This window comes from Rutilus rutilus (assembly GCF_951802725.1).
Source record: "Rutilus rutilus genome assembly, chromosome: 10".
NCBI lineage: Eukaryota > Metazoa > Chordata > Actinopteri > Cypriniformes > Leuciscidae > Rutilus > Rutilus rutilus.
Genome location: NC_140215.1, coordinates 8,163,059 through 8,303,563, shown reverse-complemented (window position 1 = coordinate 8,303,563; position 140,505 = coordinate 8,163,059). Strand labels below are relative to the sequence as shown.

The 140,505-nt window shown below is 37.3% G+C and overlaps 3 protein-coding genes and 2 long non-coding RNA genes across 9 annotated transcripts; 1 reads left to right on the top strand and 4 right to left on the bottom strand.

Moving 5' to 3' along the window:
• Nucleotides 1-6,874: 6,874 nt before the first annotated feature.
• On the top strand, nucleotides 6,875-23,288 carry LOC311298041 (uncharacterized protein). Of its 2 annotated transcripts, XM_084420608.1 has the most exons (6): nucleotides 6,875-7,425; nucleotides 16,127-16,180; nucleotides 16,348-16,389; nucleotides 16,910-17,008; nucleotides 22,673-22,729; nucleotides 22,818-23,288. In XM_084420608.1, the coding sequence occupies exons 1-6, from the start codon at nucleotides 7,140-7,142 to the stop codon at nucleotides 23,057-23,059; spliced, it is 780 nt and encodes a 259-aa protein (XP_084276734.1). In that variant the 5' UTR covers nucleotides 6,875-7,139; the 3' UTR covers nucleotides 23,060-23,288. The 2 variants fall into 2 exon arrangements, with proteins under 2 accessions (XP_084276734.1, XP_084276735.1); XM_084420609.1 differs by lacking the exons at nucleotides 6,875-7,425; nucleotides 16,127-16,180; nucleotides 16,348-16,389; nucleotides 16,910-17,008 and adding exons at nucleotides 20,497-20,842; nucleotides 21,566-21,607.
• Nucleotides 6,883-15,677, bottom strand: LOC311298042. The gene is made up of 3 exons (XR_014628906.1): nucleotides 15,319-15,677; nucleotides 8,717-10,235; nucleotides 6,883-7,460 (listed from the first exon to the last, which is right to left on the bottom strand). It is a non-coding gene; the product is annotated as an uncharacterized lncRNA (long non-coding RNA).
• Nucleotides 23,289-81,076: 57,788 nt separating the features above from the next.
• On the bottom strand, nucleotides 81,077-82,829 carry LOC311298248. Its single transcript, XR_014628927.1, has 2 exons — nucleotides 82,364-82,829; nucleotides 81,077-81,936 (listed from the first exon to the last, which is right to left on the bottom strand). It is a non-coding gene; the product is annotated as an uncharacterized lncRNA (long non-coding RNA).
• Nucleotides 82,830-83,381: 552 nt separating this feature from the next.
• Nucleotides 83,382-108,705, bottom strand: calcrla (calcitonin receptor-like a). The gene is made up of 13 exons (XM_084421006.1): nucleotides 108,532-108,705; nucleotides 92,100-92,186; nucleotides 90,894-91,056; nucleotides 90,170-90,283; nucleotides 89,341-89,453; nucleotides 89,146-89,237; nucleotides 88,927-89,053; nucleotides 88,479-88,632; nucleotides 88,339-88,399; nucleotides 88,141-88,207; nucleotides 87,436-87,654; nucleotides 85,697-85,738; nucleotides 83,382-83,943 (listed from the first exon to the last, which is right to left on the bottom strand). The coding sequence occupies exons 2-13, from the start codon at nucleotides 92,163-92,165 to the stop codon at nucleotides 83,725-83,727; spliced, it is 1,437 nt and encodes a 478-aa protein (XP_084277132.1). The 5' UTR covers nucleotides 92,166-92,186; nucleotides 108,532-108,705; the 3' UTR covers nucleotides 83,382-83,724.
• A 1,096-nt stretch (nucleotides 108,706-109,801) lies between these two features.
• Nucleotides 109,802-137,114, bottom strand: tfpia (tissue factor pathway inhibitor a). Of its 4 annotated transcripts, none has more exons than XM_084421990.1 (7): nucleotides 136,376-137,114; nucleotides 123,816-124,019; nucleotides 118,366-118,536; nucleotides 115,349-115,435; nucleotides 114,992-115,060; nucleotides 110,708-110,887; nucleotides 109,802-110,331 (listed from the first exon to the last, which is right to left on the bottom strand). In XM_084421990.1, exons 1-7 carry the CDS (start codon nucleotides 136,461-136,463, stop codon nucleotides 110,264-110,266), a joined length of 867 nt encoding a protein of 288 aa, XP_084278116.1. In that variant the 5' UTR covers nucleotides 136,464-137,114; the 3' UTR covers nucleotides 109,802-110,263. The 4 variants fall into 4 exon arrangements, with proteins under 4 accessions (XP_084278116.1, XP_084278117.1, XP_084278118.1 ...); XM_084421991.1 differs by having other exon boundaries at nucleotides 123,816-124,016; XM_084421992.1 differs by having other exon boundaries at nucleotides 136,382-137,114.
• Nucleotides 137,115-140,505: the final 3,391 nt, after the last annotated feature.

Sequence of the window (140,505 nt, the reverse complement as noted above, 5' to 3'; positions counted from 1 at the left end):
TCCACTTCCAAATTGAAATTCCCAGCAGGATAATGCTCCATGTCACAGAACACACATCAATGGTGTTGACAGCAACCTGCAGTGTTCTTCATGCCTGCATATTGCACAAAAAATAAAAACCTTGCTACCTGGAAAAAGTCCCTTCAGTGAGTTCCAGTTTATCTACATAATACAGTCATGTCCTGTATAGCCTATCTGTAGTAAATTCAGGTCTTTCTACATTGCTCGCACAATGTCTCTGATCGCTAATAAATATTTTATAGCCAATAAATATATCTTAATAGAATAATCTTCTTTAAGAGACATTGCATATCAACCATCGGAGGTTCAGAAGTGTTCCCTGTAGCCTATTCAGTGTACACACACACACACACACACACACACGATAGTCCACGGGAATCACTCCTGAATTTAAAATGCGTTGACATTCCTAAAACTTTGCAGTGTATGTGACCTTTATCTCACAGAAACTAGATTTTCATCGCCACGTTCCAAGGTATTTATTTGCTGTTTCGTCCAATAACTTTTCTTTGTTAGGCAGAAAAGATAGATTACCACTTATGTTTTTGCAGCTGCAGCAAACACAAAATAGCCTACTTCAGAAACGTCAGTGCAGGCAAGGTCTCACAGAGCCCGTGTGCCATTCCATTTCCTTTTTCTGCTGGTTCATCTTTTTGTTACGAAACATGAAACACCTGTATACTTGAACTATGTACCGCTGACAAAGCCAGCGTGTAGTCCTTTGTAATAAATCACCTAATAATTGAGCTCAGTGTTTGCTGTCGGGATACAGTAGCCTATTTCGTTTCCCTCAAGGATGAATGGGGAATTACTGCCATCTAGTCGCCAGAAAGTTGCAAAGTTGTCATCATTATGTTGGCATGACAAAAATATCTATCTCATCTATCTTATCTATCATCTGTAATAAAATTAAATTAAAAAAAGTTGCTGCCTTCAAGTTTTAAATAGCCTACAATCAAAATGGATGTTTAAGCCATTTCAAATTAAATTACATTAAACTGACTTTAAAAATGAGTTGAATCTCGTATAACTTTTGAAAGTTAAAGTTGAAAATTGCTTAGCTTATTTTGATGAGTTAAAGGTGCAATAAAGGGTATGCACTGACGTCACTTTCCCGCCGGAACACCACCGGACCGAAGGGCAAAAGAGCTGCTGCGTGACTGGATTTAATAGGGGAAACTGCAAAAACGCGAGTAAAACAAACAATTATCATTTTAAAATAAAGGTTGGACTCGATATAGTGACGTCGAATTCCAAATGGGTCTATACCAACTTAAATTGGTAAACCTTTTGGCTTAATTTGATCTTTTACTTAGGATGAAAAGGGTCATCTTTGCACATGCACATTCTCTGATGTCATGTTCACACTTCAGAGAAAAAGTTACAAAAATGTTTGAAGCACATCAACATCAACATTTTTTTTATTTTTATGAGAAAATAGTGTCCATAGCAATAATGTTGTGAAAATTTAACAGTATATCATACTTAGTATTCATACTTAGAATAATCATGAAATGTAATTTTGGCCAATTTTAATAATATGACTTACTTACCTATCAACCCTCATTTAAATAGTACCCGCATTTTGTAAGCCTTAGTCATGCTGTTGTAAAGTGAATAAAAAACACACTATAACTGAAATGTGCAATTTGCTCTAGTTCTCTGGATTTTGTGTAGCTTGTCAGGTGGTCCCAGTGGATCATTTAACAGGATGTGTCCTGTTGTAGGAAATAGCTCTGTGTTTTTTGTTCTGCACTGTTGAACATGCTGATCTTCCCAACTAAACGATTCCCTCCTGCTCTTTCCATCTGTTGTTTTGCTTCAAACAACGCAGGGAGGTAGTGGGATTCTGGAAAGAGTTGAAGGAAAGAGCTGCTCTGCCACAGAAACCTACTGTTTAGATGCAAGGAGGTGTCAGCTTCAAAGACCTACAGGTTTCAATCCCAATTGCTTGTAATGTTGGCATAGAAAGTTTTATAAAAGCAAATCCTATTGAGGATCTCTTTCTGATTGTGCTTAGGCTAACGTAAGATGCTTTAATTTGAATTAGCATGTGAAACTACTCTGAAATCTCTGTAACCTCACAATACTGTGTGCTACATGCTTTTGCTGTAATGATTCCTCAAAATGAAGAAAATCAGTGAAATGCAGAATCATAATACTATGCAAACCTCCAATTACTAAATGTTAAATAAAACATACATTTTTATGCATTTAAAGGGGTGGTATAATGCCCCTTTTTACAATATGTAAAATAAGTCTTTGATGTCCCCAGAGTGTGTATGTGAAGTTTTAGCTCAAAATACCCCACAGATATTTTTATATAGCATGTTAAAATTGTCACTTTTTTTTAGGGTGAGCAAAAACACACTGTTTTTGTGTCTGTCCCTTTAAATGCAAATGAGCTGCTGCTCCCAGCACAGAGGGCGGAGCTACAACAGCTTGTGTCCTTTTATCTCACACAGACATGCACTGAAAATTTCAAATACTTTTAGCCTTTTATGTTCAAACCGGAGTCAGACAATGATGGAGAGACTCAAGAAGTGAAAACATGTAGAATGCAACAGGACATTTCTGAATGGTTAGCTGATGAATTTATGCAGCTTATGTGTAGTTATCTTCTAGTCATTGATTAGCATATTCTGTCATGATAATCTGTTCCCTGGGGCGGGGTTTATATAAATATTAGGGTTGGTGATGTCACTAACCCGGCAGGAAGCTTGTGTAGTCCCTACAAGCCATTTGTTGTAGTCCTTAAAAAACGATTTCTTTAAAAGCAAATATCTCCCTTTGCTTTGAACTTTGAGCGTTGTAACTTTGCAGATGTTGTTTATGCTCAAACAGCAACATTACACACTATCTAAAGTTAGAAAAGTGAAATCATAATCAACCATCCCTTTAATCTCACTTTATTGTCCAATGTACTTGCTTCTGACCTTCGATGATTCCGTTAAACCATAAGCAAAAATGACTTTAGACTTTTTTAAAGTAAGTGTTAAACTTTTTTCTCCTGCATCCTATTCTTCAGTTATGCAGAATGGCAGCAGAGCTGAAAGGTTTGTTTGAGCTGCACCCTCTACTGTATGGGTAGTTTGTATTTCCTTCAGACCGAGGCTTATTATTTCACTTTTGGTGAACTTATTGTTTCCAAAGTAGTTCCAGTCATTTGGAAAAAGTCTATTATAATTCACGTGCCAAAAATGGCCCGTCCTTCCGAGAACAATGATTTTAGACCAATTGCCCTTACATCAGTGGTGAAGTGTTTTGAGAAGTGTTGTCAGATAACTCAGATAGTTGGAGGACTCAGTAGTGGTGACAAACGTGAAAAGTTTATTAGAAAACTTTGAAACACAAATTAAATACAAAAATATAAATGATTCTCAGATTGGTGGTTCCCGTGCACACCGCACACAGACAGAGGAGACCACCTAGAGGAAATAGCACAGGACAACCACAGAAAGATGGGCCCAGAGTCCAGCAAGCGAGACAGTGCTGCTACAGACTCCTCGTCTTAGGTTCCTGAGCACAAATAACAAGCAGGTAAGTTACTGAAGTCACACACATGAAAGAGAGCACAGAATATGAGACAAGCACGCAGAAAAGAAAATGATCAACTAACAAGAGGTAGACACAGCTGGAAATATAAAGGGTAAGGGAAACAAGCAACGGGTGGAGGAGATCAGCTTGTGATTGTGCACACAGTGCTACCAGGCAGCACTGACTGCTCAATTCACAAGCTGCAGAAAATGACAGGACCATGACAACAGAGTAGAACCAGTGACACACCCTGACCCGTGACAAGTGTATGGTGTCAATGTTAAGAGAAAATGTTAATCGTCACTTAGATCCACTTCAGTTTGCATATAGGAAAGGAAAAGGAACAGGTCATGCTATCAATAGTTTGATGCACTTGGTTTTAAACCATCTGGAGGATTCCGATGCTTATGGATGAGTATTTTTTATAGATTTTAGTTCAGCCTTCAATACTGTTCAACCACATGTCTTAATTAAAAAAAAATGAAAGAAGTTAAATGTAAATCCTACAATTATACAGTGGTATCACTCCTTTTTAACAAATAGAACTCAGAGTCAAAGTAAATAATAGTTTATCTCAAGTAAAATACTCTAGTACTGGCGTTCCTCAGGGCTGTGTTAGCTCACCATCTTTTTACGCTGTACACTAAGTGCTCAAGTAGGCACCCACAGAACTACGTTCTGAAGTACTCAGATGATACAGTAATTTTAAGTCTGCTGAAAAAACAAGACTCCTCTTTTATTTTTTATTCTGAGATTATTTCATTTGTTGATTGGTGTGATGCAAATTTTCTAATAGTGAATACTAAGAAAACGGAGGAAATAATTTTTGATCCCAAAGGCATTGGAGATCATATGCCCATAGTTGTTCATAATCAAGAAATCACACATGGTGCAATCATTCAAGTACTTAGGAGTGCATATAGACAAATCTCTTACTTGGGACAAGCATGTTAATTGGGTGTGTGAAAGACTCCAACAGAGATTGTATTTTTTACGAAGACTGTGGTTTTATGGAGTAAATAGGAAAAGTATGTTCCTTTTTTATCAGTCTGTACTAGAAAGTGTGATCAGATATGGTCTGTCCACTTGGTACAGTGATCTTTCTGTAAAATCAAAGATACTATGTATTGTTCGAACTTCAATGAAAATGACTGGACTGAAAGATATCCTAGTATTCAGACTCTGTTTGAGCAATGCACATTAAATGAGGCAAAAATTATTTTAAGCGACCCATCTCATGTACTCTACCACTCTAATGAACTCTTACCGTCTGGAAGAAGGTACAGAACTCAAAAACTCTTTTGTGCCGGTATCAATTAGACTGTTGAACATGAATTAGTGAAGTCTATTTATTTTTATGTGTATGAGGTGTATGAATATTTTGTAAAGTATTTTGTAATTTTTTAATGTATCAGGTTTTGGCGAAGTGCTGGCTATGCAGTCCATTACAAATTGCCCAATCAGGGACAATAAAGTATATTTCATTTCATTACATTTGCCCAAAAATATAACTTTCTGTTATAAAAAAACAACCCCGGCCCAGGTGAAAAAAAGTAACGCAAAAAAACGTAACGCATTACATTTCTAAAAAAGTAACTAAGTAACGCAATTAGTTACTTTTTAAGGGAGTAACGCAATATTGTAATGCATTACTCTTCATAACTTTCCCCAACACTGGTGTTGACGATGTAAAAATGATATGATCAATAAGTTATGACAACATATGTTTTTACATTGCTTTAACTTATAAGTAGCCTTAAGCAATTTTCAACTGTTTTTATAAGTTTTTTTATAAGTCAGTTTAACATAATTCAAGTTGAAATGACTTAAACATCCAAATTGATTGTACTTAAAAAATTAAGGCAGCAACTTTTCATTACAGTGTTATAGTGAATTTTAGTTGTCTGCCAGTTTACCTTGGTATTTATAGGGGACTGCAACCTCATACTGTAAAACCACACTGGATTTTGTCCAATCTTTCACTGTAAAAACTGTGCTGTAGTTATGCAGCTGTTTGCCAGTAACTTACTGTAGATTTAAATTTATGCTATTTACTGGCAACAGTTTGTTCAAAGTTAAATGAACATTAAACATTAACAAGTCTTTGTCTTTACAGAATAAAACTATAAAATAACAACCTCATGCAAAGCATTCTGGGAACCAGAAATCTTCATCAACCTTTTTCTGTTTTTTTCCCTTCAGATTTTGGTTCCCAGAATGCTTTGCATGAGGCTGTTATTTTAGTTTTATTCTGTAAAGATAAAGACTTGTTAATGTTTAATGTTCATTTAATTTTGAACAAATTGTTGCCAGTAAATAACATCAATTTAAATCTACAGTAAGTTACTGGCAAGCAGCTGCCAGTAATACTGTAATTTCTACAGATTTTTCTAACAGTGTTGCTTTAATGTACAATTGAGAGATTGTATTATCTAAATAACAGGATGTTAACAAATTCATTTTTAACAAAGGTGACATTGCCTCAACAAGCCTTCCTAACAGGCTAATGTCCAGTCAACCTCTTGTCTTGTCTTGCTTGTCTCACCTCTTAGATTTAGATCTGCTGAGTCAGCTGTCACTTTCTGTTTTCTCAGTCATACATAAAAAAAGAAAAGAAAATTAAGTTTCTTCCCATCCATTAACTACAACACTTGAAACCGTAAACAAGGGAAATACCATGTTGTACCTCTAGATAGCAAACAGCAGTTAATGTAAACTAATAAATAAGAGTCAAGGGACCACTTTTATGATAGCCTAGTTTATGATGCTTTTAGGCTATTGTTAAGTATAGAGCTTTTAGTCTATTTAATCTTATTTTCAGTTTCTGTGTTTGTCTGAGTTTGTTTTTTCCTCTCCAATGTTCATTGAGAATGCTCTTTCTAAAACAGAAATGCTGTATTTGCTGAAGACAGAGGCATCATATAGGCTAAACATACTTTGAATGGTTAGTAGACTAATAGTTTTACAAATTCAGTTTTACCTCATGCTAGAAAACTGCCTCATCAGACAAGGTTTGTAAATTAATTAGGTTACATAACAGTGGGTGAGATTAGACAGCCTAATACATAATGTGCTGTTAGATGCAAACAACAAGCATAAATAAATAGGCAGCTGTCCTTTTGACACGATCTTCGCAGCGACCCGTTAGAATAAATGCAACGCACATATCGAAAACGAACTAATAAAGTCTGTCTGTCTCTATACAACAATACATTTTAAAGCATAAGGGCGAGCCGGATATCACACAAGCAATGCGCAAACTTTGCTCTAGTCGAGTTATGCTGGTGAAGAATTCTCAAACCCCAGTCAACTATTCACATACACAGAAAGTGAAAGTAAAAACAGCTGACGCTGAATTAACGGTGCATATTCTCTCAGAGACGATTAGAGCTGAATCCAGGTGCTGATAACGATATATAGAAGGCTATAGCTAGCCTAACTGTCTTAATTAATTTTCTTACTATTCCTCTTGAGGTGCATTAGGTTAAAAAAAAATTACCCCGCCCGTCTGCTACGCCACAGTCCCATGTGGTATTTCTTGTACACGTCACTGTAGGTTGTAGCGCAAACGGTTGTCGAAAATGGATAAAGTCCTTTTGAAAAGCAAAATTAAGCTCATCCGTTGGCTTAAATCGGATTGGAACATTATTTTGCAACATGTTCAAGTGCGCGAACTTATAACAACGACTGAGTACGATCATCTTAAATCAATGACAGATCCCACGGATGTAGTTATCAAACTTCTGGACATCATCCATGGAAAGGGTGAAAATGTTTGTCGACATTTTCTGAATTTGCTGAAACACGATGATGTGAATGAATTTTCTCCTGAACTCAGAAAATGGATCAAAACAGTGGACACTTCAGGTATGTTTTGCATTGAGCACATTCTTCGCATATCTCTTAAAGGAGTCATAATGTTGTGTTACCTTGGATACCCAAATGCTCTATTATAGTATTTTAGGGACTTCTAAAAAAGAAAAGTGAAAAAAAAAATCAACACAGAGCCCCTCAGACCCTTATTTCTAAAGGCATTATTGTCTCGCGAGATCTGATGCGATGTTTTGGCTGTCGTGGACGGTCATTATAATAATGCAAATGAGGGGCGCGTTGATTGGTTGCAGGAATGTATTTTACTGCTTCCAAGCGGTACAAAAACATAGACAAAATACTGCAATAGCTCAATAAATGTGACGGTACTTATTGTTAGTGAAATTGTAATCACAACCAAAGAAAAAAGAAAAAATACACCATTGCCAGATACATTCTTACAGAAGCCCCACTAACTGAAAGCTATTTTCAAACTGCATGTTTTGCATGAGTTTGGCTAATAATGTTTAGTGGTATATTGTTTTCATACTTGCATTTAAACAGTTTTAGCCACTGAGCATGGACTCCTGTACCGTCACTACTGTAGCTGCTAGTGTAAAACAAAGTCGAAAGATGTGGCTAGCATTCGTAGAGTCCATTCCCCGTGTTTACCTCGAAGGTAACGTTACATACAATAGCCGCATTAGCAGTTAGCTGCTATTTGTTAACCACAGTAGAGCAATAAAAACACAGTCTTACCTTTTCAATTTCTGGCAAGTCCCTGATGGTTGGGATGGCACCTTTTCCCAAACGGAGCTTCGAGGCCAAGTTCGCCTGATACTGCCCCAAATTTGTAAAAGATTCCGGTGTAAAATGTTTAGCACACACACCTAACGATACGCCACTTGAAAGAGTTGTTGGGACAGCGTCATTAAAAATGAATTTCATCCACTGTTCCCTGATAGTTTCGTCCGTTTTTGGTAGATAAAACACATTTGCATGTTGTTTGTGGCAGTCACCCACAGAGCATCTCAGGTGTGCACTCGATTTCTCCATCTTTCTCGAGTCGACTAAACTGAATCTGAGGGGGAGAGGGGGAGAGGGGCGGGCTTCCCGCGGCATAGGTTTGCGTCGTCCATATTTGGTATATCCTCCCCCGTCTTGACGTCAAGAAGGGGAAGAAATCAAAATCTCGTTTTTTCGTGCGCGTGCACGTGGCCTATTTTACAAACCCCGAGGTAAACAAACGCTTCACTTATAAATATCGGCTTCCCGGCCAGTGTATAATCATTATGCAATCATAACATACATTGATTCTCGTGGAAAAGTGAAATTTCTACATTATGACTCCTTTAAAAACCTGTGCATAAAGTGGGTGGCCCATTTTAGCTGAAAGGTGTGGAAATGGACAGCAAGTCTTTTTTTTTTTTTTTTTAAGATTGGGTTTGGGAATAACCTACTATAGGCTGTGTTTTCATATAGAGATAATTTGTAAAAAATGTAGGCTACTAAAGGATACGGTATTTTCATCTTATGAATAAACAGTGTAAGTGCAAATTTCCATAGGGTTCTCACATCCAGCCTCAGTAAGAGGTTTTGCCAACCCAACTTAGAAAATTCGTTATGGTAGCCCACTCATGTGGTCAACTTCAAGTACAAAAAAGTAAATGTAGGCCTAATCAAAAAAGTAGTTTAGCCTACTTTAAGAATGAACAAAATGGCGTCGATGAGTTTTGTTTTTTGAAAAACAAAACCAAAACAAAAACAGCCTAACATAAAATTACAATTTCTATAAAGCATACGGCCACTTTCCATATGTGCATATTTAATTATTTAATCTGTATTTTATTCCTCTTCAGTTACTTACTTTTTTAAATGTTGGTACTTTTTAATTCTTCTTTTACTCTGTCTTTGAGTATTACGGAGCCCGGGATTTTATAATTATTACATTTTAGGCTACATATTTAGAAGACGCTTTTGTCCAAAACTTACAAAAAAATGAACAAAGCAATTCTTCAAATATCAGTCATAATATGGGTTAGAAAATAATAATAAATTGCTAAGATTATCACAAATAAACAAAAGATTTTGATGCACGTCATTCATATTAAATCGTAGGCCTATATTCCACCCATACCCGCCGCTACAATTGAGAATCACTTTAAGCATGCATGCAGACGTATGTCAATTTGATGTATTCCACTTAATATTCAATAAAACAATATACAATAAGATTCGTTAACAACGTGTTCTTCTAAAATGAGAGTGAGCCACAAATCCGTGAGTAGGCCTACAGATTACAAACCCGTGGAAACGGATTGCGAAAGCGTGGGCACGGTTTATGAATTTGTGGGTACAGATTGCAAAAACTGAAGGCACGGTTTACAAATCTGAGAGCGCGGATTAGAAACTCGTGGGTACGGTTTATTAATCCGTGGGCACGATTTGTTAAACCGAGGGAACAGTTTGAGAATTCGTGAGTACGGTTTATAAACTGAGCGGACGGATTGCAAAACCGTCGCCACGGATTTTTTTTTTTTCTCCCACAGGTGACTTCCCGGGCTCCGTAGATTTTAACTTTCATCACATTGTATCAATTGTTTAAAATGTAAGCTATGAATTTGAATGACCACTGTCACAATGTGATGAGCAGATAAAGCCATCCATAAAAGTAAAGTCAAAGTTATTTATAGCTTTACAGAAAATCATGATGTTCATAATTTAATTATACATTTATACCTTTTAGCATTTAGCAGATTAGATTTAGCAGATCTAAATGCAGTTTATAAGATAAATAGGCTATATATTTTTGCCTTAAAACTCACATTGTCTGTGCACTTCCCAAATTATTTTAACATTGTAGTAGCCTACATGTCATGGGATGTGGAGGAGATGAACCCAGAAGCAGACGAGGTGCAGACACTCAAGATTTATTAATACACAAAAACAGAAAACAAAACCCACGAGGGGGTAAAACAAGACAGGATGAACTATTAAGACAGAAAACACTAGACTAACACTCAGACGATAAACTTAGACAATAAAGACAGGATCAAATACTTCTAACAAGACAAGGCTTTCTTCAGGTAACTCACGGAGGGTATCAAACAAGGATAGACAATGTACCGACACAGGACAGCAAACACAAGGGGATTAAATAGGGAGCAAACTAATCAGGAACAGGTGACACAGGAAAGCAATAATCTAATGATGACGAGATGAGATAACAAGGGGGCGGGGTTACATGACGAGACAACGCAAGCACATGGCCCAAACAAATGGCCATGTGCTTGTACACAAAACATGGGTCTGTCATGATCCTGCCTCAAAACAAGAAAGATCTAGGACATGAAGGCAGAATCATGACAGAACCCTCCCCCCAAGGAGCGGCTTCCAGACGCTCCCTAGAGGGAACATGAAACACGGGACAAGACCGACTGAGACATAGACACAAACCAACAATACATGACAAAAACTAATAAAAGCAGACATGAATACACAATGACAGGATTGGGGTGACATAATAAAAATAAAAAACAAGGAAGAGGAGGCGGAGACAACACAGAGTTCATGGGGGAATGTCCAGGGTGGATGGGAGGACTGGGGGGAAACACAAAGTCCTTGGGGGGCAGACCAGGGTGAACAGGCAGGTCAGGGGTCTTGGGTCTTCGGGATGAGGGTGTGGGCTGCGGGCAACGGGTCCGGGCAGGTTTGGGTGGGGACACACGAGGAGCAGTCTTGGGGGAAACAGTCCGGGGTGAAGTGGAGACAGAGGGAAACGCTACAGCCGGCAGCGGAGCGAAGACAATGGGTGAGGCAGGTGGTAAAGGAGTGGAGAAAGATGTAGACTGATGCTGGGACAGGGCTGGACACATTAGCTGGGACAGGACTGGACACAGACATCCTCCTGTCAGCTGGGACAGGACTGGACCCGTCAGCTGGGACAGGGCTGGACCCGTCAGCTGGGACAGGGCTGGACCCGTCAGCTGGGACAGGGCTGGACCCGTCAGCTGGGACAGGGCTGGACCCGTCAGCTGGGACAGGGCTGGACCCGTCAGCTGGGACAGGGCTGGACCCGTCAGCTGGGACAGGGCTGGACCCGTCAGCTGGGACAGGGCTGGACCCGTCAGCTGGGACAGGGCTGGACCCGTCTGCTGGGACAGGGCTGGACCCGTCTGCTGGGACAGGGCTGGACCCGTCTGCTGGGACAGGGCTGGACCCGTCTGCTGGGACAGGGCTGGACCCGTCAGCTGGGACAGGGCTGGACCCGTCAGCTGGGACAGGGCTGGACCCGTCAGCTGGGACAGGGCTGGACCCGTCAGCTGGGACAGGGCTGGACCCGTCAGCTGGGACAGGGCTGGACCCATCAGCTGGGACAGGGCTGGACCCATCAGCTGGGACAGGGCTGGACCCATCAGCTGGGACAGGGCTGGACCCATCAGCTGGGACAGGGCTGGACCCATCAGCTGGGACAGGGCTGGACCCATCAGCTGGGACAGGGCTGGACCCATCAGCTGGGACAGGGCTGGACCCATCAGCTGGGACAGGGCTGGACCCATCAGCTGGGACAGGGCTGGACCCATCAGCTGGGACAGGGCTGGACCCATCAGCTGGGACAGGGCTGGACCCATCAGCTGGGACAGGGCTGGACCCATCAGCTGGGACAGGGCTGGACCCATCAGCTGGGACAGGGCTGGACCCATCAGCTGGGACAGGGCTGGACCCATCAGCTGGGACAGGGCTGGACCCATCAGCTGGGACAGGGCTGGACCCATCAGCTGGGACAGGGCTGGACCCATCAGCTGGGACAGGGCTGGACACATCAGCTGGGACAGGGCTGGACACATCAGCTGGGACAGGGCTGGACACATCAGCTGGGACAGGGCTGGACACATCAGCTGGGACAGGGCTGGACACATCAGCTGGGACAGGGCTGGACACATCAGCTGGGACAGGGCTGGACACATCAGCTGGGACAGGGCTGGACACATCAGCTGGGACAGGGCTGGACACATCAGCTGGGACAGGGCTGGACACATCAGCTGGGACAGGGCTGGACACATCAGCTGGGACAGGGCTGGACACATCAGCTGGGACAGGGCTGGACACATCAGCTGGGACAGGGCTGGACACATCAGCTGGGACAGGGCTGGACACATCAGCTGGGACAGGGCTGGACACATCAGCTGGGACAGGGCTGGACACATCAGCTGGGACAGGGCTGGACACATCAGCTGGGACAGGGCTGGACACATCAGCTGGGACAGGGCTGGACACATCAGCTGGGACAGGGCTGGACACATCAGCTGGGACAGGGCTGGACACATCAGCTGGGACAGGGCTGGACACATCAGCTGGGACAGGGCTGGACACATCAGCTGGGACAGGGCTGGACACATCAGCTGGGACAGGGCTGGACACATCAGCTGGGACAGGGCTGGACACATCAGCTGGGACAGGGCTGGACACATCAGCTGGGACAGGGCTGGACACATCAGCTGGGACAGGGCTGGACACATCAGCTGGGACAGGGCTGGACACATCAGCTGGGACAGGGCTGGACACATCAGCTGGGACAGGGCTGGACACATCAGCTGGGACAGGGCTGGACACATCAGCTGGGACAGGGCTGGACACATCAGCTGGGACAGGGCTGGACACATCAGCTGGGACAGGGCTGGACACATCAGCTGGGACAGGGCTGGACACATCAGCTGGGACAGGGCTGGACACATCAGCTGGGACAGGGCTGGACACATCAGCTGGGACAGGGCTGGACACATCAGCTGGGACAGGGCTGGACACATCAGCTGGGACAGGGCTGGACACATCAGCTGGGACAGGGCTGGACACATCAGCTGGGACAGGGCTGGACACATCAGCTGGGACAGGGCTGGACACATCAGCTGGGACAGGGCTGGACACATCAGCTGGGACAGGGCTGGACACATCAGCTGGGACAGGGCTGGACACATCAGCTGGGACAGGGCTGGACACATCAGCTGGGACAGGGCTGGACACATCAGCTGGGACAGGGCTGGACACATCAGCTGGGACAGGGCTGGACACATCAGCTGGGACAGGGCTGGACACATCAGCTGGGACAGGGCTGGACACATCAGCTGGGACAGGGCTGGACACATCAGCTGGGACAGGGCTGGACACATCAGCTGGGACAGGGCTGGACACATCAGCTGGGACAGGACTCTCCAGAATCTTGGCTAGACTGGACAGGTACTCGGACAAGGCTCTTGCAGCGATGACAATCGGCATCTCGTGACTCGCAGCAACCGACCGCAAAACAGCCTTAGCAGCTGAATCGGCCGCTGCTCGCTCTGCAGCCCTCATGACTGCGGGCTCTGGAACAGCGCTTGCAGGAGCGGGCTCTGGAACAGCGCTTGCAGGAGCGGGCTCTGGAACAGCGCTTGCAGGAGCGGGCTCTGGAACAGCGCTTGCAGGAGCGGGCTCTGGAACAGCGCTTGCAGGAGCGGGCTCTGGAACAGCGCTTGCAGGAGCGGGCTCTGGAACAGCGCTTGCAGGAGCGGGCTCTGGAACAGCGCTTGCAGGAGCGGGCTCTGGAACAGCGCTTGCAGGAGCGGGCTCTGGAACAGCGCTTGCAGGAGCGGGCTCTGGAACAGCGCTTGCAGGAGCGGGCTCTGGAACAGCGCTTGCAGGAGCGGGCTCTGGAACAGCGCTTGCAGGAGCGGGCTCTGGAACAGCGCTTGCAGGAGCGGGCTCTGGAACAGCGCTTGCAGGAGCGGGCTCTGGAACAGCGCTTGCAGGAGCGGGCTCTGGAACAGCGCTTGCAGGAGCGGGCTGAGATGAAGAACTAGAGGCTCCCCTTCTCCTCTTCTTCCTCCTAGGTCGCGGTGCCGAGGCCGTAGACGGACTAGTGACCGGTTGAAGAAGCTCAGCAGGGACCGTAACTGGAGCTGGGATGGCGTTCTCGGGCAGCGCTGACTCGGTCGAGGAAGACTCAGATGGGGAATCCCAAGAAACCCGTCTCCCTCGTTTACCACGGAGCTCAAAAGGTGCAGAAGAGACCTCAGGAGAAGTGGAACCAGCCGGATCACCATGGGCAACAACGGCCAGGACGCGATCCTCCGGGACCACTGGCAGCGAGGCGGGTGGAGAGAAGATGGAGCCCCGCAACTCCCTTCGCGACAGGCAGTCCACCATATCAGCAAACGGGCGGTCTACCAACCTCTCCCGTTCAGCAAGAGGCGGAGGAGCGTTGAGACCCGCAATGAAGTAGCGGTTTAGAAGGATGTCAGGAAGGAAGAGTCTCTTCTCATGAGCGACCCGAGCGTACTCCTTAATGGACCTTTCTCCCTGAGGAGGAATCAGCAGCTTGCCGATTCTGACGTCAGAGCTCGTCTTGTGCCACCACTCTATTAGAAGGTCTGCTTGGGACTCGACGGGCGAGGACCTTCTGTCTGCTGGGTTCTCTTTTGGTCGGTACATTCTGTCATGGGATGTGGAGGAGATGAACCCAGAAGCAGACGAGGTGCAGACACTCAAGATTTATTAATACACAAAAACAGAAAACAAAACCCACGAGGGGGTAAAACAAGACAGGATGAACTATTAAGACAGAAAACACTAGACTAACACTCAGACAATAAAGACAGGATCAAATACTTCTAACAAGACAAGGCTTTCTTCAGGTAACTCACGGAGGGTATCAAACAAGGATAGACAATGTACCGACACAGGACAGCAAACACAAGGGGATTAAATAGGGAGCAAACTAATCAGGAACAGGTGACACAGGAAAGCAATAATCTAATGATGACGAGATGAGATAACAAGGGGGCGGGGTTACATGACGAGACAACGCAAGCACATGGCCCAAACAAATGGCCATGTGCTTGTACACAAAACATGGGTCTGTCATGATCCTGCCTCAAAACAAGAAAGATCTAGGACATGAAGGCAGAATCATGACACCTACACATCTGTATACAATAGATGAAAAACTTTTACTTTCTGATCTCTGTCAAGACCATTATTAATAGCCTTCATAGTCTTTATACACTCTTGTTTTGTCTACACACAAGCATCAGTGCAATTAATCTACAATGCCAAACTTAATTAACCTGCCTTAAAATTCCCTGCATTACTGTATGTGGGTGAAACGCAGCTTCTAGGTTGTGAAGTGTTCCCCTCATACAGTATGTTTCACCTTCACTTCAGCTCATTCCATTGTCTTTGGGTTGCCAGGTATTCATTCCATGGGATCAACACACATTAGTAAAAGGATGTATTTTAATTTTTCTTTGTCTACAGATAAAACATTTGTGGTGGCCAAAAAATCTGTGGCCCGCAACTGCATTTTCAAAATAGTCCAATTGTGTGGGAAAACCGCGACCCTGGCAACACTAGACAAGTTTATAAAAGCTCCTTAAATGCCCTAATTAAACTAAGGACTAATCCTGGCTTAATCTAAGCCCAGTTTGTGAAACCAGGCCATAGTTACTTTATTGATGCCACAAACCTATTAGGCTATGCCTAATGAAAAAATGGCTTCACAGGGTGAATTCAGTTAGGCCTTTTAGAGTCGTAGCTGGGCGCGATCAAGTGTCTTCTTTCAGATATAGTTACATTTTCATGATATTAAACTGCCCTGAATGGAAAAGAACTGTAAAATTCTTCAAAATGATATAGCCTACGCATTGGACTCAATTCTTGTGAACAAACAAACAAATAAATAAATAAATAACAAATCTCAAAATAATATATTTTTCTAATGTTTCAGTCCAGAAACCCAATAAAGACTGTGAAAAAGGAGAAGCTAAGAGGTCAATACAAGGTTAGATTCAATCTTTTTTTTCTTTTTTTTTTTCTCACCCTAAATAGCGTATGTGTTGTGTTAAACAGGGCAGATCAATGTACTGTAATGCACTGCATTATAGGATGCTTGCATGATTTTTGCCATTTAAAATAACATGGTCTTTCCTTTTTTCTCTCTCTCTCTAGAGACGGCAAACACTGCGGGACAATCAAGCATCCAAGTTACATGTTAGTGTGGTTTATATTTATTTGCAATGGGAAACTAGAGTGCAACAGCCGGTTTCTGGAAGTAAAAACATTTATTTTCTCCATACGGAAATTGATTTTAAAGACAGACCTGTGAGCAAAGAGGTTGTTAATATATGGTATTTGCTTCTGATAAAGCCTCCAGCCTGCATTATTTCAGCATTATTTTTTAAAATAATCGTGTTTCACAGTGGAACTCTTGGTGAAAACTACATTACCCATGATGCTGTAGTAAAAAAAATTATGCCAAACAGAGAGTTGAAAAAAGCAACACAATCCAAAACATGAAGCACTGCGAATAACAATCTCCATAGTCCATACCCTCTCAAAATACTGAAATGTTTGTACAGGCTATATCTGCATATTTTAATCACTATGGGAAATATGAATGAATAACTACTTCCGGTAACCAGCGACGGTGAAAAGGGGGACGGGCACTGTTGCACTCTGGATGTATAATGAACAATTGACAGATGAACTGACAGATATTTTTTGTAAACAGGCAAAATCTCTGCAACTGATGGCGGCCGTGTGTTTTCACCTATCATAACTGGTTCAACTCTAAGCTCCAATGGGATAAATATAAATATGCCGGCAAATTGTAAGTGTAATACATGAGAAACTATTAAAACAGTTTTCGCCTATGTAATGTATAAAATTAGATTCTGTAACAGAGTATATATTAATCTTAATTAAGCACTCGGAGTTAACTATTTGGGACCAGTTTTAAGAAAGATTACATTGCAGTGTCATGTGCAAATCTGGGATACAGATAAATGTTATGTTTTTGGTACTATTGGATTGAGTTTTGTAGAATGTGCCAAGATGAGTTTATTTTATTTATTGTCATGCTCCTGGATTATTCAGACTCAGAATTGTAACTATACTATAACTATCAGCCGTTTGTTTGACAGCAGGCTCAGAGCTAAATACTACCTAAAAGGACTGTCATGGCAGCAGTAATAAAACTTTTTAATTTTTTTAAACATAAAAATGACATAATAATGTCACTATAATCCTATTTTTTTCTAATGTTTCAGAAAGAAGAGAAAGTGGTAACAGGTCAATACACGGTCCAATTCTATCTTTATATTCTTTCCCATTTTGCCTTCATTTTCCTTTCCCTGCTCGATTGCCAAGGACCTGGTCAACGCTTTGTTCAAGCTTGAAGAATCTCTAATGAAGGAACTGCAAAAATAACTGTTGTATTGTTTGGTATTATGTACTTAAAAAAAAAAAAAAAAAGATTTTTCTTAAATGTTTTTAATTGATTGGTGGTGGAGTTTAATTTTTTTTTGTATTGAGAACCAATTATATTGTACGGGTAAGAATACATATAACCAAACTGGGCATATAAATTATATATTGCACATAATAAACAGTGGCATAGTTCATATTTCTTTAGTTCATGAGTTTGTACGTTTTTAAGCTTTGATATCTTTAAATGCATTTTACTGGATTTTTTTTTTTATGTTTTTCATTCCACTTGACTTTGATTACAATAAAGATTATAATAATTAAATCAAATATAATGGATTTTTTATGACCATCAAATGAGAAACAACTTAACATTACATCAAGCTTTGTTGACATTAATTTTACTGCTTACTAAAGACAACACTTACAGTAATTGCATTCCCAGGATAGTTTTTAACAACTTGCTTAATTGCATGATACATACTACCATCCTCTGTGAACTAAAGCAAATGATGTTGTCTCAACAGAACCTTATGCTATTGTTTGTTTTCGAGTTTTAGCTTTAAACCTCACTATATAAGACACACATTATAAGTTGCATTTAAAGGAAGATGAGGTCTCTCTTATAGAACTACTAATAAACTATTTAGATATGCTAATTTAGTTGTTAGCACAACATTGAAAATGATGTGAAATTGTGTCAACAATTGTCAATCTATATAGTATATAAAATATATTATTAGCCTAAAAATTGCACTACACTCTAAAAATACTGGGTTGTTTAAACCCAATTTTGGGTCAAATATGGACAAACCCAAACGTTAAAAAATGGTTAAAAATGTAATTTACGAATTTAACCCAATGGCTGGGTTTGTCCATAGTTGACCCAATTTTGGGTTGAAACAATACAGCATTTTTTAGAGTGTATACACTTTTTCTTTTATACCTTTTCACTATATTTGTTTAATTTAACTATTTTGCTTAACATCGAACTGTTTAGAACCCATGGCGAAATTATCTTTCAAAATGACGTCATGACAAAAAAACCCTCACAGCTTCGTTATCAATACCGTCAAATTTAAAGGCACAATATGTAATTTTTTGCTTTAAAAATAGCACAAATCACTATATCTATGTTATATATTTTTTTTTAGTTGTGTTTTGTAAATTTGTAGAAATTTGTAATTTAATTCGAAGACACGTCACCCTCAATGGCGTCATATCCGTGTTGTCCCTGGTTTCCGCTTGTACTGCCATAGCAACCAGAGCCCTCTGATAGTAACCAAGGCGACTGGCGTGGACAACTGTGTAGTTCGCAATGTCTATCTGCACGCTAATGTTGTTTCGATCAAACATGGACCATGGCAAGCAGACTTTGGATAAAAAAGGAGAACTAAAACGAGAATCAATATCAGCGCTGTGTTTTCGAGATGCCGAGAGCTCCACGTCCGAGACTTCGACCGCTCCTAACTTACATGTTCTTTATTAAACAGGTGAGTACATTTACATAAAACTAATCAATGTTATATTGTTCAACAATGTTAAAATGTTAGAATATGATCTGTATGTTATTCTAATGTTGATCTAGCTTACTGCTAGTATCATACAGACAAACTAACACATAAATTTCAACACATTCAAATGCAGTTTAGTGTGCTAGTGTAATGTTAGACCAAGTGAAACAGCGCTGCGTTACCTCACAAGTTTAATTTGTCTAATAAACTGACCTGTGAGTAGTAATTCTGCACTTGCGTGTAGTTCGGTAGAATGAAATGTCCATATTCCTTTTATATCCGAGGGACTCGCGTCGCGTGTGGAGCTGATAGCTGTCTCTTAGCAATCCCGACCTGCTTCATATCACAGTCATGATAAAAACCTTGATGTATTCACTCATCCATAAACATTATTAAATCGGTCAGCTTGACGTTGAGGACAAGATCCATAATTCTTAGCAAATGTTGCGTCATCAAACTACGCCTTTGTTATTGTAACATTAGGTTAGCGACCCCTAGCGGCGAAAAATTCCATACTGTACGTTTAATATGTAAAATATGTCAAACACAACTGGAGCAGCAGGAACAGAATTCAGCCACTACATGGCGATATTGGTTTAGCACAACGAGTGAAGAGAAGGAAGGAGTTTGAACCGTGGCCTATCCTGTTGGCGTTCAGCAAGCAGGGAAAAATCAAAACGACTGTAATTGTGAAAAAACTAAAAACAAGGTGTACATTTTCAAACCTCTTAGTACAAAAATCCAAACTGATCACACTTGTGAGTGTCACAGTCATTCTTTCAAAACCTGATCCCATGCTTTCATTCAGTTATACACATTTTCACTCCAAATAATTGTTTCAAACACAAGATTATTGTAATATGTAATGAAAACATTTGGTTTAATCACTGAAACACAACAGTATGATCTTCTTTCAATTTGGTACTTTGAACAATCATTTAATAGCAAGCAATGCAAGATACATTTGGCGAGAGTTACACTTTAAATACAATCAAAATGGATGTTTACCTTAAATTACATAACTGACTTTAAAAATGAGTTAAATCTTGTATATTTTATTTTTAAAAGTTGAAAAACAAAACAGAAATGTATTTACTGAAGACAGAGGCATCATACACAATAATGCTTTTTAACGAATGGTTTACAAATTCAGTTTTAGCTCATAGAAAACTGCCTCATTTGACAAGGTTTGTAAATTAAGTTACATAACAGTGGATGAGATTGGCCTATATAATGTGCTGTAAGATGCAAACAAAAAAAAACATATAAATAAATAAACTAACAAACTAACTAACAGAAGGTCGAGACAGCTTCTTTTGAAACGATCTTCACCCATAGAATAAATGCAACGCACAGATCGAAACCGAAAGTAAACTCTGTATATGGTATTTCGTACACGTCAGTACAAGGTTGTATCGCGTAAACCTGTTGTCAAAAAATGGATAAAGTCCTTTTGAAAAGCAAAACTAAGCTCATCGGTTGGCTTAAATTGGATTGGATTCTTATTTTGCAACATGTTCAAGAGCACGAATTTATAACAACGACAGAGTACGATCATCTTAATTCTATTACAGATCACAGGATGGCAGTTATCAAACTTCTGGACATCATCCATGGAAAGGGTGCAAATGTGTGTCGAAGTTTTCTGAATTTGCTGAAAAACGATGATGTGAATGAATTTTCTCCTGAACTCAGAGAATGGATCAAAACAGTGGACACTTCAGGTATGTTGCTTTGGTAGGCTAAATGAAACGCATTGTGCACATTATTTGCCTATTAAAAAACAGTTATAAAGTAAGTGGCCTATTTTAGCTTAAAGGCGTGGAACTTGACAGTAACAGTCTTTTTATAAGATTGGGTTTGGGAATAGCCTACTAGGCTGAGTTTTCGTATAGAGATCATTCGTGAAAATGTAGCCTACTCAAAGATGTCCGGTATTTTCATCTTATGAATAAACAAAGTGTATATGCAATGTTTCATAGGGTTCTCACATCCCCGGCCTCAGTAAGAAGATTTGCCTGTCCACTTTAGCAAATTCGTTACGGTAGCCCATGTGCTCAACTTCAAGTAGGCCTATAGCTAGGCTACATAAAAAGTTAATGTGTCCTACCTAATCAAAAAAGTAGTTTAGCCGACTTCATGAATGAACAAAAGGGCGTCGACGACTTTTTGTGTTAAAAAAAAAGAAAAGAAAAAAAGCCTACTTTTTTTTAAATATAAAACATACACACCCTTTCACAGACATAGTCCCAGACCATGCATGCTTGAGCTGTTTAAACTGAAAGCAACTTGCACTGACATGTTTTACACATAGCCTGTATCAGTGCCCTTTTGTCTCAAGATGCACACAAGGTTTACCCTGGAAATCCAGAGTTCTCTTGGGAGCACAAATTGAATTTAAATAATAATTTAAAATAACATGGTCTTGGCCTTTTCTCTCTCTCTAGGGTCGGCAAACACTGCGGGACAATCAGGCATCCAAGTAACAAGTTAGTGTGGTTTATATTTATTTGCAATGAGAAACATAATAGAGTGCAACAGCCGGGTTCTGGAAGTAAAACTATTACCCATGATGCTGTGAAAATTACTCCAATCAGAGTCGAAAAAAGCAACACATTCCAAAATAGCTCTTTATCTCCGCCCACTCCCATGAAGCACTGCGAATGATGTAATCTCCCTATACCCTCTCAAAATACTGAAATATAGACTAGCCTATATAAACAAATTTTGCATATACACACACACACACACACACACACACAATATATATATATGCAGTAATTTTATATTTATCCATTGTAATTTGATTATGCTTTTCGCAATGCTTCATGTGTTTTTAATTCTTTCCCTCACTAAAAGTTAAGTAGGCTACACAATCTTGTACCTTTGTCTTGTTGTCCGATTTTCTATTTTTTTTGTTGCTTAAAATCAAAGTTTGTAGTGTTGTGATTCACATCATAGCCGATTGGCTTGTTTCATGTCTTAACAAAGACATTTTTTTATTTTAAAATCACTATGAGAAAAATTACTGAAGAAATATTACGGAACCAGCGATGCTGAAAAAGGGGACGGGCACTGTTGCACTCTTTTGAATGTGTAATGAACAATTGTATGAACTGACAGATATTTTATGTAAACCGACTCAGCAAATGAGTGTATATTAATCTTAATTAAGGACTCAAACTATTTGGGACCAATTTTAAGGAAGGTTACATTCTGGTCTAACAATGTCATGTGCAAATCTGGGATACAGAAAAATTAAAAAATTTGTTAGTATTGGATTGAGTTTTGTAGAATATGCCAAGATGAATTTATTTTATTTAGTGTCATGCTCCTGGATTATTCAGACTCAGAATTGTATCTATTACTATAGCCTTTATCAGCCATTTATTTTACTGCAGACTTATCAAACTTATTTATTTACTGCAGAGTTATCAAAGCTAAATACTGCCCAAAAGGCATAAATTAACTCAATTCATGGCAGCAATAAGAAAACATAAAAAAACATAAATAAATAAGATTATTGTGAGTTTATTATTTTTCTAATGTTTCAGTCCAGGAACCTGATAGAGACTGCGGAAGAAGAGGAAATGGTAACAGGCCAATACAAGGTTAGAGTCAATCTTAATATTTTTTCCTATTTGCCTTCATTTTCCTTTTCCTGTTATTATTTTAATTTTTTAATTTTTATATTCTCAGATTATCAAAAGTTTCTGAAAGCAAACACCAGTCAGTTGATTCAAAACGTGAAGAACATTGATCCAATCATTGATGATCTTGACTTGCACAGTGAATCAGTTGCAAATGTGAGAGCGAATCCAACACGCCAGATGAAGATGAGGGAACTGCTCGAGTGTGTGAATTGTGAAAGCATTGCCAAGGACCTGGTCAACGCTTTGTTCAAGCATGAAAAATTTCTCATGGAGGAACTGCAAAAATAATGGTTGTTTTGTTTGGTTTTATGTACTTAAACAGTAAAAAAAAAAATGATAATTGATTGGTGATGGAGTTTTTTTTTTTTTTTTTTTGTATTGAGAACCAAGTATATGGCAAATAAAACAGTGGCAAAGTTTGTATTTCTTAAAGTTTTTAAGCTTTTAAAAAGCTTTTTTTTATGTTTTTCATTCTACTTGACCTCATGATTATAATAAAGATTTTAATAATCAAATCAAATCAAATATAATGTATTTTTTATGACCATCAAATGAGAAACAACACTTAATTGCATTTCCAGGTTAGTTTTTAACAAATGATTGGTCAATAATTGAACAATTGCATGATACATACTACCATCCTCTGTGAACTAAAGCAAATGATGTTGTCATAACAGAACCTTATGCTATTGTTTGTTTTTGAGTTTTAAGCACTTTAAACTTTTTTGTTGCCTACCTCTACCATTATATAGCTAGCCTACACTAAGATACAAATTACAGTTGCATACATAAAGGTATGAGGTTAGTACATTTACTAACAAATTAGATTTAGATACAAATTTACTTGTTGGCGATGTGTCATATTATAGTATGTTACAGTGGGACATAAGCTAAAAGATTTGCTAATTTAGTTGTTTTAGCACAACATTGAAAATGATGTGAAATTGTGTCAGCAATTGGAATCTATATAGCAACCTGTTATAAAAACATGAAAAATATAAAATATGTTATCGGCCTAAATTATTTTTTTTAACTTTTGTTTACTTTTTGCTATTTTACTTCTCAGCGAAACTGCTTAGAAATTATCTTTCAAAATGACGTCATAATTAAAATCCCTCACAGCCTCGTTATTATTACCGTCAACTTTAATATGTAGTTATTTGCCCGGTTTCAAGCACAGCCGCGTGGAACTGTCAAACACAACTGGAGCAGCAGGAACAGAATTCAGCCACTACATGGCGATATTGGTTTAGCATAACGAGTGAGGAGAAGGAAGGAGTTTGAACCGTGGCCTATCCTGTTGGCGTTCAGCATGGCACAGGTAAAAATAAAAACAACTGTAATATGAATTACAAACTGTTGTTCACATTATAGAGCATTACATCTTTTTTTTTTCTTCACTTTGGTACTATTTTCCTAAGTAAGGTGTACATTTTCAAACTTCTTAGTACAAAAATCCAAACTGATCACACTTGTGACACAGCTAGTAATTCTTTCAAAAGCTGATCCCATGCTTTCATTCAGTTATACACATTTTCACTCCACATAATCATTGTTTCAAACACAAGATTATTGTAATATGTAATGAAAACATTTGGTTTAGTCACTGAAACACAACAGTATGATCTTCTTTCAATTTAATACTTTTAACAATCAATTCATTTAATAGCAAGCAATGCAAGATACATGTTTTAAATCATCCTTGTTGCTAAAATAATTACAGTAACACAGGCTACATTACCTTACATAACATAAAATCCATAATGTTTGTAATAGTAACTATTCAGTGTGCTATAGAACAAAATTTGCTGCCAATACCGTAAATGTTTTTATTGATGTCCATCTCTGATTAATCTGATGTTACACAGTCATTGACTTTTTCCTCTTCCTTGAATCTATCCTGCTATATGTTCGCATACACTCTCTCTCTCTCTCACACACACACACACACACACACACACACACACACACACACTCACTTGTGTTTTATGTGGACTGTCTATAGACATAATGATTTACTGTATATACTGTACAAACTGTAGATTTGATCCCTTTACAGTAACCCGACCTCTCACAGAAAACTTTAATAAAAAAAATTTAATAAAAAAACATCACTTAGTATGATTTATAAGCTGTTCCCTCATGGGGACCAAACATGTCCCTATAAGGATTTCGGATATTGCCATCGTTTGGGGACATTTTGTCCCCATAGTTTACCAGGCTACACAGAGCACACACACATTTTGAACATTTAATCTAAGATACATTTCTTATAATGTAAAAATAATTTATTACATTTGGTAATCAGTATCGGAAATTACAAACAAAGTAGAAACTACATCTATAGAATCTGTATCTATAGAAATAGATGTACCAAATTATTCATTCATTAACAATTAAGATTAGTGGGATTAAATAATAGAGAAATGTATTAAACTGAACAAAAAGAGATGAAAATCAAAAGTTTGATAGTATTGTATGAATTAAACATTTATATAGATGAAACACTTATTTTGTGTAGTGAAAATGATACTTTGTGATTTTGTGTATTGTAATAACACAATTGAAAACATGCTGAAATGTTTGCACTTTTGATGATCTGTTGTGATACTATGAGAAAATCTACATCTTGCTTGTGAAAATAGTACCTGTATTATAGTTTTGTTTACAGTCATGTATTCGGGTTTTGGAGGCATTCATGCTGCTTGCTGGTTTGAGTTTTGCTTTTATAAACATTTGTAAGTGTTGTTTATATTCTTATATTCTTCCATTAGAGTTGTGGGAAATTTTAAGTGCTCAGAAATGCACAAAAAGATCCTTGTCACGTACTATCTTTAACCACAGTGGTTGCAGTTAGAGCTCTAGATTAGAACCAGACTGTGAGTCTATGACCTTTTTGTGCGCTAGCATCCAAGACTTTGTATATTGTATATATTTTGTATATTTTTGTTTCATCTTATTTTAAATAAGTATGCCCTATGTATGTTCCACAAATCAGATGTCAAATTTATGGTACATTTGAAAACAAAAGCATGTAAAATGATCGGAATAAAAACACCATGAAATCAAGATTGACTATTCTTTTTCTTTTTATGGAATATTGCAATATTTATTATAAATGATTTATTCAATATTCATGCTCATCATTATTTAAAAATAAATCCACGGGCCCTCGTAATCAAAATAACTTGTCTGTCTTATAAGCAACATCTCTTCTCTGATGATGTCTTTACTGGTGTGAGGGCGGGGCAAACTGTCACTCACATGAGATCGACCAATAGCAACTATTTTTATCTATCTATATATGTAATAAAAAAACTCAGTTTACTGGATTTTGGAGTACCTTGAGCCATTATGATTTACCACATTTGCAACTGTCCAAGTCACTTGTGTATATGAAGTGTGGCTCCTTTCAAGTTAGACTTTTTCCCCATTCAACCTTTTTTCTGACTGAAGTGTCCTCACTGCATAGGGTAATTGTTATTCCTCCTCTTGCCTGCCTGTCTGATGTTCTCAGGCCAGTCTGATGCCGCAGCCGTAAGCAGCTCACGCATCTCGCAGCAGACAGTGTAGTGGTAAACCGGGTCAGAGATTTATCCTCGCTAAATGACTGATGTGAACCCACAAGAGTTCTTATTGCACTTAAACAGCTTATACCAGCATGCATTTCTGGTCTAGATTGGTTTATGCTGGTTTGAAGTTTCCTAGTCAAGAGTAGATTGGAACAGATTGTGAACAGATGAATGCTGTCTGGAAAGAACAAATTCAGAATCAGATTTCACTCACTTTAAGTGAGAGAATGAGTGGCCTACCACTGCAGGGTAGGACAAGATACCATGTTTTAATGTTGGCATAAAATGGAAGTTGCAATAGTTTTTTCTTTTCTATTGTGACATATCCGAGTGAAACGCTTTTCAAATGAGGAAAAAATGTTGAGCGGGATTTGAATTTATCCATCTGGAATAGAGAGGATGGTTGGGATTTACTATTGGTCGATCTCATTAGAGTGACAGGTTGTCCCGCCTTCACGCCAGTAAACACGTCACCAGAGAACAGATTATTTTAGTTAAAATGACAAGGACACATGAATTGTTTTTAAAATAATGATGTGCACGGAGAAATCATTCATAATAAATATTGCAGAATTGTCAATTTTGGTTTCATGGTGACTTTAAATGTAAATTCTACTTAATAGCATTTTTAACATTCTGTCAGTTCAAGGTTATACATGATTTATAAAATAAGTGGAATTTGACACTGCAGAAATGACAACCAGAACATGCATGCCACTTGGGACAGTCATGGTTTTGTGTTGATTTTTAAAATTAATACAATGACTACAATGATGTTCAATTGGGTTCAGTGTTCTTTTCAACCTCAACGTTGTTCAAAATGTCTTTTTTTTGTGTTCCACAGAAGAAAGTAAGTCATACAGGTTTAGATTGACATGAGGGGGTAAACTGGTTCAACCACATGACACTTACAGTTTATATAACAATGTTTCATGGAGTGAAGAATGCGAGTGGGTCCTCTCAAACTAGATAGTGTGTGATTATTGGACATCACAGGCTTATTTAAAGGCCTGGCTGGCACACATCAATAGAGCACAAAGCTTCTCAGAACAACATTTTATATGTTGTATCTTATATGTGTTATGTCTTGATGTGGCAGCAGTTTCCCTAATCTAAAACAAATTTCTCCTAAGGGAGACAATAAATGCTGCCTTGACCTTGACCTTGACCTTGACCTCTGCGGTCCTCTAAATAGCCGAGTTGAGCTTAGAAGCATTCCGAAATAGTTTTTGCTTTCTACAAGCTATATTAGAGACAGTTACTTCTGTCGGTTACTTCCTTTTCCATTCTTCTGACTTCCATATAGCTCCCCTTGGGCACATTATTAAACAGCCCTGAAACACTTTCAGCGTGGGTTACCCTGAAGCTTTTAATAGTAAAAGAGTTTCAAATGACTATGTGAACAACCTCTCAGGCCTGAAATGTCTTCACATTTTGTAAACGATTATATATATATACACACACATAGCCTATATATACTGAAGACTGTAATGGCTGCTGAAAATTCCGCTTTGCCAAATGTCATTTTAAGATACATTAAAATGTGTGTATATATATATTATATTATATTAGCTTCCACACCAGCGAACGACATTGTTCTTCTGTTTATTCGAAGCTTGTGCTTGTCTGTCACTTAAAATGCTTGAGGTCATTATAGCAGAATGGATTCTGATTGGCTGTCAATGTTTTTATCATTCATCAGCTGGATAAAATCATTCTGAAAGTGATTCCAACAATATCGTTTCTTTGTGGCGTTATCGTTATAGCTGTGGTGTTATCTCTGCTATTCTTTAATTTGCGAACGAAATTTAGAACTATGTTTTTCCTTATAGTTATCATCCTTGATGTGAACGGGCCTTCAACCACATTATCCTGTTGTTTAGCTACACAATGGAAAGTGGCAGAACCACATTAGAGAAATCCTGTATGGAAGGAAATGAGGAAATTGCGTTTCCTTCTGATTTCAGCAAACAGATGACGCCAACATGATGTCTGAATCTGATTAATTCTTACTTGCCCTTTAAAGTTCATTGACCAACATATTTGAAAGGAACATCATTTTATAAATCCATCAGAAACTTGTTTAACTTGCATAATAATGTGTCATAATAATTCAGAGTCATATTATTTCCAGCACTGCCAGTCTGTTTTCATTGGTCATGCTGAATTATGCTGCTAAGGTTGATTTTGAGACCATTCAGGGACATTTGGTCATGGGAAATGGCATGCTGTACTGTATGTACTAGGAAGATTTTGAGGGGAACAGAGCTGAGCTATAGTTCAACATGGCAGGTCAGAGCCTTAGAATATCCTAAATAATATACATATGGAAATGTTGATGTGCACATGGCTATGTTTACTAAACCTCTTGTTAGTCCTTTTTATTATTATAAGAGATCAATAGAATAGCTGTGTTTAACAAAAGACTCTCTATATCTTGCTGTCTTGTTTATCATATGGCTAAGTGAAATTATAGATGCCATTAATTGCATTTTATTAGCAGGTTATGGCTTTCAGAAAATACAGTAATGAGTTGCATCCATCTCCTATCAGAGTTAACAGAAGAAGGATTGGTTTCAAATGGCTTTTTGATTAGGCTAAATATAATTAGCCTATTTCATCTTATTAAGGAAAGTCCCTTCCAGTTTGCCATCTGGGCAGTATTTTAACTTTTCACCCTTTGTGCATTACAAAACAATATGAACAAAGTATGATTCATAAGCTGCAATTCATTATTGGGAGTATTCCTAACTCCCAATAGTATGAATATCCCTAACAAAAATAGAATCTACCAAGTAATAGAATTAACTATTAACATTTAAGCTTATTTACATTAAAAAAGATAACTGAGTTGAACCGACATAAAAATTACCTCCAAAAACTGTTCTAACAGGATTCATCATATTGTTGCACCATAACTGTTCGCACTGGAAATATGGATGGAGATTAAAACAAAAAAACAGTATTAAACAACATAAAAAAACTGATTCGGATAGCATTTTTGTTATATTATTTTAAGAGAGGAGTGAAAACTCAACTCAATGCATGTACTTGCATGCATTAGTGCAAACTCAATACTTTTACCTATATGCAATCTGTATGCAAACACGATGGATGGTCTACTTATGGAATGAACCATAAATACTCTGACTGACCACGATGCATACAAGCACTCAACCATACGTTCGATGGAAGCACGCACATTTATAAAAAATAGTGCAAACCCATTTCTTGATTCATGTGCATACACTTACATGAGCAAACTCGATGTATAGGGCTAGTTGCAAAGTATTCATAATGTTTCTGATTGTTGAAGCATTCTTAGCAAATCAAAATATACGTTAAGAAATCCCCATTGATTACAAACAAAACGTGTTACTAACATGTTAGCCTGCGAAAGCAATAAACGTGATTTATATTAAAGATAACTGACAGTTTTCGCCGTCTTCACGTCGCACTTAAAAATGGCTGCGCTTCTTGCTTTGGCTGGATAGCATATCATGCGACTCACAAATATGTCAAATTTTATGTCAGGTTTACTTATGTGGCGAGCAGGACGAGGTCAGAGAATGTCTAATATGGCGAGAAGTTTCACTCTCACTACACTTCCGGCTTCTGAACTGGTTGCAGTTCCACTCTGATTCCATATGAGGGCGCTCACAGGACGAGTGCAGAATGAATGGAGGTCAATGGCGGTATACTTTTCTCAGGATATAATTTTTTGTCTAGTAATTTGAATGTTGTATTCGAAAGGAGATGCAAAGAAATTACACATTGCTGGGTGTTAGATTTTTTAGAGTCACTTATTTGCTTTAAAAAAGTCTTTCAAAATGTCAATGACGTCAGAATGCTGACGTCATTAGCAGAATGCTAGCGTGTTATGGGCAACAACAACTCAACCTGTAAGAAATCAAAACGACATAAGTACTCGTTCATTCAACTTTCGACCTAAAACCCATGTTGAACTTGCAAAATCTACAATCACATCTGAGATTTCTCAACGGCAATCGGGTGAAAGAGACAAATTTAGTGGAACTCTGGTGGTACTACAACCAAAATTCGGTACAATAGAGCTTAATAGGGAGTGGGCAGGCTCTCCGTAGACGGGCTCTGACGAGGTCGAGGATTGTGGGAGAATGGCGCGAGGCCGGTGGCGTGATTGCTGATGAGCGACACAGCGCGACGCACCGGTCCGTATCTCTCATGGAGGAGCGGAAGCATAGAAGGAGGAGCGACGATCGTGAAGAACGAGTTTTTTTTATTATTTTTTTATGAGTAAAATAGATCATTGAATCATTACCCATATTGCATACTCCGATACATTAGGTGACGGTATGCACCTGATAAGTCATGGATGCAATCCGCCATAAAACTAAGAAGAAGAAGAAGAAGAAGAAGAAGAAGAAGAAGAAGAAGAAGAAGAAGAAGTGGTGCGTCCCAATTCGCATACTCTCCGTCCTAAATAGTATTCAAAAACAGAATTAGTACCAGGGGGGCAGGGTTTTCTATTATTTTGAAGGTACCCCCGGGAGCCGCCATTGGCTAGCGGACCCCCACCTGCTGTTAGCATCCCATTGACTCCCATTCATTGACTCCCATTCATCACACTCTTCGTCTCTGCAAGTTTCGGAAGGGAATGATTTAGATTTCTCTCTACACAGCTACAGACGGGTTGCTCACGTCACATCTACGTCGTCAAGCTCAGTTTGAGTCTGCGCAGTACGCTCGACCCCCAGGAAGTAAGAGCTTCTATTTGACTTCACTTGTCTTCGTTGAATCCAATGGGGTCGCTGTGTCCAGTTTATATAGGCTACTGTCTATGATTAGTACGTCCCAAATTGTAGTATGTTGAAATGAGTGTTCCAAAGATACCCGGATGGTCTACTATTTCCGGTCAGAATCCGAAGTGCAGATCGATGCGCACTCTAACGGCTAATATTGCCCACAACTCATCGGGCGTTGGACGAGGATTCGGTTAGAACTACAAACACGGGTGAAAAGTGTTTAAAAAACTACAGACATGGAGGACACGCGAGTCCGGCGGTTATGTAGAGAGGTTTGGATAAAGGGGTTTGAGTGATTAATTATCAGTATCTAACCTGACGAAAATGTATTTATTCAATGTTGTCTACATTATATTGCATATGCAGCAGCATTGTGAACTTTTGTAAAGATATGTTTAGCCATTAACTTTTAAACGCATCATTATATATACTGACATTATATAGCCTATAGGCTACTGACAAACGAACTTAATTTTAATATTGTTGTAATGCTCGTTCATGTGACTTAGGGTACGTTTTTTCATTCACTTTATGCGTATACTTATGTTAACCTCTTAATTTATATTTTTGTGTTGCAGTAAGATAGCCTATTAGAGCTTGAAATGTACATTTTTTGAGTTTAATCTATTTATCTTTAGAAATAATGGTTGTTAAGCAATGAATACTTTTTTGCAGTGTCCCATCTGCTCATGGATGTTATTTTAACTGTTTGACTGCACACTATCTATTCAGCAGACTATAGGGACAAGTGAGGTTTTTTTTTTTATTATTATTTTTACAGCATTCTCATTAGTCTGTAAAGCTCTTACTGAATGTTAAACTATTATGCAACATCTAGCGAGAGTATTCACAGATTTATGCAAGCAGAAATATCTCATCTTCATGGAGTCAGCAACAGACATTATTCCTATGTGTTGAGCTAGTGTTCTTGATTGGTAAATGATTTCCAGCCAGTGTTGATAAATCTTGTGTTAGTGTTGAACAACGTTATCTGCATCGGCATAATGGTCTTTAAGAGCTGAATTGTCCTGAATAATCCTATGTTTTCTGTTTATTTGCTGACATGCATAAGGAAAAATAAAAGACTGTATGAAAGAAAATCTATCATAATACAAATTGGACATTGTTGCTTAGCAGTTTGTATTGCAGATCAGTGTTACCCCAAAGCTGCTTACGTGTTTTCAATGTGATCGATGATCAAAAGTGCTTCATTTACAGTATTCCAGTATTTCAGGGGAATGTAAATTCTAGTATTATTTTCAACTGACAATAGTGCCCACCTCAGACAGATGATACCACCATTCTTTACACTCCATTCTTTGTTGCATATAATGTTTTTATTGTGCATAAGCTTATTTGATAATGTTTATGCATGTGAAGCAGTTTGGCACCAGATGTGGGCATTTAAAAAAAAATATATATATATACTGCATCAAAATCCTATAAATTGTATGCTTTGGCAAGCTGATGTGTTTTAAATCCAGATAAAGTTATTTATGCTAGAGTTATGCAGAGCTTAAAACATTTACATATTGTTTGCACTATGAAATACATTACACTTTTTGTCCCTGAGGTCCAAAAAACCAAATAAGGCCTGAAATTCTTTGTATGGAAAAATTTGTGCTTGCATCATGCAAAGAACTATTGGCCTGTTGAACTATTGAACTAATTAGCCTGAAAAAGAGGAGGGCAGAAGGTAAAAAAGAAATAAAACAAAAACTGCCACTCTTGTTGGAAAGGTAACCCATGTATTACAGTTTTTCTGAATTGCTAAAACACTAAACCCCATTCTCTGAACCAAATTCTCAATAGCCTAAACCAATTTGTCGAATAAATCACTCTTTCTGTAAAACATTAAACAAGTTCAGGTATGTTAAAACACTGTTTGCAAATCTCATGCACTCTTTTTTCAAAACTCTAAACACATTTTGACTCCCTAAAACACATTTTGCACTGTGATGCATTTATGTTTCAAAATGCTAAACACAGGCAGGAAAAAGTTAAACACAGCTACAACACAGTTGTCATACAGCGACTCAAAATTGTTCACACATATTTCTAATGATGTGATAAAACCAACTGCACATAATACAAGTCAGTTCAGAGTGCCAAAATGTACTCAAAATGTTGCACTGAATGTTGATACCAATAATGGATGCTAACAATATAAGAGGGAGAGAAGGAAGAGTGTGTGTAAAAGAGGTGGTGAACAAGGAGGATGAGGACGAGGAAGAGCAGGTGTGGAGAATGTTGTCAAGGCTGGATCTGGCTTTAGGTTTTCCCCTTTGCCTGCCAAGATGATATTGTCTGTGATGTGTACAAAGTCCTCCGGCCGGACCCAACATGAAGACATGATGCTGAAGTAGACTCAGTCTCTCATTGACCTTCATTCTGCAGTTGCACAAATCTTCTGAGTGACTATAACATGCTTTTCATTTAGAAGTTTTTACTGTAACCTTTTTGGTTTTCCACACTTTTTCACCAACATTCTCTATTATGTTTTTAGGCATTGGAGAAAATGAAATGAAATACAAAACAAAATGAAATAATACACACAAAATGAAAAGCAGTCGAGGGTGATTCCCAGCCTGAAGAGATGATATATATGTTTTTGTTTTCAGGATTCTAATATTCTTATTATATGAACTTTGATTTCAAAGAAGGAGAAGTGATTTGTTTTGATTGTCTCATTATTTTACATTGCTTGTGAAGTCATCCACACGTTCTCCTTCTCCGCTCTCGCTTAGCCACCAGCCACACGTCATCATGAGAATACTAATAAGATTTAATGTTTCAATCTGGCTGCAGCAAATGCTTTATCAGGCTGAACAATTGTGCAGAGGGAGAGGAGGAAGAGTGTGTGTAAACCACTAAAGCTGTTTTGTGGCATTTGATAGCAAATAACATCTAAATAATAATAATTCAACCTCAGTTTTGAGGGTCATTCTGGTGGCGTTTTTTCTGAATTCACTGAATTCATTCTTTCCATATATTTTGAAATCTATTTCAGTCTTTCAGCTTATATAAAGGCTTCTCAAAAGTCCAGTTCAACTTCGCCATGTTGACTTGCTATTTTTAACACCAGCACAAAGAGGTGAGGATGAGTCATCTTTTATTTTTATGCTAAGGGATTCAGAGCTCACTGAGCTGAACAGGTAAAGGATGGATATAGTGGAGAGTGTAACCAGTGTAACTAGGTGGAAATCTAAATTACAATGCATTTTGCGATACTTGAGCAATATACAGAAATATCAAATTACTAATTCACTTTTTTTTCTAACCCATTTCCCACATTACTATGCAGGGTCACAGGAACCCTGGAGCACAGCCAATACAAAATTTGCAGAATATTTTCCTTGAAAACTTCTCTTCTATTGCCTTTCCTGTATGTATAGCCATGTTAACTCCCCATTAAATGGATAGTTCACCCAAAAATGAAAATTCTGTCATTAATTACTCATGTCGTTCCAAACCCGCAAGACTTTCGTTCATCTTCGGCACACAAATAACGATCTTTTTAATGAAATCTGAGAGATTTCTGGCCCTCTATTGACAGCCTACCAACGTTTGGAACGACATGAGGCTGAGTAATTAATGACAGAATTTTCATTTTTGGGTGAAATAACCCTTTAACCAAGATGACAATGATAAGTCTAGCAATAGAAGGTGAAAGTGCTGGGTGCTTGCTTGTAGCAGACATGCCCACAGGGGGTCAGTGGTGATCATGCTGGGAAAAGGATGCAGTTGTGTGGTGTTCTGCGGTTTATGAGTAGAAGGATGATGAGTCAGATGTGTTGCTCCTTCATTACTGGTTTTTCGCTTTGTATAGTTGTTCCCCCCTTGAAATGTACATTTCATTTTCATATTCCTTAAAAGCCTTTATATGTTTAAATTGTTCTTTGTGTTACAGTTTAGGGTTCTTTATTCACGCCTTTTTGTGTGTATGTGTGTGTGTGCTTGTTTTTTCTATCCCAGTGGGGACTTCAACCTGAATGCACACTGATTCATGAGGACTCATGGGTGTGGGTGTGTGTGTGTGTGTGTGTGTGTGTGTGTGTGTGTGTGTGTGTGTGTGTGTGAACTGGACCAGATGCTGTCTTATGAACTTCTGTGCTCACATACATTTCATTGTAGCTTGTCAAACTATATCCTGAAAGATCGGTGTCAGTCGCCTCACCAGTGCGCAATAGAAGGGCCCTGCATTCCACTATTAGCTCAACTACAAATCTTGTCTGCTTAAATGGTCCAATTACAGCAATTTAAACAGTTTAGCGTCAGGGTTGCATAATTTGTTTTGTCTAATGCATGAGAAATGTCAAGTGTCACGGTGTATAACAGTGTTTCCATGAGTTTCTGAAAAGCAGACTGATTTTCGCTTTTTAGTAATTTGTCATATTGTTCTGTCCTTTTTTTGCAGTGCTTTACAACTATAGATAATCACTCCTTATCACCATTAAAACTTTGACAGTTATGTGTGAAACTGACAACCACATGTCTGTTAAAATCACTATATCAATACTGTATTTCATTTTAGACGTATCAGTACAGTCTTATGGAAGCCTGTTTCCACGACTTCATATCACAATTTATTTATTTTTTTGATATCTCGCAATGTGACATTAATCCCTATGTGACTTTATATCTCACAAATGCTTTATTTCTCATAATTGACTTTCTCATAATACAACTTGGTCACAATTTCAACTTTATTTCTCGTAATAGTGATTTTTATCTCAAAATATGCCCTTTTTTTTAAAATCTCACATTCACTAGTTTTAGAAAGATACAAACTATAACTTTAGCATTTAAAACTAATTTAAAGAGATTTGAGATATTTTCCTTAATGCAGTTCTAAGTAGAGCTATATAATGTCCAATACAGTGATGTCACGCCATATTTGCTTACTATTTTACATTGTGTACTCTTGGTTTTCAGTGCCAGTCTTGCATCCTGAATCTCCAGTATTGTTTCTGAAAAACAATTGACTGGTGTGTAGGTGTAGTTTTCCAGTTTCTCAGTGTCATATGGTGTTTGTGCATCTGCCAGAGCCCTTTGTAGGCAGCTTGCACAATAAAGATTTAAGCCACGTGTTTGTGCATCAGAAGCCTCACTGGTGAAAATCATGCTCTGGAAACAGGATTCTAATAAGCAGGCAGAGAAAATGAGGGCTGTTTGATTAACGATGCTCCTTAATGCAAAATTAAACGTTATCTTATCATGTTTCTTCATCACTTTCAATACAAAACAAATTATTATTAGTATTATAATCAGCAGAGCCACAAGGATTTTAAGGATCTAAGCAAAAAAAAAAAAAAAAAAAGGAAAATGTTGTCCCTGACATCTCTGAACCAGCATTAATTAATTCTGTGCTTTCTATTTTGACCTTTTTTGTTTGTTTGTTTAAGAGAGATTTCAACATCCGTTAGTTGAAAGCATTTACGAGGTATTTCTTAGCTTTTGGGAAAAAGGAGTAGTACAATACATTTTCATGCATACATCTATGTTAGCAAGTACAGTATTAATATTACATTGTGGAGCTTCAGCTTGACAGTCCCAGTCCCTTTTGACTTTTATTACGTGACACGAGTGACACAGAGAAGAAAGTCATGCAGGTTTAGAACGAAATAATGACATCATTTTCATTTGTTGCAATTGTTAATGTAGACGACTATTGTTTTAAATGTACATGTAGATCCTTATGTTTTTATGTTTGCATCTATTTCAGTATATTGTTAGTGATTTAAGACGATCCGTTGGTCTGTAAATAATGTGTCTGAGTGGCACATAATGGAATACAAGCGCAAAAATCTCATATCCTTGAGTATAAACCATAAAATCGATAATTTATTATATTATTACCCTGTAACTTTCATGATAACCAGAAATCCCTTTGTGCAGTATTTCTGTGCTCTATTTTGTTCTTTCAGTTTACAATACATCTACATCGTGTTCCTCTAATAAAGTTTCCCAGCCTAAAATTCATGCTTCCTCATAAGCAGTGAATGATTCCCATGATGGATGGGAGACACTGACCACATATGTATCTCCCAGACAGAAGATAAAAGTCCTTCAAGTGCTTAGCTACATTTCCTGTATTTGAACATGGTGAACTTTATACAGTCATTTGCACAACATATGGGATCAGAACAGTCTGTGAATGTATTAATGATGACGGCTACTTTACCACAATGTGATATTCCAGCAAAATGACTAATGATGTCTACGGGAAGAAATCAGTGGTTTAATCATAAAAGGAATTACATTAGAAACATTTTCCATCTCCATGTTAAACCAGTAGCCTTTCACTTTTCTGCATTGTTTGTGAATGATACCTCACATTGTGTGGCATGTTGAGGAGAGGTAAGCCATTATTTTTCAAAGTGATCAGACTTACTATTTTCTCCTGATGGATGTAAAACAGGTGAAAAAAAATCCTACAGACTTACATTGAATGAGGGACCGAGTCACATTGTGAACGTGATTTCACCAAGTACAACATGTTCCTGGATCAATATCTTTGTTGATCCTTGAACAACATTCCAATCAACCAATCATATTTGAGGGACAAGTTTACAGTTTATGTCAAGTTTAGGCTTACAACCAGGGTTAGGTGCTTCTACATGAGTGTTTTTCACCTATCATTTCCCTCTGATTTTAAGGATAAGCAATGGGTAAGGTTTGGTTTAGGGGTAGGGATATGGTTAAAGGTCCCATGACATGAAAAATTCACTTTAAGAGGTTTTTTAACATTAATATGAGTTCCCCTAGCCATGGTCCCCCAGTGGATAGACATTTTCATAGGTGTAAATCACACCCTGGGTACATTTACATTTACAATTATTCATTTAGCTGACGCTTTTATCCAAAGTGACTTACAATTGCTATATATGTCAGAGGTCGCACGCCTCTGGAGCAACTAGGGGTTAAGTGTCTTGCTCAGGGACACATTGGTGTCTCACAGTGGATTCGAACCCGGGTCTCTCACACCAAAGGCATGTGTCTTATCCATTGCGCCACACCACCCTCTATTTTTGAGAAAATGAAAGCTCAGACGGGCGAATCTAGAATCTTCCCTTTATGTCGTCATAAGGGGAAAGGTCACCTCCCCTTTCTCTTCTTGCCTGCAAAAAGAATTTGGCCCGCCCATGAGAAAATGAGCTGCGCGAGTGCGATGTTGTTTTTTCCTCGAGAGACATCATGGCTTGCAAACGAGCAAAGCATGGCCGTTGCTCAGTGTTTGGATGTACAAATGAACACAAAAGTATTTTTTTAGTTCCTTCATCCGAGCCTCTGAAGAACCAGTGGGTTATGTGAATTTCTGATGTGTAATTGTTCAAGTTCAGACAGATAATCTTTCTCTCAAAATCGTTCAATACTGTTTATGCATCAGTAAATCAAGCCAGTGACTAAAATATCAACTTCACATCGTTTCTCTTGGTAGGATGAAAATAATCTTATTTAAACTGTGATTAAAATATTTACAGAAAGCGATCAAAGAACAATCCCTTTCCAATCGCCCAAGCTGTCAATCACACAGCACGAGTTTATCTGGACACTTGCCAAAACTCGTTATGAAATCAATGACGCTGTTACGCTGCACAACGAAGCTCTTACTGTACTTACCTCATGTTTGCATTGGTGAAATCATTAGTGAGTGCAGAAACTGCATTGCAATGATTAGATCCTCTAGAGCCCTCATTTCAGGGGCCCCCGATCCAAGAAGTGTGTGATGCAGCAGGATGGGCCACCCCTCATACTTTCATCAGATTCTATAGCCTGGACATTCCTTCTACGCCAGGCACTCTAGTGCTCTCGTCCTAAGTGTGCCTGTGTGTAGCTTCACACTGGGACAGGCAGGGTTCGTTGTGGCATAGTGGGTACTCATTCCCCAAAGTGTCTTATCGACGCAGTTCGAGTTCCCTCGAAAGGGAACGTCTCGGGTTACGACTGTAACCCTTGTTCATCAGATTCTATAGCCTGGACATTCCTTCTACGCCAGGCACTCTAGTGCTCTCGTCCTAAGTGTGCCTGTGTGTAGCTTCACACTGGGACAGGCAGGGTTCGTTGTGGCATAGTGGGTACTCATTCCCCAAAGTGTCTTATCGACGCAGTTCGAGTTCCCTCGAAAGGGAACGTCTCGGGTTACGACTGTAACCCTTGTTCCCTGAGAAAGGGAACGAGAACTGCGTTCCTCCGCCACGCCTTCCCCTGCCTGAGAGCGACTTGCTTCATCGCAGAAGCTAACTCTGTTGTGTGCCGGCGTCCCTTTGTAGCTTCCGTGTATGCCGTCACACGTTACGTCATGACGCAACACCAATCGAGATTGGCTTAGTTTCATTCATACTTCAGAGCCGCTACGCTAAGGGCGTTCCCCAAAGTGTCTTATCAACGCAGTTCTCGTTCCCTTTCTCAGGGAACAAGGGTTACAGTCGTAACCCGAGACGTTTTCCAGTTTCTCAGTGTCATATGGTGTTTGTGCATCTGCCAGAGCCCTTTGTAGGCAGCTTGCACAATAAAGATTTAAGCCACTTGTTTGTGCATCAGAAGCCTCACTGGTGAAAATCATGCTCTGGAAACAGGATTCTAATAAGAAGGCAGAGAAAATGAGGGCTGTTTGATAAACAATGCTCCTTAATGCAAAATTAAACGTTATCTTATCATGTTTCTTAATCACTTTTTCATTACAAAACAAATTATTATTAGTATTATAATCAGCAGAGCCATTATTACCACAAGGATTTTAAGGATCTAAGCAAAAAAAAAAAAAAAAAACGAAAAGGTTGTCCCTGACATCTCTGAAACAGCATTAATTAATTCTATGCTTTCTATTTTGACCTTTTTTTGTTTGTTTGTTTAAAGGTACAATATGGAATTTTTTTTGCTTTAAAAATAGCAAAAATCACTATATCTATGTTATATATTTTTTTTAGTTGTGTACTTACATTATCCCGACTGTTTCCAACAACTTTCAAACCAGGATAAATATGTAATTTAATTCGAAGACACCTACCGTTTCTTTATTTCCGTTTTGTCGCCGTCAATTGCGTCATATCCGCGTTCTCCCTGGTTTCCGCTGGTACTGCCATAGCAACCAGAGCCCTCTGATAGTAACCAAGGCGACAGACGTGGACAACTGTGTAGTTCCTAATGTCTATTTGCATGCTGTTGTTGTTTCGTTCAAACATTATGGACCATGGCAAGCAGACTTTAGATAAAAAAGGAGAACTAAAACGAGAATCAATATCAGCGCGGTGTTTTCGAGATGCCGTGAGCGCCACGTCCGAGACTTCGACCGCTCCTACATGTACTTTATTAAACAGGTGAGCACATTTACATAAAACTAATCAATGTTATATAGTTCAACAATGATAAAATGTTAGAATATGACCTGTATGTTATTCTAATGTTGATCTAGCTTACTGCTAGTCTCATACAGACAAACTGACACATAGAATAACATAAATTTCAACACATTCAAATGCAGTTTAGTGTGCTAGTGTAATGTTAGACCAAGTGAAACAGCGCTGCGTTACCTCACAAGTTTAATTTGTCTAATAAACTGACCTGTGAGTAGTAATTCTGCACTTGCGTGTAGTTGGGTATAATGAAATGTCCATAATCCTTTTATATCCTCGGTACTCGAATTGTTAATGTAGACGACTATTGTTTTAAATGTACATGTAGAGCCTTATGTTTTGTGTTTGCATCTATTTCAGTATATTGTTAGTGATTTAAGACGATCCGTTGGTCTGTAAATAATGTGTCTGAGTGGCACATAATGGAATACAAGCGCAAAAATCTCATATCCTTGAGTATAAACAAAATCGATAATTTATTATATTATTACCCTGTAACTTTCATGATAACCAGAAATCCCTTTGTGCAGTATTTCTGTGCTCTATTTTATTCTTTCAGTTTACAATACATCTACATCGTGTTCCTCTAATAAAGTTTCCAAGCCAAAAATGTGCATGCTTCTTCATAAGCAGTGAATGATTCCCATGATGGATGGGAGACACTGACCACATATCTCCCAGACAGAAGATAAAAGTCCTTCAAGTGCTTAGCTACATTTCCTGTATTTGAACATGGTGAACTTTATACAGTCATTTGCACAACATATGGGATCAGAACAGTCTGTGAATGTATTAATGATGACGGCTACTTTACCACAATGTGATATTCCAGCAAAATGACTAATGATGTCTACGGGAAGAAATCAGTGGTTCAATCATAAAATGAGGGACCGAGTCACATTGTGAACGTGATTTCACCAAGTACAACATGTTCCTGGATCAATATCTTTGTTGATCTTTGAACAACATTCCAATCAATCAATCATATTTGAGGAACAAGTTTACAGTTTATGTCAAGTTTAGGCTTACAACCAGGGTTAGGTGCTTCTACATTAGTGTTTTTCACCTATCATTTCCCTCTGATTTTAAGGATAAGCAATGGGTAAGGTTTGGTTTACGGGTAGGGATATGGTTAAAGGTCCCATGACATGAAAATTTCACTTTAAGAGGTTTTTTTAACATTAATATGAGTTCCCCTAGCCATGGTCCCCCAGTGGATAGACATTTTGATAGGTGTAAATCACACCCTGGGTATTTTTGAGAAAATGAAAGCTCAGACGGGCGAATCTAGAATCTTCCCTTTATGTCGTCATAAGGGGAAAGGTCACCTCCCCTTTCTCTTCTTGCCTGCAAAGAGAATTTGGCCCGCCCATGAGAAAATGAGCTGTACGAGCGTGATATTGTTTTTTCCTCGAGAGACATCATGGCTTGCAAACGAGCAAAGCATGGCCGTTGCTCAGTGTTTGGATGTACAAATGAACACAAAAGTATTTTTTTAGTTCCTTCATCCGAGCCTCTGAAGAACCAGTGGGTTATGTGAATTTCTGATGTGTAATTGTTCAAGTTCAGACAGATAATCTTTCTCTCAAAATCGTTCAATACTGTTTATGCATCAGTAAATCAAGCCAGTGACTAAAATATCAACTTCACATCGTTTCTCTTGGTAGGATGAAAATAATCTTATTTAAACTGTGATTAAAATATATACAGAAAGCGATCAAAGAACAATCCCTTTCCAATCGCCCAAGCTGTCAATCACACAGCGCGAGTTTATCTGGACACTTGCCAAAACTCGTTATGAAATCAGTAACGCTGTTACGCTGCACAACGAAGCTTACCTCATGTTTGCATTGGTGAAATCATTAGTGAGAGTGCAGAAACTGCGTTGCAATGATAAGATCTTCATTCATGCGATTAACAGGCTGTCATCTGCTCAATGCTCATCACTGCAACCTTTTATGTGATGGGAATAGATCTAAATACTTAAAAAAATTCTCACGATTCGTTAATCTCGATAGCTGTAATAGTAAAAACGTATAATAGCTGTAATAGTAAAAGTATTTGAGAGAGTTCCACATGTAATGCTAGCTATTTCATATGCAAGCATGTCAGCCAATCACAGCAGTGGGCGTTTACACTGAAGTCTCACAGCAGACACGTCCCTTCAAACAGAGTGTTCAAATCAGAGGCTAAAATCAGGTTAGGAAAAATGCCTTTTATTTCTAAATTATTACAAATTTTGATCTTAAAAACATACTAAAATTATAAGGGCACCCCAGGAAACATTATAAAATAATAAAATAATCCATGTCATGGGACCTTTAAGAATAAAGTTCCGGACAAGAATGTTGTTCCAGGATCAATAAAATATGTCTTACTTGGCAAAATCACGGTGGCCGATCACATTGATAGATCATAAAATCAGACTAGGGGCTGGACATTTTCAACTAGCAGCCAAATAGCAGAATGATAGGAACGTCTTTGAAACCTCACAGCAAATATGTAGATCATGTTAAAACTGCAAACTGTAAAAAGCCGAACCCTCTCAGGGAAGCTCAATGAAGGTGTAGTTTAAGAACAGCTTTGCTATAGTTGCTGAAAGAGGCAAATTATGTGATTTATTTCCCTTGAGCATAACTGAGATGCAGTTATAGTCTGACATTTTTAGAGCAAGCTAAGACAAGCATTCATTCATTTTTCATTTGTTAGATAACATTACACACATCATGGCCACAAATTAATTCAATCATGTTTAACTGACACATCCACTCCTATTTAGAATACTTCATGCACAGATTTTATCTGAAACGTTCCATATGTTCTAGTTGCCATTTAAAGCCCTGTATTGATTTGATCTGTTGTTTGATTATATAACTGTTACATAGCAGATGGAAAACAGCTCTGAGTTGCAGCTCACTCAACTTTTGTTATGTAATTTAAGGTCTTTATAAATAAATGTTCATCTCTTTTCACAGAATTATCCTATTCAAACTCGCACACACAGATATCATCACAAGTGATATCATTTTACCATATGATTGCCACAATTAATGTCTTTATGATGTGCAAGAATGTCTAGAGTGCACAATCCAGCCGGTTAAGAGCCTGCAATGCTTTGTCTTATTGTATCATTCTCTATTCAGTTCTTTTCATATGACAGCAGCCACATCTTCCTATTAACAATGCTGTTTGTTTAGAGTTAAAACCCCTCTTTGAAAGGGAGATTCTGACAGATTGTGTGGGCATTCAAAAAAAGTGCTTGAATATTTCCCCGGATTCTGATAAATACCACCTTCCCCATGTGAAGGGGAGAATCAAAAGAGAGACTGCATTGTAAAAAAAAAAAAAGCTTAATTTTAATAAATGTGTTTTTACACGTGAGCAGCTCATTGCATGTGCATTTTCCCATACTTAAAAAGCGTTTAGCGACAAACGTTTTTTTTTTTTTCTGTCAAAATAATTAAGACCGTAATTTTATACTTGTAATGTAAAATCAATTTTATAATTATATTATTTTTCCTCAATACTCTTATTTTTCTTATTTTGTTGTTATATATTTGTATTGTTTTATATTTGTATTTAGTAATAATAATAATAATTATTATTATTATTATTATTATTATATAACCCTACTGATAAATAATCACAAAATATTGGCCAAAATTTGTGCAAACAAGCACAGCAAACTAAACTTAAAAATATATATATATATATATTTTTTTTTATCAGAAAAACAGCACATTTCCCCTCAAATCGTGCAACCCTATAGTATACTCCTAAAGGGACATGGTGATGGAGAAAAAAAATGAGATGGATATTCACTGATATGCAGTGCTTTTGCATTCTCTCGCAAATGTTTTGCGTTCCCTCACAAAATGTATATATGCTTTTCTTTTTTTTTTACTCAACTATTTTTTTTCTCGGGTTTCTCGGGGGAACGCAAAAGAATAGAATAGAATCGGGCATTTATATAGCGCTTTCATATGTACTACTGTACACCCAAAGCGCTTTACAATCATGTCAGGGGATCTCTCCTCAAAAGTCTTGCGAGAGAGCAGAAGCATTGAAATATTTTTTCCCATCACCATGTTGTCCCTTCAGGGGCTCTATAAGTTACAGTGCAGTTGTGTGCAAGTATAGCAATAATAGAGATAGAAAAAAGATCAGTTGAGTTATGAACATCTGAGGTTTAAAAGTGGACATGAGGAGATGAAACTGACAGATTTTTTTAAACTGAATACTGGACTCAACCAGCAGACTAAACTTGATGGGATTCATATGTGCAGACTTTTGGGTATTTATGAGATCTCTAGTTTCTTAATTTTGGATATTCAAGATTTATGTTCATGAATGTGTAAACTAGTGTTTCAGCTTCTTCTTAAGCTAAGAATGAAATACAAATAAAAAGTTATATGCATTATATGTTGTTTTTGTGGTTGCATAGTTATATAGGCTAATCAAAATGTGTATGCCATAGTTTGGGAGATAAACTATCAATTCTCAAATATTTAGTTTTTCTTTAAAACCGTCAGAGTTGTCATGACAAGGACAGCTGTATAGGGAGGCAGGGTGCCCTTTTATATTCAAAAGTGTCTATTTCCCTCTGTTTTTAGATTAGAAAATGAGTCAGACCAGATCTTAGTTTATTTGTATTTACTTTGAAATCAAGTTAGGTTTTCCTGTCCCCTTTAGGTAAATGATGTTTTGTTTGCAACATTGGCTGTTCCCTCTCCTGAAGTCTTGCTGTTCAATCTCTAATTTTGTTTTCATTAGATAATAAATATTATTTGACTTGGAAAAACTGACTGCTCTGGGACTGGAGGAAGGAAACTCCACAATCATTTATTACTCCTCAGCCACAGACTAGGGAGTACGTAATGGCCTAACTCTCCAATGGGATGCTTGTTTTAATTCTTTTTATTTTAAACAAGTTTTGGTGCTTGGATTTATGGATCTGACAGCTCAGAGTCCTTGCACTCACCCTCACACTGGCCCCTCTCTTCTACTGGCAAAACACATTTACTGTATGCTGGCAAATGCTGAGAGCTTGTAGTTGGAGGTCTGGGTTTTATTTAGGTCATGTCCAAGACTCCTACATGTGCCTACGCAACTTGAACAGACTCAGTAAGACTGTCACTGCTGCCACTATTTATCCTTTTTTCTATAACCACTGACACTCATCCCTTATTGGTTTGTGAAACTGTCAGCCTATTCTAAAGGCTTTTATACAACAGTTATTTCTGGCTTTTTGATTGGCAGTGGCACTAGTTTCTGTAAAGCTCTTTTGAAACTGTCAAAAGTATTACATAAATAAACTGACTTGACTGTTCCCAACCTCTCTAACTCTTCAATGTTAATATAGGCTATTCAAATGAATCATATTTATATGTATATAGTACACAGCCCTTCAAAAGTTTTGGATTGGTAAGAATTAAAAACTTTAAATAGTACAATAAAAATAGTAATATTGTAATAAAAAAAAATTGCTGCTTTCTTTTTGTGCCTCTGGCAAAGCTGAATTATCAGCATCATTACTTCAGTCTTCAGTGTCACATGATCCTTCAGAAATCACTTTTGGCTGTACTGTACAATCCTGTCGGTAATGACAAAGTGAAACCTAGCATGTAAAGAACCTGTAAATGAAATATTTATAAATATTTTACCGGCTGTTCAGTCTTGACATTTGGAGTTATGCTCCAGGAATGCTTGGCTAGGGTTATGTAATAAGACTGTCTACAAGGAGCTTATGTATAAATATACATTTATCTCTGACATGCGTTTTGTTGTGCTGTAATTGCGCTCCTCCCAAGGTCCAAAACGCCATTTTTGTCTCTTGAGCTTTGACACTGACTGCTTGATTCTCAGTATTTGATGTCGTGGAAGCAATTTTAAAACTGTAGGTTGTGAGCGACATGTTTCTCATAACATAAAGTAGTTACATTACTGCCAGTAAAACATTTTTCAGTTGTAACCTACACTAAAAGCTTCTAAACAAAAATAGATAGTACCTCCTTAAAAAGCTTCAATGTAGTTAACTTTTAAAAAATACATGTGTTAGATAATAAAATGTAATTTTTGCAAGCAGAGCGGTATTAATGTGTCTCAAAACTGGGGATTTCAGATAGCATTAAAAAAGAAGGTGCACAATGACTGCAGTGTGTTGTATCATTTGTATGTTAGTATTGGTTTAATACTTGTTTGGGGCAATTCTCAGTATTAAATAGTTGCTTATTAGCATGCACATTACTTGCATATTGCTGTTTATTAGTTCTTATAGAGCACATTTGAATGCTTTATTCTGCATGAACATATTCTACATCCCCTAATCATACCCAGTACAAACTACTATGTTACTAACTATTAATAAGCAGTAAATTAGAAGTTTTAGTCAGGCAAAAGTTGTAGTTAATAGTGAATACAGTACGTGTTCCCCAAACTAAAGTGTGACCTTAATGTTTATATGTTGATATACATATTGATCAGTAGTGACTGGTTAGATGTCCTTCATCGAGTGTTGGGAGATGGTCTTGAGGCAAACAGGAAGCTGATGCTAATTCCACCCCTCTCATGCTAACTGGGCATTCCCCAGGACAATGGCAAGAAACAAGGCAGATGAAATTTGGTTTATAGAGCTCTCCTTTCTATCATGGGAACAACTTCTAAAATGAGCAAGAATTGCCAATACATTGAATTGGGAGAGATAGTCACTGGCCTTTAATTGACCACATTGACCTCTTGGTTACTTTTAGAGCTGGGATATCCTCCAGCTCTTCCTATTTCTTGGTCCTGTGGCATTATCCAGCCTTATAATTCACTGATTCCCAACCAAATGTTTATTTTAGTCTTGTATAAGTACTCTGGGCAGAAGTAGATGTCTGCAGCATGCAGGGTTGCAAAATTCTGGGAATTTTCAAAGATGGAAACTTTCCATGGGAATTAATGGGAATTTAAGGGAATTAACAGGAATTTATGGGAATAAACGGGAATAAACTGGGAATTTTCAAAGTTGAGGGTTGGCTCTTCATAGGGAACTTAAATATAGTTGAGGAAAGTATATTTTAGCATAATCTTGACTAAAACAAACAGATGCCATTCAAATACACTTGAATATCCATGCCATTCCTCAATCACACGCACATAGCACACTGCTTACTGCATGGCTATTGAGACCACACCCCCTACTGGCACTGTGCATGCCTCCATCACATGTACAGAAGCCCAAAGCACAAGACTATTGAAGGCACACATTTGAGCCTGTGGACTAAACAAAGTGAAGTAAGATTTGATGATATTATGGGGAAATATATTTATTAAATGTTTAAATTGCAAATATCACATACAAATGTATTCATCTAGTAGATAGCAAGCTGATAAGTTAGATGCTAAATAAGCTAGCATAACTTTATTTACCACATAAGTAGGGCTGGGCGGTATGATGGTATATATCGTTACCGCGGAAGAAAATGTCAACCGTAACAGATTTTTTTTATTCCGTGTATACCGCGACATGTAAATAAGTAGGCGTGGTTAACTCACGTGCAGCGTGCATGAGACTGAGACACTGATATTTGTCAAAGAAACATGAAGAATGACCAAGAGGATCCACAAAAGGAATTACGTTTTCAAAATTAACGCGATATTTTTTTGGGGGAAGGCGCAGAAGTCAAATAGAGCAGTGCAGCACACTGAAAGTTTAGAGAGACGCACATGCTCGCAACGGGGCTTACTTGACAACAAGTTCATATATCAATATTCTAACGAATAGAAATAACCTTAAATAATGTATCTATCCGTCTTTTATGTGTACAGTTACTTTCAAGCGGTTGCCGTGGTAATGAATATTTCCAAAATTCCCCAACTTAACTTCCCATGGAAATTTACCAGAAACTTTCCGGAAATTTACCGGAAATTTTCCGCCCCTTTGCAACCCTAGCAGCATGCGCTACATATCTCTGCAATCAAATTAATATTATTCATTTATTTAAACAAAACGACGGAAATATATTTTACTTATAAAATATATTCATTACCATTCAAATGTTTGGGTCACTAAGTTATTTTTCTTTTTAATTAAAGAAATTGACTTTTATTCAGCAAGGATGCATTAAATTGCTCAAAAGTGACAGTAAAAACATTTATATTCAAAAGATTTATATTTCAAATTGATGCTGTTTCACTTTTTATTCATCAAAGGATCCTGAAAAAAACTTACAGTATATGCCATTTCCACAAAAATATTAAACGGCGCAACTGTTTACAATATTGATAAAAATAAGAAATGTTTCTTGAGCAACACATCAGCATTAGAATGATTTCTGAGTAATGATGCTGAAAATTCAGCTTTTCATCACAGGAATAAATTGCATTTAAATAGTAAAAAAAACCAAAAAAAACTTGTTTTAAATTGTAAAGATATTTCACAATATTGCTCAATATTGAATAAATGCAGTCTTGGTTAGCATAAGATACTTTTTTCAAAAAATCTTAATGACTTCAAACTTTTGAACAGTAGTGCAAATATAAATATATATATGTATATGTAAATATTAGATGTGTGTGTGTAGATATATATATATGTTTTTCAGAATGCTACTGTAATCACTCAACACATGAAGGGGAGTATCGTTAAGTGTTTTGATCTATAAAATCCATTAAATAGTCATTCCTTATAGACCTTATGTAGCCCCGCCCCTTTTCAGCACTGCGCTCGTTGTCTTTTGACTTCCGGTCTGTATTTTCACAGCGATTTTGCGTGTTTATTAATGAAGGGCTCGTTTTAAAATCTTCCCGGTCGACTGACATTTGTTAAGTCATCTGCTTTAAACATTACAGTCCTCATGATAACTTTCGTTAACTTTACATTAAGTAAATCCACTTCAAAAGCTAATTACTCCTGGACAGCAGCACCATAGAAATATACAGAGCGACCGCAAAAACGGAAGTTAAAAGACAATATTCTAAAGATGGCGGCGCCCTCGTTTCTCTGGCGCATAAGGTCTATAGCAAATAAAAAAGCTCTCTAGAATAGCTTTTTGGCTTATCCTGTAATTGTGGGATTACTTGTCACTTCATCATTCTTAACTCTTGCATTGATCTTCTGAATGCTGCTGCCAAGACGAGGGTCAGTGACGTCACATGTTGTAATGGGAGAACTGAATTGACCTATGGCTAAGCCACGCCCCCAAACGCGATGAGCCAATCACAGTGCGTTTGCATTGCAGTTAGTCAGTTTTCATTCGTTTTTATATGTTTTTTCTTGTGATTTTAAGTTTAAAATGGTCAAACGGTGTGCATGGGGTACATGCAACTCCGACACTAGGTATCCTGAGAGGCTGGGCTACGGTGTGTATTTTTTACTCTTTCCCAAGCCACATCTCAACCAAGTTAAGTGTCTGCTCTGGATTAAGTTATGCGGTAACTTAGACCACAACACCAACTTAACGTGGATAAATTAAACAAGGATGTCTACATCTGTTCTAAGGTAAGTCAACAACGTATTTGAACGTTATCTTTAACGTAACGTTAGGCTAACGTTAGCCTAGCTTCTAGCTGAACAAAATTATGGAGTAGGCCTATGTTTTTATGCTTCCACTGTTCGATCGCGCCTGCGCCACTCTCTCTCTGACACACACACACACACACACACACACACTTCAGCATTGCAATCTTGACATCGCAGCCTGTTCATTATGCTGCGTTCACACCAAACGCGAAGAGAGCGTCAAATTCGCGCGTATCGCGTCTAGTTCGACGCTTGAACATTTTGAATCCATTAGCGCGTCCAAAGCGAATAGGACGCGCGTATAAAGTGAGCGTTTAAAGCGAAATAGCACCAAACTATAACGTTTACACTGTGACCTGTAAATCTTTGTCTGGAGCTGAAGCTTTTCATCGACCTTCTCAACAATAAAATTATTAATATAACCCTCCAATGCATAGTTAAGGCCCTTTTGGTAACTTCGAGATGATATATAATCTTTCTGTCTCCAAAAATCATCAATTGCCTCCTGTGAAATGTCTCCTACTGTGACAGCTGCCATGGCGCCTGTTACCGAATGTTGACTGTTTGTCCGAGTGAGTGGAGGGGGCGTGGCTTAGCCATAGGTCAATTGCCGCTGTGGTATGATTCCGTCACGCCACGATTCCTTCATCACCATCCAACTGGAGATCTCCACTGCTTCTTTGCATGAGCCTGACGCCCCTTTCCTATTGAGGCCAAGGATATCTTTTGTTGTCCACACAGTGCAAAAAATTCAGACCTAGTCTGACTTATGAGTATATGTTTATCAATATTGCTGTTTTTCAAAAAACTTCTGTTTAGGCTTACGGTTGATTTCAGAAATGAAACCCAGTTCCAAATCTGAATTTCAGCTCCGGAAGCGTCCTCTGCACTTGTACACACAGTGATACAAACTGTAATGATGCCGTCGGTTTTACTGTACCCATTCCATCCCAAGTCCTCATCCTTTGGAAGTACGTGCAAAGTAGATTTGCTTTCGCAGCGCAGAAAACAGCGTCTCCTTAACGTCGACAATACAAACCAAACTTTTCCATGCCTCCGCTACAACTGCAGTGTTTGAGGGTCAAAGTAGATGTTGTTCACAGGCAACTAATGAAGGCCAAGGCTGGCATTATACTTTTTTTTTTTTTTTACAAACCAAATAGGTTCGAGCAGGAAGAAAGACAGTTCAGAATCGGTTCTTTCTTTTGGGAGACAATAACTCCATTTGTTTTGCACTTTGATCTTTGAAACTTTGCTGACATTTTACATTCACAAATAGCTATATTACACACTATGTGAAAGGTGAAATCCGAAAAAGCATATAAGGGCAATTTAACAGAGCTTTAGTGGCAATTACAGCTTTGGCAGAAGAATCCTTCTGGTGGTAGCGTTCGCATTATCTGCGTCAGACTAAGATGGAAGCATGTGATACTTGAGCAAGCTCATCATTGCATGCCTCACTGTCATCAAGGCATCAAGGCACCATGGATACAAACACACTGCAACTAAATACAGTTGTCACTGTATGAGTCCTGAGTCCTTGTCTGTACACACAGAGTTCGCCGTAGGTCACGAGTGAAAGTTGCATTCTATAACCAAACTCACTTTAAAAAACGTAGGTGTTTAATGAATTTACTTTAAATGTGCCATTTTTTCAATATTGTATGAAGTGCCAGGAAATCTGTAGAGGCTTACAAATAAATATATAAATATAAGTAAAAAAAGCAGACATAACAGTCTAGCTATTTGTGTCATCAACACCAAATTCTGTCACTCATAAATTATAAATAAATCAAAAAGAGTTAGCAATAAATATTTAAATATGAACACACACACCATATTCACAGTCCATATTTTATTACTTTTTTTGCACTGCACATTATAATGTGGTGAGATTCACTTGTAGCATTTAAAGATGAATTTTTTCATATTATTTCTTAATTTTAGGTCAAATATGTAATTTGCACATTTATTAGTTATTGGCTATAACATTAAAATAATTGTCTTAAATTTGTCTCCCTCGTTTTAATTGCGGTTGTCACTTTTGAATCTTTGCAGTGTGTTTGTGGCCCATGAGACTCGGTCTGTTTCCAGGTTGTCATCAAATGAGGAGTGTTTGACAGTGATTGATTGTGTCCTTACAACAGGTGAATCAAAACAAGCTTTCAAGGCATGTAATACCCTGTCATACAGATCTCATTGTTTGGCTGCTGTAGATGTCACTGCTGTCTGAAATCTTTGGAGAGCTTTGTAACTTGCTGTGGTATTCCAGAAGAAATAAGTGATGACATCTGGAACTTTTGATAAATAGTGACTCTAATCATTTTTGTGAATCATTACAAAATCAGCGCTTTTAGTTATAATGGCACAACGTTTTCCTCATGCAGTGGGTCTTTCAGTGTGAAAGTCTTAATTGTTGCGCATGTTCTGTTTTATTGTTCTAGCTTGTGTGGCCATACAGTGTAATTCTTGGCTGAGGTTAGATTTTGTGCTTTCGAAGCTGGAACCGCAACAGTGACATTTGCAGAGATTAATCTAATTGGACTGGATATGATGAGCAGAATTAAAATAAAGGTCAGTGTGGTGCATTGACAAAACAGTGGGATTTATAGTCAAGTGGCTTCTCTTCTATGTGTCAAAACTGAAGCTTTGTCATCAAAATGACATAATTAAAAGCTTACTCTAGACAAGGGTCTTGTTTACATAATTTGCATAAATCAGGCTGTTACATAAATTGTTTGCCATGCCCTAATGTAAGGTACAGACAATAACAACTTTACATATTAACATTGATCAGCGAACATAAACAAGCTCAACCTGCTTGACGTGCGAGAACAAACCTCGTTGGTTCTTTCAGAAGCTCTAAACGTGCTGCGTAACACGAGAATGAACCTCATTGGTTCTTACAGAAGCTCAAACTTGCTGCGTAACACGAGAATGAACCTCATTGGAACTCTTTATGAAGTGTCAAGCAATAGAGGGACAGAAATCGAAATCATTAAAAAGAGCTTCATTTTTGTTCTGAAGAGGAACGAAAGTCTTACGGGTTTGGAACGACTTAAGGGCGAGTAATTAATGACAGAATTTAAATTTTTGGGTGAACTAACCCTTTAATTTGTAACTAACATACAGTCAGGTCCAAAAAGTTTAAGATCACTAGTAAAAAATTATTATATTGAAGTAAAAATAATTGTAAAAATATAACATTTTTGATAATTTTTTTTTTTTTTTTTTTTTTATACACTATACTATCAATCATGGAAATTTGAAAAATTTGAAAAGTTGCACTGAAAATTAGAAATTGTGAATTTCTTAATTATTTGTGTAAAATCTATAAATGGTGTAGATTTTATTTATTTATTATTTAACGTTGTAACTTTTCTTTGTTTAAACTTAATTTCCAGGAGTAGATGAAAAAATGGTCTCAGACTTTTGGACGCCACTGTACGTAATGGTATAGAGCTATTGTTCATGTAGGCTGAGCTACATATTTTTTTCTAGACTCTTCAAACTAAACCCACATGTGTCCAGCCACGAGGCTTCAAGTGTTTTTAGAGGCTATGTTAGTCACTGCTGCTGTGATTCATCCTCTTCACAATGCATCACATACTAACCCCTCTTATGCATAATAAGAACAAACATTAATGGACTTGAACACCCACCTGAGGGAAAATTTCACAGGTTTAGTACCAATACACACACACACCGTTTGTGTGTGTGTGTGTGTGTGTGTTTTCTTTACTTTGTAGAAAATAGAAAACCATCTATCTATCTATCTGTTGTTGTGGCAAATTCAAAGTTCTTTTTGGTTCAGGTCTCAAAAAAGTTTCTCAGAGTCGAGGTTCCAGGTCAGAAGAATTAACTTTATTGTACAAACAACAAAGTGAGACGCCGGCTGGCCATCCGGACATCTGAAGTTACAGTATCCAGCACTCATTTTTTATACCTTTTTCATATCATCAAGTCTCCAATGGATACCCTCAAATCTATCTCTTCCCCTTTGTCATGCCTGGTGACCTTGACACAATTAGCTCTATTGGTCAAACATCTCAAAACCTCACATAATGGTGTTCTGTTTCATACAGTATTTTGACACCTTGCATTTCTTATGCAAACTGGGTATTTTTCCATTCTCTCATCCTTTTCAGACCTATTTTTTCATGCTTATCATTTTCATTGCATCATACTTAGACATGAATCAAGGGGAAATTCTCCAACATATCCCCCCTTTGGGACTAATCCAGTCCCACCTTCATTTCTGTCCCAGAATGTATCTACATGAATAAGCCTCTCTCTGTTATCTATCAATCATGGCCAATATAGACCATCCATCTTTCTTATCAATAGGCCCACTCACGAAGATACACCCTGGAGAAATAGTGAGACCAAACATCTCCGCCCCCACTCGACTAGAGCGGAGTAAAAGATCCCACCTTCCTTTTCTATTATCAGTCTTGAAGGGATAGATTACTTCAAACATTAGATTTTTCAGCATAATCAACATATCTCAGTGTATAGACTTAAAATTAAGATTGTTTTCAGCATAATCAACATATCTCAGTGTACAGACTTAAAGTTAGGATTGTCCCACGGTGCCAGAGGAACTGCACAGGCGCTTCCGGTGGCCTGGAGTGCTATCTGGGTTGCTCCATCGTTGCCAGAGGTGCCCTGGGCACTATCTGGTGTTGGAGCAGACAGCGGGTTTTTAAACCACCAGTTGAGTCTACCCTTGCTGGTCCGGCAATTGGTGACCGCGCTTGTAATTCATTTCTCTGTTTTACCCCGCAAAAACATCTACCAGTAGTCTGATGCACGAACTTTACTTTTGATTCATAAAAGCTTTAAAATATTAAAATAACTCTTTTATAGCGAGTATGGTGAGTGATAAAAATAGTAAAAACATTCTTATCTTTTCCCTTTATATCTGGTTGCATTACCTCGTACCACGGGCAATGACCTGCTTCAAACCTTGTATCGTCCCCTCTCATTCACATATTCATATTTGTGACAGTTAGTGTGATTATGTAAAAATATTCTCAGTAGGATTATAAGTGTAAAAAGAAGAAAACACCCAGGAAGGGGTCCTTTATAAAAATCAAAGAAACAATTCAAAAACCCTCTAACTAACTCCCTACTCTACCCACGTTCTAATGATCTGTCTAATTTTACCCCAAAAATAAAATACACAGTGTGGCTACCTCCCTCTCTATCAAAACCAGAGTCAAACAGTTGAAAATCAAAATAATAACAAGGTACCCCATTCCCTACTCTTTCATCAGAGCTCTTTACAGGAAGTCATCTAGCTCATCCAGTCCTGGACCAGTCGGGTACCCTCCTGAGTTCGTGCACCCGATATCAACTCCAGACGGTTTGATTGACACGTTAATCATCTGTTTGGCGGCCATGTTGCCTAGCATGGATCTGAGAAAAGGCACAACACAGTGGAACAACAAAAGAAAAATAACAACAGCCACAGCTATTATTATTCCCACCTTAATGAACCATTCTTTCCAAGACCCAAATATAGAGTCAAACCAGTATCCATCGTGTCTGTCTCTCCCCGCATTTTCAGCAACTTCTTGTCTCAGATCCTTCAGCTTCTTCATGGCCCTAGTAAAAGCTCCATCAGAGACTGTATTATTTGGAATAAAGGTGCAACAGTCAATTCCAAACATCACACATACCCCTCCTTTTTCTGCCAGTAGCCAATTCAGAGCTTGTCTGTTTTGCCATGTCATTTTGCTGGTGTATTTTAGCTGATGGCCTAAGGCATCCATTGCTTGATCTTAGTCTTAATTGTTCTGTTGATTGTCAGAGCTAATCTGAGATGGTATGCCAAATCTTGGGATGACTTCTTTGGTTCAAATTAAGTGTGCTTGCTGAAAGCAGCACACTTATAGTTCTTCTTAAGTTTTCTTCTTCTTCTTCTTATTATTATTATTATTATTCCCGGGAGAAAAATTTTGGCCAGCTCCTGCGCCTAGGCCCTTTGAGACAGAGACACCGTTCCAACTTTAAAACGTCCGGTCAGTACCGGTTTAAGTTGCTCGCGAAGATGACATCACGAGTCCATGTCGTTTGTCCGCCACACTGGATTGAACAGAAAGCGAAACTAAATTTTCACAGGTCACAAATTTAGTCCGAACTTCACGAAACTGGACGTGCATGATCCTTGGACCAAGCCTCACAAAAGTTACTAGAAGGATTTTTGATTTTCGGAAGCGTTTGCCCCTCACAGCCAAACGAAATTGGCGGCGTAGTCGCCAAAACAGGAAGTAGTTCATATTTCAAGAACTCTGTCACGTATCGAAACCAAAGTTTGTACATTAACTCAAGACTCCAATGTGAGGATGTACAAGATAAAAAAAAAAAAAAAATCCAAAATTATACATCATTTGGCAACCCCCCCCCCCCCCCCCCCCCCCAGCTATTTGGTCAGCTCCTGTGCCTAGGCCCTTTGAGACAGAGACACCGTTCCAACTTTAAAACGTCCGGTCAGTACCGGTGTAAGTTGCTCGCGAAGATGACATCACGAGTCCATGTCGTTTGTCCGCAATATTGGATTGAACAGAAAGCTAAACTAAAGTTTCACAGGTCACAAATTTGGTCCGAACTTCACGAAACTGGACGTACATGATCCTTGGACCAAGCCTCACAAAAGTTACTAGAAGGATTTTTGATTTTCGGAAGCGTTTGCCCGTCACAGCCAAACGAAATCAGCGGCGTAGTCGCCAAACAGGAAGTCGTCCATATCTCAGGAACTCTGTCACGTATCGAAACCAAACTTTATACATGAACTCGGGACTCCAATGTGAGGAAGCACAAGATCTGAATTTTTTTTAATTTTTTTTTATTTCAGGCTAATAGACAAACCCATTTACCTATGTCTATGCAAGAGTTTCACCTCACACTTTTAATGTTAATGCATTTAGACAGTAGGTGGCACTGTTGTATTACATTTCACAGAGCTGCCAAGTCAGTGTATACTGCATTCGTTTTTACTAAGTTTGTCTTAATAAATGCAGGCATGAATTTCGTTTTTTGCATTGGTCTAATTGAATCATCATCTGTATATTAATATACATATTTGTATGCATGAATTGTGCATTTCCAGTTCTCAAAGCAGTTAATAACAAAACAAAAAAAAAACTTTATACAAAATACATCATGCTCTCTAACCGAACAAACAATTCATTGTCTGTGGCTGTGTTTGTGCGCACGGGAAATATGCTGCGCATAACAATAGAAAACAAGGAAAAACGCGCAGTCACATGCTCAAACAGTACAGGTGCGTTCCATTTGACCATAAGTGGACTGCGAAGTGGACTTCACAGGGTTTTCCGCCATCTTAAGTTAGAGTCTAATCCGAAGGGAGCGAACATGTTCAGTTCGAAGGGCACTGCGCACGGCATAGGGAATAAGGGAACATCGATACATCACTTCACAGGAAGTGGAGAGCGATGATTACCCAATTGTCATTTCGCGCACCACGTCATCACCAGTCAGAACGGTCATAACTAACGATGGAGGAGTTTACGTATGTGTGTAAGTATTCATACATTTCGCCATTGTTATACAAATTACAGTATTTTTAACGGTTATTCTTGTGAATATTATACTATTTTTGATGATTATAATTTACCTCAGTGAATGCAGCCAGCTTAGCTAGTTTGTGAAGTGATTTTATTTTAGGTAGTTGTAAAATAGTGCAATATAATTGTAAATATATAATATAATAATAAAAAATAAAATATGAATGTAGTCCTATATATATTTATGTTATATCATAATCTGCGCGACTCCGTCGTTGACTTTCTTTAATGACATTTGCAGGGCGTTTCAAATGAGCGGGTATTGTCAGTGAAGTCCACTTCAACTGATATACCGTGCTCAGGGAGTAGGGAAGCAGTGAACATTGCGTATGGACCCTGTCGAATGGAACGCACATTAGATGTGTAAAAACCATAAAACAAGTGGAAAGCGCGAGCGCGCCGCTGTCTCCTTTCCACAAGCGCTTGTTCTCCTGTGGCATCTGTCGTTGCTATGCAACCGTGAACCGCGCTCTCCATGATGACAAGAGCTGTGTCTAAAATAGCTCCCTATCCACTATATAGTGCACTATTTAGGGTGTCGGCCATTTTGTAGTGGTGTCCGAATTCTGAGTGAACGACATCATTCCCTACATTCTTCACTACTTTTACCCACAATCCTCTCTGAATTCAAGTGTACATACTAGGGATGCACGATGATATCGGCACAACATCGGTATCGGCCGATAAAAGCTTTAAATGACCATCATCGGCATCGGCCGATATGAATATTTCTGCCGATGAGCCTTGCCGATAGGGTGGCGTGTTTCCTATGTGCACGTGACGACCGTGAACATAGCATGAGTGCCAGCAACTTAAACTTCCAACATGTGGAGGCATTTCTAGCATGAGCATCAGTTTGGTTTGAGATGTGCTGGGGACAGAGACGCATTCGCAAGTGCGGGTAGAATGCCGCAGTATTTTTTTTTTCTTTCGTACAGGTCATGTTTCGAAAGACGATGTCCTGTAGCTTACTAATGTAAACTCTCCAAGCTACTATGCTCTCCACAGAGCATAAAATATTTTTTTTATTTTATTTTTCGTGTTCGCATTTATGAGGAAAAACAGTGACAGTTCTCGGTTACAGACGTGAACGCTCTGAAAGCGGCACTGATAGAGACTGCTTTAAAACTTCCACAGAGACCTCAAACAGAAAGCACAAAGCCTTTCTAAGTGAATTTCGTTTTGTATTAATTGTATCTTAATTTTAAAAAATGTTTCATCAACCAATTGCCTGGATTTAGCCTAATAAATAATAAGTAAACCAGATAATAGATATCACGACACAGAGGCGCGCGCGTGAACTGGAGTTCGTCTCATAAATGAAACGAAACTCAGCATATAGCTTACTTGCCTCACAGACCTGATAAATATATATATTATCTACAGAACGTTTGAAATCATATTTTTTAAACATAACAATTCAAAACGAAAGAAAACTATGTAATCCGAAATGTGCATTTCTCCCTGGCGCGTTCACTGTGTCGGCTGCAAAGATGAAGTTGACTGACTCGCGAGCCTACTCCGAAGATCGCGAGTCAGTCAACTTCATCTTTGCAGCCGACACAGAAAACACTTTTTTATTAATAAACAATTAAAATGTCTCCTTGCTATATTTGACATATTCATAATCATTACTTTTGCGCTTCTCTGTGACAACTTTTAGTTGCTTTATTGCAGTGTTGTGCCTGAACGCGTTCATTGAACGATAGTTCATGAACTCGTTCATATTTTGGGCGAACGTGAACTGAACGTACCGCATTACTGCCTGATGAACGTTACTGTGAACTCGTTCATTCTGGTGTCTGTGAACGGCACGCTCTCTCAGTTTAACTTCGTTCAGTAGGATGCCAGATTTCTATAAAGCCTTCCAGGCGAAAACCCACCTAAAACCCACCGTAAACCGCCCTTAATATGTAGCGGAAAAAACACCCAATCTGGCAACACCAGCCACCCGTGTTCGACCTCTTGTTCGATCTCGTTCATCAAAATGAACAAATCTTTTTTCGAGTCATTTCGTTCATTTAAGGGGCTTTAAATGTTACTATTAACTGGCAAATTCCCCGAATACATCCACCTACGCAATCTTGATCATATTCTGAATTAAGAAATCATTATAATGCAGTCAAAAATCGTTTACAGGGAACATAAATAATTACTTCACCTCGAGTCTTTCATGAACGACTCATCACTTACGTTACAAATCAAAACAAAAAGCAGCAAGGAGGCGTCGTATGATCATTTAAACGAGTTTTATGATAAGGTCGGTGAAGATGGGAAAAAATCTGACGCATATCTTCAGTGTTAAAACTGATAAAATAATTGTCTGTGGGGGCTGTGGTAATCATTTTGAAAAATAATATCTCGCAACAACATGGGAAAAAAGAACTATGAACTAGTTCATTTTTGGAACTGTGAACTTAGTTCAAAATTTTGAGTATATGAACTATGAACTGAACTAGTTCATTTTAAAATTTGTGAACTGAACTTTGAACTAGTTCATGTAGAAAGTGAACTTTCCCAACACTGCTTTATTGGCAGCGCCACCCTTACATGTTACAGTACATGAACGGGTCACCACCGCATCAGCACCGAAAACAGGGGAGCATTTGGTAGACCTGTTCAAGTAGGAGAAGATGTAAAAAAAATTATTTGAATTTTTTTTTCTATTTATTTTACTTCTAAGGACTGAAGTTTAATGTCTGAACTTAAAAATAAACTGTGGCAATGGCATAAATAATTTACCTATTTTTCAGGGGTGAATGTCTGTCTACATTTGTAAAATTATACATTTATGGTAGAATCAAATGTTGTTTTGTTTGTCTTGTAAATTGCCTTATCTACAACACATGAGTGTAATACAGTAAAGGTAGTACAGGAGAGAGACTTGGATTTCTCTTCAGTAAAATTAAAGTGTAAATATATCAGGGGGAAAATGTGTATATATCGGTATCGGTATCGGCATCGGACAAAATTAGTTTGAAAATATCGGCATATCGAATATCGGCCAAAATGCAATATCGTGCATCCCTAGTACATACGATGTACACTTGCTGAGACACTATTTCCCACAATCCAACTCAATAAGGCGATAGAGCGCGAATGAAAAATAAACAAAAATGTCACCATGGCAACGGTGCACGCGAGTTAGAAAACAATCATTTATAAGACCAGACGCCTGGTTATTTATTTATATATACCGTTATATCTATATTTGAATAAACAAATGTGTTGTGTAGTGTTTTGTTCTCTTTTATTTTCACATATAAATGTAAAAAGTAAATAAATATGACAAGCAAGTGTTTTTATTATATATTTTTTTTAATCAAATAACACAATAAACGTGAAAAATACATACATACAATTGTTACATACAATTCATACAGCCAAAAAAAGGATATATTAAAGATGGGTAGGTAATGTTTATGACAAATTGTCTGAGTTCTCTGGCGCGTGATAATTATGTCAGCGTCAGAATTCTTTGCTGATGTAGTGCACTCAACTGCCATTCATTATGTAGGGATTAGTGAACAAGTGAATGAGTGAGCGGTTTCAGACACAGCTAAGGAAGTATCAGCAAAAGATTAATGGATTTCTAGCCCTTGCATTAGCTTTACTACTAGATATATTTATGGAGATGGAAAATAATAAGGCGCCCTGTACAGCTATGATCAGCTGTTCGGCCGAGCATTCAATGTTGTTACGCTGCAAGCTGATGGTTTGTTGCTGCCGCGCTCTATCACTCGCACACCATAAAGAGCAAATTGTTTTTTAATGTTTCAATTTCGTGATTAAAATGACATAATTTGGAAGCGGATAATTTCTTCACAAACAGCTCATTATGACTCAATGTTAGAATGCTGCACCTACACTCGATAGTGTGAATAAGATCAGCGCAACGCAGACCACTGCATTGACAGGGTAAATCATATGATCTGTCTACGGCCAGGGCTCAGCGGAAGACAGAAAATGCCGGTCCAGCACTGATTGAGGAAATAAATTCAAAAATAAAAGACAGTTTTACATCTTTTTTCTCGCATTCTCGCATTTTTTCTCGCATCTCGCATCTATCCACTACCTGCTAACGTTAGTGCACTGCACCCGAGCAAGCACACTTTGCAGTTCCTCCGGAAATGCATTTTTCTAGTTGTTATCAGTTTCTGCTCCTTGGTCTGCTGAGGGTTCTGCTTCGACCCATCTGCTAAATCTATCTATGAAAACTGTATCTGTATCTTTTTCCTCTTACTGATTTTATCATGTCCTCATAATCCATCACTAGATGTTTGAAGGGTCCTTCTGGAACTGGGATAAAGTCTATTGGAGTTGCTGTTCCTTTTCTGACATTATTTTGTGAATCTTTGTCTTTTTTATTTTTCTAATTGTATTTTTCTAATAATCTCCCCCCTTGCGCAATGGTCAAAACCATGCGCATCTGAAATGAAAATAGTAAAAAGGGTTGCTAGTGTAATTATTTGTCTTTTAATACCTCATTTGTCCAATAGTCTGAAGTTGAGGGTTTTGCTTATGCCTTCTTGACTAATGATATAGACTTAATTTTATATTCAATTATCTATTCTAAATTCCAAGGTGCGAATACAACCAATTGTAAATTGGTAACACAGCTCTGATGACAAAAGCTACTGAATGTAGGCAATGTGTCATTCCCCATGTGACAGTGTCTAAATGTTTTGAATAACACAGTTGGTCGATATCAGTTGCCATTTGATTGTGTTAACCACTGCTGTCATAAACCCCAAATTTTTCCAATATCTAATAGATAAAAATTTCTGGTGGGTCTGGACATGCTGTCGTTTGAAAGAACCATTATCAATTTCTCTTATCTGATTTGTCATTCATCTGTTAATTTAATTTCTCTTCATAATCTTTTCTTCTGTTGTTTATGAGATGCTCTTTTAAATGACTGGAGATTTTAGCATAATCTCGAATTCATGACCAACTAGGGGTGTCCATGGTTAACCGATTAACCGATTAACCGTTAAAAATTGCGTAACCGAGTGAAACATTTTGCTCGGTTAAGTGGCGTCAATGGCGTGCACTGAATTTAGTTGTAATACATTTTTGCACCACCAGAGACCGCTAGACCAGTTTTCTAATATGAAGCGGGCAAAGAAAGCGCGCGTCCGAGAGTGAAGGCTGTGCGAGAGTGAAGGCTGTGCGCGAGCCAGAAACAAACATAGTATCCGCGCCACTGATGGCAGCACAATAATATCTGTCTGCAGAGCCGCAGAGCCACAGCTTTACCCCAGCAGTTTTACCTCGAGCATGCGCAATTTCATCACAACAGTTTTACCCGCAGAGTCCGTTTACCGTTACATTAACCCATACAATTTGTATTATGCATTTCCTAAACATGTACTTGCTAATCAAACACTTTATCTGAACAAACTACTAATCTATAAAACACAATCGGTCTTCCGACCTTTTACTATTGTGTTGATATGCGTGAGGGAGAGAGAGCAATACAGCGCTCGTTGTGTTTGAAGGCGGTGAGAGTGCGCGCGCGCGGCCGGGGCTCTCTCACTGTTTGTTCTTATGCTCCCTGTCCACTGATCTAAATAATTAGTTGTTACGACGACTTATTTGTTCCCTCGTTTTAATAAATCGTGGACACGTTGAACAAATTCCCTCCCTCATTTTGATTTAACGAATTACAACGTGGCCAAAAACAGTTTGATACTATTAATTAGTGAATGCTAAAGACCTATTTTTTGTGAATTGGTGAATATTCAGGTGAATTATTTCGTGGCCACGAATTAATAATAATTATTAAACTGTTTTTCTTACCTGTGAAGATAGCTCTTCAGTGAAGGCCGACTATTCTCGTATAGCTTTTTATTCCATTTTTTGGTGTGTGTGTGTGTGTGAACGGGTGAATATTCAGGTGAATTGTTTCGTGGCCACGAATTAATAATACCTCCGCACGTTTTACAAGATCCTTCTCGATAGCAGCGGCAACGAGCACTTTGATCACTTGATTTAAAAAACAAAACATTTCAGCGCTAGATCGCAAAAAAAAAAAAAAAAAAACGAACGAACGAACGAACGAAATGAATGCTCTGCTAGTTAACTGGAGATGTTTTGTTTATTTGTATTGGTATTCCTGCCGCGAGATGTTTCAAAAGTGGTGGGGACAATACAATATCGACCTTAGAAAATAGTGGTCGTGGGGATATGTCTCACCCGCAAATTACGCCTATCTCGGGGTTGCGGCGCGCACACTATGGTTAACCGAGTATTAACCGCTAAGGGCCTCGGTTAACGGTTAATGAAAAACTTGAAAACGTGCAGCCCTATGACCAACAATATTATCATCGTGCAATCCCTGGTAATGACAGCATTTGTGACATCACGTGTTTGTAATTTGTGTAGTTACTATTTTTATTTGTAAACCTAAAAAAATTAACTATTGACCAAGATGGAGTGACCAGCACCATAGCTTTATCATCCATATTTTTTTGTTGTTGAACATATTATGGCCTCTTTTTTTCCTGATAGAGAGCTCAGTATCACTCAAGCTTATATCAGCTCTGTCTTGAAAGCAGAGCCCAAAAGCTCTCTGTTCAATGGACAACATCATCAATTATCTAATTATGCATTTACCCCTAGTTGGTTAATGCAGTAGTCCCAGCGTCAGTTGTAGTTAATTATTGAGTCATGCAAACACTTCCCCTCCCATTTTTTTTTATGCTTACAGCTGGACTAATGTCTATTGAAAGAAAGCAAATAGAGAGTGTCAGCTTCACAGAATATAGAGAACTGCTGTTGGACCAGTGAATAATCAAAATACAATTAATATGGCCAATCAATGAAATTTGAACCGTTCTCTGTAGTGATCATTGAAAACGCATCTCCTGTGCACACTTAGTAAAGGATGAAGTCCTTCTGCTTGGACCAGCTGATTGAACTGGTTGGGCTGCTGTCTGAGTGTTTCCCTCCTCATCCGATGCATTTGATCTGTCAGTTTTTGTTGGCATTCAAGGGTCTGGTGTCATGTTGGGACATAGTGGTTTGACTCTGGATGCTGTTGTCTCTCTGCCTCTCCTCAGTCTGACTTTTGGTCAAGCCAGGAGGAGGCAATTTTGCATAACGGCAGGATATTCTTGGTTGTTTCTGCATCAACACAGTCTTTGTCCATACCAGCCCCTCGGAAGTTTCAGCTTCCTCTTTCAGAGGGGATGAAGGCCCACCAACCAAACGCCTCTTATTTTCTCTGCAGCCGTGTCCTTATGTTTCTTGCTCTCACTTGTTGCACGGTCCAGTTGCTGTTGTTTATGTTGAGGCAGCCATCCCAAAAGCTGTCTGGTGTCATCTGGAAATTGAACACTCAGAGATCCGCATGAATCAAATTCATCCTATATAAATTCTGCAACCATCTCTTTCAATTGTTCCTGAATTTCAGAAGTATCATCTGGTTGATAACAGCAGTTTCCCCATGCAATTTTAATAAAGCAAGTTCTTCTTTGCAGAAAAGAGCAAGCATTTTTCTTCTTTGCAGTATGCAGAAAATAGCAGCCTTTCAGTCTGTCTAAGTTGCCTTATTTTCAGTCACATATATAGTATTTTTATCACTCGTTATATCGATCCATACTCTCTCAAGCATTTTAGGATTAAATCAATGAGTCTCATTACTGTGAAATGTGTATAATACAGTATGGCTGTTAAAAATGTCTGTTTAGCTTGGTCACCCAATCCTGCTCATTCAACATAATGCACAAGTTATTTTAACACAATCCAAAGATCTCAATTTCTGCAATGGCTCAAATTTAAAACTGTCCCCCAGGGACAACAAGATGCAAACATCATAGGCCATGTCTTTATATAACAGGCAGTCATACCCACATCTAGCATGTCTCTCAATATATACATATTTTATCTCTAAATGTCAGATATTTCTATAAACCTTTTTGTCAATTAGTTGATTTTCCTCTGGGAACTACACAAACCACTTATACTAAGGAGAAAACTCCAGTGTTTTTGATGGCCACCAGTTTGCGCAATCAATCCCTGTTAGGCCTGCTTATTAATTTAATTCCCCCGTAGACCGGTCAACTAACATTTAAGCAATTTTTATATTTTCTTTCAGGTTAATTTCTTATCAATTATTTTTATTGGTGTTTTCTTGGTATTTGTGAAATTAGTCTACTTTTAATTCTGACTGGATTAGCAGATTTCACCAATCTTACTTGATCTCTTAGTAAACTGGTTTTGAATACCTTTTTATTTATTTATTTATTTATTTATTTATTTATTTATTTTTACGAATGTTTCAGTGTCTCTGCACATAGCCACATCTAATGTTCCCTCAGCTGGTCATTTTGTTTTTAGGCTTCTTTTCCCATTTTTGGAGGGTTATCCTATAGATAGTATCTCTGCAAAATTAATATTTTGATCTTGGTATCTCTACAGGTGTTGATGCCATTATAATCTTAATTATTATCAGTGTGTTTCACTCCTTTTTAGTATACCTTACTAACCCCAGCTTGCATCTATCCTTAACTAGTTTTCAGCAAGATGGTCAGACATTTATTAAGATATCTGATTAGTCTTTCTCAGGTATTTTAAAAATGCAGTTCCTCTATTACAGGTCCACTGGTGGGGATGACAGTTACAAATAAAATCTCTCAAAGTGTTGTTCAAAGTGTATGTTGGAAATGGTTACTCACTTCCTGGTTTATATGCTAGTCAGAACTAGGAAAGGTGAACTCTTTCTCTCTGTCTCCCTCCTTTCCTTCCTCACACACACACACATGCAGTCTCACTTTCTTCTTGCAGCCCCTCCTCTTTCTGTCAGAGGCAGCCCCTCCTTTCTGCCTCTCTTTCTCATATCACAGTCACCATTTACTTTTGCTATATGAGAGAGAAATAAGTGTTCTTTCATAATTCTAGTGTCTCTTTATAAATGAATATCGTTCTTTTTCAAACAGTCCTAATCTGTGCATTTTACGCGCGCACACACACACCTTTACTTTATTTTTTTCTTGTAACAATGAAGAGGCAAAGCCGAATTATTTCTAATAATTATTATTTTTTTATTTTTTAAGATTTCTCTCACCGTTTCCTCTCCTGCCCCTCCTATTTGTCCATCGTTGCAACATTCTCAGTTGTTACTGACTGTTCTTTTTTGACAACTGACTGCACTTCTGTCTTTTTCATGAATTTCTACCATTACTGGTATGGTTGGGGTTGCTCCTCAAAACTACCACTACCACCAGTTTTTCCAGTGTCCAGTTATCTACCCGTGCTGGTCTGATTTCTCCTCCCTGTCCGACTTTAACGATTGTGTCACTTTCCCACTTTTCTGACAGGTCACCTCCTGTCTTGACCCCTTCTCCACTCCTGGCTCGGGCTTCGCCAATTATGTTGTGGCAAATTCAAAGTTCTTTTTGGTTCAGGTCTCAAAAAAGTTTCTCAGAGTCGAGGTTCCAGGTCAGAAGAATTAACTTTATTGTACAAACAACAAAGTGAGACGCCGGTTGGCCATCCGGACATCTGAAGTTACAGTGTCCAGCACTCATTTTTTATACCTTTTTCATATCATCAAGTCTCCAATGGATACCCTCAAATCTATCTCTTCCCCTCTGCCTGGTGACCTTGACACAATTAGCTCTATTGGTCAAACATCTCAAAACCTCACACAATGGTGTTCTGTTTCATACAGTATTTTGACACCTTGCATTTCTTATCTATCTATCTATCTGTCTGTCTGTCTGTCTGTCTGTCTGTCTGAAGATATTTAGAAAAATATGGTTAACCAAACAGTTTTGGTTCCCACTGACTGTTGCACAGAAAAAAAATCTCATAATATTTCTTTTACAGTATATGCCACAGAAGAAAGAGAGTTATACAGTTTTGGAACAACATGAGGATGAATAAATTTTCACTTAAAAAGTGCCACAGCTTACCCCAATATTCCCCGGTGTTCCCTGCAGCCAGTCTGAATGTGATCCTACATGTAGTCTTGGAAATTGAAAATATAAACAATATTGAAAATATAAACAATGGTTTCCACCACTGAGAAGATGTTTTCCTTAATAGTTGCTAGTAAATGTTCTGGGAAGTTTTTTTCTTTTCTTATAAAGTCCCCTTGTGTCCTTCTGCTCTTTCTCCATTTATGATTTTTGGAAATTAGTTAGACTGACATATATTCCCATGCATACATTTCCACCACAGTTGATGACTGGAAAAATGATCAAGGAACCAAAGCAATATTAAAAGAAAATAAGAATGGAATGGAATGATTTTCTTACCAAAAGGGAACATGAGGTTTACTAAATATCTTCTACTTCCCTCTGGCGTGAAAATGTAGACAGCTGTGCACTTTGCTCACTGCTCAACTCTAGGGAATTTGATGTGACTCTCATGCATAATTCATCAAAAACCTTTTAATTAAACTTCATTATTCTGCTTACCAACTATATAACAAATATAACCAGGCAATTAGTCCCACTGGATTTGCTTTGTTTGGATTTGGTTTTGCTTTTTGTTACTGCAAGAACATCCTCCCATATCCTCCATCCTCCATATATAGTAGTCAACATTTGAAGTGGATCAAAACCTTTCATCAAAGTTATACATGCATTTTGAACAATACCCGTTCTTGTCTTTGGACAACTTTGATAAAAAAAAAAATGCTCCACTTCATATGTTTTATATAAAGATTAAGCATTGGCGTTCAACGTGGTTACTTAATCAAAAAAAACTTGTCACCATTATTTTGTCTTATTATAGTAAATGTTGAATGCTCAGTAGGAACCTTCTCCAGAGGGGGTTGTAATGATTTCTGAAACCCTCAATCAACACAAGTAGGTAAAAAATGTCATTGCTGGTGATTTTACACAATCACAGGAAAACTGCAATGCCTTTTTCTTTCTGACTACAGACTGAACTGGACAGAAGTTTCCTCTTTCTTGATATGGAGCTCCTTCATATGAAAGACTCTTAGGTAAAAACAAGAAGTGATCACCATACATGGCAAATATCTTCAAACTGTCTGTACCATTCCATTTGTAGGATTTGCTAATGTGTGCTATAGGGTTGTTTTTTTAGTGTGTGGTCAAAAGTCACAATCTATGATCAATTACGTGACATGGGTTGTCTTTAAGTTCATTAGGTGCCACTGAAATAACAATCTTTCTATTCAAGGAAGTGAAGCGTCCAACACAACACATTAAGGTTGGCTAAGTCATTTAACAGTATTTTCTAAGCAGATGCTTGTTTACCAAGAAAACTATTGCATAAGAAGGAGTGCAACAGTTGGTATTTTCTCCCATTTTATTTTATGCTGGACATTTGGAAGAGTTTCTGCAATGTTTTTTTAATTTTTTGAGTAAAAATGGCGCTTGTGCTTTGGCTGTCGGTAGCTATTATAGTTTTGAGTAATTGCTTCACTTAGTGTGTAATAACTATACTAATGTCAGTATTAACACCAGTCTATTCTTTTTTGTTTATTGTATACATTGCATATAATGATGAAAGAAATTGCATTAGCAGTAGTGCATGGCAGAATGCTAAAGACATCTGGTTAGTATGGGGCAGGAACCTTAATTTATTAAAGGGACAGTTCACCCCAAAAATAAATAAATATTCATCATATATTCAACCCTCAAGTTGTTCCAAACTTGTATGAATTTCATTCTTCTGCTGAACACAAAAGAAGATATTTTGAAGAATATTGACTTGACTTCCATAGTATGGAAGTAAAATACTTCATTAAAATATTTTTAATAATTGAAAAATAAATTACTAAATAATCTGTTGTTCTAGAAAATGTATGGGATTTCTACTATCTAAATCCTGAAAGGGTAGATCTGAAGATAAATCTAAAGTAAGACGTCTTGAAGTAGACCAGAGCGCTAACAACTGCAAATGTGGTACTGCTACTCAGGGCCAGAAAAGGGAATTCAGGGCCTCTGACTGTTTTAAATATAAAATGTAGTAATTGTTGTAAGGTCTACTGTACAAGAATTTCCCCACCTTTTACCCCACTAGGGTCCCAGCTGATACTGTCGTAACATAGGTCAAATCACAGAGGACAAGTCATTAAAAATGAGTGTATTCAAGAATTCATGTACTAATCTAGAGCACATCTCTTAGACTTCTGTTTCATTCACCATGTAGGAGAAAAGAAAGAAAGAGAGAGCACTCAAATGTACTTGACAGCTCTCCAGCTCTCAGTTATGCAAGGATCCCCACAGGCATCCCATTTCTCGCCTCAGCATCCAGACACTGATGTGCATTACGGTCTGAGCAACTAGAGACTATGGCTTAGCTCAGAGAAGCGGCAAAAATCTGATTGTTTTGGCTGATCCGACTCAGATCCATTTGGGTGTTTGTTGTCTAGTGAATCGCGAACAAGTCATTCTTCTGAACCAGTTCTTCTAAATGATTCACATGAACCGATTCGCAATTGCAAAGTGTTCCAAAACATTCTGAAAGATTCTTTTACTGTTTGAAGGTGCCATAATATTATTACTTTATAGTAACTATGATATTTTGGTGGAAATGTATGGTATCCTTGAAGAAGAGTGACATTGGAACCATAAACTACTCAGCGGTTCACATAATCTTTATAATTTACTCAAAATGGCTATACAATTAAAACAACAATTGACTACAGAAATTAGATGTAAAATGCGAACTGGTATGTAATGAATAATGAATGATAATATATAATTCTAACAAATCTGTGAATTGGTTATTTTAAACCAGTTCTTTGAAATGAATTGATCTTGATCTTTCCACTGTTAGACCATACAGGGGATATCAGGATTTTTTTCCTCTCATTGGGATATGACAGCCTAGATAACGTCATATGCATAGCATAGCGCAGTACTGTCTGCTGTGTCTCATTTTCTCTCGCACTATATTGAATGGTGAATAAGTAAACAGCTTCGGACATAGAGTACTGTATGTATAAATGTGTAAATTTTACAGTAATGCTCCTGCTGCTTCTGTTTTCTGAAGGATGATGAGTTCAACGGCGTCATGAGAAGACGTATCATTTCAGTTTTCAATCCTCTTCCACAATGACTGCTTCCCTCATGTCTCTTGCTGTCACTTATTTCATTACTATGGCAACCGGTGCTGATATACGGGATATTAACCACACCATCTGAACAAGGATCTGAGTTCATCACTTGCAAAATGACAGTGCGGACAGTCACTCCTAAATATCTGATTTGATCAGATTTACATGCATTATGAACAAAGAGATGCACTATGATTAAACCAGAAATTTCAAGGTGCTTTTGAACACACTGTCTATGTTAGTAATGCACATTTTTAATGGATTTACTTTGCAGGAAGCATTGGTATGAGTTCATCTCAGTGGGTGGTTGACTGGTTTATTTTCGAGTCAGTGAGGACACATTAATGTAGCTCGGGCTACTCTCAAGGACCTTACAGAAGGCTATTCTTCCTGTGTCTGTTTCCCACCAGCCTTTTAAATGCATAAGGGCATTATAATGTACCTCCTGCACAAAGGCTTCGGGAGCCATACTGAATCTCACATATGAGAGAAGCTCTGGTTACACACACCCAGAGCTATGTGCTGGCTTTATCCCGGGATTCTCACTTCCCGTCAGAGAGTGTCAAATACGATACACCTAGCTCTACGCGGGGTCTAACCCCAGCAATCGTCACCAAGCTCGCTGTCTGACGCATGTTGACACCAGTAATAGAACGACTTTCCATTTAAATTTGACAGCTGAATGACCCCATCTGCATTACCATTAATGTATAGCTGGGTTTGGTATGAACTGCTATTTATGATAGTAAATCTTACTTTTGTGAGATTTCATAAGCATTTAAGAATTTCATGAACATTTATTTATTTACTTATTTACAGTATTTATTCTAAATGTAATCATCTACAGGAGGTAAACAAAGAAACTAATACCACAATAGTTTATTAGTATAGTGTAGGGCTCCTTTTGCGGCCAATACAGCATCAGTCCGTCTTGAGAATGACAGATACAAGTCCTGCACAGTGGCCAGAGGGATTTTGAGCTTTTCAGTCAGTATATGATGCTGTTTTCTGACTCGCTCCTCCAAAATACCCCAAAGTGGCTCAAAAATGTTTAGATCTGGTGACTGTGCAGGCCATGGGAGATGTTCAACTTACTTTCATGTTCATCAAACCATTCTGTGTCACAAGTCTTTCTGTGTGTATTGGTGCATTATCATGCGGATACACGGCACCGCTTCAGGGTACAATGTTTGAACCAGTAGGTGTGCATGGTCCACCAGAATGGCTTGGTAGTCATTGGTTGTAATGCGCCCATCAAGCACAGTAGAGCCCAAACCATCACTGATCTACCCTCATGTATCACTCTGGGCATGCAACAGCTGGGGTGGTAAGCCTTTTTGGGGCTTCTTCACACCGTAACTCCCAAGGAGTGGACTCATGAGAGAAAATACATGTTTCACATTGTCCACAGCCCAAGATTTGCACAGTTGGCACCATTGAAACATTTTGCATTGGCATGAGTGGTCAAAGGTTTGGCTATAGCAGCCCGACCATGAATATTGACCCTGTGGAGCTCCAGACAAAAGTTTTGTTGGAAACAGGAGAGTCGAGGTGTGCATTTAATTCTGCAGTGATTTGGGCAGCTGTAGTTTTATGTTTTTTGGATATAATCTGGGTTAGTACCTGGACATCCCTTTCAGATAGCTTCCTCTTGCGCCAACAGATTGGATGTGGTTCGTCCTGTGGTGGTATGCCGACATTACCCTGGATACCGTGGCTCTCGATACACCACAAAGACTTGCTGTCCTGGTCACAGATGAGACGCACACCAACAATTTGTCCTCTTTTGACCTCTGATATGTCTCTCATTATGTTGTGTGGATTAATTCAACCTCTACACTGCTCTTACTGATGGAATTTGCACTCAGTGAAGATTGGCCAGCAGGCTGCGCATGAATAAGCGTGAAATCTCCAACACTGTTTTGGCCAGTGTTTCAGTTTCATTGTCCAATCCCTGTGTATATTTATAAGATTAATACATTTATTCTCTCTTTTTTACATTCATTAAAAACGTTAGCATGACACAAGTAGTTTTGCTGACCCAATGCAATTGTTTTTGGTTGACCCAGGATTTTCAATGCAATGGATCTGTAATATTGCTAACATTCAGGCTGTCTGAGTTTAATTTGGCTCACGCTGCGCCCAGACATCTACGACAGGATGTTCCCAGAGGCATATGGAATGCTCACTGGGCTCTTTCCCTAACAGCTGTGGCCTAAACACCCATGGCTCTCAGATAACAGCACCTGTCCTTGTTGTGTCCACTATGGACTCTCCTGGGAAGTGTGTGAGAGAGGCATGATTTCTCAGAATGCATAGGTCAAACATCTGACAACAGCATGAACTCTGTGTTTATTACTTTCAGACTAAACTGGGGGCACAAACAGTTGTGGATTAATAGCACCTCCAGCTCGGTTACTGTGGGACCCAGTTTCTGTCACATTGAAAATGGCTGAGGTTTAATTATGTACACTGTCCATGTCTGACGCATTTTCACATCTCTTGACGTCAGCTGTGAAATTACCGTGCCGCACCTCTTATATTTCATCTGTTCATTTGGAAATAGGATCATTTGTGGCAGGTCAGAAAATAGGACTCTCCAAACTGGCATTCTTGTACTCTTGTACATTTAGCATGCATTTGACATGTGTTTGTATTCTAGTAATGTGTACATTGTACATCTTTGCATAATCTCAATTTTGCATTCCCTTACTGAAGGTCTCTTGTTGTACCAGTGAAAATTATTAAAATTGAGCAGATCACCCAACAGGCAAGGATAAAAACACGGATAAGAAATCACACATCCCCCTGGGAGCCATTCATTTTTTTTTTCCTCTGTAGGGGACATCTGTCTTGTTTCTGAATGTCTTTGAGGGTTTGCAAGATAACTTCTTAACGTCCTCGTTTTTGTGGGGTTCCACAATAATGGGAAAATGATTTATTTACAGTTATTTTTCCCTCAAAATTATAATCATTATTGTTTATAGCAATGTTATATGATATCCTGTTTATAATGCCTGTATTGCATTGCCTTATTTTTATTAAATAACTGAGTCCGGATCATAACTGAATGTGACGAGACAAGAAACGTTTTGAGTTTTGGACTCATTAAGGCCTGTTCACACCAACAATGATGACTATACATATATATATGACTATATATGATGACAAATATAACTACAACGAAAACTATATTAGGGTCCACACCAGCAAATTATATTATTCTGTTTATTCTAAGCTTGTGCTTGTCTGTCACTTTAAATGCTTGAGGGCATTACAGCAGAATGGATTCTGATTGGCTGTCAATGTTTTTATCGTTCATCAGCTGGATAAAATCATTCTGAAAGTGATTCCAACGATTTCGTTTCTCTGTGCCGTTATCGTTAAAGCTGTGGTGTTAACTTTGCTATTCTTTAATATTGAGAATGATTTTTAGAACAACCGGAATATCTTATCATTATCTTTATAGTTATCGTCCTCAGTGTGAATGGGCCTTTAGACAAACAAATAAGAGTGAATATGTGCATTTTTTTATTTATTTATAAAATATTATTTGCAAAGAATTTAAATGTATTACTTCACAACTAGGCTACAATTAGACCTAGAACTTTTTTACCTCTTTTCTTTTCTTTTCTTTTCTTTTCTTTTCTTTTCTTTTCTTTTCTTTTCTTTTCTTTTCTTTTCTTTATTCCCTTCAATCCCTTTTAATCCTTTTAATTAAATATAAAGACCAATAACACCCCCCAACTTTGGTCCCCCCCAATGTTCAAGACATGGTTACGACCTTGTTACAATTGAGTGCAAAGAACATTCCAAAAATCCAAAAACACTTTGTTTGGGGCCTATTTGAGGATATCAGATTAGCCGTGCTTGAAAAGTTGAGCAAGTGATATAACCCTACATTATCACATCAAATGCACCACAGTCCATCATTCCCTTGGAAGGATGTCTTATTCAAATGTCTTGTTTACTTTACAGATAACTGGAAATTGTACAAGTAAACAGTCGACTCCCTTGAAATCCTGGTAGCATTCCTGAAGAGGGGCCGGTGCCATATGGAGGGGTCTTTAGTGATTGTTTTCATTGAGTAAAGGCCCTCCCGTCTGCCCATTTCCTGTGCTATCAAAGACAGGGCTCGATTAGATAGAACAAACACACGTTTGGCGTCTTTGTTTCCGGAATGGATTTGTGCTGCCCTGGTCAATGTGTCTCAGCAGGTCACAGGCTACGGTAGGCTTCAGGACCCCAGTGTATGTAATGTGGAGTCAAACATTTTGTCAGAGTTCAGGAGTGAATTATGTATACATTTTTGAAAGATTTGTCATGAATGTTTTCTTCTGAAAATATGAATACGGCTTTTTTTTTTTCTTCTTCTTTTTTTTCATTCCAGCCTCGGATGTAATTCTCATACAGTTTCTGTAAGTTTCTCATGAAGTGGTATATTTAGCTCGGCCATATAGAATGTCAGAGGGTTAATGCATGCTCAAAGTTTAAAAGTGCAGCTAAATTACAATTTCCTTTGAATGTTCTCATTGTGTCCCTTCAGGGTCTTGTTGGAGTCTCTTTTACTGTTATGTCTAGTAAAGTGAAAGTTATGGCCTCGATCATATTATTGCCCGATTTTATCCTATGGAAATTAAACAAAGCTTATTTGCACGTAATGTGCATTTCATTTACCCGTGCATGTTGTTTGGGCAGTCATGATCGTTTTAGGTAAATGTGCTGTCATTTCAACAATATAATCATTTTTGGTGACGTAAGAACTATGTGCAATTAGTAAAATAAACAAATGGAAGAATAGGCTTTTTTATGTGTGTGTGTGTTCCATTTGCTGTGCTTCAGTCATGTCTTTCCCTATAGGCACATGAGTGTGTGAGTATGAGAGAGAGTGTTATTCATCCATCTGTGAATTGTAATAAAGCATGTTTTCATCAGATTTTGAAGCTAAATGCAGGTGACACTGGCCTTGGGCAGCCTCCACCCTGTGTTATATTCCATTAGTGTGGCCTTCCTGCTATGTAGGTCATTTGTTCTTGAAACATGGATGTTAATGTTGTTGCCTCTGCATTGTGTGAGATTCAAATCATTTATATCAAGACAACTGAATAGTTTAATTAAGGTGAAAACAGTTGAACCCATTTAGAGGTGAGAAATGTTAGCTGGAATACATTCACAGGATGAGTTACTTCAAAGTATGGATAGAAAGCTTTAAGGTGCTTACAAACACTGAAAACACTCTTTTCAGTGTAGCTTGTGTGGATGTTGCTTTACTGTAATGTATGTAGTTTTCTGTTTAATTGGACTAATTCATTTCCATTTATTTGAATTTGTCCTGACAGTGCTAAAAGGAATCCAAGGTAACTTACATGAGGTCAGCTTTACAACACTGCTTCTGGCATATAAAGATATTGACAGTGTAGAGATCAGTGGAAGGTCACTTTTTATTTTATTTTTATATATAGGTCAAGGCTTGTGCTAAATGTTCAATTACAAAAGAGAAATCATCAAGCACTGTTAATAAAGAAATTCATATTTCAGCAGCATTTCTCTTTTAGATTTTAACCACTTTTATTCTAAGGCAGTGAAGATATTTTAAAAAATTGTAAAAAAAAAATTAATTCATGAAAGATTCATTCATGCTATATATTCTGTAAGTTTAATTGGTGAATCTCACAAAAACATAATGTATAATATAAAATAATGTCTATTTAATTTATTATAAATAAATCATAAATAATAAATTATAAAATTATGCCTTTAAAATATATTTTCTAGGTCTATAAAAATCTTTGCGTTATTTTCATGACATTTAAAAACATTTTCCACAAAATTACCATTACCAAAATCAAACCAAAATGTCTCTAGATGTATTTATTGCATTGCATAGAAAATACTGCAATACAATGATTTTTTTTTTAAATCCCACCATTCATTTATAATCACTTTTTCTTTTCTTTTTTTACATTACAGTAATGAGAATTTGTGTGTGGGTGTCCTTAATTGTAATAAAAATAATGTTGAAATGTAAAATACATTGTCTTTAAGCAGAATATAATTTCCTTGTTCATTCTTAAAATTTTGGGGTGGAATATGACTGGGTCTTTTGTAAGACTTTTTCTGTGGTTTACTGAAAGATTCTTTTCACTGTTATTGCGTTTAATAAAACAGCTTCTATAATTCGTCCCCATAATAAATCAACATCATTTGCAGTCAGTGCTATGCAAAGTCTCCTGAGAGCTGCTGCTGGTTTTTGATTTATGCCTTTTTCCATCTGACATTTTCTGTATGTCCTTGTCTTTAGCATTGATTTCAGGAAGTACATACGATAGCGACAAAATGCATCCGGAATGTGATCGAACATGGAAAAAACATAACAGCAAACATGAAACATGCTAATTGAACTTTATTGAATTTTATGAATTCTGCTTATGTAGCATTTTTTGAGCTGTTTATACTGCTCTTTTTATTTTATATTTCGTGAAAGACATGAGGATGACAATTTTGGGGTGAACTATTCCTTTAAGATTACTAATGTGGCATTTTTAATACTCTGACTTTTAACCCCAAACTATAAACTTTTTGGGGTTATTTCCTCTTATAACCTCTTGGTGAAAAACATAGTCTCTTCATACTGTATTCTCATTCTTCACCTGACAGAACTGTCTCATCATTCCTGCCGTATCTCCCTGAATACAGATGAGCACTATTTATTTAAGACAATGACGTAGGTTACTGTTAAAATTCTTGGATAAAGCAGAACATATGGTGAACACACATTCATGTGGGCAGAGGAATGAATGCTTATCTCCTGTTTGTCAAGTGCTTTTATATGTTAGCCCACCTGTTTCACCAGCCCTCAGTTTCAGTGGACTTTCCCTCTGATTAGACACCGTTCTATGTGTTGAGAGAGAGTGTTCTTTTAGCTTGAACACTGAACATCATCTTTTCAGTTGGAACGGAATAAATAAAACACACACTCCTCAGGTTCAAGCCAAAGGAAAAGGGCACCAACGTATCACTTTTCAGACTTAGTATTATTGACGATGACTTCATGTCTCTAAGGAATTGCTGTATTAAAAAATAAATAAATAAACGTTTTTGTATTTCTCAGTGTCATACAACTCTTTCACGGTTCGTTTTCCATTCAAGTGTTGTAAAGACTACATCACAATGCTCTCTGGGATTGCCCCGTTTACTTAATTCTGTCCAAGATGGTGGACACCATATGTGACCCTGGATCACAAAACCAGTCACAAGTCGCACAGGTAAATTTGTGGCAATAGCCAACAATACATTGCATGGGTCAAAATTATCGATTTTTCTTTTATGCCAAAAATCATTAGGATATTAAGTAAAGATCATGGTCCATGAAGATATTTTGTAAATTTCCTACCGTAAATATATATAAAAACATTTATTTTTGTGAGTGGATGCAGCACAATCGCGAACATAAACGGACAATTTAATTGCTTTTTTTTCAATGTTTCGATTTTTTTGCACCCTTATTTATTCAGCTTTCAGGTGATGCATAAATCTCAATTTCCAAAAATGTACCCATGTGACTGGTTTTGTGGTCCAAGGGCACATATGTTCTCAATTTAATGCTGCACTGTGGCATGTAAAAGGAAACATCTGGCGGCCACTTCTTCCTTTGTAGAACTTTTCTTTCTTTTTTTGTCTTCAATCCCAGCATGATGACCTTTAGTTCTCAAAAGTATCCATGACATGCAGTACAGACATTTACTCCTGTAAATTTACTCTAGAAGGTAATAATTCAGCTGTATCATCTTATTTTTACTTTTTGTGTTCTGTTTCCCATTTTTTAAAAGTAACTCTTTACTTGCAGTATTCATTTTCATTTATTACATAAAATAATGACATATTAGTTATTTCAGTGCTTACTTACAAATCTATTTATTTTTTTCCATCAATGGCTACTAAATGAGCAGTTCAGTCGGTTTATACTGTTAAGGCAACTGTATTTTTATACTGTTAAAAGACTGTTTATATATAGTCAAGTCAAGTCATATTTATATAGAGCTTTTTAAAATACAGATTGTTTCAAAGCAGCTTTACAGAGATAACAGGAAAATAATGCAAAAAAGTTTGTTTCCAATGGGAAATAGCGTCACAGTCCAGCTTAAGTAAGTTCAGTGATGTTTCATTTTTGTTTAAAAAAAAGTTATTAATTTAGTTTATTTATATATATATATATATATATATACGGGCAACCAGGCTGAAGGTGGATGGTGGATGAATGACGAGTCCAGTTCCAGAGAGTGAAGACGAAGAACGGAGACGAAGGCACAACAAACAATCCAACAGGAACGGAGACCATGATAGAATGCCAAATGGGAACAGGAACAAACACCGGAAACACCACAACGATCTGACAGCACAAGATACCAGTCACTGAGAATATATAGCTGAGTAGAGTGGAATCAGCTGGCGCTGATGATCAGCGGTAATCAGAGGACACACCAACACTAATCATACACACTACACAATCACACGAGACAAGGAAGAGACAGTGAATTCATGAACCGTGACAGCGACAGTGGCTATAGGAACCAAAACTCCATCAGGTGGCAGAATGGAGAACCCAGGCTCAGTCGGGGGGCCAGTTCTCATCTGGTCAATGACCAGTGATAATTATGATTCAGGCAGCATTATAGGTCAGAAGTCAGATTGGTTTGGAACAATCAGAATATCCAGTTCCATCTGGTTGAAGATCGGAGTCACGCCGGTATGGAGACGGGTTTGTTGAGGATCAGTGCCGATGGCTGTCGTGTCGATGAGGGAAGGGAAGAGTCTAGTTGACACAATCTCTGCTGACACTTCAGGGATGCGTTGTGGTCGTGTCTAGGTGCAGGTCCTCCATCTGGTCTGGATACGGCCCGGATACGGCTGAGTACATCATGCATAGGCGCAGGTCCACCATCTGATCTGGATACACTGCAAAGGTGCCACAGAAGCGCTTCTGTGAAGTCTACACAGTTTAATGCTGCTCAGAGGTGGCATGCATCTACACAGCAATTAGAGGTGGGTCAGAGCAGGCATACTTTAGTCTAGCTTTTATGCAGCATTTAATCCTTGCACTGAATTTTGAGCTGGCACAGAACCGCCTTAACTTGGCTGTGTAAAGATGCCTATAGATATTTAATTGTATAGTATTTAATAATTAACACTTTACTAAATACAATTTTAAAAAAAAAATTTTTTTACTCTAACTTGGTTAAGAGACCTTGGATTTTAGAAAGGCACTATATAAAAAAAAATATATATATATATATATATAGTGTTATTATTATTGATTGGAAAATAATGGGCCAAGCCAAAAATCTAAGCTTTTAATTGTCTGAACCACAAATTATTGGTCAGAAAATTTGCTAAATTTAAGCAAGTGCACTACTTAAAAAGCTATTGCCGTCTCAGAAAAACATCTAAGACGGAATGAAGTTTTTGGCAGAATATGGGAAGTTGTGTGTGGAGTCACAATGAAACACGAGTTGCATGGTGATACTCCAGAGCAGTGTCTTTGAAAATTTGATGAGAAATATAATAATAAATGCATGTGTACCACAGGGAAGCATGGAGGAAGAGGTGTCGATGTGTACGGAGCCTTCTTAACCGCTGGTACTGGTGAGCTACTTCACTGTGAAAAGTCATTTAATTATTTGGAGTACTGGGGGATATTGCAGAATAGCTTGCTTCCCACAATTGAAAAGGAACGATCAGATGGTATTTCTCAACAAGACAATGCTCCTGCCCAAACAGCAAAGACAACCTGATCAAGTGGCTTGAGGTTTTGGCCTTCTTCTGTCTAGATTTGAACACTTTACTGAATATTTGGTCTCACATTAAACTCAAATGATACATTTTTCAACTACTCATGAACTATTTGAAGCCACCAACACTGACTGTAAAAAGCTGTCTGCAAATTTACCCACACGGCTTAAACGTTTAAAGAAAACAAAGAGGAAGGCTATTCTGTGCTAAGTTACTTTATCTACAGTACTTGTGCAATTCATGCTAATTTCCTGACCAGTGATTTGTGATTAAAATGCTGAAGACCATTAAAAGACCCCTAAATATTTTGCCATTTTTGGCTTTTTGTCCACGAGTGTTGTTGTTGTTAAACTTCCTCTAACTTTAACAGAGCAGCGTTCATATAGATGCATTGCCTTTAGCTGTTCCTAGAGAATTGTGGGTTTGTTTTCCTAAGCCACCTTATCAAAAATGCACTCGACTGATGGCAGTTGAAGAACACGTTTGATGATGAACATGGCTTTGTGAGTGAACGTCATTAGATTGCCCTTGGAATCTGAGTAAATTAACTTCAATCGTGTTCAGTGTGAATAGTGGATCCTTTTATGAGCCTTTATATTTTGACCAGCGTCTGTTCCACACCCCAGTGCTTTTAATGAAACACACATTAGTATTCAAACAAGACACTTGAAATAATAATCTATAATTACAGAATAATACGATACACATGATTGCAACTGCCCACATTTTATGAAATAAATGTTGCACGAATACACCTTAGGAGAACAAAAGACAAATTGCATTCATACAGAAAAGAACATTTGCAGTGGTTGAATTTAGGTGCAGCATAGACACAATACAACTATTCTGATACCAACAAAGTACAACCTTAAATACCAGGTTGAAAAACGACAAGCGAATATGAATTTGCAACATATATGAGACATATGAAACCGTCCTGCAGTGAGTGTTTTGTCTTCACTGAAACACAAATGATCACAAACAACATAAAAATAACAAAACATCATGAGCAACAGTAATTGGCACACATTCATGAAAAAGAAATGGCATTCAAGGAAAAAGATATTGCGGAACCTGATGACACGATAGAGTGGATGTTTGATTGGCTTTTTTTTTTTTACGTGCTGTGATTTGCAATATTAATACTGATTTGTTCTGAACCCAGATTGAGTTATGTTTCTTGTTTAGAGTGGAAGAAATTACAGCTAACAATACAATATTTACATATTTAGGACAAGCACATTCCTGCTTTTGTAGCATTGCCTGTCATCAATTCTGTTTTCATGGTTTAATATGGACAAAAGCAGGAATTAAATGAGTAGGTCACCCAAAAATAATGTGACAGGATCGGGGAGTGTTTTTTTCCACTTATTTATCAATTGGCTCATTCATAACAGACCCAAATTAACTGAACTCTTAATGAATTAAATTTCAGTCTGTTGAATAGATTGAAATGTAAATATTGTAGGAGTTCAGAAAGCTTAGAATATAGTGCATGAGTCAGATATGAATTATATTAAAGGAGCTGTATGTAAGAAATGTATTTCAATTAATCATAAAATGGCCCTGATATGTCACTTGACATTAAGAAATCATGTTCATTTCAAATACTTATATCACTGACAACAGTAGTCCGGCCAGGATATTGTCATTTAAAAAGTGAAGTTGCAGCCCTCAACTGATGTTGATGTTGTCATGTTGTGTTTTGGCCTGAAGCGCCACCCTCCACCTATCTACCAATCACGAAGTCAGTAGTGTTTCGGCATCCGGGTTGCCAGCTCAGCTCTAGTTACCACAGCTGCAGCTACAAACGTTCGTGCTGGATCCTGCAGCCTATCTGGCAACCTCGAGTCAGGGGGGAGGGGGAGGGGATACACCGCTCTACAGTAATTTGAAAGTGATTGCAGTACCAGTTTTGGCCACAATCTTACATACGGCTCCTTTAATGGTACTAGAAAGAGTGGCGTAAGATTCATCAGAAGTTCTTCTTTTGTCAAACAGAAATAACTAACTGCATTTTGGATTAAAATGAAGGTGAGCAAATAATGACTATAACAATTTTTGGGTGAACTATTCCTTTAAGCATTATGAAAACTTGCTGATTTTCAGAGAAGAACGGCGTGAGTTTAGGTAAAGGCGCATTATTTAAATCATATGGAATGTAACTGAATTTAGGCTGAGTGGGTGAAAGGTAGAATTAAAAGCATCTTTAGAAGCCACAGGGTCAAATATCAGGAACCTTTTTTATCTATTTAGATTCACAGATTGCTTCTGAATCCCTGCCTTTGACACTAGAGAGTGATATCTCAAACACTCCAAGCGTATTATAGGAAATATGAGTAGCATACTCTAGGTAGCGGATTATTGTACCTGATTTCATAGGTCACATGACTGAACACTACAAGCATGTTGAGAAATATGATGTCAAACACACTGAAAATGTGGCATGTATATATATATATTTAAAAAAAAAAATAATTAAGCATATAAATTTGATTATATTGATAAATATATTTTAAAGGGATGAGCATGTTTTCATACTGTAAGGCTTCACACTGAGTTCTTACTAAAGCTAGAAATGTTGCATAAATTATGGTTCAATCTCCAGTGTCATTTTCAGGGGTCCCTAAAGCAGGTGTTTTTGAATTACTTTACAATGAGTGTCGTCAAATAACAGATATACTTAAATAGCAATCAGAATTAAAAATCGTGCATACTAAAAATACTAAATCTTATTGATGTCTTCCTGAAGTTTCAATTTACTTATTGTCCAAATAAACAAAGACAACAGCTGGCTATAATACTGTCTTCAGATTTACATTAAAATAGTTGCAGATCAGTGTTATAAAATAAAAGGCGACATTGGCTTTTGCACCCTCTTAAATTTTTCAACAATATATATAGTTGTTTTGTTTGTTTGTTTGTTCAGTAAAATATACATTTCTCAGTGTGCTCATCATTTGGATTAGATTTATCTTTTTTATCACAAGGACAATCCTATAAGACAAAGAAATGCATTACATACAGTATAAGAGCTGGATATTTACACATAACTCCACTGCAGACAGCAGTCGAGCAAACTACAATACTGCGAAGTACAAAGACCAGGCAAATAATGCTTGTATTTGTCCAATGAACATTAAATGAAGGTAGCAAAATGTTTTTCAGTGTAAATTCTTGGAGAAATGCCTTTTCTCCACCCTTCAGAGTATGAGCAGTGAATTATGAACATTTGTAGTAGGTCCAAGTCAGCCATGTAACTGTCGCTGTAATAAACAGTTTATATATATATATACTGCCACGTTCAGTGGCATCAGGCAAAGGGATTCTCTGGTTTTAAGATGGTGCTGTCAATGTCGTTGCAGTTTTTGCCATTCAAGTGTTCTGTGTGGCCATCGATGCTGTAACAGCCCTGGACCTCTGTGATGGAGGACGCCGTGTACGAGGCAGACCTCAGAGCATCGGACTGTGTGATGGTGCTTCCAAACTGGATGCGGTACTGATTCCAGTGCCGCCTTACAACCGCTTGGACCTGGGGAAGTTTGGACAGATGATCTCAGTGAATATACATCACCTATCATGCAGCTTGAATAATACATGATCTACTTTTTGAGCATTTGTAACAAAATCACTTTTAACTAGTTTTATAAAATAAAATTGACAATTTAGACATAAAATCTCTAAACACATGGCACCATTTGGGGGTGTGGGTGTCATGACCAAAATCATAAGATTAATTTCACTGTAGTTGTATTTATCACAATTGAGTTGTGATTTAATGAATATTTAGCAAATAATAATATAATGGTAAAATAAAATTATATACAATTATTATTTAGAAATTTAGCAAATATTAAAATAGAATATTTGTAGTCACAGATATGCTGATATTTGCTAAAACAGTGAGCATGATGTTGCTTTTATAGCCATGCATATTTTTTTATATTCTAATTAAAACAATTACTAAACAATTACTAGACATCTAATTTGATTTATAAGTTTAACTATATATAAGTCTGGCATCAGTGCTAAAATAGTGCACTGCCATGCAACAAAACTCTAATACAGTAAAACATTTATTATAAAATTTATATTTTACAGTGGTATACTGTATAAACTCTTAAAAATAAAGGTTCTTTATTAGCATTTATGGTTCCACGAAGAATCTTTCCACTGCACAAACAGTTGGTTCTTCAGATTATTAAAATACTTTACACTAAGAAAAAATGGTTCTTCTAAGAACTGTTCACTTAAAGGGGCTATATGTAATCATTTTAATTTGTTTAAATCACTGTTTTATTGACAATGTGTGCACGGCTTGTAACAAAACTTACAAACAAGACCTTCCCTGACTTCCTAGGTTGTCTATGAAAGCCTATAGACAGTTTTTTTATGGGAAGGACTCGGGACGTTTTTTTCCGGGAAAATCCAAAGGATGTAACATTTACACGCACTCCTGAGAGTTTCTTTCAATGACACATGAAATGAATGTTTATACAATGTTCAGGATAAAGCCAACAGAGCTATTCTGAAATGTCAATGTGTCATGCTAAGAAAAGGGATTATTTCAAACTATAGTCTTAGATCTATATAGATCTCTCTCTCTCTCTCTCTCTCTATATATATATATATATGTTCGTTAAAAGTATCTAGCTGTAAAGGTATTTCCAACTTCTTTTTACTTCTGAGCAAAGAACAAAATCGGGACATTGAATCACATTCAGTCTCTTGTATGTTATGTGTGCACGAGTGCGAGCACAAGCAATAAGTTGCTGGCTGCAGTTCACTAAACGGCCACCGGTGTCGCTAATAACAAAGGTCTAAATTCTACATATCGCCCCTTTAAGGGTTTTTTGGGGAAGCAAAAATGGTTATTCTATGCCATTGCTGTGAAAACCTCCTTTCGGAACCTTTCGTCATACATTTTGAAAGTAATACAGCAAACACTGTAGCTGATATATCGTCATAGCATCAGCCATCAATTCAAGCACACAGGCTGCATTAACTGCCGGACCGGTAATGTCATCCATATTAGCTTCTGCATGCCTCATTACCACATTGCCTCTAAAACAGCTCAACGAAAAAACAAAATGATTTGGACAGGTTCCCTCTGAGTCAGGCTTCTCATATTGGTACATGTGGACATCTGCCAATGTTTTTAGGATTTAGAAATAAACAGTCAATACAGAATCTCCATATCTGAGCTCTGCTTTCAAGGAAAAGGATGTTGCACAATCCGTGCAGATAAACAGGACATTTTTTATTTTAGTGAGGTAAACTCTTACCTCTCCGTTGAAAAAGCAGAAGATTGTGGCCACCAACAGTCCCTTAAACATACAATCAGAAATGCATGTCAGCAGTAAATCCGCATAAACTGCTATCTTGCATCGCTAAACTATAATCTCCCATATCGCAACCTCTTCACTAATCATTTCTCGGCTGGTGGTGAGTACTGTTCTCCCTTGTGTTTTGACACATTTTGGCGGCAAGTGCTCTTGATGTGCACAAAGAGTCATCTGGGATGACAAGCCTGTTTTGTTGCATTATTCATTGTGCCGACTCAGCTAGGTCTAGCAGTACCAGCTGTCCAAGTCTTCTCACTTTGCTGTTTTCTGCACAGCAGACTACAAATTAATATTTTCTTGTTGCTGTACACCTACCAATTTCAGAATAAATGTTCAGGAGTCAGACTTTTAAGAGGCAAGTGGCCTGATGTTTTTTTTAAATGAATGAATGGATATTTACTTTTGCTATGCTGTTATTTCTTCAGTAGAGCTTAATGGAAATCAATGGTTTACCACAGAAAAAAAAAAAAACCAGAATATGGTTTAGGAACAATATGAGGATTAGTGATTAAAAGCAGAATATCTAAAGAGACAAGTTTTCCCCTCTGGCTAGTAACAACAGAGCTTCTGTTGCCATTTGCTTTACAAGCTTTTTAAGTAACTAATGGCAAAGTAAACTTAATTATAGGCTGCTGAGCTTCTGCCAGTCAAAGAGATAAAGAGAATGGGAAATCCAGTCTTGTAATAATAATAATGTACCTAAGGTCAAAACGGAACACTCCACAGGTGCAAAATACAAGTAAAAATTGGCATTAGCAAATAATTCAAGTTAGGAACTGCAAAATAATATTTGTTTCAAATATAATTGAGAATGATAGTCTGACCCTCGCTGATATAGGCCATGTACACGTTGTAAAGTTTCAGGAGTGACAACCACATTTAAATAAGGGAGTCTACGGAACATGACTCGCTCCCGAAATCGTGATGCTTGACAGCATGGTAGCTAACCATTGCAAAGTTCTGGCATCTGGCGTGTTTGGTATCCACTATTTTTGACAAAAGTAATATTACAGCGACCAAAGACTAGTTCTGCAATTTTAACTAAAGCACCATTCACAGAGGCGTCATGTTTTGTTTCTGTTTCTGTAAAGCTGCTTCGCAGAGGGCGCTTTTAAAGTTTTGCCATTGCCGCAGCGTTTTTTGGGTCTGTTGTTTGGGTTTGGTTCGTAAAGCGATCAAGTTTATGGGGACATTAAATTAGGCAGGTGCGGGTCGCGATATTTTGGTCTTGTATTCAAATATAAAACACATGGATTTATCTTAGTGTATTATGGGCTTCTTCTTGTAGATAGTTTTTTTCTAGCAACATGAATGAGACAAAGATCGTACCAATTTCCCTGTGGTTTTCTTGCACCGCACACATAAGAGAGACACATCTCTGATGCGTGTTTAAATATGCCATTAACAACTGATTGTTCAATTCGGTTCCATACATTACATACTGCATAGAATTTTTTAATTTCAATTTTTCGGGTGTTAATCCGGTTGTAGAATGCGGTTGTCACTCCTGTAAATTACTGAACTGTGTGTGTATAGAACAGGATTAAGCACTAAAAGGTGAACTGACAAACAAATTATACTTATTTTTGGTTATATAATTGAAAATATATTATAGCCATTGGAGTGTGTAGCAAAGATGTACATGTCAGATTGATGATAACTATTTGACAGCTTTTTACCTGATAATGCATTAAGATATGCATGATGTATTCGTAGACTTCAGCGGAAACGCGCCCCCCAGGTGTATAAGGGAGGAGAACGTACTGGATGCCCAGGAGTGGAACCAGAATGAGGGTGGCACGGACAGCTTTCATATACAGACTAGACTCAGCTTGGTGTGTTACTTTCAGTTTGGTGATGAGGACTCGTACGATGTTCAGCAGAAAGAACAAGTTCACCTGGAAGGACAGGCAAGATGAGTGGCAAACGCAAAGCAAAGACAAAGGATCTCAGCTGGCTGGCAGATCATGTCAGATGTCAGTATTCAAACCGCTTTAGCATGCTGGTGTTCTTTTTGATGTACTGATACATATAAACATTGTGCTTGGCTACTCGAAAATGATTTCAGATTGGTGAATACAATCTTCTGGATGTAATTTGCACAAACAATACACAACGATTATAATTAATGTTGCACAAAAAGAATGTGTTTTGAAAACGAAAAGGACAAAAACATCCAGATGTGGTGTGGCGCAATGGATAAGACACATGCCTTTGGTGTGAGAGACCCGGGTTCGAATCCACTGTGAGACACCAATGTGTCCCTGAGCAAGACACTTAACCCCTAGTTGCTCCATTGGCGTGCGACCTCTGACATAGCAATTGTAAGTCGCTTTGGATAAAAGCGTCAGCTAAATGAATAAATGTAAATGTAGATGTCTTACCAGCAGTGCAGCACAGATGGGGCCATGAATAATGTATAGCAGAGAAGTATTTGAGCTGATCCAACAACTGTGGATTAGGAAGGCAAGGGTTAGCCAAATGTTCAATATTGAGTATTATTTGGAGTAAAAAACTTTTGTTTTTGAGTATAGCATATAAAAGTTTGTTTTGCCTGAAAGCTACAGAACAAGTATACTCACTTATCATTGTAGTAATAACTTCTGGCTACAGCATGTATTGTAGCGGGTATAAGTGGGAAACCTGTTGTTTAAAAGAAGTTAGGTTTAGTTTATTCAATCAATGCTGTAAATAAAATGCTTTGATTTATTTGAAAACTCACCCCATCCAAGAAGGTAGTACCACATTAAATGCTGTTTTTCAGCAAACACTGCCACAACAATGAGAGTGTGCAAGTAAATCCCTTCACAAAGCATCCAGAAGTAGTTGCATCCAAAGATGTACAAATGGATAAATTGTGACACTTTGCAGCTGACCTGAATAATAGTAGCACAGACATTTAAGGACGATTAGCACAGCAGATTGATGACATACTGTAATGCCTTTAAATGATCAAAGGAAAATACTGCCTTCATTTATCCACCCTTTTGTCCCATAACCCGCAAGCCTGCATTCTATGGCAAGAGATGCAAATTTCTTTAAAAATTCTCCTTTTGAGTTCCACAGGGAATTTTTTTTTAAGCATACAGGTTTGGGAGGACATGAGGGTGAGTAAAAAAAATAACAATATTTTATTTTATTTATAGAAGTTACTGTCAGTACACACTTACTGGGTTTCGCTGAACTAATTCCTGGTTGTTTGCCACTGCTGTTAACCATATGATAGTGTTGATGGAGTTTAATACAAAGGAGAAGAAAAGGTTTTTGTGCAGGGTAATTCTCTGGCAGCTCAAACTCCTATAAGCACAAAAAAGACAGCAAAATAACATGAAATAACTGTGATGAGCATTAAACAGGAATACAATAGTGAGAGAGACATTTGCACTTACTTGAAATGGAAGAATATGCCTAGCGAGACTAACAAAGACGTTAAAGAGAGCCCATGACCTATTAACGTCAAGTAGAACAAGTTCATTGCGGTCTGCAATCACACAAACAATAGATTCATGAAGTGTTTATACTACAAGCCCATTCAAATGTGTGTTTATATTCATCTCAAGTGACTGTAGTGTTTATGCTCATACCCTTCGTCCTTCAGTAGTGTGCAAATTACATCTGGTGAAATTTGTCCATGTGCGGTTACTCTCAGGATGCAAGAACCACTGCCCACTTTCTGTACATATTTTGCTGACCATTTCTGCAGAAGTAGATCAAAATACGTTACTGTGAGAAGCATCAATATTAACAAGGTATGGAGTCCAGACACAGTGAAAAGCTTTATTCACTGGTAAAATGAAGCTTTTCACCATGTCTGAACTCCTTATCTTGATAATATTGGCTTCTCTTAATAACATTTTGAGGTATGGCATGTCTTATTTACAGTATGTGGTGTGCTTTATTGATTTAATATTTTACTACAGTTATTTACCTTTTTATTGAGTTAGGGTGTTAAATATCATTATTCTTAGTTCTAAAATATAATATAATTTTTTCTCCTCTTGCTTTCTTCTTTTATCCAGTGTTCGTTTGGTTCTGTGAAAGTGGTTAAAATGTTTTAAAAGCAACACTCAGCCTCCAAAAAAAGTACTATTTTACTGTTTTTTTCTGAGCACTTTTTAAGATAAGTGTTGGAAATTATTAAAGTATCTTAATAACTTCACTGCAAAATCATAATATTCTTAATATTGAAAACATGCTCTTTCTTTCACATCATCTTTCTTCATGGCAGAAAATAAGTCTTATAAAAATGTTAATAGCCATTTAGCCTATGATTTCAGCATGATTTGACAGTGAGGTCTAAAGGAGCTTGAATACATCTAAGATGACGTAAGAGTATTAGACAGGTGAGCAGAAAGTGCTCAGACTGAACTTTATACAGGTTGAAGGAACCTTATACTGATCTCTAACATTCACCTTTAGGGTCAAAGTCCTGGAAATAGTCAGGGCAGTGTTGCTCGGAGGTGAAGCCAGCCTCTGTATCGTCCCAACACAACCATCCATCCCAGGTCCTGTTGCACACTGGACCAGCTGAATATAGAAAAATCCCAAAACATTTATTAGTTTCTATGGAGATTGGGAAACCGTAACTTCCTGTTATCATTATCACTATTCTTAGTTATATCCGCCTGTTCCAAAATCTAGTCCCCCATGCGCTTTTGGTGTGCCGCAGCCTATGGAGAGTTTTCCAAATCCGTTATTGTTGTGTCTTGTTTAGGATGCTAAGTAGGCAGACCTCTAGGTTTTGGAACAGAGCAATATTTCACAGCTGTCCTGTCCCCCAATGGGACCAAATGCACTCTCCCTAACAATGAATATGAGTCACCTGAGGCTTTTTTGTGTGTTCTTGCTGTACTAATTAGACAAGAATGTATGTCACAGTTTGCAATGTATATGAGGGGCTTTCTGAAAATGTTATTGAATTATTACTTTTATTATATATCACACATTTAGCATGACACATTTAGCTTGACATATAGTTATGGCTATATGGCTAGACTGGACTGGCTTGAAGCTGCTGTATGTCTTGCCGAATGAATTTATGTAAAGTAGTGTTTTAACATGAAAATATTAAAAATAAAAATCATCCCTATCAGGATACAGGATCTTGTCAAAACTCTAATATGCACAGTGTCTATACCTCTACTTGGTATGACGTCTTGATTGTTGTCCTTCATGATCTTCTGATAGCACTCGAACTGTGCAGTCACAATCTGGTTTCTGGTAACAGTGATGTCATGGTACACATTTTGAGGATGTTCTTGCTGGCTTTCGTTCACCTCAGGACTGGCTAGAACAATGAACTACAAACAGCAGGCACATTAAAAAAGTAATATCTGAGAACAGACTCATTTCACAAGCTTCTTTTATGAGATGTAAATGATAGGTACATGTAAAATACTGCCTTATGTGGTTGTTTCTTCAATTATAGGCACTATAGTTTCATGCTTTGTGGAAACTTTTTTAAATGTATAGATTTTATTGTTTTTCCTGCCCCAGACTCTAAAAACAACTGTTGTTGAAACATAATATGCTAAATTACTAATCTTTAATCTGTCCAAGGGCCAGATCTACTAAACAGCTTGCGTCAGCTGTTAGCAAACACTCTTTTGGCATTAAAACACTACTGTCAGGATTTACTAAACACACGCAGTGAAAAATTTGCGCTGAAAAGGCGTGGACACAGTTGTTTTTGCGGCTGACCTTATTGCATATGCATTTGTAGGAGTTGCCCTTTCAGACGCAATATTTATGGGAGGCGAGTGTTTACATGAATCATGCAAGGTGATTTACTAAGGTTTGTGCTAGTCAATTTACTGGCCCTAAAACGCATGTCTTAAACCAGACGCTAATTTGCACTGCTCTGGGTAGATTGCGTTGGTCATTATGGAAATACCAGGGGTGAACACCCTGAACAGGTAAACTCATCTACTCACTAGTCTGTTTTTACATCCTCATTGTGTTTATAATCACTCTTGCAAATTATTCGAACTGTTCTAACGTAATGTTTTTTAAGTAAAGACTGAAAGAGTTGATGGAAGCTTAATGGACGTGACGTTGAAATAATGTGACGGTGGTGTAGTTTGTTTATAGCCTACGTTTAGCTTTTTACTTCTACAAAACTTGTAGGAATCATAAACTTTTGTTGGTCACAGAGCTTATTTTCTGCAATAATATAAAAGCCAATGGAAAAATCCTATTGCGTTTTTTTTTTGTCGAGGGAACCAAGTTGATGCTTACTTCCGGGTTAGCCAACAAAATACGTAATCACTGTAGCACTTTATATTTTAAAGGTACAGATATCTTATAGATGTTTTTAAGAATCATGTGGCAAATAATCTTTCACCTCAGTGACAGATCCCAGCAGAAACAGACAAATCGTCCAGTCGCTAGCTTTCATCTTCTTTGGCATTTCCAGTGACCCACTATCGATCTGCAAGGAAGGTAACATCAATAAAACACTGTGCACAGTTCTAAGGGCTCTTATACTGTTACTGACACAAACAGAAGTACTTGTCTTCTTTTCTAGCCTTTCGCAAACATAGACCCACACTTACCATGCATAAACATGCGGACATATGCACAGAATATACATATGTTCAGAAAACTCTATTGTCTCTGATGGTTACTTAAGAACATGTGGAAGTTAGGCTTGTACAATGTAACTATATGTAATTATATGTTCATACTATATAAACACTTTTCTCAATGATTTTGTGTGTTGATGCAAATTAATCGTGAAATCAGAGTTCTGTATAAATTCACTGAAAACTGATTCACATCACTTGCCCTGTGTCTATTGAGCAAATTAGTCTCAAATTAGAGTCTAAAAAAATCATTGCAATATTTACAATGTTGCTTAATTATATCGCCAGCAAAACCATTGTAAATAGCTTCACTACTGAGCCCTACGTAGAAGGGTTATTTTTCAGTTTGTCAGGTCACATTCACTTTAACTTAGATGTTGGGGTTTCTTTAAAACCCAGTGAAGAACGGTTTAGAAGAACGGACTCTTACAATACACTTATCTATTGCTAAAAAAAGAGTTGCTAATGTGGAGCAAAGATCCCTGATATTACTAAATAATGTCCCCTGACTGCTCACATTGGAAGGTATGGCATGTCTTCAAATCTGTTTGGACTTGCGCTACTCATTGGGTCACACTCTTGCAGGAGAGTGGGGAAAGCAAAAGGGGGTATTTCAAATTACAAACAGATGGTGAAAACCAGTCGTAATGTTGCTCACAATGCAGCATATCATGAAACTGCACTGGCAGATCCCAAGGACCACTGCTTGTAGCTGCGTCATTGGCTGTAGCTGAAATAATGGTGTTTACTTTTCCATTCGAGGGAATAAACATGCAGGTTAGAGCCTTTGTGAGCAATTCTGCAGGCTGGTTGCACTGATACCGATATCCGCACTATCCGTTATCTTCTGTGGATATCTGCACTACTTGAACAAACAGCTATTTTTCCCCTGCCAGTGCAGCCTTTTGAGTACAACCAGATGGGAGGAAAATGTATGTGTCTTATGGTCATTTTAACTGATTGAGTTTGAAAGAGATAAATCAACTAAGTACTCGGGGGGCGAGATAAGGTGGAGCAAGTTCAGTCTGTGCTTCTCTATAAGATGTGAATGCAATAACATCCTGCATGTACTGTACAATCTCTGAACTTCATACAGTTTTCAGAGCTTTACTACCCTTGACTTACACTGTCTACATTGCTGATGCAAGTTGCCATCTTTCTCTAACCAATGATGAGATCACAAGGTTTAACTAAAATGCCACCATAACAATCAAATCACATAATTTAGAAGAAGCATCCCATTTATGTATTCAACACCCACTTTTATCAGTGGGAAATATTGAAAAAGTCACGCAATCAGTGTGTTTAAATAATCACTGATTAACACGGTTAATTTCTACAGGAAATTGAACTTGATGAATAAGGAAACAGCACTTCCGTATTTTTATTTTCTTGTAGTAACAGTAGTAGTGTTAGAGGTCTATTATTACAGTATGTATGTGGGTGTGAGGAATAAAATCAGAATTATTATTACTATTATGAATTATTGCCATTTGTTTGTTTCCTAGTTTTAGGTTAATCTTGGCCACATAGTACTAATGTGTTCCCTTTATGTAAACTATAATGCAAACTCTTATGATAACTATTAGTGTCCACACCAATGGCCAATAATGTTCTGTTTATTCTAGCTTGCATTGTAGTTTTGTTTTATTAACATAAATGCAATGCACACTTTTAAAGTTGGATGGAATATGACTGGCTATCACTGACTATGTTAACATGCACACTCATAATGCGATTATAATGAGATGTAGGTGATATTGCAATTGAACTCCCTCATATAAACACAAAACTTTGATCAAATTGATGCGATTAAGCTCATAATCATAGCAACCATAATGGTAGTAAAATATGTGGCGTATGCCGATTTTATTCGCAGTTAACAGACATGTAAACACTTTAATTGCATCTGTTTCACTCTGAGCAAAGTGTGCATTTGCTTGTGATGACATTGTCATGTGTAGATTCATAAACTTGGCAGTAAAGAAGACCACATTTTTGGGGTGCTTAAGAAACTGAATTCATGTTGATAACGTTGCGTGACATGAATATAATGCAGTATACTGATGGTCGAAAAACAACGAAATGAAATGAACTTGTAGGCACGTCACCGGAAAAAATTCAATTCATCCATAAAAAAGTGTTTTGCATTTGACGCAGGTAGATTAAAACTGGGGCCAGTAACACGCTCACTGAATGTGAGTTGAGGTGTGTGAATAATGGCGGTAAAAAATAACCACAATTCTTAGCGAAAAATCATGATAATGAAAATTGCATGTAAACGGGAGTGAAGAGGTTTACTCGTCTCATCTAAACATCTTAAGGCCTCATTATACTTCTGCGTCGGACATACGCCGGAGCCTATACGCCGTAGGCAACGTGTTGGTTTTAATTTATACTTCTGTGTCGCTTTCCGCGTTGACGCGCACCTGGGGAGCATGAAACCCCGAGGGAGGGGTTCTGGCAGACCAATCACAGCGCTTGTGTCCGCGTAGAATTGACGCGTTGTTACATTTTTGGAGAGGTGCACGTCAGGGTACGCCGAAGGGTACGCGCGCTACACACAGCCTACGACGTAGCTACGGCGGCAGTTCGACGCAGAAGTATAAAATAGGCTTTACTGTGATTAAGTTCTTTCTCTAATTATTGGAAATAAAAGTGTTAGAGTCACTTTATGGCTATTATTATCGTTCTGTCTAAGGCAAAACGTTTCTGGAAAGTTCGCTTTGGCAAGCTGTTTCGAACTCCAGAAACGAACTCTAGACAGGCTTGATTTAGCTTGATTTTGTTCAAAATTATGTCACACCAGTTCGTTCTTCGATTTCGCTTGAAGTATATAGGTGTCTTCACTTTTACTCTGATCTAAATACATTTGTGTTGTAGTCATTGTACAAGTTAAATAGTTCCCGCTTTTGAAATTCTTCATGTGCCACATCAAGTGTAGAGCACTTGAGAATGAGCAGGAAATAGTCAAGGGCTAAGTGCATGCACACTCCTCTGAGTAATGACCGATTATCTCCATCCTTACTCTTCCAAATGGAAATCCAATAACGCTTCCTTAAATTACACTTGTTGGGGCTATTAGTCATAAGCGTAATTAATACCATTTATACCAGTTTGATACCAGTCTAATAAATGACTGAGCGTTTCAAACTGCCGTGTGTGTGTTACCTTATCAGTGTTGCAATCGATAGACAAAAAGGTCACTTTGTAGGCCAGGCAATCTCCCTTAATACCTCATTGGTATAAAGACTTTGACGTGTGTTTCTTAATTCAGCAGAGCAGATCATCGTACATTTATTAATCACATGTGAAGTCTGTTCAAACAATAGTGGCACAGGACTGTATACAGCAGATTCAATTAAAGTACGAGTCCAGTGTGATTTACTTTTATTTATATTATTTATTATCAACTATTATTTATCCTACAGCAGAGACAATATACACTACAATTCAAAACTTTGGGGTCAGTAAGATTTTTTTATTTAAAGAAATCGCTTATTCAGCTGTATTCAGCAAGGATGCATTAAATTGATTAAAAGTAACAGTAAAGACTAATAATGTTTCAAAACATTACTATTTCAAATAAATGCTGTTCTTTTGAGCTTTTAATAAATCAAAGAATACTGGAAAACATAAAAACATACTAAACAGCACAACTGTTTTCAACATTGATAGTCAGAAGAAATGTTTTGTGAGCATTTATTATAAAAAAAAAAAGCAGTCTTGGTGAGGGAAAAACAAAACAAAACACAATATTGACCCTTAAAATTTTGAAGGGTATATATTAAAGTGCTCTAAACACTGTATACTTGTGTATAGATTTGTAAGAAATCTTTCTTTCTGCTTATCGCGCACTTCTTTTGAATGCAGTTGAAGCTTGTAAACATCCTACAGTGACCAAAGGATGTTTACTTGCGGTCCAAGTTCCTTCTAAGCATTCACAATTACCTTTTCCTATGTTCAGAAAAATTCCAGCTCGCTCAGAAGTCCCACAATGTGATCTGTGGAGATTAGACTTATCGCTCAGATACATGCTCGGCACAGACCCAGTGGCACGTCTGTTGATGTAAATATGAATGCATTTGTATTAATCTCATTTCCATTAGAGATGCAATGTAAACATTGCAACTGTGCACTCAAAATAAACACTCCTGAAAATATATTGAATTGAAATCCTAGAAAATGATGTCATTATTTACTTATCCTAATGTTATTCCAAACTCAGTTGCTGCTATTTTTTTTACATGGAAAACCAAAGGTGAGTTTTGAAAGAAAAGTGAGAAAAAATGTCTCCTTTTGCTTTTACTTCTTTCTTCAGCATGTGTTTTGGAACAGACAAATTATTCCTGTCTAGAACCAAAGGGTGACATGAAGGGTTTTAAGATAAGTTTGACAACTGACTGCATATTTCAAATATAATTGATCTAGAAACACATAACCGTAAAGCATTTTCTTTCCTGAGAAGTGTTATTTTAGTATTACTTATATACTATTTGTTTATTATTATTTTTATATATTGTATTTATTAATATTTTGAATCAAGTATTATTTTTTACATTTTAATTTTAGATTTTGTAATTTTGTTTTCTGCTTTCATAATTATTATTTTTTAGTATTAGTTATTCGTGTTTTTTATATATATTCCTGATTCTTTAGTATTTTATTTCAGTTAGTTGCCGAGGCCTTTTTACGTTTAAACTTTATTCTTTTAAAGGAACACTCCACCGTTTTTTGAAATAGGGCTTATTCACTTTCTTTCCTACATTTAGATAGGTGGGCAAATGCATTTTTGTCTCAGTGCATGCATTGTTTTAGTTTGACAGGGTCGGCGCTAGCTTAGCTTAGCATAATGAATGGAATCCTTTGTTGCCAGCTAGCATGTCCTGAGTAAAAGTGATATAAAAAATAATAAAAAAAACCACCTAATTACTTCTTGTGGCCTGCGTATTCACAACAAGTACAAATAGCGATGCAGAATAACACTAGGTGATTTCCTATGCAGATATTGACTTGGGACTATATTAGGGGGAAGCACAGGCAAAGCACTGCTACTTGGGCGCAGAGATATCACGCCCAAGTAGCAGTGCTTCGCCTGTGCTTCCCCCTAATATAGTCCTTAATATATAAGTCAATATCTGCCTAGCAAATCGCCTAGTGTTAATCTGCATCGCTATTTGTACTTGTTGTGAATACGCAGGCCACAAGAAGTAATTAGGTTTTTTTTTTTTTTTTATATCACTTTTACTCAGGACATGCTAGCTGGCAACAAAGGATTCCATTCATTATGCTAAGCTAAGCTAGCGCCGACCCTGTCAAACTAAAACAATGCATGCACTGAGACAAAAATGCATTTGCCCACCTATCTAAATGTAGGAAAGAAAGTGAATAAGCCCTATTTCAAAAAACGGTGGAGTGTTCCTTTAAGTTTATAGCTTATCTGCTATTTATATTATTTGAGCTTTATTACATTACATTACATATACATTTTAGTTAACAATAACAACAGTGCTCCTAAATGCAACACATTCTTTCTTGTAACTAGCAACTGGCCATGATCTAGAAAGCAACAGTTGTAACCTGCCACCTGATTACATAACAGCCCCCAAAGCCCATAGGTGCAGTTCACTCCTTTACACACTTACTCCTCACCCTTTTGTCAAGGCACCTCAAACCCTTAGATGATTCTTTCATGTCATTCCACTGTTTTTTTTTTTCTGTTAGTTGTAGCTGATGTGTATTAACTGAAAATGAAGCCAACATTGGCTCACTGCCTTGGGTACAACCAGATATTGAGCTTTACAAAGCAAGTCATAATGAAGTCATGCAGATGCTGGAGAACACGGCTGGTGATTCTGTCAGAGTAAAAGCTGCTCTGAATTGTCTTGGAAGGTTTAAGTGGGTGGGATGTAGCACAAGATATTCGAAAAATGCCAAGCTTTTACTTCCTCTGATACCCGTGCCCTTCCACATCCCTGAACAAATATCCGTCACATCCAACAACTTACACGACATTTTTTGTTAATGTTGCAAGTGAAAATGATGTAATCCGGATCATATATTTCATATTTATCATATATATTATTTTTCTTTGCTTAGATTTGTTCATGGTTTTAAAGTATGTTGGCATGTTGCACGACCTGTTCATGTTGGCAACTGTAATTTTATTCGCTTTTATTAGTGTAATAGATGAATTTGCTTCAAAATATTGTAGAGTTAGATTTTTTCATCATTTGAAGTATTTTTTACGTTGTTAAAGATAAGAAGCTTATTTATGTTGCTATTATAACTATTCACAATTATACAGTAAATACCTTTCAAAAGTTTGGGGTCGGTAAAAGAAGTTTTGACAAAAGTCTCTTATGACTTATTTTGAAATATTATATATTTTTAAAATAACTGTGTTCTATTTTAATACATTAAATATAATTCCTGTGATGCGAAGCTGAATTTTCAGCATCATTACTCCAATCTTCAGTGTCACATGATCCTTCAGAAATCATTCTAATATGCTGATTTGGTGCACAATATTATCATCAATGTTGAAAAACAGTTGTGCTGCTTAATATTTTTGTGGAAACCGTTATAAAATAAAAAGTCTGGATTTTTCAATGAGAAAGTTCAAAAGAACTGTATTAAAATATGTCTTTTGTAACAATGGAAAAGTCTTCACTGTTACTTTTGATCAATTTAATGTATCCTTGCTGAATAAAAGGTTTAATTTCTTTCCAAAAAGATATAGTACTGAGTCTGACCCCAACATTTTGAATGGTTCATTCGCATCGTTTTACCAGTGTTACGCAACCAGTGTTGCAATATAATGCAGACACAAGCTGGTCATATTTGTTTTCTATGAATTAAACACAGTAAGGTTATTTCAATGTCACATCATGATGGTTTCAACAATAGCAGCTAATGCAGTGACAATTTGAGGGATTATGTTTACTTGAGCATCAGGTTCGTCTAGATAGCAACGGGATATTACAAAAGAGGGTGTGAAATCATACACTGTAACTCAATCTGAGGAATATACAGTACCAGTACTGTAACTTAAAATAGAACCAGGGAGTATGAAAAAAAGCCTAAAAAGTAGTACAGCATTAAGCAAACAAGTATGAATGTTTTATTTAGACTGACACCAGCATCTGTCAAATCAGGGCAGCAAATTGCTTTTATGAAACACAGCAAGTAACTACCTGGAAACATCTGCCAAATGTTGATTCTTGGTAATGTGAGCTGACCCTCCCTTTCCTGCCCCAGCGTAACACAGCTGAACATGCAAAACTGCAGGGGTGACCATTATCCTCTAGTGTGGCTACTGATACAAACAGCCCAAGGAGAACAGGAATAAAACAGGGTAGCAAAGCTGTTCATACTTTAAGCTTTTTCAGGGCTCAAACCATAATCCATCCCCTGAGTGTTTCCACTGTTTTTCATAACTTGCTCATAAAGTGTCTGGATACAGATGCATGTTATGATGGATCATTTGAAAACTATCATTTTGGAAATGCAGGGGGTGAATTTACTAAATAGCTCAACCAGCTAATTGCTAAATAACTGATTTGCAGAATTTCTTTGGTGAACTGAATGTTAAACAACTCATAAAATGCATGTGAATGAAGTGGTATAAGCTGGCACAATTTAGATATTCAAGTGTTCCGCTAACAGCGTATTGTAACTTTTAGTGTTTAAAGGAGAACTCGGTAACTCTAGCGAAGTCTACTCACTTCTTCGCTGATTTCCCCTTTTGTTGTCGCATGTTTTCCCCACGAGCTCCCCCTACAGCTCTGCCGTGCAAAGGCAAAAGACCGTAACTTCGTTTTTGGTCGAAAATGAGTTATTAATATTTTTGGCACATTCAAGACTTCCTTTATCATGTGGATAAGTATCTTGAATCAATTCCGTTGTTTTATCGAGAAAATAATGAGTTGTCTTAACAGTAACTTCCAAAAGCCCATGAGAAACCAAGGCAGAACACCGTAACATCAGTTACCGCTCTTTGGCTTTGTTTTGGAACGCTCAAATTGAGTTACGGTGCTCAGCCTTTGTTTAGCCGCGCGTCAATATGAAGTTACTGTGCCGGTGTTCTATCAAATAATGCTACCTACCAGATTTTACGGTGTTCTGCCTTTGTTTTACTGTCCATTAAAATAAAAAATTACGGTGTAGCCTGTTTGTACAGCTGCCATCAGTCCCTGTAACTTCTGAGCTTTGTCCTAAACAAACGCGGTCAGAACATTTATGGTCTGAAACCGCTCCATCGACAAACGTGCGATATCGATCGCGAAGGATTATGCAGAGTTGACAGAAAAACGTTACACATTGCCGTATCAGATGAATACAACCAAGAATTAAAGCCCCGCCTCACTGGACCCGGTTGAAACACTCATGCATCTAGCTGGCACCGTGCCAACTTCGCCGGCGCCTTCAGCCCCGCCCTAAACGCGGTGGAATAAGCTGGACTAATATATCTATGGAGGTATTTTGTCATGTCAAATGTATTTATTGCCATCAGAATGCAACCAAAGTAGATGGCTATAAATAATTGTAAATCATACAAAATAAATGCCATGATCACTAGATTTTATACAGGTGTTACTAATGATTTTGTTAATGGTGATCAGCAACCAAATATTGATAATGTGGAAGTTACTGCCTTTTGCCTTGGCATGACTTCTCACTTTTTGCTGACAATACAAAGGCAGAGTACAGTAACTTTAAAATAGTGGTCAGAAGTCAAGTTTGAGCTCAAGATTTTTTTATGTATATAATTGTCATTACTAAAACAGCTATTTGCCAGATTTCCAGTGTCCTACCTAACTAAAAATCTTTAAAGTCATTTTTCTCAGTTCCACACTCTAGCGACTTAAGGTCTTTTGCCTTTGTAGGGCAGAGCTGTGGGGCGTATATTTCACAACACGGTCGTAAAAAACTCACTTGCGGCGGCCTCCTCCCCCTCTCTACCGCCGCTCATGTGCGTTTGTTATGATCGGAGCAAGCCAACTGTATCGTGTGGAGCTATGTCTACCGAGGTGGGTAATCTGGTAATGCATCATACATGCGTGTTTCTTTATGTCGAATTGCCATAAAGCAATTTGTGTTTCGCGCTCGTTCTCATTCTCGTTCTCGCTTCTCACGAGACTTCCAATTTCTATCTTGCCGGGACGGTAGTCCCCAAGTTGCAAGGTTGGTTTTCCGCCTGGGAACGCTGGGGGGAGCGGGGAAAGTCACCAATATCACCAGAACAGGTTGTTTAACCATCCAAATGATTTCTAGACAGTTTTATTACGTTAAAAACGTTACCAAGTTCTCCTTTAACATTGGTAGTGTTGGGAAAGTTACTTTTAAAAGTAATGCGTTACAATATTGAGTTATTCCCTTGCGTTACTTAGTTACTTTTTATGGAATGTTTTGCATTAAGTTACTTTTAAGTTGCCTTTTCTCACCTGGGATTTTTAATAACAAACAAACAAACAAATAAACAAAAGTTCTATTTCTCGCAAATGTAAAGGCCCATTCACATTAATAGTGATATGAATAAGCCTCAGACTGAAGGAAATACAAATTCTAGCCTGTACAGTCGAGGGCTCAGCTCAAACAAACCTTTCAGTTCTGCTGCCATTCTGTATAACGGAAGAATAGGATGGAGGAGAAGAAAGTTCAGGGCTGTGTTCGAAATCGCCTCTTATACACTCATTCACTATCCCCTACCTACATTACTCCTATTCACATAGTGAATGAAAAGGAGTGAGTGAATTCAGACACTGAGTGCTTCCGCTTTTGCATAGTCTGTGCTTGCTGTTTAATAATCATTTGAAACTTAGCAAACTGGCAGCTCCAGTAGTAATGAAAAGATTTATCTTGAACTCTGTCATGGAAACTAGCATGTATAAACCTAAATAAACAATTTAATAATCAATTAAAAAGGAATATATACCTGTATGATATTATGCTGCACCCACATTGGACCATTGATCTGGAAAATGGATGGATGGATGATTCAGCTGAGTTATGATCCACTGTGTATAATTCACAGTGAATTATGGGTATTCTCTAGCCGTTGAGCATACATCGGATGTACACTCGTTATTGCAGTGCATTGTGGGATTGAATGAGTGCACTCGATAATGTCCACTATGGTTTCGGACACCACTACAAATGGCTTGTCCCCTCAAATAGTGCCCTGTTTAAGGGTATTTCGGACACAATAAAAACAAAATATGAAACACAAATGTGATGTTTACCTAAAGTAATTTTTGCTTAGCACGGTTGAATTGGGGCATCGAAGGTCAGCAGCAAAGATATTGGTTAATAATGTGAGATTAAATACATAAAGTATATTTGTGTTATTTAAAGGTGCATTGCGCAAGTCTCTGAGTTTTTGCAGAACTATGCCCCCTCTGGCGGCAAGCGAAACTGCAACCAGAAGTGTGCACGCTCACGGTCAAAAATTTTCTTTGTTTTATCTTACGTGGAGTTTGCGTTGGTGTTTGAAATGAACTACAAGCTGGTCTCTTAGAATCCATCTTCTACGGAGAATGGCGGCGAATACACAAACCTGCCAGATATAGCCAGGTGAGCGTGCCGTGAACGCGCATGACGTCACGCCCAGTCTAAAATTCCGGCCCGAATCCCTCTTATTTATTTTACTTTACAGGATTATGGAGACAATCTCAGTGATCAGAGAAGGGCTCATTCAGCCCATCAAGCAATTGTTTAAGCATGTATGGGTTAGAAAACGGGTATTTTTAACATGAAAAGTTGCTTAATGCACCTTTAACATTTAATAATTGCAGGTTTGAGTAATTCTGAGTTTGCCTTTTTTTTACTCATTTTGAGGAATACTGAATCTGTTTTTGTGCAAGTGAGAAGAGTAAATGCATGCTCACATTTAGTCTAGAACTAAAATAACCATCATGTTTACAGCACACCTCTGCATCTGATTTCTCTCAACATGGGGACAGAAGAGGTGTCAGTCAATAAATTGAAAAACAAAGTGATTCAGATATTTAGTTGAAAGTTTAAAAGTAATGTGTTACTTTACTTGGGGAAAGTAATCTGATTAAGTAACTCCCGTTACACAAATAAATAAATAATTTATAAAAATATTGAAATACCCCCAGTGCATTCAGCACTTGGTTGAGCTGTTTAGTGAATTAGTCCTTGCATTTCCAAAATTATAATTTTAAAATTTTCCATTAGTACTTTTTTTGTGTTTTTACTTCATTTGCAGAAGTTCTTTGGTGAATTAGATGCTAAACAAAGAAAATACATGTAAATAAAGTGGTATCAGCTGTCACGATTCAGATATTCAACTTATAGCTATAAGAACATCTTGTGAAAATATAGCTGTTAAAAACACACTTCTCTCTAGTTAACAGAAAATGAATTATTTAAAGCATGCAGCGCAGATGCCCATATGCAAGATAATAACATAGTAGCTCTTACAACGAAGAAAGATTTTGTTTAATGAAGCAACCAGGACTAAAACAACTGATTAAGCATATTCTGCAGGAACAGGCTTGTTCAAATGAATCAAAAAGACAGAACGGGCTTCCTTTTATTTCACATGGCTTTTTTTTATAGAATGCATAAACAAATTGAGGAGACTTTCTCAAACCACAGACACAGAACCTCCTGTGATTCTGAATCCAGCAACCAAAATTATTCTATTTACTTCATTGCATGGAAACCTGTCCAATCACACGCAAATGTATCCCCTATGTTTTAAAACTAGACAGCTGAAAAAGCTCAGGGGGGAAGCATTAGAGAAGCATTGTGTTCATAGATGTTCCCCAAAGATATCCTGCTGTGTATAGACAGCTAGTTCTGTGTCTAGCATCTAAAACCCCTTCCTCTGCAGACCATTCTCCGGGACCGTGAGTTTTGCCTCTGCGCTCCCAGGATTCCTCTGAGCCATGAAAATAAAACTCGGAACCGGATCATATTCACCCCTATTTTTAAACCCGCAGACCATTCGCCTGTACCCTCCAGGACTAGAGAAGGCACGTGAAAGGTCCTGAACTTGAACTTTAGGAGACTTTGCTGCTTACAGGAGAGAACGGCATTGGAGGGTTTGCACGAAAGGCTGCGGTCCAATGAGTTATGAAACTCAGGTAACACTTTCGGCAAGATCTGTGAGGAGCAAACAAAAGTGAGAGACTAAGGGAAGGAGGTGAGTGTTAAAATCAGAAGAGGAAGATCCAGTTCCACTTGGTGCTCCTAAATCATTCAGAGAAAAATGAAATCCCACTTTTAAAGGAAGTGTTTGGCAGACACATGATAACCTAAGACTGACCCACTTGGAAGTGGGTGGGCTTTGACTCATCCACATGCATTCCCAGGATCCCCCGCACTCCGAGTGGTGGCAGAGGCCAATAAATCTTAAAGCCTCTGCCCGCCAACGGCAGTTTGTTTAGTGTATATCAGCGTTAAACACTCATTCTAAATCTCCGTGTATATTTCCACTGTTCGGCAACCCACACAAGCCCTTCATCTCTAGGGTCCATTTTTAAAAATACTACAGCCTCATTCACTCTGTGTCATCAGCTACATGTATAGCCATGATTAATTACACTGTAGGACAAACCTGGCTGCCAGTGTCCATAGGAATATTCACGTAATGCTGTTATTTGTAGGCCTTTATATAACGAACCATTACTAATATCTAGAGTGGAGGTGGCCGATAGCTGATTTAATGCCAAAATACAAAGTGGTTTAAAATTCTGAGAAAGCACTCTTATTTAGAATTTTTATATATTAATAATCAATAATTTGATATATTAATAATTATATTTTACATATTTCCAGATCTAAATTATATAAGTACAATAGACCCCACTTTATATATATATGCAGTTTTGAAAGAAGTCTCTTGCTGACCAAGGATGCATTTATTGTATAAAAAAAAAACAGTAATATTGTGATCAATTGATATTGGTGTTTAATTATTATTCATATTATATTATTATTATCATTATTAATTATTATCAACATGAATGTTTTTGCCATTTAATATTTTTGTGGAAACTGTGATGCATTTTCTTTCCACATGCTTGGATGAAAAGAAAGTTCAATGATCAAAACTGATTTGGAATAGAAATATTTTGAAACATTTATAAATGTCTTTACTGTCACTTTTGAACAATTTAATGCATCCTTGCTGAATAAATATATTATTATTGTTATTATTATTAAATCTTTCTTTCCCCAAACTTTTGAATGGTGTATCAGAGTTATTCTAAATTTCAATAATATTCACAATATTAAATAAATGCAGTTTGGTGAGCATAAGACTATCTGTGTATTTACAGGGATACTCCATTTTAAAATGAAAATTCTGCCATCATATACTCGCCCTCATGTTGTTTCAAACCTGTATGAATTTCTTTCTTCTGCTGAACAGAAAGGAAGATATTTAGAAGAATGTCACTAACCAGACAGTTTCTGGTCTCATTGACATCCATAGTAGGAGGAAAAATATACTATGGAAGTCAATGAGACCAGAAACTGTCTGGTTAGTGACATTCTTCTAAATATCTTCCTTTCTGTTCAGCAGAAGAAAGAAATTCATACAGGTTTAAAACAACATGAGGGTGAGTATATGATGGCAGAATTTTCATTTTAAAGTGGAGTATCCCTTTAAGACATGGTACAGAATAATTGCTCTAGGTATAACCTTATGAAATATATATTACAAATAAACATCACTGACTTTGATGCTTTGATGTTTGTTGATAACAGCTAGAGAGCGGGTTGCAATAAAAGGCTTGCCAGACTTCAACGCACATAAAATCAAATGAATCTAGAGAGAGGAAATGAAATGGTCCTATTAGCCGGAGTCCAGTTTAAATGCCCGAAACAAGACACTGAGTCCCTGACTGTAATAAATCTTGTTTTTGTTGCATTAATTCGAAGCATCTAATCATGAACTCTGACACCACTGCTTAGAAAAAATACAAGACATATCATGGCCTGTCTCACAGTGGAGATGGAAAAAATATTTACTTTGCAAAATGCTCAGGGTTGTTTTGAGCTCACATGCATCTAATTATGTGGCCAGTGTGCACAAATTCTATTAATCCAACCTGTGGGACTGTAAAGTCGATTGCTCAAGACGAGCACACTTTTTCACTAATAGCAAAGGATTGTGAAAGCTATATTTGCGCTAAAACATTTTTCTGCTCTCCACGTTTCCGTTAAGGGGTGAACCATGGTAATGGCACAGTAACTGAATGCAATGTCGCCAGGGCAGAAACACAGCTTTGTTCCACTGACATTAAATCCTCCTCGAAAGCAGCACTCAACCCTGACAAACACATGCATGCTTTGGGGCTCTGCATTGAGAAGCACATAAAAGGCTCTCGAAACAGCGAGGCTAAATAATTGATTACCTTTTAAAAGCACAATCTATGCTCTTTAAGGGATTCTGTGTGGGGATTAATTGGCTTTTCGTGATCTAAGTCGCAAATCCTCTTTCATTAGGTCCCTTTGCCAGCTAGCATCCCCAGAGACGAACAGTCACTAACCTTTTAATTTTGCAACCTGAATCCGTAGAACAAATTGTTCATTCCTCAGCACTATGAATAAGGTCGGATTTCAAAAATAAGTGATATTAGAAAATGCTTGTCCATGTAAAACTCGCCGCCATAATGCTTGAATGTGATTGTCAGAGCTTTGCTATGCCACTGTTAAAGTGTTCTGAGTGGTTTTACCATGCTTCTGTGCAGTTACTAGAGTATTCAGAGTGGTTACTATGGCATTGCAAGGTGACTGCTAGTGTATTCTGGTTGATCTATGAAAGCTGCATGGTGGATCTGGAACAAACTGTGCAGGATTAGTTACACTCAAAAGTAAATTTTTTACCATAAGAAGTTTGTTCAAATCCCTAAGCACAAGTATATGCAGTACTAACTGATGCTTGTATTCACAATTATTTTGAGATTAAAGAGCCACGCAACAGGGATGAGACAGAATTTTACATGAAATATCTTAGGAAGATATGCATGTCAAACTGAGACTGTCTCAACGGTGGCATTGCATCATATGAGCTAAATCTGAAAAGATCATGCCCCATCAGCTCCACAGTATTTCATCACAAATAAGTGGCTGCTTAGGTAACCATGTGGCCAAAAAACACAAATACCAAGGCTATCTGTTAGCTACTAATTATCAAAAGTTTCCTCCTTGTCAGGCCCCTTCTGTCAGTAGTGCGGTTAGGTGTCAACAGACCTTGGTATTTCCAGTTACTTCATGATACTAGTATTTTATCTTTTCAGTTCCTGGCACTGATGTGTAGGCTATAAGGTTTTGGAATAATGATAAAGTACAACAAGAAGAGCTACGGTTCTAAGATTGCATGGAAAATAAATAGGTCTATGTTTAGAATGCCCAACAAACTGATTTATTATTGCATAATTCGCATTAATCTTATATAGTTAATTAATGTTCACACACACACACACACACACACACACACACACACACACACACACATAATAGTGCTGCCAAATCGATTAATAACGACATATAACATACAAGTTTTTGTTTACATAATAGATGTGTGTGTATATTATATATATATATATATATATATATATATATATATATACGTCTGTGTGTATAAGTATATATCAAGCGGATTTTGGCATATTTAGATCTTCAATATTGTATAATAGTAATGATATTTCTCACTTTTTTTCGACAATGTTGGATAAGTCTTGGATTTGTTAAGTAATCTGGCAGTTAAATTAAATGGAACAACTAAAATGCTTGGCATGCTGGTATTGACAAGCAGTATCGGGTACAATCATTCTTCATTATAGAATATTATAGTCTGTACCTAAAAATACAAAATTAAAAATGATGATACATTTGTTGGTGCAATCCAGTTTCGGTCATAACACATGCACAGATGTGCCCACACTCACATATTGCATCTCTTTAACTTGAGTTATAAAATGACCGGAACGCAAGAACCAATATCTGAATGATATTTCAGTCCAATAGACAAATCCGCTGTTTATTTCTCAGTTTGAAGCTCTAATTAATTCATAAGAAGTCTGGGAGTCTTTCAGCAATTGTTATAACAAGACAGCCCGCTTGACTGGAGAGGCTCCAGCAGCACTAAATTAATTCCCTGTCCATATACATAATTCACAAGTCGTTCGTCCGTATCAAGCATTTTCTTACCTGTAGATTAAATCCAAGGTTATCAGGAGAGTTTCAGATAAAAACGAGCGTGCCTTCTTGTTATTTAAAACCATAAACAGTCATTACTTTCCTTTGCGACGTCACGGTGACATGAACGATGTACAATATCAGAGCGCGAGATGAAAGAGCGCACGAGACGCGCAGCGTGTGAATGACGACGGCTGTCAGGCTGGAAGATATTCGGTGTAGTGGCTTCCTGTTACATCATCACTGCTTATCCCCGCCTCGATGGCACATTGAGCATTCCATACACTGTTTGCTTTATGCAATTTTACAAAATCACAAGATATGATATCTATTATTAGATATTCTATTATTATATCCAAACAATTTTAGCTTCTTAAAAACTAAAAATCTTTTTTGCTGATACCTTTTTTCTTCATGTACTTTACATTTTATGTTGCAATTTAAAGTTGTCTGTCTATTTGATGATGGGATATTTGAGGACACGGTAATTTAGGTAACACTTTATTTTAGTGTCCTCTTTGTTACACATTACATGTACTTACTATAGTAATAACAGTGAAATAATCATAATTACATGTAACTAACTATAAAGCAAACCCCATTCCTAACCTTTACTCTAAAGTAAGTAGCTACATGATGTTAATTAATATCACTCAGTACTTAAATGCATAATTACACTGGAACAAGGACACCTTAACATAAAGTTAAACCTTAATTTAAATTTAAAGATAGTTTATTTTTATTTTGAAGTAAAAAGGTAGACCCTCTAGGAAAGATGACCCCCATCTTATGACATTTTCACAGAAAAAAATATGTACACAATAAGTACATTAAATCAAATGCTTTAAATTTGAATAAACTAGTCAACTCTAAGAAACATAATGAAAGATCATTCAAATATAGTTGTTTAAAAAAAAGTTCAGGTAAAGGAATATTAACAACTGGTAGTGGATTCCAAAAAATGTCTTCTCAAGAGTAACAGCTCCATCTTGTGTATGATCTTAAGCTTTTTTTTTTTTTTTTTTTTACAAGTCTATCATCAAGTTCTACAATACTTTTCACAAAAAAAAAAATCTCTAGCACTCTATTGGTAGTTATGCAGCTATAGAGAGGTGAGATGTTCTTACTGATGATCTGTTAGTCACATCTAGTATATTTTATTATAAAATTTAACGTTTTTTTTAATGCTAGGCTCAACTCTCAATGGGTTTATCACTGTGTCCTGGATAAAAGATTACATACAAACAATGAGATAAGTTCAAGAACACAGTGCAAGGGCAGCAAAAGTAAACATTTTGGAGTGTTTACTGTATAAAAAAGACAAAGAATTGGTATGTTTGAACATTGAGAACAATTTTACAAAAAAGAAGACAGGATTTAGAATCCTCAGCAAATATTTATAACTGCCATAAATACTAAGTGTTAAATAGATCCATAAGCGGCATTGTGAAAGAATTATATGAGTAATTATAATGTACTGTATGTTGATAAGTAATTTAGTATGTAAATTTGTCCTTTCTTCCCCATAAAACAATATAGAGTGGAAAATTATGTTTTACACTTAAAATACATAAAGCCAAGATTAAAATCCATTAACTGTAATAATTATATACATGATAATAATGTGTGGGTCAGCAAGATACAATCACATGCTGCTGTCTCTTATTTTCTCGACCACTATACCAAAGCTGCACAATGTGAATAAAAGAGTGGTTTAGCATTTGGTATCATGAAAATACATGTCCTAGACAGATCGGAATAAGATATTTGAGTTCCTCGTCTTTATCCGTATTTGCTTTCTTCGACCGTGATCTGAAAGAGAAAACATTGAACATAGAGAATCAGCAATACACATAAATCTTGCTTTACTTTTCTTGTGGTCTTTGTTTTCACTCTGTCTCTTTGAGCATGCATCATCATCATTATTGACACTAAACTATGCAGTTCTTCTCAATTAAAATAGTAAAGGTGCAGTAAGCGATTTCTGGTAAATGCTGTTGATATTTGAAATCACCAAAACAAGCACGCCCCTACCCAAATGGATCACACCAGTATCTTGATGCCGAGTGTGTTTTACAAGTGTGTTTTGGTGCTCGGTCCGATCCACTTTTCAACAGCGTTTTTCAAAAATCGCTTACAGCACCTTTAAACCCTCAAAAAACACAAACAAGGTCTGCATTAAACACACCTTTCGTGCACATCTTCATGCAGTGTCTCTTGTGGACAAAGTTGTTTTTGTTGCCTCCACAGCCAGTGTAGCGAAAAGCCTGGCATCTCCCAGTCCTGGGGTTGTACACGTATCTCCTCTCAGAGCCGTCGCAATCGCCCCGATCAACTGGACTCATGCAGATTTCTGGGGGACTGAACTCTGAAATGCAATAACAATATATTGACATTATCACTAGCTGTTTAAAATACACTCTCATGCACGTTCCACTGAGACAATACCCATAATAATATGACATAATATCACATAAAAGTAGTAGGGGCGATTGAAACGTGGGACGGATGAAACACTGAGATTTCCTTGAAATTTCAAATTCCGTCAAATTTCGTTAGCACGTACAGCACGCAATGCCTACCATACCCGCGAAAATATTTCTCCTTTACGTTATGCCGTTTTGGAGTTAAAGCCGCAAAGCTGTTTTTGAGTGCGGTAAGTGAATTCTTTCGTGCGGTACTTTTTTTGGACTGACAAGTTGTATTTATTGTTTCATGTGCCATTGTAATGATAATACGGCAGGTGTATTAGTACTGCAACACACCCTTAAGTGTGCAATATCAGAGTTCTTTAGTTTAAAGGCAAAAGAGGTTTAACCGACAGCGCGTCCTGCCAGTTAAACCTGGTCATAGCCTATACTGTTCATAGATTCATATACTGTTTCTAGACTTGTGTTTCTTTTAATGCAAATTCATTTTCAATTACGCAACACATGTTATCTCTTTAATAATCATCAATTGTCCAATCTTCAATCTTCAATCAATTTCATTTATTGACTTCTGGTTGACCTCGTTTTCTTCATAATAACAGGCTATTCAACTAGCAAACACTCAATATGACTCAAGGAAGAAATGTAAGAAAATTCTTTGTAAACGGATTTGTCTGTCTTCGTCAAAATAGCCCATTAGAAAGATTACAAAATGCGCATAGGCTTATCGCCTATTGTTTATTGGGCGACAGAACAAAAATGGTTAATATGAACCTTTAAATTAAAATAAATTACAAAATATGTTTGTAACAATATGTACATAAGTTACTTGTTAGGTATTGTTCACAAAAACAAGCATTAGATGAATAGTTGCCGTTTAAACTGTTATGTTTCATCCGTCCCACCCCTGTGTTGCAATTGAAACAAAGCACAACTACCGTTCAATTTTACTTAAATCATTCTATATTTGTACCGAATAACACATGATACTAAGAGAACACATATGTGAGTTGTTGATCACAAAAAAATTAAACATCTATCTGTAACCTTACCTTAGAAAACGACGTTAATCTGAAAAGTGTTTCAACTGTCCCGGCTCTCCCCTACAGGTATAGTGCTATATAAATAAAGGTGACTTGACTTGACTTAGCTGTTTGTGAATGTAAAAGGTCTGCAAAGTTTCAAAGATCCAAGTGCACAACAACAAAAAGTTATTGTCTCCCAAAAGAAAGAACCGATTCTGAACTGCCTAAACCTGCCTTGTCGAGAAGACACTTTTCTCCACTACGAAAGCAAATCCTCTTAAAAGGTTGAGGACTCGTACTCAAATTTATGCTGTATAAAACTGATGCTATTGTTACTATTCATATCACTGTGTATACAAGCGCTGAGGAAGCTGAAATTCATATATGGTTAAGGGGGGGGTTTCGTTTCTAACACGCTCTGTAAGCTTTAGACCAATCACAACAGACTGACCAATCAGAGCAGAGTAGGCTCTCGGAGAGGAGGGGTTTAGAGAGAGACCGGATCCTTTATCAAACTGTTTCAGACACTGTGAGAAAAGAGGTGATGCTGCAATCTATATTATGAGAAAATTAGTTTTATTTTTTACCTTGAATGCATGTAAACCATGTACGAGAAAACTTTTAGAATAGCATAATTAGGGCACTTTAATGAATTATTATTATACATCACACTGCACTTCTGCTACACAATAGACCTTATTCACAGCAGCGGCATCTTTGATTTTTAACGGGAATGAAAGCGAGGCTGTGAGGGATAGACTTCCATCTTTTCAGTGGGTTGTACTGTTATTTAAAGGAGCTGTATGTAAGAAATGTATTTCAATTAATCATAAAATGGCCCTGATATGTCACTAGACATTAAGAAATCATGTTCATTTCAAATACTTATATCACTGACAACGGTAGTCCGGCCAGGATATTGTCATTTAACACCGCTCTACAGTACACCGCTCTACAGTAATTTGAAAGTGATTGCAGTATCAGTTTTGGCCACAATCTTACATACGGCTCCTTTAATGCGTCTTTGGAGTGTTCTGCTGACGAAACACGGCAAACATATTTTTCCAAGAAATTTCAGTAGACAAAAAACTCCAGACAACATGAGCTGTGGAAAATTATAAGTTATCTAGGAGCTTTATACAGCAGTTTACAGCAGATGAAGTCTATCGCTCACAGCCTCGTTTTCATACCTGTCACGGCGCTGCTCTGAATAAGGTCTATTGAACAATTAACTATCCACTTTTAATAATAATAATAATGATAATAATAATGCTTTGTTTATAAAGCACCTTTCCCAAGCTTAAGGTCACTGTACAGAGTAGCAATACTAAAAATGTTCATGTCCCTTTGCAGCCAAGGACCAATTACAGTAACTGTATTATTTGCAATGTACACTATTGTGCATACTATAAGTAAACCTCACATCTGATCTATATTGTATCTTATTTTTTGTTTATAGAGTATGTTTTGTTCCACCGTAGAGGGTGTAAACCGGTAAAGTGGGACACTATGAGAATTTGTTATTGATGTTGTTTAAAATATGATCCAAGTTGTTACATCAATGTTATTTTATATTATATTATTACATTATTTAATGACTAATTTAAAGTTATTATTTTATAACATAATGATCAATGTTTAAACATAAGTGTACTGCTTCCTTTATTTATTCTAGCTGGAATGACATTAAACTTTATTTGACTTGATATACACGATCCACTAGATGGCAGTAACATGTAGGCATCATCCTTCAATGGCGCCACCGAGAATTTGGCCATCTAATGCTGCGTCCCAATTAGCCTACTTATTCTACACCCTAAATGTATGTACTCTTTTTGTGAAGAAAAAGTACACACTTTTCAGTGTGTAGCAGAAGAGTAGACGAGCTTTGGGACATACTGTACTGTGTCTTTAACAGAAAGCTCTGTGCATCCTGTCACATAAACTGGCCTGTCAATCATTTTGTCACAGTTAACATTCTTCACATTTCATTCATTTAATTTCCTACCATATTGGAGAGAAATGCAGTGGCATGTTGATGGGTCTTTCATGCAGAGAACTCTCCTCATATTTTTGCATTATGATGCATTTAAAAGTTAAAAGCCAAACAGATCTTTATAAAAGTTCACATTGTTGTTGCAGATGAAATATAACATGGATAACATTAAATACATATTTTTATCAGGTTAAATGTTGGATTATTAGTCACTCTAACCCCTTTATCTAAAACTCTCTACTTAACCGTGAGTGGCGCGCATGCAACATGCCAAGTTTGTAGTTTTTTAACACTTTTTATTTGTTTGTATTTCTGAACCAAATCCTCTTACAAAGTGCAATGGGCTGTGAGCAATATTAGCCTTTAGAGTGTGCACGGATCCACACTTCAAAAATCTACTGGAAAAGTAGACCATCCGGGGACTTCTGGCATACTCTTTTTAACATACTATGCGGGACACACTTATTCTAATCTCACATACAATTTAGGATGGATAGTATGCACATTGGGACGCAGGGTGAGTCATCTTTTAACCCATAATCAATTACTGTAATTAATTAGCAGTAACTTTTAACTCAAAAAAGTAAATTGCAAATAATAAACTAGTAAAACAGACCACTGACAGGACGGTTTATCTTAATTCACTTACTATACTTCATTAACCGCTGTGATTAAAGAGGCAAATGTGGAGTAGAATGAATAGCTATCATCAACACATAACCATGTAAATGTTACAATTACAGAAACTGAAATTCAAAATATCAAATATTTAACCGCGATTTTTATGTGTCTCAGTGTGTGCTATCTCTATGCCAGACTGAGATGTCATGAGCCCTGGAGCTGAGGAGCAGAGAGCAGCTCTTAACTGTCAAAATAAGCAGAAGGAGGCAGAAAAATGGCTGCTACGCTGCCCTCCGGACTCAAACAGACTGTCTAACATGAAAACACAGCTGTCTAGAACCCTCTGCTTTCACATCCACAGCTAATGTGTGTGTGTGTGTGTGTGTGTGTGTGATTCTCACCTGCTTCCTGAGCAGCTGGTTGGGACGTTTTTTGCAGTGGCAAATGGGATGCATCCAAAGGAGAATACTCTAAAAATAACCAAATACTTAGTGAATCACAAAAAAAGATTTATATAAAAGGTTATATTGTTCTCAGTTGTAAGTCGCTTTGGGTAAAAGTGTCTGCTAAATGATTAAATGACTAAATGTAAGTAAATGTATCAATGGTATTTCTACAAAACAATAAGGGTTTTTGTGTGATGCTGCATCTGTGCCTAAAAGGTACTAAAAATGACTTAGTACACCTTCGTTGTAATATACAGTATAAATAAAAAGGTTTTCTGACATTATAAACAAGCAGGTTGTGTTTCATCTCACCATGTTTAGTGAGAGGTTCTGTCCTGGGTTTTGCTTCCTCTTCTTCTGGTTTTAATGGAGAATTTTGTTCCATGTGGTTTGAGCCAGCTAAAAGGAGGAAACAAACACGCACCATTAAAGGGATAGTTCACCCAAAAATGAAAATTCTGTCATAATATACTCAACCTCATGTTGTTCTAAACCTGTACTACTTTCGTTGATCTTCGAAACACCAATTAAGATATTTTTAATAAAATCTGAGCGATTTCTGTCTCTCCATTGACAGCTACGCAACTACCATTTTGACGCTTCAAAAAGTTCATAAAGAGATCGTAAAACGAATCCATATGAATTGAGCGGTTCAGTCCAAATATTCTGATGAGACTCAATCACTTTATATGATGAACAGATTGAATTTAGGCTTTTATTCACATATAAACATTAATAAACTCACACATCAGTTATGGTAAATGAAAACTCAAGCATAACATGCTTGACATGCAAGAACCAATGAGGTTCATTCTCATGTGTTACGCAGCACGTTTGAGCTTCCGAAAAAACCAATGAGGTTCATTCTCATGTGTTACGCAACACGTTTGAGCTTCCGAAAAAACCAATGAGGTTCATTTTCGCACGTCATGCAGGTTCGTTTGAGCTACTGTTTATGTTCGCTGATCAATGTTTATATGTGAATAAAAGCCTAAATTCAATCTGTTCATCATATAAAGCGATCAAGTATCTTAAGAAAATTTGGACTAAACCGCTCAATTCATATGGATTAGTTATACGGTCTCTTTATGAACTTTTGAAGCGTCAAAATGGTAGTTGCATAGCTGTCAATGGTGAGACAGAAATCGCTAAGATTTTATTAAAAATATCTTCATTTGTGTTTCAAAGATGAAGGAAAGTCTTATGGGATTGGAACAACATGAGGTTGAGTAATTAATGACAGAATTTAAATTTAAACTTTAATACGTTTCCTGCCTGTCTGTTTATCCAGGTTTAGTGCTTCTATATTTAAACATATGCTTATCAGTCCCTCCAGGATTTCACGATTTTTTTGTGTGATTTTTTGCGATCAAAATGACTGATTTTGTGGTGGTAATTTCCAGAAATTTGTGAAAAAATTTGCAATTTTTAGATTTTATAATTAGGACATCACATTTACCATAATAGTATTATGTCAGATGCACAATAGTCGTACATGACACAAATCACAAACAAAATGCATAAAGCTTGTTTATTTTGGTCTAATCAAATTCTCATCAAATTAACTTTTAAAACAACCTATGGGCAATTTTTCTACCTGACCTATGTAAATATTAACAGCAGGTGTAGTAATTTATACTGTAGAACTGTGTGTAAATCCTGAGTTGAGAGGTCCTGAGCTGCAGAAGGCAACCAGTTACTTATAGTGCGGCGTTTTTGCATAGCTACGCAATACGAAGTGACCGTTCGAAAGGGAACTACTCGATTACTATCGTAACCTCAGTTCCCTGAGAGTAGGGAATGAGTATTGCGTAGCCGGCCGCACTATAGTAACCTGGCAAGTTGTCGCTTCAGTCGTTAAACCTGCTAAAATGGCGTTTTTCGGGGACTAAATATATCATAGACAGTAAAAGAATAATATGGGCTAAGGCCACGCCCCCTTGGCGGGCTCTGACGTGTAATGGCGTGATGCTAGCTCATTGAGGCGCCCACGCCATTGGATGTGCAGTTGCCGCAGCACAGCCAATGAGTGAGCCAGACACTCACTGTGCTAGCTGTGCAGCTGCAAAATGCGTTTTACATTATAGGCTTCAGTAAATCGAGGAAACGCAACATCTGTATCCACGTAAAAATGCATTGAAACTGAGATATTTCAATTGGGTGATTTATAATTTAATGTTTTGTGAGGTCTTTTTCATTTTTGTGATTATTTTGCGGTTAAATTAGGAATTATGCAGGATCGCAAAAAAATGCGACATTTTGTTGATTTTGCGTTGTATTCAGCGATCGCGGAATCGCGGAAAACTGGAGGGACTGGCTTATAAACAACTAATTATTCAGCTCTTGGCACAATTTAATTCGAGAAAGTATAATCATTATTTGCACACCTCTTTTAGAACTTAAATGATATGTAAGATCTCTCTGTAAACATCCTTTGCATTCTCCTCACATGACTTTTAATTTTGTTCAGTGTTTTTCAACAAGAGGAAAGTAGTGAAGTGTTTTTGTGGTTATAAATTAGTCTGTTTCATTTTCGCGGCTCTTTTACGACATTTAGGACACCTAGAGATTAAAGGTGCAGTAAGCGATTTCTCTGAAGCGCTGTTGAAAGTGGATCAGACCGAGCATCACAACACACTTGTAGCCAATCAGCAGTAGGGCGCGTATACACTCATGATGGGGGAGGAGAGAGAGTGAGAGTGAGCGTCATTCATCTTCTTTTTTTCATGAAGCATTATTTTGCCTCACTTCAGCGATCATAAAGAGACATCTAATCTTGTATTGCATGTTCGTGCATTTTGGGGGCTTTAAATATGATATGTATGGTATGTGGAACAGTTATCTAAACAAAAATCCAATTGTGGTAATCAAATAAACATTTATTGCGTCCACCCTTTGGCCGCCTTATAGTTTTATTAAAGTTTTTTTAGTTTGGCAATTGTTTTCCCACCTTTTCTGACTATAAACAAGCTGCTGCCCCTTTAAGACATCTGTGTAAACGCCCTGTTCACAAGAGAAATAAGATACAGTGCTGTGCTGCTCTGACACACAAGCTGTTTGTTTGCTGTCTGGTCTAATATACTGTCGTTTTTAACAGTATGTATCCTTCAAGGACAATTTCATTCCTAAAGATAACATTTTCAACAGTGAATTTGACTGTTGAAATTACTGCTAAAAATAGACTGCAACAAGCTGGAAAATGAAGGTTAGAATCCCAAAGTGCTGTAACCTTTGTCATGCAGACGACTTTAATTACAGGGCTTGTACAAAAGCAATATGTTATTATTGAAAATTGCAGAGAAGAGAAATGTTTTGTTGCTGGTACATACGTAGACATCTCTCATTGCATTCTTTTATGGTCTTGAAGTTGTTGGCATTCCCAAAGCAGCCACCATAAAAGAATCGTTTGCATTCTTGGCTCTTGAAATCAAAAAAATAGCGAGGCACCAGTCCTCTGCATGGTCCCGGCTCATCCTCCAGATGACATGGACTCTTGTCCTCTAAAAAACAACGACAGCAAAAAGATGGGACAGCCATAAATCATGTGCTCCTTTTCATCAACTTTCAAATCATCAAAATATCATGAGAAATTATTACAGCAGTCTCTGTGACTGATAAACACGAGTTGTAATAACAACACTTTCTGGCTGCAAAAAGCCATGCATTGACAAAATAATTATTTTTGCAAGCAAAATAGAAATTGTAAACACTTCATTATATTACAGTTGCTATTTTACCAGTGCCTGATTTTTCATGGCCTCTTCATTGAAATGAATATTTGTCCCTGTTTGCTAGCTTTAATTTCACAGCTCTGGATAGTCGCTTACAGCACTTTCAAAATAGTTAAAAGTGCGAGAAACTGCCTGCACTAAACATTTTAAAGAAAGAAAAAAAAATTGCATTAATTTTCCCATTATTTTTAGGCAAGATGGATTTTACAATGAGAACACAGAAATTAGCACAACAGAGAAACTACGGCATATTAATATAGATATTGAGTGTTTCATGATTAATCTAGACAAATATTGGAATTGATTATTAAAGCAGCGGCTTTCATCAGAAGCAGTTTGACTGTTGCCTTAACAGATCCCCTGGCCATAAGCCACAGACAGGCTGGAGGCATGGAGTGATTGATATATTTTCTCTCCATCTAGCACATACCCTGTTGATAAATTAATGGCTGGATTCCAAAATTCAACAGATTAAAAGAATCACTTAATTTCCTGCCACGTTTTTGCCCTGTAATGCAGAATTTATTTATGGCTGCTGCTAATTAAAATAATTCACTTAAGTGGCAATTCATCATGGAGAAAAAAGGCAGCTTTAATCCAATCAACTGGGAGAAATCGTCAGGGTATTTTGTTGTTCTCTCTTCTTTCGGATAGATCGAATTTACAAGCAACGATGAGTTGCACAAACTTAATCATACACATCACATAGTGACCATACAGATTGAAGCCGGTTGCTGCTTTGGGAAATAATTCAATGTTAATTGCAATGTTACCTACTGCTTGAAAGTGGTTCAAATGTGATTATGGTCAGGGGAAAAAATAAGCAGAAAATAGAAAAGAAGATTACATTAGTCTATGTGGATGCAGCACAGTCATGTGGGTTTCCAAAAACGATTCACTTTATAATCATAGATATAACAGGCATTCCATCACACAATATACTTTTATGGGAACAGAGAAGAGTTCTCAACGACTCAATACACACACACACACACACACATTCGTGTAGGTAAACTATCCCTTTAAGATACTATATTGTTGTTGTTAGATTTTATTTGCAGGATTACTGTGTTGCCAAGATGGTCAAATGGTGGATTATCCCAGTCAGTTAAATACTGCACGTTTCTGTAGATAAAACTTGCAAGCTAAATAACAAGTAACATACATCAAGTAACATACATACACCTTATGCAATTTCTACACTGTGTTGTACATGATGAAGTGGGAGAATTAATCAGTCAGCACTGTGTACTGACTGTGTTCTGATACTCTACGTCCCAGACAGTCGTCCTAACCGAGAGCGGTGGAGGAATGCTAATTAAGCTTTGCAAATTACCACTCACATACAGCATTAATCAAAAGTTCACATTCATAAGGACACTTAACAAACTGAATGAAGGTAACTGAATATTAATGCTACAAATGGATTATGCAATTTTAAATAGTCATAGTCAATATTCTAGCACAGAGAAGTGCAGATGGGCTGCATCTAAAACACTTATCAAAATGAATAATTCAAAACTGCTGTTCTCCTGAGCAGCCTCTTGGGTGCTATTTAGAAAAGGAGACTGTATTGATGCCTGGCTAGTGTCTCTCACTGTGTGTGTCATTTACTCACAAGGACAGGACTTATGTGTTATATGCTTAACTGAGTGCACATTAACAAAGATGTCAGCAAGACAGGTAATTTCAAGTAGGTTCTGCACCAGCTAACCAACTATCATTGAGATGAATATAAATGCTATGGAAGGCATAATAGACCTCCTTGGCTCAAGCAAACAGATTCCATTCCATTCCATTTACAGAAATTACACACTTTATATCTCAAAAGAAATGTGTAATGATACTGGATCAGTCTCAGAGGAAAAAAATTCAGAAAATTATGTTTCTCTCCTCGTATGTCTTTCTTCGTCTCATACTTGAAATACAAAAGAAAAAACAAGCCACTCTTTAAAGAGCATTGATGATTTGATTCACTAGATGGAGACATTCATCAAATTTTTCACAGTGGTTTATTATTTGATGTTGGTTCCATATACTCAGTGAATCTCTTTGAATCCGAATTTCAAAAAGTGGGAAGAGCTTAAATGCAAACAGTGTGGACTCATTTAATTGTTCCCTTTTTATTTAGAAGATGCTTTTATCCAAAGCGACTTGCAAATTAGGAGCATCACAAGCAAGAGCCAAAGTACCGCAATACAGTTACAATGCAGAAAAGCAGAGAAAAGGGAAAGGAAGAGGAGATTTTTTAGTGTTATGGTTAGGTATATACACTCTTTAAAATAAAAGGTTCTTTACTGGCATCAATGGCTCTATGAAAACCTTTAACATCATGGCACCTTTCCATTCCAAAAGGTTCTTTATAGTGGATAAAGGTTCTTTAGATTATTAAAAATGTTCATTACACTAAGAAAATAAAATGGTTCTTTTAAGAACTTTCACTGAAAAGTTCTTTGGAGAACCAAAAATGGTTCTTCTACAGCATCACTGGAAAACCACCTCTTTGGAACCTTTATTTTTTGAAAGTGTAAAGAAGAGTTTGTGATGGTGCTGCTAACATCAGAGCTTCGACCAAGAAGAGTGTGACATTAACCCTCTTTGGTTCACTGAAGACCAGATGTTATGTTAGAAGGGTTGTTATGTTTAAAGGGTTCAAATGTTCTCCCTATTACCAGGAAAAGCAAGTTTGGTGGCCACAGAAATTAGAAACTGACTTGGCAGAGCTGAAAATAAACAGGAGCATGTGGTGAAGAGAGCAGGAGAAACGAATCCAAACACAGCAGTCAATTTCCTCTTCTGCCTCTATGGGGGATCTTTGGCAATCCTTCGCAGGCATTTACGAGTGATCGTGTCCTTGGAGGTGTTTGTCCAAATCAGCTGCAAAGTTTCTGTTTTCCCCACTCTGTGATGGGAGTGGGACTGAGGCTTGTTTAATAGTCACATGACAGAGTCTGTTTTGTGCTGATTATTACGATGATCTCTCACAGGAGGCAACGTTGCAGGGGCCCGTCCAATTCACAATGACCCCAAGTGGAAAGCGTAATGAGATATGACTCACCCAACCAACCAAAGTGCTTTAAATAATCCAATGTGGCTTGGCTTTACTGTGAACCGCACATTTGTCCTCTTTTTAATTGGAAAAGCACCAAGAATTCTTTATTATTCTAGCAGAAATAATCAGATTGTTTAAATGGTATCTCCCTCATCTCAGCCTTGGCTTGTTGCCATGAACTAGACTCTTTGTTCTCGAGTAATCTTCATTTCTGCCTTTATATACTAATTTAATGCCAATATTGAAGATGAAACGTAATTTGATATTTGGTTTGTTTGCTTTTCCTTGCATTAGAATGCTTTGTATTCATCAAAGCACTGCTTTGAAGGACTACAAAAATGCATTACTCCATGTATGGCTTCCCAACATACACATATATGTGTACTGCATATGTGACATACACAATGTCTTTGTTTGAAAGCATTTGTTCTGAACAAAACAAGTGCTTTTCTTGTGGTATAAGTCTCAGTATTTTTTAAAGCATCTGTCATGCCCTCTACAAAATAATATAGTTCAAGTAATAACCATGACACTTCTATACTAAACCATAATTGCAGTACCGCACCAATGCATTACATTATTGTTTTTTTATGGGATGTTAATGAGTCGTTGGGAATGACACCCTCATGGTGAACTCTTCACTGTTCCCATAAAAGTATATGTTGTGGTGGAATGCCTGTTATATTATAAAGTGAATAGTTCCGGTTTTGGATGCTGATTGGTCAATACAGCATTCCAGATGTAGTAAAGTACAGATATGACATGCAACACCCACGTGACTGTGCTGCACCCATAGATTGATGTACTGTTATTGTTACATGTCAGGGATTACACTGGGGTCCATAAAGCTGATAACAACGCTTCATTTTTGTTTTTTTCATATAAACTTACTATAAAGAAAATATTTTCAGGAAAAAAGGAAAGACCAATGACATTCTGAAATTCATATTAAATCATCTTTTCAGTCAAGTTGTTATGCTGATAGCAATTTTTTTTTTTTTTTAGTAGTATGTACTGTATATACAACTATAGCATTTAGCTTTTTTTTTATTATACTTTCAGTTTTAATTTTAGTTAATATTTTAGTAATTGTATGTGCTTTTGTCATTTTCATTAGATTTTTTTAAGTCTATATAGCTTTAATACATTTTTATTTAATATAGTTTTAGTCATTTTAGTATGTAAACTTATTTAAATTAGTTTCCGAGGCATTTAATCATTTAATATTTAAAATAATATAATATAATATTTTTAGTTAACAGTAACAACACTGTTAGAAAAATGGGTAACACTGTATTTTACAGTGTCCTTGTTACGTTACAAGTACTTACTGTAATAATAACAGTAAATTATGCATAATTACATGCAACTAACCCCAAACTCAATCCTATTCCTAACCTTAACCCTATAGTGAGTACATGTTGTTAATTAATATTACTTGGTACTTGTAAATGTAAATAACATCAAATAAAGTGTAACCGAAAAAATGCAAAACCGAAGCACTTTCACTAGTACTTTAAGACTTTTGGTACTATTGTATATTGAGTTAATGGATTAAGTTATTCAAAATAATGCCTTTCCTTAATATTTTTCAGTAGCAGGTGTTTCATAAAAGCAATAAAGCCCTCAAAGCTGTGCTATATTGTGATTATATACTCTGTTGAGCATTGCTCTTTATCTTTGACTCACTCACAATATTGCACAGCCTCTCATAACTTATTGCTATATTAGTAATATGTGCTTTTACTTAACCCAAGATACGCTTATCTGGAATGCTGTTTATTGCATAGGTGTGTGGAATACTGTCATGACACATGAGTCTGGGTCAGTTCATCCAATTTACAGAGCGAAAATGAAATTGGACTAACACGTTCTGAAAGATGCATTGATTCTGAAAAGGTTATTTTTTGCCATTTCCTAGAAAAAAAAAACATTGACATTTGTATTGATTTAAATGGTTATTCGTCATGGAAAAGTTAGGTAAAGATTGCCTTACCTTTCACATAACACATATCCTGGCACTCCTGCAGGGTCTCGAAATTGTTTGAATTGCCTTGACAGCCTCCATATTCAAAGAGCTCACAGCGACCTGTGTCAATGTCGAAGTAGAACCTCTCCTTCACTGCCCTGCACGGCCCTTCGTCTTTCTTCAGGGCGCACGAGTGATGGAATATGTGGAGTTCAGACCTCACTCCATCTGCTGAGGGTGGAAAGAAGCCAGAAGTTATAATTTGCTCGGTACATAATTTACAAAACTCTGCGTGCTAAATTTAAGCCATCTATAATCTTTCTCCTAAGGCTTTGTATGGGGTAAAAGAGCTTTCTGGCATTGGAAAGTAACCATACACCTACTTTTAATAGAGTCGGCACCCTTGCTTAAAGAGATCTCATTGACATGAAAGTCTTTAGATTTTTAGGGATATCACAGCTTTGCCCTTGGTGTTTAACGCTTGGGTAAATCAGGATGAACCTCCTACACCATTCCACTCTCAAGCCAACGAGGATGATAAAGCACTCTTTCTTGAATATAAATTTGGACGGTTTAAATAAAACATATATATATTTTAATCCCAGAAATAGGTTCTTAATCCCTACCAAGAATCAACCATATTAGTGTGTTCTAAGAGAGCGTGCTGTGTAAAAGTGAACTCAGTGGTCCTTCCTGTTCACACAACAAGGACTGAATCCAAAGTGCACAAACTAAAGTAACAGATGGTCTTGGACTTGAGTGACAACATCCTGCGGGCGGCTGGATTACTTATCCTGTCACATCCTGATGTTCATCTCCCCACTGCTCTTAAAATCCTCTCTCAACCCTGCCCTCGGGTTGGTGAGAGTTCTGCTGAGGTATTCCACAGGCTCTGGATAAAATTCTTGCCTGCACAAAAGCAGGAAACACACCCCCATTGCGTGATGGGTTTGCCATTGTAGAACATAACAAAGGCATCAATTTTCTTATTTGCATTATTATCTAATGCAGACGAAGAAGAAAACACTAAGCCACTCATGGAAAATGCTCACATGAGTTTTCACTGATGGGTCTATTTGCCCACACAAATTTAAAGAATGATGAACGATATATATTGGCCACTATATCGGTATCGGCCGTTATATATGTTCATTTTTAATGTTATCGTTATCGGTCCGACAAGAAAATTTGGCCGATATATTGAAGCCAATAAATAAGGGATTATTTCTTTAGCTTCTATACATAGCTCACATACACTTCCATTCAAAAGTTTGGGTCTTTAGACTTTTTTAAATAAGATTTTGTAATGTTTTTCTTTTGATTGTTGTGTAAGGCTAAGTATTTATCAAGCTAACCAGAGAACTCCCTTGCCTTACAAGTCATCAAACACATGATTCAGATAGTTCGGTTCCGTAAACTTGATGACAAGTACTCCAGTCTTCAGTATCAATGTTGAAAACAGTTGTGCTGCTTAATATTTTTGTGGAAAAATATTATTATTATTATTATTTAAATTTTTTCAGGATTCTTTGATGAATAGAAAGTTGAAAAGGACAGTGTTTATTTGAAATAGAAATATTATGTAACTGTCACTTACTTAATATTTTGTCAATCAATGTTTTGTTACTGCCACTTTTTGAACAATTTATGGCATCATTGCGGAATAAAAGTATTAATGTCTTTTAAAAAACATAGTGATTTAGGGCCCTATTTTAACGATCTGAAACGCAAGTATCAAGCGCGAAACGCAAATAACTTTGTGGGCGGGTCTTGGGCGCTGTTGCTACTATACAGGCAGGATAAATGACTCTTGCGCCTGACGCAAATCTAAAATGGGTTGGTCTGAAGTAGCTTCATTATTCATAGGTGTGGTTTGGGCGTAACGTGAAATAAACCAATCAGAGCGTCATCTCACATTCCCTTTAAGAGCAGGCACACTTGTTCCATGGCGGATTGCTATTATAACGGCGGATTTTTGCCAGGCGCACGCCAGGAGCGGTTCACAGCCAAGGAGACCGACGTTCTCGTCAGGGCCGTAAAAGACAGAGAGGTGACATTGGGGATGGGAGAAACCCACCCAAATTAGCTTCGGTTAAACAGGCGTATAATAATTTGGGTAAATGTGTAAGCTAGATTTATGCCTATTTTTTCACATCTTCATGGACACAACAATGATTTCCCTCGTGTGTTAATATTTTTCCTTGTAATAATGTATGGTTTTCTAAAAATGATAACTGCTGCGTCTGTGTGTAGATAAGATAAGCAAAGTGCATGCGCGTTGCGCACACACTACATTGATTATGGCCAAGCATGCGCCCTTAAAATAGCATATGAATAACATGCGCAACGCGCCACTGACTTTAGACTAGGTTTTTCCTGGTCTGTGATGGAATTGTTTTCTAAACCTGCAAAATAGCACCAGGGAACGTTTGCGCCGGAATACGCCTCCTCTTTGCACTGAACCGCCCCCTGGAGCGTAAATGCATTTCCTAGTTTACCGACGTGCGTCTGTGGAGGGAAAAGTCTGCTGTGCGCGGGTGCAAAATAGGAATGATACATGCGTCGGTGTACAAAGTCAATTGCGCTGGGTGCAAGATAGGGCCCTTAATCTTTGAAGACTTTTCATAGAATTTGGGGTTTTGCTAAATCTGAGCACAGTTGAGACAAGAGACTTTTTTACTCGAGAGGGGAAAAAAAGAGAAGCAAGAGATGCAAATTAAGTCTAGAAATAGATTTCATTTATGATTTTTATTTCCTAGGAGCTACTAAATACTAAGATCAAAAATATATATATTTTTCCTTTTTCCCAACCCATAAAAGAAAATTTTCTTATCATAAAAATTGAAAATGTCCAGCACAGCTTGAGAAACTATTATTTATTATGTTATTACTTTACATATATATATATATATATATATTTTTTATCTTATCATAAACCATTATGAAAAAGATAATGGTAAAAAATGCTGAACAAAATAATTACATCAATTATGTAAGTCAGAATTCCAGAGGACCTGTTTTTTTGTTTTGTTTTGTTTTTTGTTCTCCATTTCCGTTGATACAACTTTTTAAGACAACAAGGTTGTATAGGTCCTTTACAATTTAACTTTTTAAATGTACCAATTAAACATGCATTCCAGTGTATCATAAAAAGGTTTATTCAAAACAAATGCTGGCCCTGCAGAATTCCCCCCAAAAGTGATGTTAATAATGGTAAAAAACATGGCTGGCTGTTCAATTTTCAACCGCCAGCTGCTTTTTTAGGCCAGCATGAATTGTCTGTTCTGCTTGGCTTCAGCCTCAACACACCTCAATTTGGATAGTGGTCAGAACAACCTAAACTGGTTCTTTGCCAAACTCATTGCCAATGCTGAGCTTGGGCAGGTTGCCCCATGTTGAGACTCAGCCCTTTCTTGGTTTTATGCCTGTTTGAAAGAGGGGTGTTGATTTTATCACAAGCTGGAATTCAGCACATCGGTCAGTATCTGAAAAGAGCAAAACATTCAGGAACTCTCGGTCTGAAGAAAAGCACAATGCATGTAAATATCTGTTTACAGGTGTCAACGTGTCATGTTTGCTCAGGGTTTGCTGTTAGTTACCTTTGCAACAACGCAGTGATTAATAATACCGTCAGCAGCGTATCTACAGTAATGCAATGCCACTATGAGGATGAGTGGCAAGGTATTTGTCATTTGTAAATAAGTAACCAGTGAGTCAGTTTTAAATTCAGACCCTTTTCTTTATGTGACATAATAATACTTTCCTCATCTCTGATTTGTCAGAAAAATAACACTGGTACAGATGTGTGTTAGACACTATAGTCAAAGAAAGAGAGGTTTCATAGCCAGAGGATATGATTTTAATAGTCTGAGTCATGCTTCTGATTCAGTCAGCAAATAGAGTCCAAAGTCTAAGGGAACAGTCACTCAGGTGGCAACAATCACTAACACACAGGAAACTAAAGGGCCATCCTTCTACAGTACATATACATTATATAGATATTTATCAAGTTACAAAATTCTGTTGATTTTGTCTTTAATAAAATGGAACTAAATCAAGAACTTGTGCTTGTTAACTTGGTGTAAGGTCAAACTGTAAGGAAAAGGAAAGGCAAGGCAGTTTGGTTCCCGTGATAAATAGCAACATCGGCCTTTCACAAAATCAGACTGTTGCTCCTTAAAAGGTCCAATTGTGTAATTTCGGTGTCACCAAACTGAAGTGCATTTAACAAATGTTTAAAGGGGGCATGACATGGATTTTTTTTTACATTTATTATTGGCTAACGTCATATGAAATATGAAACCGTGCATATGAAAAAGTATCAATGTCCCGTCACTATTGCACATGAGTAAGAACATTAACATTAAAACTGTCATTTACAGACAAAGCATTATGAAATTGTTTACTAATGGTTTGCGATGTACTGCAGCTGATGTCAGATCCAGTAGAGTTGGCTGCTTCATCTTTAAACAAAAGTTTCTTTGCCAACTCTCCATTACACTGTTCATCATTTACGAAACAATCTGCAAATACTCCATTTGATTGAAGATTACTTGGGCACATAAAATATGTGCATAGATAAATAATTGATAAAAAAAAAACACTGAAATATTTCATAAAAAATAAGAATTGTCAATTTTGATTTAATGGTGACTTTAAACAAGCAAACATTCCTTTACTCTTCCATTTGTCATATGAGCATATGGTGCGATGTTGTGAAACTATTTGTCTATTTGTGTCTTGCTCTAGATGCAGTCATACTCAAATGCATTTCACAGATCCGTCAAAAATGTCACAAATCCCACATTATCCAAACGAGCCGTTTTTGGATCTTGGTTAAATAATTACTTTGTTTTTGATGAGGAGGACGTTTTAAGCTTTGAAACTTCCAGAATGTTTTACTGGTACAAAAACAACTTCAACAAAAGATCAAGAATAGAGTTTAGGCCACAGTGCATGACAGTGAAGTTAATTATATTGTTACAATTTTTTTTTTTTTTTATAAATGCTGTTCTTTTGAAGTTTCTATTCATCAATGAATTTCTGGGGGGAAAAAAGGTATACATTTTATACTGTTTTCAACATTGATAATAAATGTTTCTTGCAGCAAATTACTTTAAAATATATCAAAATAGAAAACCGATGTTTTAAGTTGTGATAATATTTCACAATATTCCAATTTTTACCGTTTTTTTTTTTTTTTTGATCAGATAAACGCAGCCTTAGTGAGCATAAGAGATTTCTTGGGTGTTGTCAGGTTATCTTGATAAATATTACAACACAACCTTGCACAACAATCAAACTCTTGCTCAGTTAAGGTCAAATGTGTAATTTCTGTCACTGAACTGAACTGCAAAAATAATGACTGAGTTCTAACTGGTTTCCAGAAGCCCTTTTAAGCACCACAGCTTGAGCTGGAAAGTGCCACAGAGCTAAAATGGTTACCCTTTTTAAATAGCTTACAAATACATTTTAAATAATTTACTTGCTTGTCTCTGTAAGTTAAAGTGGGATTAAAGCATTTTAACATGGAAAAAAAGAAAAACGATATGGGTGTTTTGATTTGGTTATCTTTGCACTGACTTGTAACCTAGCTTTGACTTTTTTCACTTTGCTGTTGTCAGGTGTCCTGACTTGATCCACGTTTCGGCCTGTTTGCCAGTGACATTGCAGATCGTCTTTGTCTACAAAATCCTTTGGTTATATTTGCAACACCTTAAAATCCCAGATAGGTCCGAACTTGTTTATTCTACTACCGTTCAGAGATAACAACAATGGCTGACCTAGTAAACCACGCCGTGTCGGATCCCATGAAACTCTTGTGGGACAGAAAATCCGCCTCGCTGTCACCTCGTGCAATTATCTGAGGTCTGCAGTTCAGGGCTCGCTGAAGCAAATAATCCCGTACAACCCATTAATTATTGTCAGGTCTGCAACTGACTGCATGAGAGGATTCTGGCTCTTTAAATGAGTGTGTGGCCACCGGTCTGCTCGACCATATGGGACACCTGATGTAGACACACGTAAAACATAAGGCTGCAGAGGGAAAGATATCCAACAGCATTGCATGGTATGCTGTATAGCTAGTTAACCGCCTAAAGTAAAAGGCTTATCTGGTTTCTCTCTGTCTCTGCAGTAAGTCTGTACACAACACAGAAAATGTGAAATTGAGAGCACTGATTAACCACCACAAGGCTGTTGATGTACATGTGCCAGGCAGGAATACATGCATGGCTTCTGGATGTTTAGAGGCCTCATGTTAAATACTAATTTGAAAAATACAAAGACATTTAAGATCATTGTTTGTTCAACCTACGGATATGTTTGGGAAGATTTTTAAAAGCCATTTAAAATTTTGCCATCGCCCACCAGTGCTAGTTTTGAGTTAATGCAACAGATCAAACAAGGTCCTGACAAACTGGGAGACCTTTTGACTGTTTTCTACACAATAATTATCACCATGGGAACAGAGTCATGAAACGAGTTGATGCTCTTGGGCACAGAATGTTTGACTAAGTCAAAGAAAGAATTGAGACATGCCTTCTGGCACTTTTATGTACAAGGTTAATAAGATGTTGCATGATTAAAAGCATTTCGGAATCAATATCAGACATTTTAAAAAGAGGACAGATAAATGAATGGGGGAAATCACAGTATGATAATTTAAGGAAAGGAAGCCATGCCCTTTATTTAAAATGCCATATTGCCTTATTGGTAAAGTATTAGCTGGTCTTATTGCTCAATAACATGCATGCACATTTTCTGGACCAACCTACATGATTTGGGGTTATTTTAGGTAAATAAAAAAACAAAATGATACCATTTTGTAAAATATGATACGATGTTTTGAAATATGAAGCATAAGCTTAACCAACAGTTTCTGAGATTTCTGTCTTTCCACATTCAAGTAGATAGGACCTGTACTTGCATGCCTATTGCGATAGAAAATAGCTGCCAGGGGGTGTTGTTAACATAGCTGCCAAATTAACTGACTTGCCTTAAAGCGACTTTGGATATTTTTTCATATTCTTTAAGATTTGATACAGATGGCTGTAGGCAGACTCACACACATGCTTTTAAAGGTTTATAAATGAGATGACATAATGCACTAGAACGCAACATCCTTCGCTCATTTTTCAATCAGTGATTAGCTGACTTTGGCATGGGTAAAAAAAAAAAAGGATCCTGCCACAAAGAAGTCTAATAATCCAGTGTAAGAAAAACACAAGAGAAGATATGACAGCAAAGGTTTGTTGATAATATTGATAGAACAGCCCACATGAGTGATTCTGCCATTAATCTTGTGTGTTTTGCATGCAAAACCCATTCAGCATTAAAGCTACTCAACCATGCTACTGTGTATCGCTATGAGTGACAAACAGCCCAGAGGGCATTTGCAATAAGTTAGTCTTGATAAGTGATCTTAAAGCAGTTCCTTTATGATCAGACAAGAAGACAAAGAACAATGTCAGAACGTGCCTTGACACAACCCTATTGCTGAGCTGGTTTGTAATGAAAGCAAGCCAATGATGTCATCTCACGAGGACTCATTGTGGAAATTTTGATACATGGCATACATGATGAGCAGGCCCAGACAGAATCGGCACTTTTTTTTATTTATTTTTTATGTGCTGATTTTAAAGGAACATTATTTTGAATTCTTTATCAAAATTAACCCAATGTCCAAAGTGTGGGCATGTGAGTAACCGGATGCATGATGAACTTAGTTCTGTGGAAATGTGCTGAACTTTCTATGGAGTTTTGTGGGCACAAATTCCATGTGGGCCTGATGATAATTCTCACTGAACCGCTGTCTTACACGCATTTGTTGAATAGGACCTATTAAATATGTTTTAATGGCAGAGCGGTGTAAAGTATCTGAGTAATACTTACTCTTAGTAGTATGTCGCTACTTAAGTATTATTTTGGGGAATCTGTACTTTACTTGAGTTCTCATTTTACTCCATTACAATTTCATCCAATCTTAAAAGTAACAAAGCACATATGTCGTACACACTGATTATATGAATAAGGATTATGTAATTAGATTCCAAAAATGTTGTACTTGTAATTAGATTACATTGTTTTAAAATGCTCATAATTAGATTACAGTTACTTTTTTATAGATTACATGATCACATGTTATTCATGCGATGCAATGGCATTAAATTATTCATAATCTCTATTCACTCTTTATAATTCGGCTTTCCAAATGAATTTCCTACTGTGTGTCATACTGTTTAGCTTTGACTATATCCACAATATAAAATGGCCATGTAAATGTCATGTAAATAAACTTGTGATGCTTCTAAATTTGGGCACAAAAGCACCTCTCAGTTACACCATGTATGAGATTAATAATTATGCAAATTACTAACCACTGCTGATATATACAGTAGCTGTGAAACATGCAGTGACCTTCACAAATTATTGATCTAGACTAAAGTCTGTACATAAATATTTAAAACCTGGAAAACGTTGAATGTGTAATGTCATTCATTGCTGTTTTCATGTTTATTATTGTTTGTTCGTGCAGGGATTCCTGAGATTTTAAGTTAATTTTTCAATCATTTAACACAGTTCTCTGGTGTTGGATAATGGTCACATTGACATTTTTTCTTCAAAAAATGCATTTATTTTATATTTCATAGCTTTTGATAAACTCATAATGCCCCTGTGCAGTTCTTTCATTAACCCAATTTCATTAATTTTCTTTCTCTTTGTTTTCTGTTTATATATGGCACACAATAATCCCATTCAAAACTAAGTGATGAACAAGTTAGGTCAAAAGTAATCTAAAAGTAATGTTTTCTTTTTATATATGATACACAATAATCCCATTCAAAACTAAGTGATGAACGAGGTCGAAAGTAATCTAAATGTAATCAGAAAACATTACCTAAAATGCGTAATCTAGATTACATTCCTAACTACAATTTTCAGTAACAGACTACAATTTGCAAGTAATCTACCATCACTATGACTTAAACATGTCCCAAATGATTTGATAATAAAAATGTCATTTTTCTTTATCATAATGTGACTAAATAAATTTAACTTGCCGTTCATTTAAACAGCCAAGTACTACGGAGCCCCTAAAGGGACATGGTGGTGGAAAATATTTGGGATGGGAGAATTCTTTTTTTTTTTTTTTCGTTCCCACGCAAAACCTGTTGTGAGTTCGGACTTACACTTCCTGTTTAATGTCCCGCTGGCAGTGTTTCAGCAGTACGATTTCTATAACTTTACATCGCACATCCTGCAATGTGACTATCGTGGATGCCCACATTGCGATGGCGATGCTGAAACGATAATATCGTGCAGGCCTATTCTCTCTCTACGCTCTTGTGATACACTATTGAAATCCAAGTATTTACAGGATTCTGTGACGCGGTATAAAAGTGTGCGGGCGCCTTTAATCTCATCCATCTTTTTACAACCCACACAAGGTTACTCTACATGTCTTGGCCTTTGAACACTGTTTGAGCAATACAGCTCCCATATGAACACATTTGAGAATAATGATTTTTTAACCATGTAAGTCTATATTTAATGACATCAGTCTTGCATGGATTCATCTGGAGCAAATGTGTAAGCAACGACAGATGCAATTACAGTCTCTGTCATAGTCCAATCAAGAGAGCACGCTTCTCCCTGACCTCTCCTGATGTTTCACTGGAACTTCAGATATGGCACTTAGACCACACAGACCATTCAAAAGTCCCTTAAGGGAGGAGCTTTCTGCAATTCTGCGAAGAGTCTCAAAAAAACACTGAAATAAACCATTTGTCTCGAAAAAGGGTCAGACCTCAGGAAAAAGATAGAGCTATCGGCTCAGGAAAGCCTTCCTCTAATGACTCATTCAATGAGGCATGACTAATAGCTGTATATTTAACCCAGAAAGAAAAAAAATTAGCGAGGATTATGCGTCTAGCAGCTTAGGATGGCTTTGCAGGGTTCAGTAAAATTTCATGATGAAAATTAATTTCCCAAAAATATACAGAGCCAACGACAACTCTGTGAGGCTGAAAGTGTTTCTTAAATATATAAACAAATACAAAACCCTTCAGAATGTGTTCATTTACATAGGCTAACCTATGTCATATAGGCTAATATTCAAAACAATGTCAGTTACGTCATTAGCATAACGAGAATTCATTACATGTTTGTTCATTGAAACGGTTACTAATAAATCAGTGGTTCACACACTGTCGAGCCATATCAGAAGCCTGATCTCTGCATCGCACCATTCTTGAGAATGGAGGTCGCATTTGGTTGTCTCTTTATGTGAGCTTCACAGCCGATACTAGAGTACAGCCCCATTATTCACAGAAAGGAACATCTCTTACTCTCCCTTCTACATTTTTCAGGACTAAAAAGCATACGTGTCAGAAGAATCTTTCAAAGGAAATTGAACTACTATTTCTATGCACTATGCCTGGTGACAACAGGGGGAAAAGAGAAAATATATAGAAAAAAATATATACAGTATGTACTATTAAAAAAATAAAAACAAAATCACCAATAATCCCAATTTTTCCAAAGTAATAAAAACAACAACTTGGTAACTAGCCATGTTTTGGATAAATCATGGTTACATTTTGCCTTAGGATATTATTCTGGTACTCAATCAAGTTTATTTATGGGCTTCTTAAACCATATTTAATCACACTGTAGGCTTCAAAGGAAAGCAGCATCACTTTAAAGTAAGTCAAAGTAAAATCTGCCCAAACATGAAGCAAGTACAATGTCAAGCAGGCAGATTTTTATAACATTACCATATGCACATGCCCGAGTTTTGCAGCATGCATATTTCATTCCACCCATACGTACACCAATCTATTTTTAAAGATCATTTAATTAAAACAAATCCTTTCATCATAACAGCAACAGTGTTGAGTTGAGATTGTGACCTCCAAGCATCCAGAGACGCTAAAGAGATTTATGGAGGATTGAGAGCCAGCATATTGATTGGTGCAGTTAAGCAGATCTAAAAGTTCACAATGCATGGACTGCAGCCAAGAAGAACAGAACATTTCTTCGGCATAAGCGGTTCCCATATGCAAACTATTAAAGAGCTATGGCACCAAGGGGTGGGTTCTAAGAAAATATTAAGTTAATAACAAATTAATCACATTTTACTGATGTTATATACCAACCATAATGAGATCTATAATTGTCTCTCTACCTAAAATCTAAGAATTGCATATATTGAAACATGCACTTCATATATTTCATATATTTTAGTCAGGGTCCAAAATTAAAAAAGGGCGTGGGACAAAAATGTATAAATAAATATTAAATAAATATATAAATAAATATCCAAGATATTTCAAATAAATATGTGGGGCAAAAAGTTCCCTGTAATGAATTCATCTTATCTAGCAGATGTGCTATGATATCTTGTGTATTATTTACAAATACTTTTTTTTCTTTTTTTTTTCATTGATTTTTTTTTTTAGATTACAGCCATGTTTGTTAAGACTATTTCACTGATTTAAAAGAAATATAAATGGATGGCACAAATGGATGGAATTCTCTGTGCTTATAGCCTATAGAAAATAAGAAATAAATGCTAAACATTGAATGACTGACATGAAAAGGAACTGATTGGTGAAATCTTGGCATTTAATGATATTTGTTGGTGTCAACGATTAAAAAAAAAGTCAAGGAATACACTAGTAGCCTACAGTAGCCTAGCCTATATCTAAAGCACTAATTTTGTTCTTTTATTTTTTTAATCAGAATTCCTACACTTAAACTAAACTAAGAACATATAAAATTACATTTAGCTATTTCCTCTTATAATATAATCAAACATTACATAATTGCAATAGCACAAAAACCATAGCCATTCAAATCTACAAGACATCAACTGACCCTTTGTTTGCATTGCAGGGATTAAATACACCTACCAATAATAAGTTAAATATTAAATTCCAATTCCCAAAAGTTAAAATGTCATCTTCCCATGTTTATCACAGCAGACAGAACAAAAGTGGCACAAAATGCACGTTTTAATGTCAAATCCTTTCAATCCTTGAGTTTCATCTCCTTTAGAAATTGTGGTTGTAAATACACACAGCCTTTGTTGACAAAAATAAATCCTGAAGATTATTTCGGCTTTAACCATCAAAGTTGAGCTGAAAGTTTTGAGCCACCAGAACGCTTGAACTGGCGGGACACCTTAAGAAACCTAGTAGGCTACTTAGTATGCAACCCTGCAATCTTTATAATCCGTGATCTAAAATATAAACTGTATAGCCTATGTCACGTTAGATTCAAAGCAGCTTTGTGCCTCTATAAACACTTTAAACGGTGAATATTGCGTGATTTGACTTTCATTTCCTTAATGGTCGTGTGAGGGTAAAGTTACAAGTTCTGGCAGCAAATACATTATAACTATAACACTTGAATCATTATTGTAGGCTATTAAAATCGACAAATATAATAGCACAGTTGGGTCTTCTGTTCTTAAAATGCTTGTAGAACTTCTATAAGTGCTCCATAAAGCGGAATATTCCCTCCAACTTTGGGAAAATGAACTTTGAAATTATAATCATGAAAAAAATAAAATAATAACTCACACTCACCCCTTGCAAATTTCGTCAAACATACTCCAATAAGAGGCAGCAGAAGCAGCAGTCTACATGACAAGCTCAGTAATGGAGCCATTCCAGCAGGAGAGGCAATCACACGCGCTCAGAGAAATGTGGACTAGTAAGTATGCTGTAGTTTAGTTTGTGGCTCCAAATAGTCAACTACTCCAAGACAAGTATTCATTGACTGCGCGGTGATAATATCACCCACTTCCGGGTGACCGTTCGTTCTGGTAAAGTGTTCTAAAGAATTTCATGATTCTGATTCCCTTTAACTATTCCGGTTCCATTTACGATTCTTTTAGTAGCCTACTTTTGAAGAAAAAATATGTATTATTGTACTTAGCCTACTTCCCGCAGTAGTCTGTTGCTACATTCATCTTAGAGTTCAGAATAGCCTAAATAACACATCATAACAGTAGCCTAATATAAATAATTCAAAAGGTTATTTTACAGACTTTTTAATGACTCTTAAGCATATGCAGTCAAATTGTTCCTAAATATTATGATATACAAAAACAAACAATGTGATAGTAATGTATTCACGTTTTTAATAAAAATACTGATTACAGCTAAATTAACGTGTAGGCTATAGTCTATCTTTAAGTTCTCATGTCGAATCATTTATTCAAGTGTTGTGAGCCGTTAGTTCTTGGTTAATTTCGAGTCATTATAATTTAATAACTCATTAATAAATTAGGCCTATCAACAATAATATAACTTGCGGTTATTTAAAAAAAAAAAAATTGTATTCTCTAAAAAGAGCCGGATCTTAAGAGTCATTCTTTCGGGAATCGAACTACACTGGTCACGTCGTATGTTTTGATCCACTTTAAAGAGACATTCGTTTGGGTATCGCACTACGCTAGTCGCACTGTAAGTTTTGACTCAGTCAAATGAACAAGTTCATAAGAGTCTGTTAAAGGGATAGTTCGGCCAAAAATGATATTTAACCCATGATTTACTCACCCTCAAGCCATTCGAGATGCATATGTCAATCTTTTTTCAGACGAACACATTTTCAGTTATTTTAGAAAATGTCTTAGATCTTTCAGTGGTTATAGTATGAAGCTATGGGGTCCACCTCCTCCAAGTCCCAAAATGTGCATGCATCCTTCACAAAAGTAATCCATCTGGCTCGCGGGGGATAAACGAAGGCCTTCTGAGGGTAACCCGTGCGGTTTTGTCGTAAAAATATACATATTTAAAACTTTATAAATGAAAATAACTGGCTTCCGGTAGCGGTCGACGCGCGTTCACAGAGATGGATGCTGGCGTATGACGTAGGACGTAGCGTAGGAAGCGTCGTGACGTAGAACGAACGTGATAGCGCAGCCAGAGAGCAGAGCAAAACAAAACTCTACGTTCGTTCTACGTCACGACGCTTGAAAGATTGACATATGCATCTCGAACGGCTTGAGGGTGAGTAAATCATGGGTTAAATATCATTTTTGGCCGAACTGTCCCTTTAAGGAATCAGTCCTCACTGGTTCTGCCTTAGATTTTGATTAACTAAAATGAATCAGCTCATAAGAGTCATTCAAAGTCAACCCCCCCCACACCCATGATGGTGATAACCCCGAGGCCATGACACTCAGCTTACAGGAACTGGATTTGTATTCTTTAGTGACTCACTGCTTTTGCTTGGCCTTTTGAATAGATGGTCTGTATCTGTCTTTAGGGGAATTATGATTTAGAGGAAGTATTAAACCTAAATGAAACTTAGACATTTATATACACTAAAAAAATAAAATTATAAAGCACATTTAAGAAATCAGCTGGTGTTTGCCAAAGTGTTGTACAACACAGGGTCACAATAAAACAAATAAAAACATATGATGTAACTTATAACAGCTCTAATATGTCTGGACCTTCCGGGGCAGCAACCGCAATAATACGGTCTCCCCTGCTCTTCGACCTTACTCTTGAAATCACCAAAAGCAAATGGTGGGAAGACCTGAGTGCTCTTGATGGAGCATATACGGCTGTATTAAACCCGAGAGATATTTTGAAACACAGACTCTAAAATCTTAAAATCAATCCTAACATAAACTGGAGGCCAATGGAGGGAGGCCAGTATGGGTGAACTGTGTTCACATTTGGTTTTAAAGTGCCCAAATCCATATGCTGGGCTTCACAGGCATCACTAGGTCCAAAAGCAATGATTTAAATGTTTTACAATTAAGGTCATCAAGGCGTAAATATCCTCAAACCACTTCAACAATGGTTTTAGAGAGTTTGTATCTTTCCATTTCAAGGGCAGATAAAGTTGCGTGAAACAATGAAACGAGATACCTTAATTTTTAAGAATAGACCCTAAAAAGTATAGGTGCAAATGTTGCAGTGATATCCAAAGACAATCACCTAAAGACCTCTAATGGATTTTTATGGGCCAACGTATTTATTCAGCAATGGGAGAAAAATAATGTGAAGATTCAACATTGGAGACACTTTAAAGGGATAGTTCACTCAAAAATGTCAATTCTGTCATTAATTACTCACCTTCACGTCATTCCAAACCCATAATACTTTCGTTCATCTTTGGAACTCATATGAAGATATTTTTAATAAAATCTTAAATCTCTCCTCCATTGACAGTCTATGCAACTTTGACGCTTCAAAAAGTTCATAAAAAGATCGTAAAACTAATCCATATGAATTTAGTGGTTTGGACCAAATTTCGGGAGTGACTCGATCACTTTATATGATGAACAAATTGATTCAGGCTTTTATTCACATATAAACATTGATCAGCAAACATAAACAGAAGCTCAACCGAACCTGCTTGAATGAACCTCATTGGTTCTCGGACATCAAGCAAACATGCATGAGCTTTCGTTTACCATAACTGATGTGTGAGTTGATGAATGTTTATATGTGAATAACGACATGAAGGTGAGTTATTAATGACAGAATTTAATTATAAAGGCATGATTAAAAAAAAAATACATTAACTTTTCTTTATCTACATACATGCACAATTAATGCTTTCTTTAAAGTTTACGTCCCGTTCAGGGCTAATATGAGTTTGTAGATTTGTATTAGCACAACCACAAGTTCTGTGTGACTTTGCAAAATGGGAAAAAAATGTGATTCTGATTTGTGTGTAGTTAAGGCAAAGTGTTATTCTGCTCTGTGTAATGCATTATTTGAACAGTCGGGAGTGTATTTTCTTTTGGTTGCCAGATCTGTTTTTGTCTGCCTGTCTCTGGCTGTGTTCCTTTTTTAGTTCCTAGAGGTCTGGTCTTCAAGGTTTCAATTTTGTCAGATAAATAGACAGGCTGCATTGCAATTCAGTCTGTTTATTTGTTGTTTCTTTCTCAATTTTGTGTTTTCATTTTGGTGATAGAGTTTTTATACTGTGGCTGATCCTGGCATGTTTTGATTTGTGACCTTAATACCAACCTTTTTTTCATTTAAATTGAAAAATAAATACATTTATATGACTAATCAACCATACTTAGTTTGGATACATCAACAAAAGTTATTTCTACTGGTCAGATTAAGTAGAAATAGCTTCTTAATGTAATAACTGCACATATATTCATCTTTACAGTTTTCTAAAATGGAAAAGTGAGAACTTTTCTTTGGCCTTGTTGTTCCCACGATACCACAAACCTTGCTTTTTTCATTAGCCTCAAAAAATGCTTATCAAAATATTCCATCTCGATTCAGACCCTTATCCCACATGAAATATTATACTACTATCATAACATCTCAATGCAAAAATGAAAAATGTACAGACGTGAGCTTGATTTATACTTTATGGTCTCAGGTGCCTCTCATTACATCAGCAGGAAAGTATTAAATGTTCCACCACTGTCACTCAGGATATTATAGAGCAAAATAACAACATATACCCAACTGTTAAAATGACACTGCCCTACTATATTCAGATAGATAGACAGACAGACAGATGTTTTTAGTGGAAGTGACCTCCTCGTCAGATGTTATTGAGATGTGGTTATTCCGCAGAGAGATGTAAAACATTCTGGATGGTGCATATCTGGATAATGTTTTTGTGGATGCGCCCTCGTTCATCTCAGATGGGTCCCACAGATTGGTGTTTACGGGAAAGCAGGCTTGAAAATATGATTGGGGCAGGCGTGCTCTCATTC

Excerpts from the sequence above, each read along its gene's own strand:
- calcrla (XM_084421006.1), bottom strand. The coding sequence starts at position 92,165 with ATGCCAAAGAAGATGAAAGCTAGCGACTGGACGATTTGTCTGTTTCTG. Across the intron at positions 89,454-90,169 it reads CCAGGACTTTGACCCTAAAG|AAATGGTCAGCAAAATATGT; the intron begins GTGAATGTTAGA and ends CTACTTCTGCAG. Across the intron at positions 88,633-88,926 it reads AATTAGTTCAGCGAAACCCA|GTCAGCTGCAAAGTGTCACA; the intron begins GTAAGTGTGTAC and ends ACTATTATTCAG.
- LOC311298041 (XM_084420608.1), top strand. The coding sequence starts at position 7,140 with ATGGATAAAGTCCTTTTGAAAAGCAAAATTAAGCTCATCCGTTGGCTT. Across the intron at positions 17,009-22,672 it reads TATAAATATGCCGGCAAATT|TCCAGGAACCTGATAGAGAC; the intron begins GTAAGTGTAATA and ends CTAATGTTTCAG. Across the intron at positions 22,730-22,817 it reads TGGTAACAGGCCAATACAAG|ATTATCAAAAGTTTCTGAAA; the intron begins GTTAGAGTCAAT and ends TTATATTCTCAG.
- tfpia (XM_084421990.1), bottom strand. The coding sequence starts at position 136,463 with ATGGCTCCATTACTGAGCTTGTCATGTAGACTGCTGCTTCTGCTGCCT. Across the intron at positions 124,020-136,375 it reads GAAATTTGCAAGGGGTGAGT|CAGATGGAGTGAGGTCTGAA; the intron begins GTGAGTTATTAT and ends TTCCACCCTCAG. Across the intron at positions 110,332-110,707 it reads CATGAAGATGTGCACGAAAG|ATCACGGTCGAAGAAAGCAA; the intron begins GTGTGTTTAATG and ends TTTCTCTTTCAG.